At 43.3% G+C, this 144179-nt stretch overlaps 1 protein-coding gene across 1 annotated transcript; it reads left to right on the top strand.

Moving 5' to 3' along the window:
* Window positions 1-960: 960 nt before the first annotated feature.
* Window positions 961-69237, top strand: JAG2 (jagged canonical Notch ligand 2). Its single transcript, XM_021554481.3, has 26 exons — window positions 961-1305; window positions 1583-1906; window positions 26785-26839; window positions 33449-33703; window positions 34669-34729; window positions 45265-45395; window positions 45787-45906; window positions 47798-47911; window positions 48748-48861; window positions 49425-49538; window positions 50063-50109; window positions 50368-50541; window positions 52898-53048; window positions 53326-53490; window positions 54062-54175; window positions 55196-55309; window positions 55684-55797; window positions 56718-56834; window positions 57492-57519; window positions 58394-58479; window positions 60581-60694; window positions 60932-61047; window positions 62158-62403; window positions 62839-62970; window positions 63975-64131; window positions 66939-69237. Exons 1-26 carry the CDS (start codon window positions 961-963, stop codon window positions 67409-67411), a joined length of 3981 nt encoding a protein of 1326 aa, XP_021410156.2. The 3' UTR covers window positions 67412-69237.
* The last annotated feature ends 74942 nt before the right edge of the window (window positions 69238-144179 follow it).

Here is a 144179-nt window from a genome sequence, read left to right on the forward strand (position 1 = left end):
CAGCCACGCGTGGTTCTACACAGCTGCGGGTGCGTGCACCCCACACACTCCTCTGGGGCCACGGGTGTCCCCAGCCTCAGTGCTCCTCTGGAACCACGGTGTATCCACCCCACACACTCTCCACAGCTGTGGCTACGCACACCATGCATGTTCTTTCACTATCACGGGTGATCCTATACTCTGTTCTCCTCCATGGCTGCATCTGCACATACCATGCACCTACATGACTGGAGGCACAGCCAACCATTGCCGTCATCCCTGACTGAGTGTACATTGTTCCTCCGCAGCTGTAGGTGATCCCCTGAGCACTCCTCCACAGCTGTAGGTGATCCCCCCTGAGCACTCCTCCACACCTGTAGGTGATCTCCCCTGAGCACTCCTCCACACCTGTAGGTGATCTCCCCTGAGCACTCCTCCACACCTGTAGGTGATCTCCCCTGAGCACTCCTCCACACCTGTAGGTGATGCCACCCTGAGCACTCCCGCACAGCTATAGGCAATTCCCCCCTAAACTCTCCTGCACAGGAGTACCAATTCCTGCATTATTGAGGTACTCCCACCCTAAGCATTCCCTGGCTGCCTGTGCCCTTCCGTGCCTGTCTGCACACTCCCTGGGCAGTTCCACACGAGCCTGGGCGTACACATCTCCTGCTCCCTCACAAGCAGAGGTGCACCCACCCTACGCCCTCCTCCTCCTCCTCCTCCACGGCCGCACACACCCGTGGCTATTCCTCCAACACCGTGGGCCGGGTGTCCAGCCCACACCCACCAACACGCGGGTGCCCGCATCTCTCATCCCCCGCCACCACCTGGCGGACCCCGCCGCGGTCAGCGCAGGGCGGAGCGAGAGCCGCCCGCCGCCCTTTAAGAGCCGCGGCGGGAGCGGCGCTGGCCCCACCCGCCGGCCGCGGGGCCGGGCCGTCCCCCTCATTAATATGAAGGCGGCGGCCGCGGCGGCGAATGGGTAATGAAGCTGTCACTCCGGCACCTACTTGTTGGGTGTCCGCGGAGCCGAGGCGCACAGAGGGCGAGCGGAGCCCGCGGGAGGGGAGCGGCGGCGGAGCGCTCCGGGCGGCCCCGCCGGCAGCCCATGCCCTGCGCCCCCCGGCGCGCTGCGGGCGGCTCCCCCGCCGCCCATGCCGCGAGCGGCCGCCGGTCCGTGGCCGGTGGGCTCGGCGGGCTCCTCTGAGGCGGCGGCGCGGAGCAGCAGCGGGAGCAGGAGGCATGCGGGGCGCCGGCTGGCCGAGCCGGGTCCCCCGCGCCGCCGCGCTCGGCCTGGCGCTGCTCCTCGCCTCCTGCGTGCAGGTAGGGACGGGGCGCGGGGGGCTGCGCTCCGGCCGCGGGGCGCCGCGGCTGCCTTCTCCCTGCTCCCGCTGCACCTTCCTCATTTCTTACTTGTATTTATAGCGCTGCGTACGTATGTGTATATATGTGTACGCGTATGTGTATTGCCGCGGCGGGGTTAAACCTGCAGCCGGTGAAAGTTGGCGTGGGGAGCCGGGGACCCGCAGCACCGCGCCGCTGGCGCTGCCCCCGGCCGCGGTAGTAACGAGGCTGTCTCCCCTTCGGTTTTTATTTTTAGGTGTCCCGGTCCACGGGCTATTTCGAGCTGCAGCTTAACTCGGTGCGGAATGTAAACGGCGAGTTGTTCAATGGGGAATGCTGCGATGGCATGAAAAGCCCCGAGAACCTGGACTGCTCCCGGGACGAGTGCGACACTTACGTGAAAGTCTGCCTCAAGGAATATCAGGCCAAGATCACCCCGGTCGGACCCTGCAACTACGGATTCGGATCTACCCCCGTTCTCGGTGGAAATATTTTCTATTTGAACAGCAACAAATACTCCCACCAAGGCAGAACTCCCGAGACGGGCAGGATTGTTATTCCCTTCCAGTTCGCGTGGCCGGTAGGTTTTTAATCGCGCTCTCGTTATCACCCCTTTTTTTTTTGTGTGGCGTTCCCCCCGCGCCGGCTCCCGTCGGTGCCGCTCCCGCTCCCCCGTTATTGAGCGGGGCCAGCTGCCGGGCGCTGCCTTGGGCGCGGCCGCCGCTTTCCGGGGCTGCGGGGCACGGCCGGCGGCTCGGGGAGCGCGGGTGGCTGCGCGGCGCGGGCCACCGCAGGCGGTGGGTGCTGCGGGAGCTCTGGGCTGTCTCCGGGTGGTGCCGGGGCCGCGAGAGGCTGAAGGCAGGAGAGAAAAAAAAAAAAATAATCGCAATAACGGGGAGAACCTCCCCGCGCCCGCCCGCGCAGCGGAGCCCGACGGCGCGGCCGCGGTTCGGCGGGCTGTGCGCGGGGCCGCGCCCGGCAGGGGGCGCTGGCGGCGGGCGCAGCGCGCGGGCCGGGGCGCGTGCCGCGGCGGGGGCGGGGCGGGGCGCGCGCCGGGGGGTCCCGGCACCTGCGCGGGGCGGGGCGGCCGCGCCCGGGCCGGGCCCGCGGTGCGCCCGGGGCCGCCGAGCCCCGCGGGCCCCGCCGCTCCCAGCCCGGCCCCGCGGGCCCCGGCACCGCCCGCCTGCCGCGGGTCGCTGTGCCCGCCCTCGCGGGACCCCGCGGTCCGCCCCCGCCGTGCCCGGCCTTCCGCTCCGCCGCTCGGGCGGCCGGCGTTTCGCCCCCGCGGTGCGCGGCTGCCTCAGGCCCCGCCGCAGAGCGGTGCGGGCTGGAAGCGGCCTCGGGGCCCGGCTCGGTCAGCCCCGCTGCCCTGCGCCCGGGGTGCTCGGAGCCCCGTCCAGCCTGGCTTTGCACGCCCCCGGGGATGGGGCACCCGCGGGGGCCGCGGGCCAGCGCTCGTCCTTGCCCTTGGAGCCGGGATGCATCTCCTGCTTTTGGGGCTGCGGAGGGAGGAGGGAGGGAAGGCTGGGCTCCCTGCCCGGCTGCAGGCAGGTAGGATCCTGCAGGGAGTTTCACAGCTGTTGCCCTCAGCCCTTCCAAGTGGGCCACGGGGTGGAAGCTGGCAAGTTGCGAGGTGCTGAGGAATGGGGATGGTGCCGTGCCCCGGCTCGGTGGGGAGATGCGTATCGGAAGCCTCGGTACCTGCGGATTGCATTTGGCACCTGGTGACTAACAGATGAAATGGCCCTTGCTGACCTCTCAAACCGCAGCTCGTGGGTTCTCAGTTACTTGGAGAATGCCTGCTAGGAATGGTTAGGGACAAAAATGCTTCATTTGCATTTTTTCAAGCTAAAGGAAGCCAGTCTACATAAATCACTTCACTTTCTGTGCTACTAGAGACCCTCCACCCTCTGATGCTCATGTCCTGCAAATTTAGGACTGACTGAGTTTGCTGCAGTTAAATGTTTAATAATAAAAAAGGTGCCACTGATAAATTTTTCCATGCAGAGGCACTTAAGTTCTGGTTGCCAGGTTGGGGTGTTTTCATGGCCTTTGTTGGTCCTGTGCCCTCTTGAACTTGGAAATGTTCCTGTTAATGGGTATAGTCGATACCATAAACCTAGAGTATTTAGAACTGTGTTCTTAAGTTATAAGATCAAAGAGAAAATCCAGATTCTTTCTCCTCTTTATTGGCCATTTAATACAGACTTGATGAAATCGTAAACTCTTCAGTAGGAGATTTCAGTAACGTTAGCACCTCAAACTTTGTATGTTATCTGCATGAGGAAGTAAAGGCAATTTAACTCATGCTTTTATTTTGCCAGTTTCTAGTATTGCTACTTGAAACACAAGGAGAGTTTGATAATCCTTGCACTGCAGGTCCCTAAGCCCAGCCTTCTTTGAATTTTTCTCAGTTGGAATAAGCACATTCTTACCTTGCAGCTGCCGGATATTGTTCTGTGCTCACCCAGTCTTAAGTAAGGCCTGCTTGACCTGCCTCTTGCAGGTGAATGAATGCAGTGTCTCCAGCCTACATTGCCCTGTCTGCTGCTGTTTCTTGTACCTTTGGCTGCAGCATTTTGAGGGAATTGAAATACTCGTTGTATTTATTTTTTTCACCATTTTTTTCCCCTGCAGCTGTTGCAAAGCGGGCTGTAATTTATTTAAACAGTGCCACAATGCAGTCTAGTGGGTGGTTAGCTCATTTTTGGATGGTTTATTGAATACTCTTCCAGCCCACCCTGGGTGCTAAAAATAAGCTGTGGAGTATTTTTGCTTATAACAGGCTGTGGATACACCTATGGAAAGAAGTTCCTCCTGTATGTTGTAGTTAGATCTTGAACTCTGTGTGTTCAGTTTGTTGATGGGGAGCACAGCATCCTCGTCAGAGCTGTGTAGACTTTGCAAGAAGAGGCTTAATTGTAGTGCCAGTTTATCACAAGGGGTTTTTGAAGTAGATTGAATACCTGGGTTATGTTTCAACTCCCTGGGGTAATTTCAAAATTATTCTCAAATAATATTCTTTCTTGATTCAAGTTTCCAAATGAAAAAAACAACAGTATGGGCATAGTCTTTTCCTATGACATTTATTTTTGCTGTACAACAGTAATGAAGTTACAACAGTTAATGAAGTTTATATGATGGGAAGGAGCAAGAGTAAAGAGCATTGGAAATTGCGTCCTTCAGTTATGAAACAAATTTGCTTTAGTGTTGGTAGTGAGCAAAGGATTTATTTCAGTAGTTCTAGCTTGAATTTTTAAGCTCCATGCTAATCATGAGTGTATGCAGAGTTCTTGGTGAACCTCACCTGAATGGTAACTCACTTAGACCCTAATGCAGTAATGTATAAATTGCTCAGAGTAGGGGAGAGTTTCTTGAAATCTATGTGATACTACAGTGTGTCCCAAGCTATCAGTAGCTTTAAAGCAAGTAATTTCTTGAAAAGTGATTTGCTTTGTTTTACTGATTTTTCCTTTTTAATTTTATGAGGTACAATTTTTCAGTTTGGACAACTCTCTCTTCTGTAAAGCTGCAGTACCAGAGTTCAGAGACTTCCAGTGTTAGAAACAGTGTCAGTTATCCAGCTTATTCCTATTTCCTGTCCTTTTTTTTATATCATTAGTCTGATCTCTGATTTGCAAGAGGGAGCTTGGGATACTGCCAGAAAGTTTTTAAAATTGCTACCTTGGGATACATCATCCACAGAAATCTGGCAGTGGGAGAGGCTGAGGAACAGCTAGAACAATACAGCTGTCTTCTTCACCCACCTTCCTCACATTTTTTTCTTTGCCTCCTGCTGTAAAACTTGAAGCTTAATGCTTGTTTGAGATTGTTAACAAACAAATGATGCAATTAAAATTTATGTGCAACTTTAAAACAAAGAAGACAGAAGAATTCAAGTAGCTTTGAAGTTGATTCTGATCAGTTACAGTTTAGGCTTGTTAGTCTTGAGGTTTTTTTTTTTTTTTCCCCTAGCACAGGGCTGTTTGTTCAGACACTGAAGCTTCACAAATACCTGGCACATTCATATTTATCAGTAGCCATTGGCAAAATCTTAGATTTGGGGTTAATTGAAGGTTGCTTCTGAAGATGGTGTTGTAAAGTTAGTTGTTCCATGGGATGGGTTATGTGGAACCATTTCTTGTACTCCTTTGCAAGATGGCATGAAATGGAGTTGTGTGTGGTTTTTCCCTCCACCCTGTTCTTTCCCTCAGGGAGCTCAGAGTTTTTCCTGTACTGTAAATGTTGGTATGGCATCCATTACTTCAGTTAATTAGTCATATAGAGGAATTGTTCTGACTAGTTGTGGATGCTGAAATCATGTATTACAGTATGCATCATTGGCTCCTCTAGGCCCCTCTGTTTTTGAGATCCTGCTGTGACTGACAGCACACCCATGGGTACTGTATACTCTGAACTCCCCAGGTGAACTTCAGTGTTCAGGGTCTTGGAGATAAGCAGAAATAAGCATTTTCACCTCTACTTTTCCTTGGTGCTTAGCTAGGACTCTGTAACCAATTTGAAGAAGAGGTGGTAGAGGTTCAGGCAGCTCTTGCAAATTGCTTGGATAAAGGGTGCCTTCCCTTTCCCAATTGCAAATTAGGAAACTAATTGATTTTTTAAAAACTTTAATTTTAAGGCACTATCTTGATGTTTTTTCCTATTTAGAGTGTGATTGTAGCACCTTTCTGTAACCTTCTGAAGTAATGCTAACTCTCAGGTAGATAAAAAATGTCAATAATTTTAATGTCCGGGCTGTGTGTCAGTTTCGTATGTGTGCAGTCCACATGTGGATCTCATCCAAATACCTGGAGGGGTTCAGTGTTGATCTGAAACATCCACAGGAGTGTGAGCCATCAAATATGTAAAGCTTGGCTGCAGCAGTAAATGTTAAATTTCTTAGAAAGCAACCTGTCCCCTCCCCTGCCAAAACCTGATCAGGAATACTTGACCTTGCAGCTTTTATTGCTTAATGGGTACAGCACTTTCACATGTCTGGCTAACTATAGGACTCTGCATCAAGCTCTCCCAGTGCTTTTAATTTGAGAGATGAAGGTGGTTAGGGCCCTGCAAGACATCTAGCCTTCAAGCTCATTATCTGGGATACTTGGTGCCTCTGGGGAACTAGATAGCCTGGCTGTAGGAAATGCTATTGTCTATTTTTGTTTGGCTGGTAGACCCACAGTTGGTCTACCTCCTGTCTCAGCACAGCCATCACTGCTCTCTGATCAGGATCTCGAGGCTTTGTAATGAAAATATCCTGGATTAGATTACTCTCTGCTCCCTGATAGAGTAAACATGCATCCTGTCATCTTGGATGACAACCCATGGGGACAGATATGCTTAAATTAGGCGGGTTAAAGTTAGGCCATTTAGCACTGGGAAAAGAGCTTGTGCATGGCTCTACCAGAGGAACAGTAGGTATGTTTTTTCTTATGAAAAAGATTACAATCAGGGGAGAGAACACAGCAAGTTTTACCTGTAATTAGTTGTTCTTTGCTCCATTGAAACTCCTTCTTAAGGAAAGTGCTTGCAAAAGCACAGTTCCAAGCAAGACCCGAGGGCAGGGAATAAGAAGTGAGAGAAGACCTTATGCCAAAATGCAAAATTCACCTGGTCGTGACAGGCTGTGATGTACATGCATTGCGCCTTGTTAGCTCAGGAACTCAGCATGATAAAAATAATGTAGTTGATAGCTGTGTATTGATAAATGTTTAATGTCTTATTTACCAGGAGCCTTTTTTCCCCAGGTGGAAGGCTTTGCTGACTCTACTTGACTTTCCCTCCCCAAACTTAGTGCATGCATACTACCTCTGCCTGGTGGCCTTGTCAGCAGACTCTGGGACTCCCGTGGAGCTGCTATGCCAAAATGTTTCATTTTTTGCCAAAGCACCTGCAGTCTTTGTGCGCATAAGGTCTTCCCCTTGCTTGTTGCAAATCATGAACAAATGCACTGTGAATTGGAAGACGTGGATCCATGTTTCCTCACTTTTAGGGAGGTAGATAATGGAATGTATATGCTTTCACCTGCTCAGTACTGCATTTGCCTTGAAGCCTTTTTGATCAGAGACAAAAGGTTGAGGAAATGGATTATTATAAAAATGATATCCCTTTGCTTTCAAGTGACACAAATGCAAAAGGTAGCTTTCAGGCTTTGTTCTGCTCTTTCTTATAAGAAGATAATGGGATGATGTTTTAGAGAGTGACTTCAGCAATGCTGGGAAGTGACAACTCCAGTTGATTTCAATAGCAGCTGCAGGTGTCACCTCTAAAAAAGAACCAAGGCCTTAATGGTGACCACTTCAGAACCACTCTTTGAAAAAGGGATTTATTATTGGCATGCTGTGTGTGCCAGCAACTATTTGCAGCTTGCCCAGAATAGAAAGTCTAAAGACTTAAGTTTCATGTAACTATAGGAAATCTGTCTTCTAATTTTAAGCAGAAGTGCTCTTTGCGCTCTTAATCTTTCATGCATTCATGTCACTAAATCTAGAATTTCTTATGTCTTTGAAATAAATATGCCTCAAAGGACAGCATTCTGCTAACTCTTTAAAATTTATACCTTGAAGTTCTTGGGGTTTTTTGAATGTCACAGAGATGGTCAGATAGTAAAGAACATTTCTATTTATACTCTTTGAAAGTTTCCTTAAATAAACATGTGTGCTTATTTATTGGAAACACTGAGGCTGAAGTCAAAACTTGCAGACGAAGTCCCTCACCTCCCAGCCACTGACAGTGTGCTTGTACACCTCTTGTCAGCTTTCTAATCTTTGTTCCAGAAGGTGCTCCAGCCAGCCTATCTGTGAAATGCTACACTCCCAGCCACACAGCTGGTGTGGGCATTAAATCTTTGACTGAAAATGGAATAGGTATTAAAGTAGCCAGGATTACTCTTACACGAGAGGATGTGAGGTAGAAGCAGGGCATGTTTGATTCACTGCAGTGCAGTAGAGGCTTTGTAGCAGTGTCTCTGGGCTGTTTAAAGATGTTCCAAATGCTGTTTTGTCAATTAAAAAAAGGTTGCATAGGAAAGGTGTGCTGGAGACATGACCACTTGTAGCTTTAATCTTTTAAACAGTCAGGCTTGAATGTAGTTGGGGTGAAATTGTAATTGGCCTGTGTTGTATCAGACTTGTGATACCTGGCCTAATTAGACTGTGTTCCCGCTATATTTTAGGTGGCTTAAGTGCTCCTGTGAGGCTCAAGTGTGAGTGTAGATGTTGAGGAGATTGGCGTGGCAGAAGCTGCCTTCTGTGTTTGAGGCTACTGCTTGTATTTCTTGTGCAAATGCAGCTTTGGGAACTATTGCAGGTTTACTCTTTTTCAGTACAAAAGCTGCAAAAAATTAAGCGTTTGTCAAGCAATTAATAATGTGGAACTACTACATTTTTTGGATTTAGAAAATATTGGAAATAGTCTTGTGAATTTTTAGTATATTTGTTAATACGTATTTTTGTCACAAAGCTTTTACTGTATGAAAGGAGATTTGAGACAGACGTGTAAGGTAAATTGTGGTTTTATTTTTTAACTTTGAAAATTACTTTTGTCCCCTGTGGGCTAGTGGCTGCTCTGTTGAGCAATGCCATCGAGTCACTTCATGTAGGTGAGATGAATGGAATTCCTCCTTTTTTGTGTAGTCTGACTCTTTTGCTTGTTTTTTCTCTAGGTGTTGCTTTGTGTTGGCTGTGAAATACATGCTATGAGTGTACTTAAAAACCACCCTAAGTTCATAAAGCAGCTATGATCACATTGTATACTTAGTCATCTGCAGGAGCTCTAAGTTACTGTGTGCCAGCAAGCTTCCCTCCCTGCTCTTCTGAAAACAGGCCCAGTGTTTTGTCAACTCTGTGTGGGTCCTGCTTGTGTTGCCTGCTCTGTTTCAGAGCTGTTCAACCTGAAGAGGAGACATCATCAGAAAGTGACCCTACCTTTTCTGCCAGCACACACATTTGCTTTCCCTTGTTTTCCTCTCCAGTTCTAGCTGCAAGAATTCTCTGATCTGGAAAGAGCTTGAGAGCATCAGTTGGGAAGGAGAGTAGCTGCTTCAAGGAGTGAGGAGTGCGGGTATACTGGCAGTGCTTCTGACTCGTTGCTGCTTATCCATTTATTTACCTGAAGGAGAATTGCTGCTGTTCCTTGGCAGTAATTCCACCATTCCCTCCCCATCCTGCACCGTGATAAAACTCTGATGGGCTTTTTGCTAGAAATCTGCTCTGGCTGTGGTTAGTGGCTGTCTAAAAGGGGTCAGTCTCTGGTCAGAGGTGACTGCTGGCAGTCGTGTGCTGTAGCCATCCAGTGCTTTGGAGCTGTTCAGCTCTCACAGGAGCAGGAGGTGGAGGTGTAGCGTGCCCCTGCTCCCAGGGCTGGGCATGAACCAGTGTGGGTAGGTGAGAGCATCTCTGCCTGTTCATGTTGGGCTCCACTGACCTTCTGCCTCCCGTGGGGTGGGGGGGTGCCCTGAGAGCTGCTCCTTCCCCTCTGTGCACCTGGGGGAGACCTGTTGGGAGGAATAGAGCTGAGGAGAGCAGTGGGATGGCTCTGGAGTAGATCACCTCGAGTCAGGGAGGGGTGGCCATCCCTGATGTAAGCAGTCTTTTGGTGCCTTTGCTTACTGAACAGCAAAAAATACCCTGTATAAACGATTGAGTGCTGTCTTTAGCAGTCTGCCATGTGCCCATTGATGCTACAGACAAGCTAGACTAGGACTGAACAGATTAATTTATTTTTTGATTACTCCAGTGCTTTTGCTTTTTTTTAATTTTTTCTGATCTGATGGCCAGACTCTGCTCAAAGATAGTTAATTTTAGAAGTCCAGTGTGTGCAACATAGTAGGCACATTTCGGCATCACCAAAGATTGAAATACCATTCAGCTCTGAGAGAAATGCTTGCTAGCTACCTGAAATGTCTCTACCACTGCTTTTGCTAGAAACAATTTTTCTTGTATTTATATTTGGGGAATTATTTACAGTTATAAAATCTTGTTTAAGAGTTATATCTTATGTTGATTTGTTAAACCATTCCTCAGGGTTTTCTTCATAGTTGTAACCAGCCTTTAATTTGTATATAAAAGAAAAAAATAAAATATGTATTTTATTATTACTGTTTCAGCTGCTAAATAAAATGTAAAAAGCATATTTAACATGAGAATCTTATAACAAGAACACTGAACTGAATCATGTAGTAAGCCTAGATTTTATCTCTGGTTGCAATGACTGTTTGCTCCTCAATAGAAAGCTGCATTAGATGGAAGGGACAAGGCATTTCAAGGCTAAATGACAATCTTAGTCTTACTTGATTAGAGCTTGCAGAGGTTGCTAAGAAACAGCCTAATAGTCCTTGAGTAACCAATTACATGCCCCTGGGACAGATGCACAGGTGCTCATTCTCTGAAGTTTTTTTGGTTTTTTTTTTGGTTTTTTTTTGGTTGGGTTTATTTTTTAAATCTGAGATAAGGCTGGAGTATTAGTACACAAACTGCAATCTGTTTACATCCTGCTTTGGGCTTGAAAGTCCTTATATATCTCTTGCTCTTAGCAGGATGTGTTCTGGTGGGCTTTGTTTAGTATGCTACAATTTTATTATTATAATATTTAAATTATTGTTGCAGCGCCTCTTCTAGTTCCACATAGTCCACTGTGTCTCTAGTCTCTCCAATACTTTCTAGTACTGTGAACCTACCATCTTAAATAACTTTAAGCATATAAGATTCAAACTGGATAAATTTTATGTTTTCAGACTCTTAGGGAATCTTAATACTGATATAGTATCCTTTGGTAGGTAGAAAAATATCCTTACCCCTTCATGGAACTTGGAGAGAATTAGTTTGTGAGCTAAGAGTTAACTAAAGCATCAAATAGGGTTCTTTCCTTTTCTCTTGCTTTTTTTTTTCCCCCTGAATATATATGGTTCTGCTTATAGCATTGCAAAGTTCAACAATCTACTTTGTAAAGACAGAATCTACACTTTTAGTGTAATAGGTCCTGGATTCCAGCTGGAGAACATGAGATCTTATTAGGGAACTTGTTCATACTTGGAAGACTTGATTGACATATGCTTTAAGCAGTAAGTTGAGAAATATTTAAATAGCTTAATTATTGATCTTCAGTTAATCTACTGAAGTAGAAGTTTTTTAGGGTGTGCAATTTTTGGGTACTGTTTAGTGTTCTTCCAACTGACAGGGCAATTTTAACAGCACTTTAACAGCACTGTGCTACTGCTTAATAGTTTTAGTTGCTGTTCCTTTTTTATTTTTTTAATAGTGGTGATTTTGATAGTTCTGACTACAATGGCATGATTTTTCCTTGTATCACAACATGGAATTTCTACTGTAACTGGCTAGATGTAATCAGTAAAGTCTAAAAGTCAGACCATGCTTACTTAGACTTTTAAGGACAGATATATCCACATGCTGCCCCTCAGTAATGACTGTTTTTTGCACCCCACAATGATCCGATAGCACCCCTGTGTTGGTTGTAAGCTGTTGTTTAAACAATATGTTTATATATAGGCCCAGAATATTTTAGTGTTGTGTTTGGCTGCTACCTTTGTAGAAGAGAGTATTTTTCCATGATTCATCCACATGTACTGGTGCTTTCTCCTATCATAAAGTGAGGAAGGGAAGGAAGTAGGGAAAACGAAATGCTTGGACTTGCACAAACGTGTAAGGTGTTGGCTGTCAGATATTTGGTGCTCCTGCAGTGTCTTCTGATGTTTGCTGTTCAGCTGTGATAACTTCAGGGCTGTGTGGAGACTACCAAGCTATAAACCACACATCTCTTGTTCTGGAAGAGATGAAGGTAAAGTGGTTGCCCAAACCCAGCTGGTGGCAGTTCTTCAGAGGTTAATTTCCAGAATCCAGATTCCCTTTATCTAACACTGAGTGTCCTGGACTTGGACTGAGGGCTGTCAGAATGTTAATTGTCACAGGGCTCAGGCAGAAGTACAAACTGTTGTGTATCACCAGAGCTTCTCAAGCTGCTCATATCTACTCCCAGATCACTGCAAATGTAAGGTAAACAAAATAAGCTTTGACTGACAGGAAAGATAGTCTTGGCTTGTGGCAGCTTGCTGTCAGTGATAATTTGTTTGTCCCTAAGCCATTAGGATGGATTTTAAAGATTTGGTACTCTGTGAATCTTCAGCTTGCCAAGTTATCTGGAGAAAGTTGGAACAGTAAGAAGTCAGTGGCAAATGAAGTGCTGAAACTGTAAAGTAGTCACTGGGACATATTTTTGATTTATGGCTCCAGCTTTGGACTTAAAAAATTACTCTGGCTTTTTTTAATGTTGGCCTACTTTCCATGGCTTTGTTGTGTTCTTTATTGATACTCATGCTTATGAGGAAAGCTATAACATTGTAACCCACCAGAGGAGTAACTAGGGGTCAGTAATGAAATAAATTTGAAGACTTGCTGACATAATCTTCCTTTCATAGCTTATAGATCCATGGTAGTGGGATGAGAAGGGGGAAAAAAGAGAAGCATTCTGAATTTACATGCTTAGAGTAAACTTGCAGGGCATGTGCTTACTTTCACAGGCTGCTTCATGTACTTTGCTACTGTTGTTACAAAGCTTTCCTTCCAAAGGTGTGTCCATTTGTGGTTTTTGTCTGACTTGTAATAACATAAAGCTGTATCAGGTCCCCTCCAGTTTACATGAATCTGAAAGAGATGATTGGATGTTGAAGTTTTGATGCTGCTTTGTTGGGATTGATTGTGTCTTGGTTGTTGTATATTCAAATAGCTTGGGATAGTGGGCTATATGTGCTATTTTATCCTGTGTTTCTTTGCTGCTGTAAGCAATTAATTTTTAATAGCAAATAAAACCAGTGTAGTGGTTGATGGTGCAAATGTGATAAAGATTTACTGTAGCCACAAAGCACTGTTCAGAAGAGTTGGTCCTGCTGCTGGGATATGATCAAAGCATTTGTTTCAGGGATGTGTTTATAAATTTAGTTTTTTCACAGCTGAACTCTGGCTCTACCATGTCTGTTTAACTGTGTGCATAATCCCTGTTTAATCCTTTATTCAAGTTCCTTGTGTGTGTTGATCTACATGAAGGAACTTGCACCCACTCTTAGAGTGGTGACTCTTATTTTTCTGCTCAACTTACTCCTGTAAATTTGCAGAGAACTAAAGTAAGGTGTTTTATTTCTGTTTGCTTCCCTGCCAGCCTCTTTAGCATGTGCAGAAGTTTAAAACTGAGCTGCTGGGGGCTGAAATGAAGGACAGCTTAGGTGTGCATTGTCCCTTTCTTTTGGATTAATGACACTTCTGTTACTAGTCATGAGCAGTTCTACACTTTAAGTCTCCTGTGGAAATGTGAAGTTCAAATTAATTGAAACTGTTGTGTGATTCAATGTAGCAATAAAGCAGAGACAGAAACACAATATTTGTTTCTTATCCTGTGGTGATACCTGTGTTCAGAACCAAAGCCATGGGATGAAAAGAATGGATTTTGTTTAGAGTTGCATGAGTTTGAGCCATCAGCTGCTGCCATTGCTGTGGGCTAGTGGAGTCTTTGCTTCATGTCCCCTTTCAGCTGTGGCTGCTGCTGCCCAAGGAGCTGTAGAGGTGACTCAGTTGGGTAGGACTGATGAGGGAATTGAGGAGGACTTAGAAAAACAGTGCCACAATCTCTGCTCCCTTAGGAACAGGGGTTGAATGTGGGCCTCTCCTCTTCCAAAGGCAGTCTAGAGCTCATTAGCTGGAATTGTGGGCATTTGCTTTTGCAAAAACAAAGGGAAAGATTGCAGTGCTATCAACAGCTAACGTTATGCAAAAGGGTTAAAACACTAATCTGTATTACTGGGGTCTTTGCATACATAGAACTTGGGGGCATATCTGGTTTTTTATATATTTGCTTACCTTCTTAGTATGCATATTTCCAATACAAAAGAGAGTGCATGCAGGTGTTCTGTGTTTAGAACAATAATTAAAGTATGTTATTACATAGTTAGTTTAATTCCCTCTTGACTTCAAGTTGAAATTATAATGATGCATGGCTTCAAGTGCCCAGAGGACACTAATATCCATGCCACATGGAGTGCAGAGGGGAGGGGAAGAGCAGTATTAATTACTAGTTCATCTTTGAATTCTAAATATTAGCATAAAACAAGTCTTGCACTAACCGTTAATGGGTCTTCATGGTTGTTACATACACTTCAAAAGAGACAATCTAGCTACACTTTCATTAATGCAACAATAAAGTGTGTGTATAATGGGCTTAATTTATCTTGGACTTCTTCCAAAACTTTAGGAAAAGAGTAGGACGTGGATACTTGGTTAATATCAAGTTTGTCTGAAACAGTTCAAAGGTGGTAGCAAGGCTGAAAGTTTCTGCTTAAATCTAATAGAGTGATGTTCAGATGGTCCCGAAGTGTCTGCCTGGTACTGTACTTGTACATGTCTATTTATCTAAAAGTCTTTTTTTCCTCTGTTCCCTAATTTCATCAATACTTTCCTCTGTTCTTTGCTATTGGATTAACTGGGTGGATTTTTGGAAACTCCAGAAACTGCCAGCTCCAGACGTTGTGGAAAGGACTGGAGTTTATTAGCTCTGAAGTCATGAAAGTATCTTAAGATGTAGCTGGATTATTTTCTGTAACATAATGATTGGGGAAAATGTGTGTTGACATTTAATCCTATGATCCTCTATCTAAACCAGTGGATTCTGATTTTTTCTTTTGTCCACTATAACTGGATGCTAACAAAGAAACATCTACTGGAATTGCTACTCTGATATTGTATATAATTTCTGATTTAATTTCATTTCTAATATCAACAATCAACACCTTTTGTTCTCCCTGAATAGGATGGAAGGCTGTTATTTAAGGTTCAAGCATGTTTTCAGAATTTATGTACGTGGGGTTAATTTCATTGTCCTTTCGGCTGCTTTAGCTCTAGAACTCTCAAAGAGGAAAGTGTAGCTCGGAGATGTTAACTCGGCTCTCCTGTTTGAGAGAGAGGAAGAATACAAACCATGAAACTTTTTTGACAGTTATCAGGTAGGCTACTAGGATGTTGTCTCTTCCTTTTATATGGTTGTAATGTTCTATACCAAATCCTATTGCTCTGGTTGGTAGCTGTTATACTTAAAATAGTGTGTTGGCAATTGGCTGGTTTCTCTACATATTCTTCTACACGTTAGAAGAAATTATCTTGCTAATGCTATTTTATATTCCAGTATGCTTTCAAGAAACCTCACTGGGACAGGCACAGTAGCTCCCATATCAAAAGACACCCAAATATGTGTTAACCCAAATATTTCTTAACTTTTAATCAGACTACACAAAGGTTTAGTGTATATAGATAGATTATCTTGGGTAAATTAGCAGAGGGGAGCTGTGCCTGTAGGAAGGATGACTAATGGTTCTTCTGTAACTGTTCTGTGCTCATCACTAGCTCTTATCAACTACTTGAAACAAAGCAAAGTGATGAGCAGGCTGGTTTAAGACTCTTTTCAGGTGGATTTTACCTTGTGTACATGTCCTTTTTCTCTATGGTGTCGATTTTTCTTTCACAGTGGTCATGTATAAACAACATTGCTTGTTAAGCTGCTGGGACAAGCTCTCCTTTTTTAAGGCTGTTTTCCACATGCCTAAAGCTTTTTATGGGATGTTTGGCATCCCATAACATCCCAAGCTGAGGATCAGCTCCAAGGTGCTTTTGCCATGTTTTTTGTTGCAGGTTGGAATAGAATTGGTGAGCTGGGTTTCCTTTAGCTGGAAGAAAAGCAGTTTCACAGAGTTGTCAAAGGCTATTGAGTTTCTGCAAGTCTTTTCTCAGGACTTATTGGAAACCTGCAAGAGAAGGTCTTATGTGCTTACTGACAAAAACTTTAAATGCATTTTTTTCCTTACTGGAGAGTGTGAAAAAATTCAAATGAAAAACCAGCAGTTGGTTTACCTCTGTATAGGTATGGCTCCAGAAGGCCTGTGATGTCTTAATTCCTGCTTCTCTAGTCCTGCTTGTTTTGGTCTAAAATGTGTTTCCTGAGGTCACTAAGGATTCTGATCAATGCACAAATTCCCAATCTGTGTTGTTGAGGCCTAGGCTGAGCCTGTAGCAGCCATCAGGCACAATGATACTGAGGCACATCCAAATGGCTGAAAGGATGTATCTACTGTTTCCATTTATCAGGAGTACTCCAGGGGTCCATGCAGGGTATCTAGGAGCATCTTTTGGAAATCTAGCTATTAACCTGGTTTGCTCTGAAGAGACTGGTTCTTCCAGTAGCTTGTGTCTGGGATCTCGTGTAATAACAAGGATTCTAGATGTGATTTTAAGTTGTGTTTTATGGAGAGTAGTGTTGCATTTGTGGTGGTTCAGTCAAGTAGGGGAAGTCCTGTAGCAAGTCTGTGAGTGTTTTTTTGCTTTTTATTCCCTTTCATCTTTTAAGTCCTAACATTTTTTTAGCTGTTATTTCCAGACTGTCACAGATGCTCTTGCCTTCACAGCTTCTGTGCCAGTCATGCTAAACTAATCTTTGCCTTTCCTATTCTATTCTTCCCCTAATTCCCCCTGGAGAATAAAGATGATGTTTTGAAAGCTGTTTTGTTTCTTAGACTGGCTCCTGAGTGGCTGAGAGACCCAGATTTTAATGGGGGATGTATTTCTTGCTTACTCTTCAGCTGGTATGGAATGACATGAGTGGCTGGTATGACACTTGGCTTGGTGACACACGTAGATGGTGCAGAATCACTTTCCTTAGTGGAGGAAGGTTAATTAGGAATAGCACTAGCCTTCATCTGTGCCACATGGAAGCCAGTAGGGGTTGGTTTTGACTAGTGTAAATAGAATAGCTAAAGTTTGGAGATGAATTGTGAAATTATTTCAGGGTTTTTTTTTGTGTAAACCTTGGTATACTAATCTTCTCCAAAACAAGTAGTGTTTTTTCTTATAGTTAAACCAGGATTTTTGTCACAAATGTGCTGTTAAATTTTTGTGTGAAAAATTGCTATGAAATCATTAAGCTTTGTATTTCACTTGACACTTGTCAATCTTCTTCTAGTGAAATAAGTGCTTGCTGTATTTGAGCATCTCTGCTGTCTTGCCTTGAATGACAGTATGTTCTGTTTTGTGTCACCTGACTTAATCACTATTAAAAGGCTGTCTGGATTACCTTTTCCTCAGGGGAACTTGCAGAAACTTACAGTCCTCTCTCTAAACCTTTATTCTAAACAATAAAATTTCCCAGTTAGCAGATTTAGCTCAACATTACTTTTTTTGTCTGAATATCATTTGTTGCATTCACTGCAACAAGTACCTGACTGAATAGCATGCATGGGTTGGTGATTTCTGCATTTGTTCTTTTCATGTGACATTTCAGTGTTGCAGAAAGGAGAATCTTGATTAGATTTTTCAATTGTCTTCTTCTGTCATGGTTTTCAAAGAGGAGTTCCGAGATAAAATTACGAATCTGATTTAGCATTGTGCTTTGTTTCTCCTGGCTTCCTTTTGTTCCTCAAACACTGCTTGGTCACAGTTTTCATTTTCCTGGAATAGATGGTAATGGCTCATGCAGGTGTGCAAGATTCCACAGTGTAATTGTCTTATTAATTTCAGCACTGTCTTGTTTTAATAACAGCTATCAGAAAAAGTTAAATACTTGCTTCAGAACCACACCTGTACTGGAACTGGAGTTCAAGGAATGCAAACAAATGTTCATAGGAGGTCAAGGGCAAGAATATAGAAAACTGCTTGTCATTGTCCCTAGCTTTGCTTTCAATCTGAGCACCTCCAGAAAATAGTTGTGGTTTTGGACTTTCCAAAATATTTGTGCCAGTTTGCCCTTGGGACCACAAAACTCTTAAAACCACTTTTCCCTTGGGCCACCTGTGTAGCATTTTGCCCAGTTCTGCCTAAAATGCCATCTTCTCTGGCTTCATTTCTTCTGGCCATGACTCCTTTTAGCTCCCTTTCTTACCTTTTGAGTTCTTGCCAAGACTGTGGAAATAGTTACTCTATTCCTGACCCATCCCCAGGGCCTGTTGCAGCATTTAGGCTTCTGTCACATATTCCTGTTGTATCTTTTCCAGGCTGAGGAGTTTTGGCCAATTCTTTAATTTCTCTCATGGAAATAACTTGATTCTTTGTTCCTGCTTCTTGCATTTCTCCGGACCTTTGATTTCTACAGACCCCTCCTGGAAGATTTTTGTTTTTCTCTAACTTCTCTTCCTATCCAGGATGCTCTTTACAACAGACTTCTAAATATTAAGTAATCAAGACACGGATAAGAGTGGGAGGCAGATCTCTTACTGTGATCAAAGAACTTGTGTTGAGTTTGTGAAGGGAACTTGCTTATCTGGGAGAAGCTGGATGTCTTTAGTGGATTGAAGGAGTAGCTGGTTATGGTTATCAGAAGATCTATTTAGTGAAACCTTGCTTATCAGTACACATTTGCACAGAAGAAAAAGGTCACAGGTGTCATTAACCCAGGGTTGTGATGGGCTCTATGAAAATTAGTTTACATTCAACAAGGTTGGAAGTTAAAATGACATTTGCAATGCTGTACTCCTACTACACAGAATTCAACAAAGAATTCTGAAGGATACCATGGAAAGAGAAACTACTAAGACTAAGAAGTTGTTTAAAGACCACCTAGGATGTCATTGTTCTAGTAACTAGAATAAAGTTACTGGTCATTCATCTAAGATGAAATTGATTATTTTTTCGTAAGCATTAAGCTTGCTTATTCAGTTGGGAAAGAAATAATCTTTCCTCCTTGATTTATTGATTAGTTTTATAAGCCAATATTTTTGTGGAGACTTGTATCACAGAGGAGGTGCCTAGAAATCCCATAGGCAGGAGGCATTTGCAGTAAAATAGAAGTGTTTCAAGAAAACCAACAGCTTATAGCATGGATTAGTATTAAGCATTGATATTCTTGGTTCTTGCTGGAAAATCTCAAGAAAGGCAAGTTATCATGGGAGTAGCTGAATTTTTATTGATTTTTTTTTTTTTTTTTTTCTGAAAGTATATGGAAAACAGATGATTTCTAAGTCAATCCTATGGTGTTTGCTGAAATTTAAGTTGCCACAGTTGGCGGCTTGGGCTTCATAGTTGGAACTTAATCTCCCTGAACACAGCAGAGATGTGTACATGCTGGAATCAGGGGAAGGGGGATGGATAGGGTGGGGATGAATAGCAGACAGCTATAAAAAGCAGAGGCAAGCATTACTGCTGTTCCCTTGGACTAGCATTGCTGCTATGTGTGTAATGGTGAAAGGCACTGCTTGAAAATGGGGAGGGGCTCTTCTAGGAGCTGAGAGAAGTCAGCAAATAAACTCTTCTTCAGGTGAAATCCTCAGGTGGCTGTTTCCTAGTCACATCTCCTGCAAGTTTTTTAAATGAAAAGCTAATGACTTGCTCCTGGTGCTGCGAAAACTGTTCCTAGGGTGCCTGTTTCCTTTTTCCTCAGGGATGCTGCTGCCCTGGCTGCAGCAGCTGCCTGACAGGTGCTATCAGAGGTCAGGGCCAGTGCTGAACCAAATGTGCCATCTCTGACTTGCCATTTGTCACAAGGTTGACTTGGCTGAGATATGCTTTGAGTTTCTGTCTAGGGTGCTAAGTTACAAGAAAGTTGTGGAGTCTTTATTCCCATGGTTTAGCTTTTCACTTGTAGATGTATCTCCTGAGGGCTCTCACTTTGCTTTTATGTGGTCTGAGGTGACTGTATTAACATCCTGCCTTGAGGAGCTCTAGTCTGTCATGGCATTTTGGGTTTTTGTGAAAATGGGCCTCTGTTTCCTAAAGGCAATAGCTAAAGCTAGTATGTGACTTGAGATGATTTTGAGAACTCCACAGCTGAAATGTTTGCTGTCCCATGACATATAAAAACTACACTGGGAAACTCCTGCTGCATTCTGCCACTGCAGGAGGATCAGAGTATCTTCAGACTTCCACCTGAAGATCTTACTACAAATGTGTTCTCTGGCAAGGTATGTCAGGATTCTGGTGGTTTGATCCCCCTGGAGAGAAGCACACTGCTCGTTTTGTAAAACACTAGGCATTGCCAAATAGGTGTTGTTATATCCCTTTGAGTTCCTCCTTCAAGTTGTTTTATCTTTCAGATGCACGCAGTTGGTTGTTGATTGGATTCTCCACCTAGTTGCTGGGTAATTTTCTTTACCCAAAGTGAGTCTCTACCTGGGTGTTCAAATTTGATATATTAACACCAGGACTGACTCTCATTCACCTGTTGTTTTTATTTGTGCTCTTTTTGCAATGAAATTATCTTAATAGTCTAGATTTCCCTCTGCCACCCCCATATGCACACACACATATACACACTCCTCCAGCTTAGGTTTTGCTTAGTTTGGTGGAGGAGTGGAATGAGTGTTCAGACTCGTGTAGGTGGAGATATCAGCCTGTTGTCTGTTAATCATGGCAAAAAATAGCCCCTCTCACCCCTCCCTGGCTTTGCAGACTTCCTAAAGATTGTCAGGTGGGGCTAATTCACAAAGAGTTCCTCTTGCACAACAGTAGGGCTCCAGAGTTTGTAAACATAATCTTGCTTTTGTGACTGGGCCAAGAAGAGTATAACTTCAGTAATTGCTCTCAAATAGAAAACTTGAACTTGCTCAGCTGCTTTCTGCTATCTGCTGCTGATGTTTGCAGGACTCTAACCCAGCTTTCTACTCCTAACAAAATGGGGTTGTTTGCCCCTGGTTTCCAAAGGGAAGGCTTTTGTTTAGGAGTCACTATGCTCACTCCTTAAATGAAAAATGAAGATGTAGAGGATGGTCATCTTTATGATTTTGGATGGTGGATGGTCTCTGAATTAAACAGACAAGCTTCTTACATGCAAGTGGCTGAAATATTCTTAAAGTTTCAGAAGCCCTCTACCCTGTCCCTGTCCCCAGCCCCCATGGTCCCCTGAAATGGTGATGATTTACTCTTTCAATAATGGTCCCTATTACAACTTTATGATGTCTGTTTCTAAAAGATAAACCTGCAGACTGTCTTGTATTGAACTGTCTTAAACTTGTATTGACTGTGAGGCCTGGATCTTCTCAGAATCTTTCCTTCATTCTTTCCTTATTCACTTTCCCCCTCTGGGTTATTCATGAGGAAGTTGTATGAACTTGCTGCAGAGTTCCTGGGGAAGGAAATGGAATATGCTTGCCTTGAAGTCAGCTTTTTCCATGGCAAGCAGGCTGCCTGGGGGAGGGGGAGAGGTGCTGAAACAAAAAAAGGGGAGGCAAGCCCCAGACCTGTGCTTGTCTGACTTGGCTCAAAGTTTAATATGAAAGCAAGTGTGAGAACTGACTGTGCTGATCAAAACTTAGTGGACTTGGCTGTAAGAAATATTAGTGGTGGCTTGTTCCAGAAGTTACAAAAATTAACCTGCAGTGAGACTAGTGATGTGCTATCCACTGTTTGGACAGTTGAAATGTTTGAGTACAAATGTTTCCTGTGCTTGATTGAGGTTTGAAAAGAAACAGTAATTACTGGGGATGAGACACTGCATTTACTGTGTGACTGTAGAACAGGAAAATAAACTGGGTTTGGGATATGTTTAGGAGCAATACCCTTTTCTACTTCATAGCTGATTCTTAAAACATTTTTCTGTGTAGACAATCCAGTCAGTCCTTTTATTCATGCGAAATCAATAACTTTTTGTCTGTTAGCATAAAAGTCACAATAGAATGTTATCGATGCGGAAAACTTCAAGTATTGATTTCAGCTCAAGCTTCACCTTTGGCATTTTTCAAACTGTGGATTGGAGACTCTTTTAGTTCTCTAACTGCCTGAAAAAGCTGTCATCAGATTGATCATCTCTCTTGGGGTGAAAATTCTGACATGACTGGTTTTCCAGAAAAAAACCCTACCTTTTGAATGTTGATTTGCAGATATCAAGGTGATAGTAACAGTTCATGAAAAGACAGTGCCAAACCAATATTACAGGTCTTGTTTCCCCCCTCCCCAGAAAGGAGGTCTCTGGGATAGTTTGGGGAGCGTTTTGTTTGGTGTAAACAGCGGAATAATGCTTTGAAGTTGCTTGTGTCAACACCAATCCTGAGAAAAAAACACCACTGAGGCAGCATCACCAGGATCAAGAGACTTAATTTGTATCTTTCCAAGCTACTTGGCATATCTGTTTAGTTAACTCCTACGAAGTTGCTCTTGCATAAGCTGTGTTCTGCTGCAGAAGTGCACTGATGCTCTTCTGACTCATAGCCTTTAACATCTTCTGAGTTTTGATTTGATGAGCACAAATGATGATGTTGTGTGTTTAATTCTTTCAAAAAATAAGCCGAATCACCAGAGTCAGTAGAATTTCCAATGCTGTGTGTTCCATAGACCCATCCCCACCTCCTCAAATGTGTGCCATGGTCACTTTAACAATATTTTTTAAATATTTTGCTAGTACTGGTTGAAATGAACAACACATACTACTTCAGAAAGCTTTTTGTATAGATCAGAGCAGACTGGAATATGCATGTCCTGTTGTTCTGTTAGCCTACAGCAAGAGTTATGTACAAGTTAAAGAAGCACGTGTGGTGGTGTGTGTCTGTATTATGTGTCAGGCTCATGATTTTGGGGTATTCTTAGGATACTTGTGTAGTGTTTTTTATTAGATTTATGCATGAACTTGAGCATACTTACATCAACAGTCTCTGTGGAGAACATGTTCCTAAATAACTTTTAAGCAAGTCTGTTCATGTAAAATATACATTAAAAAGCCAAGATACTGCTGGATGATGTGAGGGAGTTAAATATTTGCTGTATAGATAGTCCTTAGGTTCTGGATAAGAGCTAAATTAATGCAAGTTCCATTGCTGTTTTCTGTAAGCACAGTTTAGGAAAGATGTGAGGTGTCAATATCTCTGCTATAGATGAGTTACCTGTAGCTGTTGTCAGTGGATGTGTTGGTTGTTCTGTGTTAAGACTTTCTGTAGAAGAGTGCAGATGTGACTAATGTCAGCTGGTGGTAGAGTTTTCATAAAATGAGTGTGGCCAGTGTGAAGCTGAAAATAGCCTTTAAAATTTATATCCATTAGTGTTATTAAACTTCAGTGTTTACTCTGGTTATTAGATAAGGTTACACTCAAAGTGAGTGAATGTTAAAAATTCCACTAATAAATAATTTTGGTAGTAAAATGTGTTTCTGATAATTGAGCCATAACTGGGAAGCTCTCAGAGCCGCATATTATGAACATACTTAGTAACACAGATGCTTTTTTTAAGTTTTCAGCTGTTGTTTTACAGTGAAGTGCAAAATTCAAAGACGTGTAAGCAGATCTAGTGCAGGACTTGGTACATGTGGTAGTGGGCAAGACTGGGTTTTTTGAGTGAGTGGGGTAAGGATCTTTTAAGAAAAGTTGTCTCTTTTGAGGTGTAGTAGTTGCAATGTGATGATCCATTGCACTACCACAGGGAGAATTCCTCTTTCAAGTTATTGGCCAGCTGGAGATGAAGAAGGGTGACAGGTTGGGTTGGTAAACTTAACTATCTTCTCTAGAGGTAAAATACCCATAAAAATCGGGTTTATGGTTGCATTCTTGGTGTGTCTGTTTGGAGTTGTTAAAGGGTGACTGTGTAACTCGGCAGAGAGCAGAAGTTGCCCAACTGAGAACTGTCCCAGCTGAAACCGACAGTCCAGTAAATACTCATTTGTCTATCAATACTGTGTAATGTCATTTGATTAACATCTCTAATCTCCTGCAAGTGTGACCCCAAGCCTTCCTGAAAGGTTACACTCCAAATGCTTGCTCATGTGTGAACAGCCGAGTGGCAGCCTGGTCACCCATAAAAGTAGACACAGGGAAGTGAAAGGATTTAAAAGCATTTGTCTTGTCTGTGTTGTGTAGGTTCTTTAAACTTACTACAGGTGGGCAGTGGTTCCTGATGGTGACCAGTGGGAGGATGGTTGAATCAAATGCTGGGGACCAGGCCTGTGGGACCTGGGGCTTGCAAAGCCACGAGGAGGCAGCACGAGCTGCATGGGCTCCTCCACATTTTGGAGGAGCAGCTCTGCACCAGTCATAGCTGCTCGTAATGTACTATTAAGTTTTTATAAGATCGTAAAGTAATACTTTCTGCTCCAGAGACTATGCCAACTTAGGCCACGAAGTTTTCTGCCAGAGCTGTGGGATTTCTTGCTTTAAGCATCTTAAAATGCTTATTTATCCTCATTCACACTGTCCAGCATGATCATGCTGGAACAGTGCATTGTATGGCACTCTTTACCTTATCATCCTGAGCACAGATATAAATCTGTTTTCAAATGGTATAATTGGAAGGCATAGATGACTGGTCTGTTTCCTAGGACACCAAGTCCATCTTATATTTTTTGCTGCCTTTTGTGGGCAGTCAGATGCAACAGCTGATTTGCAGTAGGAAAGACCAGCCATTACATAAGTAAATAGATATCTGGAAGCACTTGAGCACTGGTCTATACTTCTTATACAAATCAATGGAACACAGGAAAACTAAAGGATATGTTAGAAGCTGAGTAGTTAAAAGTGGAAGATGTGGATAACTTTGGACCTTGCACTAATTGGCAGAATTCTACCTGGATTAGTTCATAATTTGATACGGAATAAGGAGATAATGCCATTGTCAGATGATGATGTTAGGGCAGTATTATATAGAACTTATTTTTTCAACTATTCAATGTATGGGTGTTTCTTTCAGGTAGCAGGTAGGATTCTGCTGTACTCTGAAAACACTGCCTGCATCCCCTCTTCCTGTCTGCATCCCTAAGTGCTGAGACTGGGGAGTGCAGGGAGTTGGAGGGTGAAGCTACTAAAATGCTCTGGTAATGTTTGTCTTTAAAAATTGGGTGGAGTTGAGCTGTGCTGTTGTACCTCAGAGATAGAGCCCTTTCCTTTCTCAATTGATCTCTCTCATTGTCCATTTCCAAGGGCAGTACAAACCAAGTATGTCTGTCCAGTATGGTCACTGCTGAGCTCCCTTTTCCCTTCCTTTCTTTAGTCTAATCTGATTAGTCACCACTAAACCTGTTTCTGTTTCAGTAATGTAAAATCATCTTCCCCAGTTTATGTCTGAAGCTGAAAACAGAGTAGAAGGACTTATTTTCAAAGGCTGAGTTGTGGTTTGTATGTTAATGTAACTGAGCAGTAGGAAAATAGGCACTCAAGTGCATTTCTGAATAGAATGATCTCTGTTGTAGTCATGGGAGATCTCAAACAGTGAGCCCTTCTGCTTGGGGTGCTGCACTGATCCTATTGTTGCTGCTGTTCTAAAATGGGGAGATTTTACAGTGTTATGATCAACCCTCCATGGTGTGGAGTTGAGGGAGCTATCTCAAAATAAAAACACACGTCTCTTGAAGTAACAGTAAAATAGTCCTAATGACCTGTGAAAGGTGGCTGAATTCTTGTATAATTCTCTTCCAAAGAGGGTCCTTGCAATTTCTTGGCTGAATGTCCCCATACCCATGTGAATTTATAGGTCATTAAGCTGTGAACTGTGCACACATTAGGGCTCAGCTCTGCATGAAGATGTGTATATGAGGACTTCAGGATAGTGGTGCATTAACTCTTTTCTGTTCTTGATGGTTTTTTCCTTGATTTTAAATGTATGTGAGGATCTCAATGTTACTTGTAGCACTTGGAAACTATCAAAGCTGGATGGTTTGACAGCTATTCTAAATAATCTTAAAGCAGTTAAAATTTACCTGTATGCATAACTTTTTTCTAAATAAGTTTAGTATTTGAATATCAACATCTGTCCTACATTTTTTATCATAAACCAAGGAAAATGCCTGAAGCCTTGGTTAATGAAGTAAAGGCCTCATGTTTTTTCTAAATCATTAAGAAACTGTCTGAAATCATGGGTTCTTTCTTTCCTCAGGGAAACGTACAGTGCCAGGTGTTCTTACTGTAATAATTGTTTCTGCTGTGTCTTTTGTAGATCTGTTTTTTTATGCTACCCTTTTATGAGAAAGAAGTCTAAATTTTTGATAGCTACAGGGTGAATTGTGTATTTCTTCTTTAGATATATTTTTCTGTAAAACAGATCTGGTATAGACTTATCTCTCATGTGCTTTCTAATGGATAGCTTGCATTAGGGGAGGTGGTTCAATTTAAATTTTAAATATCCCAGCTGTTTCCCAAGGTTCAGAACCTCATTTCATTTAAACCTTTTTAGGGCTGCTTCTGAAAAGGATTTCTGTGGCTAAGCAAAGCTGAGAATTAGATGTAGTGGAAGGAGAGCAATAATAATTCAGTCTTCAATGCGTGTGTGTGTGTATGGAATGTTTTTGTTTTGCTGGTAGCATGGCTTGTCCCACAGTTTTTAATGCTGTTATATTCCATGCTTTTGAGAAGATGCCTTCAATGGCCTTCACACGACAACAGAGAAGTGAAATTTTCTACTTCTTTCAGTTGGCTTTCTTGTAGCAGTAATATCTGCTTATTTTAAATCAGTTTGTCTGGTTATAACAGTTTTTTTATTACTGTCTAATTGGTGTCTTGTTTTTTTTCAGAGGTCGTTCACGTTAATATTGGAAGCATGGGATTGGGACAATGATACAAAAGCTGGTGAGTATTTATGTAAAGCTTGGAGTTTGTACTTATTCTGTGCTGCATGTATGCAAATTGGGGAGGGGAGAAATTGTATCCTGCTGCAATCAGCCATCCCTCCAGATCAGCTCTAGGCAAAGCTGTTGTCTGAGTGAAGGGCATGTACAAATCCAAGCAGTGAGTGTTGGGTTAGGAGCTCTGAAAAATTATTGCTGTATAGGAAGAAGAATGGTCAGTTGTAAATAAAGGGTGTAATTAACACAACTCTTGATAATTAGCTCTAAAAAACATTTACAAATCATGCTAGACCCTTTATTTTCTTTAAAAAAGGAAGATAATCTGTAGAGCTGCACTTCAAATTCTCCTTAGTCTGCTTGTAGTCGTGCTATGCAATAATTTCCATAATCATTAAAGCAATTAAACAATTCTTGCTCCACACAAGGAAAGTGTACTTCATGTTTTTGTTGGTCTAAATCATGGAATGATCCCTTCTGTTTCTCCTCAAGTATTGGAGCTTACCTTGCATTTTCAGTCTGCAAATGCTAATACTCTGTGTCAAGGCAAGGTTGTTGATCTGAAGTAAAAGCAAGATTATTTTATAAATACTTCAAAATCATATCAAGGTGCTGATTGCCATAATGCTGCCAAACTTGGACTCCAGCTTGAACCTACTCTTTGTAAATGGTTTACAAATATCTCTTAAAATAACCAATGCTTCTGGCTACAAGAAAAAAATTAACCCCAGACTTGCATTGTGGTTATTAATGGACTATTTTATTTTGGTTGGGATCAATGTAGGGGAAGGTAAGTGTCTGGATATTGAGATAGTGAAGAGGTTACATACATCCAAAATCATCATCAGATTCTATATCAGTAATGCTGAGTTTTTAGTTTAACTGCTACCTGAACCCTTCTTCTGTTAGAATTAAGCTTTTCTTGTTTACAGCTGCTTTAGCCTTTTTTTATTGATTATGTTTTCTTTGCACCTCTGATTAGTGTTGCTGCAACCCTTCATTTGAGTTTGTCCACAGCCTTCTTGCATGGCACTTCCTAAAGCTGGGCATCGTACTCAAAATGAGATCTTGTGGGCTGAGCAGAGTAAACCCAAATCTTGAATAAGTTTACATACCCTACGTAGTAACAGATTGGAAGAATCCTCTTCAATGCTTTGTTTAAAATATACTATGTGATGTTAATTAATTTAAATGATTTCCAGCTTGGGAATAATTTATTGAGGGGCAGCTAGTACAGCAAATATTAGAATACTCATGTCATTGTTACAGAGGGCAAATCAACTCATGAGATGTTGTAGAAAGGAGAATATGAAGAGGCAGCCTATCCTGTAAATCATCTGTATGCATTCAAGTGCTGGATTTAATTTTTTAATTAGCTTCTTAACAAATAATAGTATTGTAACTTTCTGTTTATTTCTTAGAATTTGCATAATCCTCTTGCAAATCTGTAGCTTTAAGCCCCAGATATTTCTTTTGAATACACTTGATAAGGGAACAGTCATCTCAGACTTGTGTTGGGTCTTTGTTATGCTTTTTACTTTAACAAGCTCTAACAAATCTCTTTACTTGCATTCTTTTTTCCCTGAACTTCAGGCCAACAGGATGTGTAGAGTGTTTTCTGGAGGCCCAGTGTGCCATCTCCTTAAATTAACAGTTTCTATGAACTGTGGGAGAGTACGTAAGTGTCAGATTACAGTTTAGCTCTATGAAAAACTGCTGATGGAAAGTGAACTTCCCTTTAATTTAGGCTGCCAGAGAGAGGTACTGCAAAGTTGTGTTGCAGCTGAAAGCTTGAAGGCTTGTCAGGTGAATTTAGGAAGGCTTTCTTGGCCTGTAATTTGGCAGAAGACTAGCTAAGTGCTTGTCTTGGTTAAATGTTTCTGTAATCTGTTTCTGATGCTGTGATAGAGATGTGTTGCTTTGCTGTGTTTCAATTTAGATTTGCATATAAAATTCCTAGGAAAAATTCCTTAATGCTGAAGGTTTTTTTTTTTTTTTTTGAGGAATCTTGGCAGTGAGTCTTTCAGTAGGTTTTGCCTTATGAATCTGTTGAGACGAAAAGATGCTTCAATTCAAAGATATATTTGCAAGCACCACTGAACTGCCAAACAGGCACGGATCAGTAAAAATTCACATGTTAGAGAAGAGGAAAGGGAATACAGCAGCTTCTACAGAGAAGAGACAATATCTGGTCCTGGAGGGTGAAGTGAATGTCTGTGAAAAGCGTAACTCCCTGTCAATCCTGAGCGCTGTGCTGATCTGAGGATCAGATTACATGTAGCTTCTGTTGCTACTGTAAGATAGATTAATCAAAGTAATTGCCAGAGTCTGATTATAAACTGATTAATTAGTTCTAGAGTCGGGTTTTGCTTTCCTTTAATGGGGAAATATAATGGGGATGAATAAGGCTGAAAGTTAAATGTGTAGGGTCTGTGTTCCAGCTTGGACTCTGAAGTGGGTATTAAAAACAAAAACAATAGCAACAACAAAAATAAATAACAAAACCCAAACAAAACAACAAGCAAACAAAAAAACCTCCCCTAAAACCTAGAAAGAGAGGCTTTCAGTGAACAACTTGAAGGATCTAGAACATTTGTCATTGTTCCCTCCCTTTGTGTCCAAGCATCCTGCATTCTTCTTGTACTCAGTGAAGGCAGGGGCGACTCGGAGCTGCCCTGTGAAGTGCTATCTCAAAAGCAAGTCTGCCACAGCAAATGTTTCCCCTGTACAAATCCTTAGAGGGTCTTTCACCCCCAGTCGAGCTGCTGGTGTGTTTTTCTCCTCCTGTGTGCAGCAGAGTTGGCTCTGGGGTAAGCTTGTGGCAGTGTAGTGTTACCTCTTGTTTGCTTTGGGAGGGTGGAAGAGGGGGAGAGGAAACTGGCTTAGATACAGAATCACTGCAAAGGGCCTGCTTGCTGTCATCTGTCACAGCAGTTCGTTCCACTTTCCAGGTAAGTCACTTGACTTGGCAGACTTGAGCAGAGCTCTTGGCAATGCCCAGCCCTGCCTTGACAAAGCTAGCCTGGCATCTTCACGTGTTTATAGTAACTTTCCATTTGACTCTGTGTCTACTGCAGGCATGCAGTGGTTGCTTTCCTGCCTCCCATTAATCTGTAGGAGACTCATCTGTCCATAGTGCTCAAAAACATGCTGAAGAGAATGTGCTTCCTGAGATAGGCACCTCCTGCTCCTTTTGGTGTGAAGTTCTTGTGATGTCACTGTGTTCCCTTACAAACAATTGCCAGTGTCACCTTTTGTACAGCCCTGTCGGCTTGTTGGGAACGTCTGACCTCTGCAAAGGGTCAGGATGCTTATGGGCAGTGTTCTTATTTGTATATTGCACAGTTAAATGTGCTTCAGATAAGGCTTTCTCTTCCAAAAATCAGATATTCTGGGAATGTTAATTAAATAATAGCTTTTAGGCATCATCTCCTTTTATGCAAACATCTGTACCACTATCTGCTTTTCTAGAGAGGCTTGTAGAAAATCTGTTAATCAAGGAAATTGCTTGGGGGCTGTTTGTGTGTATGTAAGTTTGAGTCATGAATGATGCTTTTTTTGACCAATAACCAGAGAAATTCAGTTGTGCCTTTACTGAGAGCTAAAAGTAATAAGTGTGAACCCCTAAGGTGAACTTCTATGGCAAAGTCAGATGCAGGGAGCAAACTTGTCTCATCAAAACAGTTAGGTGAGAGAGGCTGAATATCTTCAGACATGTTTTGGTGTTGTGGGGGAGGAAGGAGAAACCTTGACAAACATGTTCCTCCCTGTGTTTACAGATCTCTCTGGAAGATGCACCTTCTACCTAGGATCAGTGTTATATTTGAAGTTAAACAGAACTCTCATGCTTTGCTACTTCAGAATTTAGTATTAGAGATGAAATGGCTTGGAGCTGCTTCTCTCATGCGTTTTGTGGCTCAGGGTAAATTATTTGGCTTGCTTATTTAGGCTGTTAAGCCCTACTTATACTGATACAAGCTTAAGGAAAAACCCTTCAAGACTCTGAATACATTCCTTTTCAGAGGAGCTTGTGAAGATAAAGTCTGAGTGTTCAAGAAGATAAAAAGAGCACTCTTGGGTTATTTCCCCTGTTCTTGACCCCTGATATCAAGAGGTCTGTTCTGCATAGGTATATTTGCAGTAGCTGTAATGCTTGTTCCAGTTAACTGGATCTGATTAATCTCCATTAGCCTGAAGATGCCTGATAAGAATTTTATTATATGAGCCACTCCTTTAATCTCGGGACCTATTCTTCAGTCCATCTGATGCACTTTGAGGAAATGCTTTCACAGCAGTGGCTGCTGCAGCTGTTTATAAGGAGCCTATATTGCTTTTATAGCAGGAAAGCAGCTCTGTAATGTATATTTGCTATTTGTTCAATTTTCCTTGACCATCCAGTGATTCAGCATGTTTGCCTTTATAGTTTTTCAATAGTCAGTGGAGGAAAATGAGATGACTAAAGGATGCTGAGATCTGCCCAGGAAAGTGGTGGTGTCTCCATCCCTGGAGATATTTGGAAGACGTAGATGTGCCACTTGGGGACATGGTTTAGTAGTGGCCTTGGCAGTGCTGGCTTAATTGTTGGACTTTGATAACCTTAAAGGTCTTTTCCAACCTAAATTCTGTGTGGTGACTGGTGTGATAAATATCCTGTGGGTCAAAAATAAAATGCATGCAGCCTTTTCTATCTTGCACATGCAGGATGACAGAGCAGTTTATGCACAGGAATGAGAGTTAAAGAAGATGTATAGGCTTCAATGTGTCTTGGCCAGCCATAAAATATTTTTATGCGATCTAGTCCAAGCAAGCATGACTTACAGCTTATACATGGCAATACCACTTTTAATAATAAAGCAGAGAGATACTGGTTAGTCTTAAAAATTGGAGTATCTTACTTAAAATGGATTATTTATAAGTTCAGTATTTTGTAATTTCAAGAGGAAACATTTTTATAAAAGCAGGCTTGGAAAAAGATGCCAAAAGAGCATGATACTTTGGAGAGCCTGATACTTCTGTAACTATTCTTTTCTTTAATATTGGAGTGGCTGAAAACACTTTGCTATGAGATGCACAGGATTCCTCTAAACTGTCAATAATGTTCTGGTTGAGAAACAGTCACTCCTTGGGTTTTGTTTTCTAAACATATGAGGTATGAGGTTAATGAGTTCTAGAAAGCAACTGGGTAGGTAAAATGCATTTGCTAAAGGTGGTAGCTTAGTATTGCTTGCTGCCAGCTTGGCATGTTCTATATTATTAATAATTTGAACTTCAGGCTTTATCTCACTATCATCTCAGCCTCTTGCTATGTGCAAGTCTTTGGTTATGCATTTCTTTTAACATGTACTTTAGAAAATCTTTATTTAAAGAAAATGGGTGCTGAAGTTCTGAGCTGGCAATGTTATAGCTATTTCATAAATGTGTATGAAATAATTATGTTCAGGTGAAGGTTCTGTACCTTTTTTCATCCTTAAATAGTGTTTGTAGTTACAGAGATGCAACTTGCAGTCACCTAGAAAGCCTGTACAGCAGGTTGGTACCAGATTAGAATGGTGAACCCATTAGAAAACTCTTGCCACTGGGCTTGCTAACTGTCTGCCCTTACCCTTCCCCTACTTTGCTTATTCTCAGTATTTGCTGGAGAAATTGTTTATTTTCATTGTACTGGCTATAATTGTTTCACCTCTTGGTATTGAAGCTTCTATACAAAGAATTACATGGATAAAGATAAAAAATGGGTACTTACGTAAATGAAAATACTTTGTGTTGGCAGTTTCAATAATTTTATAGCCCAGAATCCTTTTGTTCCCTGGGATTTGTAATTCTTTGTGCAGGTTTGGCCTCAGTGAGTGGAACCTGGCAGTAGCAGAGCTGCTGTTTTCCATGGGGACAAGGCAGGATGCTCACAGAGTGTGCTGCAACAGGGATCACAGTTATCAGGAGTTTCACTGGGGATGAGGATAAGGAGAATACAGAACTGAGAATGGCCCTTGACACTCCTGGGTTCACTTGTTTATTTCTACTCAAAATGTTAAGCACTAGCAGTACAGTGTTCTATGGAATGGTTGTTAAAAGTTGTTTCACCTTTATTTTTAGGGTGTATAATAAAATGGAAACAGGCTAGTTATGTATATAATGCAAGCCTCCAGGAGCATTCACTATTGCTCAGTAATTTTGCAGAAAATTGAGTATACTGTGTTTTGCTTTATTTTTAAAATTAAACTCGAAGCAGAGAACTTTATCTCAGCTGTGAAATGATGCAGATCTTGCAATTTTATAAGAACAAAAAGGAGGCAAGAAGAGCCTCAGATCAAGATAAAGCTGCTACTTGTCAGCATGTGGGTGTGGTATGTTTGGCTGCCTTGAAAAATAAGCTATTTCCTATGGATTATGTTCCAGGGTTTTTTAATATTTCCTTTGGGACACTTTTTTAAATTGGCCTTCCTGTAATGAACTTTGCAAGGCAAAGCAAAATTCAGTTATACAGTAGATCTTTATCATCTTAACATTTTCTTGGTTTTCCCTTAACCAGTTGGGTACTTCTGATTGGATTCCATATGTCCTTGTGTGGTATCAAACTTTAACCCCTGTTGAATTTACCTTCCTTTCCAAAAAGGTGAAAACTTGTTGATAGAGCGAGTGGCACATGCTGGCATGATCAACCCAGAAGATCGATGGAAGACCCTACAAATTAATGGTCCTGTTGCCCACTTTGAAGTGCAAATAAGGGTGAAATGTGATGAAAATTACTACAGTGCTCTGTGCAACAAGTTCTGTGGCCCTCGAGATGACTTTGTTGGTCACTACACATGTGATCAAAATGGAAACAAAGCCTGCATGGAAGGTTGGATGGGAGAAGAATGCAAACAAGGTAGTATGTTTTCTTTGTCTTGGATTAGCCCTGGTGTATGTAGAAGAGGTGTAAACTTCACTAGGTATTTCTGTGGTGTCAATGCAGTAGCATATTGATTTTAGGGCTTAGAGGATTTGTCCTTTTAATACAAATATTTAAATAAAACATACTCAGTGAAAAGTGGAGCACCAGATACAGTGTTGCTTCTGGTGTGTGCTGTGGACATACCCAAACAAATCCAGTGTTCATCTTTTACTAATTGACTTTATTCAATGATGGTGCTCCTTCAAAGCAAAATGATGCATTGCATCTGTAAATGTAAGATGTTATTGAAGTGATATCATCACTTACACAGTAGACTTCAATCCTGTAAAAATGCATCCATAACACTGTTTCTACAAATTAAACAGTTTTAAGTGTAATGTGTGCAAAGCTGAAAGCTTTTTGATAGCTCTTAATGGGAATAGAAGTGTAGTCATGTCTTTTCATGTACTACTCAATCAAATCTCTTTGCATTTTACCTTCAGTAATTAGTGGTAAAATTATTTTGCATACTCTTCTTTCTGCTGAGGGCTTTTTAGTTTTGTTTTCTGTTCCTTTTCAGTAAAAAGCTTGTTAATGATGGGGAGGACTGTTTTTTACAGCTTACACTAGGTTATGTGTCACTTAAAGTTTGGTCATTTAAAGTTCGGGATTTCCAGAATAATACCAGTCTTATACCAGATTTTAAAAACAACTGTATTTCATAAAAGTTTGAGTGCTGACACTCCTGCTGCAAAGCTTTTTGGCTGTAATGGTGCTGTGTTCTGTGAAATAAGTGTCTGGAAAGAACAACTGTGGGAACATGGCAGAAGGCAATGTACTTTGCACAGATAACAGACAGGCTAAATGGCAGGAGTCCTGCCTGAAGAGTTCCAGATTGCTGCTGTACCAGTGGATACCTGGCTGCCCAGACTGATGCCCAAATCTTTTTGTGTCTACAGCTGTGTGTAAACAAGGATGTAATTTGCTCCATGGGGGCTGCAGTGTACCTGGGGAATGCAAGTAAGTCTGCATGCTTGAGTATCTTATTTTTTTGGGGGGAAGCACAGATCTCTCAAGTGTCCTCCATGTATATTGCTACTTTTTAATACGTCTATTTTAAAATGGAAAAAATTCTGTACAAGAACATGGATGGAAATGGACTTGAAGTAGATGTCATATGTGTACGAACTGCATATATTCTGAACTGTTTTGTGATGCTATGGTATTTTTGCCTATATATGACTAAACAGCTTTGCTTAATGTAGTTCAAAACTGTGCCTTTATCAAATGAGAAAAATCAATATTTTTATTATGATTATTTTCAAAATATTTAGGAGTTTTAATCTCTATATATTTGTTTCTCTCAAATGGAAAGGGAAAGCTTGCTCTTTGGACTGTTAGATAACGAAATGCTCACACTCCTAGAGCACTCAGTATACATTTTGATCACCAAAATATAGTAAATGTTGCTGTTCCAAGAACAAAAAAGTTTTGGTAATAATAGAGATACAGTACCAACCCCAGCCTAAACATTCTCCCCCAGGTAAATTCTTTTGGTCTCTAAATATGAGAGAATTGAGTGAAATGTTCCCTTAACTTTTTGATGCAGCTTAAGTAGACTGTGATAGTGAGGGCAGTTGATTGTTTTCCTGTAAAGGTTCAGGCATTCAATGTAGTAGGTCAAGGGGAAGTGAGTGTTATTTTTACACTGTTGAAGAGGTGGGACAGGTCCACTTGCAAGTTTGGGATCCTGTGTAAATTGTTGAGTTTATCTGTGGTCAGAGTGGTATGTACCATTGTAAGGGTGGATTCACACGGTGCTTCCTTACTGAGCTGTGCTGAACCTGCTTGATTGGAATGATGTGAAACTGAGCTGTGGCTGCCAGAACCCCTGAGAGCTGACAAATACCACTTTGGGACAAGCTGTGACAGTTTAAGGCAATTTGGCTTCATCCTTCTGACTACTACAGCCTCCACAGAAGTGGCAGAAATGGGGTGCAGATAGTCCAGCTTAGCTGGGTTTAGGCTTAAACTGGGGTTGAGATGCCAGTTCATGAGCTGTGGTAGGTGACATGCAGACAAGTCCCATCTTGCTGCAGATCCTCATGTTTTTAACATTGAGGGATGGCAGATAACAAGGCAAACCTTAAATCATTGCAGCACAGAGTGGTTTTTTCCTGCCCTGAGACTTCCATCAGATGCTGCTGACTTCTTGGAAGGTTTGTTGTGTTGTAGCCCTCTGGTCTGACTGAGGAGTGTAAATTTCAAGTGCAGTGCTTCAGTTTGTATGAGGTTTCACTTCTCAAGCTATATAAAAGATTTTTTTTTTAAGGAGCATGTTAAATGATGGCTTCCTTTTTGTGTAAAAAAGTTGTGATTTTTCTATATCACTAAGTATCTTCCTTGTGATTTCAAGTATTGGGTACTCCTACTGCTGTAGGACATTTCTTGTTACAAATAGAGATGGTGGTTGAGAGCTGGGCCAGTATCATTTCTGCCTGAAGAAGAAACACTCCTTCCCTTGAGCCTTCCAAGAATGCATTTGTTCCCTTTGAGAGCCTGTTTTAATGAATTTTGATTCATCTAAGGGTTTCTAGTGTCCTGTAGGTGTCAAAGTAGCATCCTAGGAGCCTGTGAATATTTGCTTTTTGAATGTAAGAAGTCTTTGACTAAATATGTAAAAGAAACAGATTTAAACAAATACCAAGTAGTACCTTTGGTTGGGGTTTTTTTCTTAGATGGGGGTGGGTGCAAGGGGTTGGTGTGGTTTCTTTTTCAACTTCCATTTCTCTGTGATACCAGCTGTATCTGAGAAGGCAGAAGCTGGAGAGGAAGAGGTAGGTTTCAAGAAGGAAATATAAAATCTTCCAAGCTGAGAGGCTGGGTGCTGTTACCTTTTCAAGGTGGCTGTCAATAGGTGCTTCACATGGCAAAGCCTTTCTTTGCAGCCTGGAGCTGATGGGATCTGGGGTTATAAATCCAGGTGTTCTCTTGCAACCTGTCCAGCTAAACTGAACTCACAAAAATAACCCTGAGTCTGCTGAAGAACTCTGTCCAGGTATCTCACTATTGTGATGAGTGGATTCTCTCACCTGAAAGAAAGTACTGAGGGAAGGAATAGTGGATTGTGTGCAGCTTACCTTGTTTCTTGATGCCTTCCTGCTCAAGTCAGAACTGTGATCAGCAAACTGAAGGAGAACAGTGACTTTCTTTTGTGTGGCCACACTTTGTAATATTGCAGAAAGTTCTTAGCTATCTCTTTAATGGTGATTTGGTAGCTTGAGTATATTCACACACAAGCTTTAATTTGTGCCTTCAAACTGTACTGTCACAGTTATTAGAATATATTGGAAATGTTGCTTTTAGCCAAAATGGATAATAATTTCTGTAGAAAAATGATGCTGACCTAAAAATAGACAAAGCTTACAGACATCACCTTTGTCTTCAGCAGTACAAGGGAAGCTGTTATTTAAAAGAAACTGCTACGTTTGATGCTATTGAATTTTAATCTAGATTCCTTCATCCTGGTTTCTGGACAGCTGCCACTGTATTTTAACAGGTGAAAACAATGTCCTTTTTTAATTCAGACAGAAAATGGAAATGTGAGAAAAAACATGGGTGTGAGGTAGTTGGGAACCAGCTGGTGCTGAAAACTACTTAATTGCCAAAACTTGCAGTGCTGTTAGTAAATAGAAAAGCTGAAAAATGGCTTCCATCTTCAATTTGCTTGAACATGGAGGTAATTTAAACAGAAGCTCCAAGGCTTCAACCAAGGTCTCAAGAAAAGCTCTATCCTCCAGCTTTTATGTTCTAATATAGGTTAGAGCCATTCTCAGATTAAAAGTTTCACTAAAATCAGAAGTAGCTAAATGAGCTCAGATTGTTAATAAAGGCTGTGTCACTGGTTCTGGATGTGCATCATCTCTTGGTCAAGTTCATGCACCCATTTGCTTTGAGAAAGTTACAGTGTTGAGATGTTCCTCCATTTCTTCTGCTGAGTTTCCTTCAAAATGGAAATTAGGTAGGGATGTCTCAAAATGACCTCGTGTAGAAAATGAATTTGTGGTGTAGCTGGGTTCCTGTGATGTGTTTTTGTCATTGTGGAGGCAATTCAGCAAAAAAAAAAAAAAAATTCCTGAATAAAGATAAAAAATACATCCTTGAGGAAAGCAAAAGCAACTTAGCTGAGTCTCTCAGGGATGGAAGAATGCCACCATCCTGAAGAGAAAATAAACCAGTCTTTACCCATAAAGAAAGACAATAAACTTTGGTCTGTAGTGGCAGGCTAGTTGGTCTTTTTTGTAATTGATTTCATCAGGCCAAAGAAGTAGGAGGGATTATCAAAGACACAACATTGCAGAGCCTTGATGCTGGTACTTTTTGTGGTGGTGTTTTGCATCATTTCAAGTACTTTGTTAAATTCCATTAAGCTGTCTAGAGGAGAATGAAGTTTGCTCTAATGGCTCATATCTGGCTTGGGTTCAATGACCTCATGAAATTAGCAGAGTTGAGTGTAAAGAAACTACCAGTGACAGTCTCTTTCCTTGATTAAAACTGCTGACCTGGGTATGTTTGGTACCACTCATAAACTGTCACTAGGCTTAACAGCTCAATCTTTCACTTCCTTGTTATCCAGAGTGGTATGGCTTTGGTTGAGGTCCAGATACGCCTCATCTGGCTTACATTGTCATAGCCCTGACAGGATGATGGTATTTTCAGAAGTCTTTCTACTTTTCCCATTGCTTTTGGATGTTGGTTTCTCATCTAAAGTAAAACAAAAGGAGTTGAATCCCTAATGCTGCTCAGCTTGGGTGCTGGAGCCATGATAAGAGCTAGGTTTTGTCCTGGGAAATGCCAGTTTTACTTTCTGTAGCTGATAAGAAAATTTCTTTAGAGTGTGCAGACTAACTGAAATTAATTCTAAATGGGATCATTAGTAGTACTCTAATGTGAATTCTGTACAATGTGGACAAAGCAAGTGTACTGTTTTTAAAAACTTTTAAAATAAGGTTTGGATGCTTTGAACTGACTTGTTCAAGAGCTATATATGACAATTTTAGTTTTACAGTTTTGGTAATTTTATGTTTGCTTGGTTTTGTTTAAATGTGTACCTTATCTTTGCCCTGTTGAAAAAGTTTTCTCAAGCTTTCTGTCCAGTGCCATGCCTTTTGTAGTCCTCGTATTCCCCTTCAGCAGTCATGCAGTGCCTGCAAGGGCTGTGGGCATCTCCCAAGTGGTTTTGCTCCCTTCATCTGTCACATTATGGGCCACACCCTGCTCCTCAACTGTTATCCATTACTTCCTTTAGAGATGGAGAAAAGCTGGAGCTGCAAAATGAGCTGCAACTACCCAGGAGTATTGGTGGTGTAAAAAGTGTTCTAGAGAGTCTTTGTTAAATCTTAGACATCTCAGAGGCGATCCAGTATCACTGATGTCTCAGTTGAGGTTTTGTCATGGTTGGGTGGATAACATATTTAACATCAATACTGGGGAACTCTGTCTAAAGTTTTGATTTAAAAAAACTCAGCAGCTGGATTCTTGTAAATTCATTCTTGGTTATAAAGTGAGCTGATGAGGTTTTTCAAAACAGATTACTATCGAAAGACTTTAGAGGACTAGCAAAAGGTCATAGAGAACTGAAAGAAAGAAGGAAATAAAACTCCTGCTTCTGAAAACTGGGAGAAAGTAAGAGATGGGGATCTTCCACAGGTGTTTCAGAAAGGAATATTGAGAAATCTCATAGGCTGCTATGAGCAGTAAACTAGAAAAAAAACTTTGAGCAGTGTGCTTAACTGCTTTGACACCTGACCAGTTCAATTCCAGCAATGCTGGACTGCCCATGATCCCTAAGAAGTGTGAGGCTGCTGTTTGGCCCTGCACTTGGTATCAGGACTGGGGCATCTTCTGTCTCTTGTTTGCTGTAAGATGTGCTATCACAGCTTCAGGTCTCAAAGATCTTGTGTAATTCTTACCACTGCTGTCATTAATCATGTTGAGTTCTCTTGCCTGTTGTTACAACCAGTGTGCTTTTTTTTTGCCTTTTTTTTTTTTTTTAAAGTCCTACTGGTGAGTCCTTAGGGAATGTTGGCAAGTGTTTCACAAGTAGTAGACACCTTAAGTTAGACAAAGAATCTCATGTTTTGCTTCTTTATTGGTCAAGGAACTGAGGCATGCTCTGCATGAGTGGGATGGAGGGTATAGAATGTATCCTAAAGGTGGATCTGCATCCAGGAGATGTGAGTGGGTGTGCAGGAAGTAAAAACATGTAGTGCTTGAACTTGTGTCTACAGCAGTGTGGGGAGTGCAGCTGAACTAGAACAGTAGATCAAAGCAGCACAGAGAACTCGGTATCACACTCCAAACACTTCAGGACTTTAAATGTTAGACTCTCTAGTCTGTTCTTGTGGCCTGAATGCCTGTTTGCATCTGGAACACATTGGGTGTGCTCTTGGCATACATTGTCTGATGTTACCTTAGTTTAACCTAAGAGGAATCCAATTCCTTTGTTCCAAAACAGCTCTGTGATGTGAACTAACACACCATCAACAGGAATGATCAGGCAGTTCACGTAAAAAGCATGTTCCTGGTGTGAACTAATGCAAATACAGGCACGCCCTTAGAGCACTTATGTAAGTTAACTGAGCAATGTTTTGGCTAAAAACTTTTGAACCATCCCCTCTTTTAACTTGTTCTCAAAAACTCTGTGTAGCATTGGAATGAGACTGTTAGCTTTCAATAACTTCCTTTATTAGAGGAGAGAAAGGTTGGTATCTTTTGATGTGATAAGAATGCTGGGAGTGAGAGGAAAAGATAAGCTTTCAGGTAATTAAATAATTTGAGCTCATTAATGAGTATGTTTTCCTTTGCTATTCACAAAATTATCTTGCCTATTTTGAAGATAGGAAAGTGGGTAAAGTGTTTCTGTGACGAGTTTTAGTGAATGAGTACTGCTTATTAACATTGAAGCCAGATGCTCAGAATTGTAGGATCTAACAGCTGGACAATATTGCTGCCTGCTGTGCAACAAGTAATCTCCTAAAAGTTTAAACAGACTTTCTTATGGTTATTTTAAGTAAATAACTAATATAAAGCTATTGTTCTGGCCTATGCAACACCATCCTGTTCACGTCACTAGAAAATTTAGTGGTTTTCTATTTAAGTGGGCTATTTCTCCCCCACCCCTGAATGATGCATTTTGCTTCTGCTCTTAATGTTGCTGTTTTGCTTTGTTTTCCTGTATTGAGTGTTGTGGCCCCAGCTTCCACTTGAAACATGATTGGGAGAGATTTCTTCCAAAAAGTCTGCTTATAAAAAGGTGTATGAATACCTCACAGTGATGTTCTCTTCACTCTTTGTATGATGTGCAATACATCAATAAGGTGTAACCTGTGATATTTAAAGGTTCAAACCACACTGCCTACAACCTCCCTAAGATTTTTTAGAATTTATTTTTAGGCCCCATATTCTTGCATTGACTTGGTGGTTTAGGTGTATTTATGCATGAAGTGCTGACAAAGCTCTGTAAGTAGGTGTAGAACAGAATTAATTTAGGTATCCTCTCACTCAGAGCTTTTTTTTTAAGGTTAACCAGCACAGAGTAGTCATTAGATGAGATGTGCAATATGAATTCTCAGCTGAACTTACTGCAAGAAGGATCAGGACTGTCAAATAACCAGGAGAATAAACCATGTATGAAGATAATACAAAAGAGTTTAGTTTAAGCTGACCATCAGGGGCACCTGACTTTCTGCTGTTGGTGGCAGAGGCACCTTTTGGATAAGGAGAAGTTAATCATTTAAGGTGCTGAGGTGCCATGGTTCACAGACCATCAGGATCTGAGTACATCTCTTCACCTTTCCACATCACTTCTATAATTGCCACTGTAGGATTTGACATAGATGTATGGAGTCTGGACAACATTTCCAGCGTCATCTGGTCCCCTCTTTGCTCAAGGAAGTCTAATTAGACTCATCTAAATAGTTCCATCTGATTTGGAGGTGTTCAGTTTCAGTCCAGCTCTTATTAAATAATTATAACAAACTTCCTCAGAGGAAAGCAAAGGCAACTGTCATCTTTTTCTTTAATTATATCTCTTCCAGAATAACAGAATGAAAGCATATTTCTGCAGAAAATCTTTTATTAGACTTGATAAACTTTGTTTTTCTTTGTTTTTTAGGAAAAGTAAAACCCCCAAATGTTCTGTTTCATGGTTTTTCCCCCCCACTTTCCACTGCCTCTGAGTACACATGTAACTGTTACCTGAGTTCAAAGTTTGAATTGTGTGTAGTGATGAGTGCTTTTATACATTCCCCGATGTTAAATTTACTACTTTAAATGGACTTTAAAAGTCCTTTATCCTGAAATTTAGCTATTTGAAGCCCCACTGAGCTGAATTATTGTGGCTTTTTCTGCTTGTCGATGACAGCAATGTTTTTTTTCTGCACAGTTGCAGTTTTTCTAATCTGATGATTGAAGGCTTGGCTAGAATTTTTGCTAATGTTAACTCCAGTCTTTTGTTTGAATTCTCATTTTTCTATTGCCACCAAACTCTCATCTAAGAAAAATGGAAGCTGTAAAGTGTGCCTGAAGAATTACTAGATCTGTTTTCTAAGTTGTTGGTTTTAAGATACCAACCACTGTTCTTCTCTCCCTATTACACTCTGTGTTAGTTGTGATCCAAAGGGATGCTTTAGTTTGGGAGCAGATGCCTGTGCTTCAGGCTTCCATCAGGAAGTTACTAAACTGTAACAATCTATTTATGGTAGCTTTTTTGTACTGCTAATAACCCAGCAAGGGCTAAGATTAAGCCAGGTCTGATTTTGTTTTGCATGTGCTGGATTGTGAAGACAACTTTGAGCTGATGAAGTCAGCAGAGGGGAAGGACAGAGGAAGTAGAATCTTGATTCCAATAAGAATTTTCTTTGTCTGTTGAACAATGAGAATCCTTATAGATTCTCTATATTTGGCTTTCTTATTCTGTCACATGTGAAAAATTTATAATTGCAATTTAGTTGATTCTTGACTGGGATGGGAGGGCAGGGAAGAAGTAACTTCAGCCCACTATTAGCTGCACTGGCTGTTTCCTTTTGACTTTTACACAAGTGGTTGGTACTTGAAAAGTAATGCTGGTTGGAATTTTTTTGGTTTTTTTTTCCTAAATGATGTTAAGTTTGTGTTTGTACTATTTGAGCTTCTCATAGTGAATCATTAATCATTTTCCTCTTTGTCTTTTTTCGTGATATTTGTCATAAATGACATACCCATACCTACATAGAACATACTTATTTCTGGGTTGGTTTACCTTTATTAATCCCATCTTGCTCTCAGGGTGGGCTAAGATCCATATCAGCATTAACTTTTCAGAAGGAAGTGGAATTAATGCTGCTCTAACACCTGTTAATGTAGGATGCGACCAGACTTCCTGTTCAAGAGGAAATCCTAATTTACTCTTCCTTGTAAACTGAAGGGCTGATCAGCTTACCACATAGTAACCTTTTGACTTGTAAACATTGTGTTCTTTTGGACTGCTTTTAGCCTCTAGGAATTATTTCCCTCAGGCTTGGTGGTAACTTCAACAGTAAATTTTGACTGTGTTGAAGATCATGAAAAAGCAGCAACTTTTTTTCTGCTGAAGTAATTTTTAATGTCATCAAGCATACCTACAAACTCAAGTAGGTGCTTAAGATGCCTTCAAGTTCTAGAAGGTGGCTGTATTTTTTTTTGCACTCTTAAGTACTGCTGCAGTGTTAGACAAAGAAACTTGTTATCCATGGGCTATAGAGAATAACTTGAGTTACTTTGATTATTTGCTTTGTGATGCAGACTTTCAGCTCTTGAAAATGCTTGTTGTTATGTGGGTGGGGAGTTGGCTCTGGCTGGGATAGTCATGGTGAATCACTGGCAGTAGTGCCAGGTTTGGCATGGATGAAGATTTGGGTTGGGGCCAGTAAAGTGAGTTGCGATGCTTTTTTTATTATTACCATCCTCTGAAAAGATTTTTCTGTCCTTGAGGAGGAAGGAAGAGATCAAATTTAGCAAGAGCAGTATTTGTTTCCTCTTGCTGCTGCTGCTGCAGCCAAAGAAAGAGGCTTCTAAAATAAAAGTGTTCTCCAGGCTTCTGCCAGCCCTGCTCAGAGGAGCAGTCGAGGCCCCTGGGCTGGGTGCTCAGCTGAGGCTCCCCTTGGAGATCTTGGAGCTTTTCAGGGCAGGAGCTCAAAGTCGTTCTAGAACTTCGTATGAAAAGAATGGTCTTGCAGACATTCTGCATCTAGATTCCTTACTGCCAATGTAAACAGTAAGGATTTAAATTCTGTGCTGCCAGCACAGCTTGTTCTGTTCCTCTGGGGATTGATCCAGCTTACTGAAACAGTGGAAGGGGATTATTTCACAAGGAACCAAGACTCCTCATTTATGCTTCTCTTCCTTGTCTTCTCTCACTGTCCCCCCAAAGACTTAATTTATTTTCTGCTCTTTTATACTATTTAAATCATGTGGCTAATAGAATGGTAGTGTCAAATCTAAAAAATGTAGTTTCATTTCTAATGCTTTTTTTTCCTCTAGGCAATAGGGCTGCACTGTTGTGCATGTGCCCAACTCACTCGGTGTGATCTCTTTGTTGCTAGTATGTTTTCTGAATTCTGTATAAGAAATACACTCTTATCAGGCAGAAAATTTATTTTGTTGGCCCAAAAGAGCAAGCTTACTATTTCTTGGTACTTAAAATATGTGTGAAATATAAATATGTTTTAAAAAATCATTAGCCTATGCCCTTCCCCCCCTCTTTATTAGTTCAGATTTTAATATTTCCCTGTAGCATAAACAGTTGCTTCTTTTAGCAGAGTTCTGATACAGATTAACATAAAGATACTGGTCCCAGAAGAAATCTTGGGGGAAAAATTCAACTCCAAACCAAATGAATTATTAATGGCTTTTATTTCTGTTCTCACTCCTCCTTTCTCCAAAGAGTACTTTTTCCATAGTGCCAGTAGAGAACACTAAGGATATATCAGAATAAATGTTTGAAAAAAGGTTTTCTTGAGAAGCCAAGCCTTGAGAAAATTGTCAAGACTGCTGCATTTCTGGTTGCCCTGGTCTTTTAAGGGTGTAGCACTTCAGAGCAAATTAGTTATTATCTTGAAATCTCTCTTCACAGAAAAACACTGTGGTGATCAATGCAGTAAGCCAGCAGTCTCCTTCTGAAAATCAATTTTGGCTTTCTTGTATCAATCACAAGTTTTGTCCTAGTGTGAGATGATTATGTGAAGATGGGACTTCTTGTGAAAGAACAACTAATTTATGTCCAGTTCTCATAACGTGTAGAGCTTGGTGGTGTTTGTTGCCATTGTGTGTAAGACATTTAAGCAGGATGAGTTCCTGTGAGGATGCTCAACAGGACTAGTTGTGTCCCTTCTAAACAGGATAAAGTTTTGTTATCTGTTGCACATTGAACAGTTGACCTTGTACTTGAGAACGGTAAGTGTAGTGTTGTAAATACATGTAATGCTGATAATGAAGCATCATGTTGCTAACTTTTAACATGTGAACTTACATCTTAGGTGTCATTATGGTTGGCAAGGACAGTTCTGTGATGAGTGTGTCCGCTACCCAGGCTGTGCTCATGGGAGCTGTAATGAACCATGGCAGTGTAATTGTGAAACCAACTGGGGTGGCCTGCTCTGTAACAAAGGTACTTAACATTAATGTACAGGAAAAATAAGTTAAGTTGCATGATTAACTGATAACTCATTAACCCCTTTTTTTTTTTTTTTCTGCTAGTGTGCAACTACCCGAGTGTTTCTGTGCCTTAATTCTTATGTGGCAGATGGTGCCTAGGCATCAGAAGTATAGGAAGTTCAAGACAAAAGGCTTGGAATTGTCCTGACTCTTCTAACTCTTGCCATTGTCTCTTGTTCCTTCTTCCCTGTTCTGTGGATAGTTACCAGATCGCAGGCTAGCCACTGGATATGGGGATGATGTGGGTGAAGGATGTTCGAGCCTGAAAGGCATCTGTGTGTCTGACTAGGGACTGAAATGGTGGGGTCTGTGTTCCCTGCTGACTGAGCCTTCTCTCTGTGCAGATCTGAACTACTGTGGGAATCACCACCCGTGCCTGAACGGCGGCACCTGCATGAACACGGAGCCGGATGAGTATCGCTGTGCCTGCCCCGACGGCTACTCGGGCAAGAACTGCGAAATCGGTACTTTGGGATAGTGCATCTCTCCTGGGAGATCTGCAACGGCCCTAGGCACTCCTGCATTTCACTGGGGATATGCTCCAGCTCTCCTTTCTGGGGCCTGAGCCTGGCTGTTCCAAAAATCACCAAAGACAACAGAAATGCTGCACCAGTTTCCCTTTAGATAAGACTGAGGCTATTTCTTCCCTTTGACTTCTCTTCCTTAATCCAAATATGCAGTTGAGCTGTAGTCTCATGAAATAGGTTAGACATGTGGCTTTCCCTGTTGCCTTGCTCCCTGCTGCCCATTTTCTTGTCTTCTGGCTTGCTGGCAAGCATGCATCTTTTCCAAGCTGGGGACTTAGAAAGATGGAAGTGATGGACACTTCAGTTTCTGCTCCAGTGTGGGGCTTTGGCCTATTTTTAGTTGGCTGAATATGTTGACTATCTTTTTTTATCAACTGAAACTTAATAGTTTAATGTGGGTTTTCTAATATATTTGGATTCATAATGAAATGTTAACTACTACGGAAATGTGCTCAAACCATCTTAAAGTCACCCTGAGCAGTCTGAGCAACAAGTGTCTTCTTGTGCCTATTGGCAAAATGGAGAAGAACATTTAAACCACATTTGTGATGAAGTATGGCTTTGACTTGAGCCTAACAGATCTGTGTCTTGAAAAACTGCTTCCTATCTCAGCCACAGTACAAAGATAGCATGTTGCTTTTTTCTATCTGTATATGTTACACAAAGACTGAAATGTTCTGGGGACAGTTTTGATCTCTGGAGACTTTTTGATTATTCTCACTTTGGAGGTAAATGGACAGTGTGCAGTTTCTAGTTCTCTCATATTTAGTGGCTAGTTGGGTGTTCTGTTTCTTTGTCGTGATGCATTGTTAAATCCTTTTTTTGAAATGTGATATTCACGGCTTCTAGCTATGAATTTTGCTGTTCCTTGATAGCTAAAATTTTAGGTGGAAAGAGCCAATTTTTTCCTCACTTCACTGCTTGGCCTTAAGTTCACTAAACTATTAGCAGAAGGTTTTCAGAGTTAATCAGTTATGCAGATCTTTGAACTTCTTAAAGCTCTATGTGGTATTAAAGATACCATCAAAACTTGAATTCTGCTTCAGCTGTAATGCATGGTAATGATGTAAAGTTTAGGCTAAAATGGATGAAATCTTGCCATAGCTTGCCCTGAAAGCTGTGTGGGGGAGTAGCTTGTCTTTTTGGTGAGGAGGCAGTGAAAAAGAGTCATGTACTTACTGAGATCTACAGTGATTTTTAACAGTAGGTTGGTGTGTGAGCTGCTTTAGGTACTGGTACTAAAAAGCTTCCTTGGCTTCTGAGAGGGGAAGTTACCAAAAAAGAAGTTACAAAAAGTTTGTCCCTCCTCAACCTGATGGTTTTTTGCATCCTCTGCCACTGTTACAGCCCTACATGGAGTGACAAGCAGTATCACAGCCTGTAAGCACCTCTCTATTCCCTGCTGTTTGCAAGGAGCAGTGCTAGAATGAAGCTAAACAGACCTTAAACTATTACAACTGTTCAGACCTCTGCATACAGCAGATCTGTTTTTTCTCATTGAATTTAAAAAAAATGCTAGAGTGCTCTGGAGGTGGAAGTGCATGGCTGGAAGCAGAGTGTTAGTGGGGAACTTTGCTGGGGCATTGAAATTGAAGCTGTGCTTAGGTTTTCTAGTCATTAGGTGGGAAGGATGATACATCTTCAGTGAAATCCTGCTTCTTTTTTCTCCTGGAAATCTTAACTCTCTGCAGGTGGGAGAGGAAGGCTCCAAACTTCTGTACTGATATCTGTCCATTGTTATTTCTCTTGGTTACTTTAAACCACAAGTTCTCCTTAACTGGCACTGGAAGAGTATTTAGCAAGAATTTCTTTCCTTCTTTCTCCCCAGCTGAGCATGCTTGTGTATCTAATCCCTGTGCTAATGGTGGAATTTGTCACGAAATTTCGTCAGGCTTCAAGTGTCACTGCCCGTCGGGGTGGAGTGGACCAACATGTGCTATTGGTGGGTATGGGTTTGCTGGTGACTGACCTGCTGGGTTGGAAGGGTGGATGCTTGGTGATAACACACTCTGTGGGTTTGGAATTTGGTGGTAATCTTTTACTTTTCCTGTCTTTTAACAACTGAGCACTGGCTGAGTGAAAAGAGGAGGGTTCTGTGCAGCCCACAGTATTGGCTCAATGCAGTTGAGATCTGTTATCAAAAAGTTATTGGAAACATAGCTGGACCATATCCAAAGAAATGCCCTGTTGCCAAAGCTTGTTTGACAATTCCTGACTAAACCACTCTGAAGCAAAATGCAGAATGCTTTCATTTCGAGAAATATAAATCTGAAGGTCAAAGGTTCTCCCCTTTTTTAATAGTAGAAAAGTAGATATGCACACTTAAATGCTTAAGTGTCAGGTTCAGAGGATAGAGAAGTGGTTGAAATGTATTGTGGGACTGTAATAGGTTTGCATGTTGCCTGTGATTTGGAACACAGGTGGCTTACCTGTTTTCAAACAGTAGCTGTCCTCATAAATAACCCCAAAAACCAAACCAAAAAACCCTGAAAATTACCAACCACAAACCAAAACTGGCTAAATATGTGTCACAATCTAGGGACATGACTTGCAATGAACATGCAAATCATAGGTAGGTTATTAGGTTATCTGATTCTTGTTTGCTTATCTTCTCTGTCACAAAAATGTGAGAAATCCTAAGTAAAAATTAGGTTAGCAATGTTAGTCTGTGCCTAGGCTTGTTTGTACTTTCTCCCCCTTCATCTCAGACTAACTTAGAAGCAGACCCTGTTAACCAAGCTTTAGGCTGTATAATGGAGTCCCCCTTTGCCTTTGCAGATATTGATGAGTGTGCATCAAACCCCTGTGCTCAAGGAGGGACCTGCATTGATGGCATCAATGCATTTGAGTGTATTTGTCCACAACAGTGGATTGGAGCAACTTGCCAGCTTGGTAAGTAATTCTAAAGCTTTGGAGAGCACTGGAGATTATTCCAAAACAATTTATAACTCTGTGTGTTTCTGGCATGGTTTTCATTGTAGAAAATGTGGAATATGTGTGCTGTTACGCTGTTACTGGTATCTTAGCTCCTCTTTAGTAGCTCTCAAAGCCAGAAGTTTCAAGTGGATTTATAACTATTTAAGCCCCAACTTAAGCTTACTTCTTTTAAATGCCCCATAACTTTTCTGTTGCAAAATGCAGCATTGGTGATGGTAACTCCTTCTGATCCATGGTGGCAGAGCAGTGACTAAGCTTGTGGAGGCCAGAGAGGGATTTTCCCTGACTAACAAATTGCCTTTTTGAGTTTTGGCCAAGGGAAGAGTAAGATAACATGCATGTGCTGCTATAGGCAAGTGTGCATTAAAATCCTGTGGTATGTAAATGGTTTTAGTGCCCTACCAGTGTCTAATATGAGCTTCTGATGCTGGGATTGCATGGACACTTTGCTTGGTGGTGTGGTAATCTGTTTCTGGGTTTGTACTTTATTCTATTCTTTATTTTCTCTTCTTTCACAGATGCTAATGAGTGTGAGGGGAAACCCTGTGTTAATGCTTACTCTTGCAAAAATCTCATTGGTGGATATTACTGTGACTGCATTCCAGGATGGACAGGAGTAAATTGTCATATCAGTTAGTATTTCTTTAGTATGTATGTTGACAGTAGGATGCTTTGTTCTATAAAAAAAAATATGATAAGTGATAGTATACATACTTTAGCAATAAAAAAATACCTGTTGTCAGGATTCTTCTAGCAATGTAAATTGAAAATACTGTTCAAAAATTTATTTTGGAAGGTAATTGGTATTAAAGTGATCTTAGAGATACACTTTAATAAATCTCTTGATGCTTATGTGTTTCTGAATGATATATACTAGTTCAATTTAAAATACTTAAGCTAAAATGTTAGATATGAAATTAACTGATACTGATATCTCATTTTTAGTACACTGTAGTAGAAATATAGAATGTCATTTTCTATTGGCTATTTTTTTAAAAATAAGGATCTTTTAAGACATCAAAATCCTTCCTTTCCATTGAAACATCTAGAAAAAACCTTTTTGAAAATAACATGTTCTCTATTTCTATGCTCAACATATACTTTTCAGCTTAGTCTTGCAGTCTAAATTCTAATGCTTTGCATGTTTTATCCATAGATATAAATGACTGTCATGGACAGTGCCAGCATGGAGGGACTTGCAAGGTAACTCTTGTTCATTACATTCCATGTTGAAAGTTCATCTTTGATTATGAGTTTTATAGTTTGCAATTACAGTTTGGTTAAATGAATTCAAGTGTTAAAAATGTAACACTATGCAGACTTTTGCACCCATTTCACAAAAAAAAAGTTCTCTGGTGCTACTGCTGTCCGCAAATCTGAAATACAGAAGTAACTTGAATTTTTGTGTGCAAGTTCTGTCAATAAACAAATCCTCCTACTTCTTTTCTCTGCTCCGCAAAGGATGAAGTGAATGGTTACCACTGCTTGTGCCCTCGTGGTTTCACAGGAAAAAACTGTGAGATAGAAACCAACGAGTGTGAGAGCAATCCCTGCCAGAACGGGGGCCGCTGCAAAGACCTGGTGAATGGATTCACTTGCCTGTGTTCCCAGGGATTCTCGGGAGTCTTCTGCGAGGTGAGGGCAGTGCAGGCATTACTGCAATGCTTGTCATGGGCTGAATTCTTGAAAGAAATATATCTCTGGGTTTAAATGGGAGTAACCCAAGGCTGGAGCGTCACTGCCTGTCGTAGCTGTTACCTGATACTCTGAATAAGCAAATTTGTTGTGCAGTGCTGTCATAGTAGCTGGAACACTTGAATTTGCAGCCTGATAAACTGCAAGTTGTATATAGGTGTTGGCCTTCCTAAGGGTTTTAAAGGCTGCAAGTATTCCTTAAGCTTGAAATGTTTTCTCTTGCAATGTTCAGGACCTGTGTCCTTTTGTTGCACTGGAGTGCTTTAGGTTCTCATCCTAATAACTCTGAGGTACATAATTGAATTACCCTTCAAGTAATCCTACTGCTACTGTAGGAGTAGAATAATTATATATCAATTATTTGTATTATATTTAATGGTGATGATTAACATAATTACTCAAAGCAGGCAGACAGACAAGTATTGGCTCTCAGAACTTTGTCTGAGATAATTTTAGGAACATGGAGTTCTAGTGCTTAAGGACTCAGATCTGAAATATTGAAGTCTTAGTGGTAATTCCTAAAGTATTTCATGGTAAAGAAGATATTCCTCTTTTCTAAGGAGGACATTAGGCTTTTCAGTGTAAAATTATTTTGCATTAAGTATTCCCTTTCTGGCTTTTGCTGATAGTCAAATTCATCTGGATGTTATGCTTAGTATCAACTGGAGGCACTAGGCTAGAATTTTGTTGGATTTGCTCCAGATTTTTCTGTAGAGGATATTGTAATGATCTCTCTTAAACACTGAAGTAATTTTATTCTATGTTATTTGCATCATTAAAGAAGTAGTGCCCTCATTTTATTCAAAATTTAAAAGGACTGCAGTTACAAACCAGTTTAACCAAACTAGTGCAGCACCTAATAGCTCATGAACTGTTTCTGCATGAGGATCATAACTTCAGTGCTCTACTCTAGGCTGATTCATACAATACTGTGTAATTAAAGTTTTAGCAAATGTGCTTGAATAATAGGGGGAGTTGGCTGCTTGCCTTGTGTGCTGCAGGAAATATCTACCATTGATTCCAGATGCTGAAGTACCAGCTACTGAACTTGCATTGGGAAGGGGAAATTTACACTAATGGAAGGAAACAAATGGAGACATCTGATAGAGGAGATCTGAGAATCTTTCTCAGACCATAGCTATTTTTTTATAGCTTGCTTTGAATGTTCTGTGTGAGAGCACGAAATGGTTTGCTAAAAATTTTCTGTTGTGACTGGAATTGTATGTGCTTCTCTGAATTAAATACTTAACACCATTTGTGTTCCTTCTCCTTTGGCTATTTTGGCACTTTTCTCCTATTTGGCTACTGAGCTGCTAAAAATAGGGATCAAAACCCCTATTGGACTTAATTTCATGTCTGTAAAGTTGAAAGCTATCTTTCTCCCAAGAGAGACGTCAAGAACGAAAAACTTGACTAGAGGGGAGAAAAGCTATCCTTAAGAAAAATAAGTTGGAGGAAAGATACTGTGATGTAAAAATATCCCTTTTGAGGCTGCTTTGTGGATTTTTATAGGGCATCACTAATCAGTGATCTTGTGTGTCAGTCTAAAGCAGAAAGCAGCAGAATTGTTTTGCCACAGCAATGTCTATGTTAAACATATTATGAAGGCAAGGTTTAAATTTTGCTGTCTGGATCAGATGGTCAGAGTTGAAAGTTCATCTCCTGTAGCTGTGTAAATTGGTGTGGTGATGGTATTTTTTTAAAAAAAGCTCCTGAGAAGCTGGGTCTAACTAGACCTACTTTGAGCAGGAGGTGGGAAGTAGCTGACCTCTAGAGGTCCCTTCCAAGCTGTATGGTTTTATAATAAATTCTGTGTGTTAATTGAGATGGGAGGAGAATTTGCTCTAGGGGATGGGATTTTGTTCAGGTTCGGTGTATTTTAAGTCACTTTCAGAGACAAAGCTGACAAGTGCACTGGTATTTAACTTGCCTTGTGGCACTTGGTACGTGGGTGTGAAGGACAAAGAAGTGACTTATAATGATCCAGAGAAGTTGCAGTAAGGTGTCTCCTAATGGCTTAAGTAATTATTCACTGAGTTATTGCAAATGTACTTATTCAGCCTCCTCCAAAGGAGTATTTTTTTTTAGCAGTGTCAGAAATTTTTTGTATTAGGATAGACTAAAGTAAGCTGAAGTTTCTCTGTCTTGCAATGGGGAATGCAATATTTATGATTCATAAACCTTAAAACTTGAGGTTCCTTGTACATTAGCTTAGTCTGTGTCTCTGGCAAAGCAGATAATGCTGCTTACTCCTGGGAAATGAAGCAGCTGCTGCTAACTGTGATCTCTCTTACAGATGGATATTGATTTCTGTGAACCTAACCCTTGCCAGAATGGGGCTAAATGTTATGATCTGGGAGGAGATTATTACTGTGCCTGCCCTGATGACTATGATGGAAAAAATTGTTCTCATCTCAAGGACCACTGCAAGAACAATTCTTGTAAAGGTACCTCTGTTGTCCATAAATCTATCTTGATGGTGGTACATTAAAAAAAAAAGCATTTTGGGGAATAGTTTAATGCACAAATGTTTTTATTGTATTCACTTGGACTTCATAAAATAGTGAGGCAGTGAGAGGAACTGCTCCTCATTTATGAAGATCTAGACAGTAACTTATAGCTAACAAAATTGTGATTAGTTTTAATTTTTATAAAACTTCTTTTAAAACTAAGATCTGGTTGGTGATACAGATCATTAGTCTAAAGACCTCACTTCTTTTTCAGTAATAGACAGCTGTACAATAGAAGTCTTCACTAACACTACCCAAGAAGGAATCCGTTTCATTTCGTCCAATGTTTGTGGGCCTCATGGACGGTGTATTAGTCAGCCAGGAGGGAATTTCACTTGTGCCTGTGACCGAGGTTTTACTGGAACATACTGTCATGAAAGTAAGTAGGAGCTTGTAAAAGATTATTCCTTTTGCTCTAAATTTATTTGAAAGTTTATGTTATGAGGCTTTACAACGTAAAATAAAACATTTCGATTTCAGTAAAGTTCCATAAGGTGCTGTTTCAGGTGTGCTGCTTGAAATTGTTTATTCTAGTAACAGTCTCTTTAGTGGTTTATACTTCCTCTGTGATAGAAAACTGGGTTTAGTCCAACTTCAGTGTAAATGTGTCTATATCCACTACGTTTATGTACAATCTTACAAGACACAGATTTTTTTCCAACATGAGAATACAAAGAGGGGACTAGAACTTGTATTGCTGGTCTGGGTGTTTTTAAACCCTTGGATAGTCTTGCCAGGTAAGCATAATGCTCTGGTTTGGCTTGACTTGCTACGTGAGAGAATACAGCCAGAAGCCCTACTAGGCTTGAAAACAGATGTTTGAGCCTTTCTTTTGTATGTACAAATGCAGTAATAACTTTGTGTCTCTAGGAAAAGCAGCACAAGTGTAGACCACTCCTCTGAGTAGGTGAAAACAGCCCTGAGCAATAATTGTTGACTTATTGTTGTAGATATCAATGACTGTCTTGGGAAACCTTGCAAGAATGGTGGGACATGTATCGATGAAGTTGATTCATTTAGATGTTTCTGTTCAAGTGGCTGGGAAGGAGAGCTGTGTGACACAAGTGAGTACTGCTCATTGTTGCAGGGCCAAATGATGCAGCTTTGTTGTAACAGAGATGGTTGGTATATGCTTAATAATGAGGTAGTTTCTCTGTCCTATAATTGAGTCCTGTTTGCAGAAGTATTTTCAGAAATAACTTCAGGTAGCTGCTCTAAAAGCCTCAGCTCCTTTAATAGGAGCGGAATCTGATTCTTTGGTGTAGTTCAGCATTTATTTCAGGAGGAGAAAATTTTTTGTCCTGGGGATACGCAAGAGTGTTGGCCAGGAAGTGAACTAGGCCAGTTCATGGTTAAGACACCTCAGAGGAAACTGCAGTTGTTTCTTTTTCTGCTCTGAATGAAGCCTGTTCCAAAACATGATGGCAAGGACTTGCTGAGACTTATTACAGGACATGCATCAATTAAGATGTGAAATACATTTCTGAGCAGCTTTTGGCAGCTATTGCTGTCAGAAGAGCCTTTTGTGTGGTCTTGATGAAGTTTGTTCTGGAATACTTATCTTCCCCCTAATAAAATGTTTGTCTCAAGTGAAAGGAGCTTTCTCTAAAATCCATAATTGTGTAAATGTGTTTAATGTGTGCACATATGTATGTATGTGGTTAAGCCACCTCTAATAGCTGTAACTGTGTTTTAGAACAAAAAAAGGGAACCTTAACTGTCTCTCTCATCTCCCAGGATGTGCTGTACTGGGGCTCCTTTTCAGGACATTGTGGTCCCTACTAGAAAGTTCTTTCTAAAGTTCAGAATACAGCTGTTTGTAAAAACAAAGTTACTTTGGTGCTTTACTGAGAAACCATACTAAATGGTCCTTCAAAGCTGTCAGAAAGTCATAATTCATGTTGTCCTATATTAAATTAGTGTTTTCCTTGCTTGTATAAAGATAACCTCATAATAATTAGGATTGCTGTCTTCCTAGGTAGTACAAAATGTATTTTCTTTATAAAGAGATTTTTTTTTTCTGTTTTCTCATGACCTTGCCTGGGCTAGATCATCTAATTTGAGTAAGTGGTTTTTTTTTTTAGATTTCAATGACTGTTCTCCTAATCCCTGTCACAACGGTGGCCGATGCATTGATTTGGTAAATGACTTCTATTGTGAATGCAAGAATGACTGGAAAGGCAAAACTTGTCACTCACGTAAGTGTTCCTTGCTTTGATCTTTAGATTACCCAAAGATTTATTTTCTTCTCGTGGGACTGGAGTTCCTGAAATTTAAAATAAAACAATCACGGTGAAAAAATAAGTGCACTTTCATTACCCCTTCCAGTTTCCCAGTCACAAAATGGAACATTTAAAAAATATATTCATTCATGTAGTGAAAGAGTTTCATGAGAGGTGTCCTTAGATTCCATTCTTTGGGTTGTTTATTGTAATACAGCAAGTGGAACAATGTGTTTCTGATACTGGTGCACTTAAATACAGTGTCTCTTTAATTTTGTGATTTAAAAGTACCTGTTTCTAGCATTCAGCAAGATCAATGGAAATTAAAACTGTTTTGTTGGTGTGTGTAGGTGAATACCAATGTGATGCAAACACTTGCAGTAATGGTGGGACATGCTATGATGATGGAGACACATTCCGCTGCTCATGTCCTCCAGAGTGGATAGGAAGTACTTGCAACACTGGTAAGCTTTTAAAATTGTCTACAGATAAAGCCAGAAGAAGCAGAGAAGTGTTTAAATAATTAACTGTTTAGTAAACAGACACACTGTTCTGGCTGGCTAGTTCAAAGTTGTTCAGTTGGGTGGTGACTGAAATTTAAGTGATTTCTTCCACTCACCTGACATGATACTGATTTTTAGGAAGCTATTCTCTGACTTCTTATATTTTCCATAGTTTCTCTAATAAGTAGTTTTAGAAAACTTGGACTTTTCTATTGGTCTTTAGAGGCCCTGTGTAAAGTTTTTCCTGGGAACTTAGTCCCCTGCTTGGCTTGAGGAGTCCCAAGGTTTGTGATCGTGAGATGTATGAACAGGCATACCCAGGACTAAACAAATTAAGAGGTTCTTCCTGGGAGATTTTCAGAGTTAATGCCTTCTGTAGGGAACTACTTGATTTTTTTTTTTTCCACCCTTTGGAGACTGAATGTGTGCATCTTTCTGAAAATGAAACTTCCATTATGATAAGGAAGTTGAATGAAGACAAATTAGTACAGTTTTTCTACTTTTTAGATACATTTGCAGCTTTTAATCAAAACCTGAGCTTTAAATACTAGTATTTTATTGCAAAGAACACCTTATGGCCTGGGTAACTCACTGCCAAAGTATTAATTTAGCAGTACTTGAAAAATGCTTACACAAATGGGACAGAAAAGAGGTAATTCTTTTTTAATAAAATGTCATGGTTCAGCTAAACAATTGAATTGGGATGATGGTGAACATGGGTGAGAGACTGTCATGTGACTGAGTATTTCTGGAGATTTTTGATCTTTTTGTAAGTTTTTTACTGTTAACTTAAATGCTGTTTAGGATTGTGACACTGACATATCCAGATGATAGGTACTCTTTGTTATCTGGGCTAATAGACACTTTTTCTGTTTTCAAAGCTAAAAACAGCAGCTGTATTCTAAACCCTTGCATGAATGGTGGAACGTGTGTTGGCAGTGGGGATTCCTTCTCGTGCATCTGCAAAGAGGGATGGGAAGGACGCACATGCACACAGAGTAAGGCTTTTCTCCTTCCTTCCCTGCATCCCCCTGGGATATTGGGAGTGTCTGGCAGAGAGCTGTTAACTGAAACAAAGCAAGTTTATGGGGTTCATGTACCAAAATATCTGAATCATTCCGAGTGGGAGGTAGGTAAAGAAGACGACACTCGAGTAATGAATGAAGAGTTTGTCGTGCTGCTTTTTGCATCCAGTCCCTGCCAAAATAAGATTCTCAGCCCTCTATAAAAATACAATTTTTGAAATGTGTGCAGAGTAGGAAAAATACTCACTGAAATAATTTTAATAATGAAGAGTATCTGGAAAGGCAGGCAGTAGTGTATAAGCGATTTTCTCTGAGGATAGCAGTTAACTACTTTGGCATACCAAGACAATGAATTGGTTAGGTGGAGTAAAGCCTGCAACTTTGATTTTTATTTTTTCCCCCAAGGTGTGAAATTGGAGTGGGAGGAAAATTCTAAATTTGATTTCTGTTTTTATGCTGCCTACTGTTGATATATATGATAATTGAACTTTTTTGAAAGTGTGGAAGAAAGCATTCAGTTCTCTATATTTCTCTTTACTTATCAAATATAGTGACTTCTGAGCTGTAGTGTTTATATTTTAGAAAATAAACTGTGCCACTATTTACACTAGCCAATATTCTTTTTTCTAGACACCAATGATTGCAACCCTCATCCATGGTAAGTACATGAACTCCAGTTCTATACCTATTGTGAAAATACAAATGAGCACAGTAATACAAATTTATATTACAGATTGGTACTAATTTAACTCTAAAATAATTGAAGCCAGCCTCTGTAAAATATCTTATAACCATTTTTTTGGCTGTGCTATATTCCTTGACATTTCTTGGCACCACCAAAGACCACAAAACAATCTTGAGTTGATTCACATATGAACAAATAAAAGTATTTCAGCGTAGTCTCCATGGTGGAACTGACCAGTAAATTACAGTGATATGAAGTGAATCACATACAATAACATTTGAAGCATTTGTAATTGGATAGAGTAAAAAAAAAAAAGAAATCAAAATCTGTAAGTGTACAGTAAATTATTTTAAATAATATAAAAATGTCCTGTTGGACCAATTACTATGTATAAACATGTTAAAAAAACAAAACTGAATTTTTTGGGGGATAAAATGAAAATATTTTAAATACAGAGGCTGATATTTATCATTGAAGAGGGGAAAAATTTTATATGGATGAAACAACCTACCTTATCTCTCTCAGTTATCCACTCTGATGCTATCATCTGTGCTTCATGTATTCAAAAAAACAACCAAATTTAGAAAACCTTGGCCTTTCTTTGTATTCCTTTGAAAGTGCTGTTCTCCCTTCTTGAATTCTGTGGATGTGCTTCCTCATGCATCTGTAGGATGTTGCTGTTTAACTATTGACTTGCTGAGCAATATTGTTTATCTAGCATTATGCTTTTGATCTTGATAGAAATAAATTGTCCCCCTAAAGAGCAGCAGAAGCTTTAATTAACCAAGCTTTAATTGACCAGTGAAACAATGTAGATGGCTTTTTAACCACACTTTTTTATTTGCAGCTACAACGGAGGGATCTGTGTTGATGGGGTGAACTGGTTCCGATGTGAATGCGCCCCCGGCTTTGCTGGTCCTGACTGCAGAATCAGTAAGTACCTGCATGGGTAAAGACATGGATGGTTGTACCACTCTGCACAAATTGCAAAGAGCACCTGGTGACCCTTTGTACATTAGCTCAACTGAATTCCAAATAATGAAGCAGAAGCCACCTGTTAGCCATGTCCTGATACCTTGTAAATAATAGCAGGTTATGGTCTGTTACTCCATTCATTAAATAGCACTGAAATTAGTTGGCTTAAAGACTTGATTGCTGGATTTTCTTGGATAATTCTGATGTTTCTGGGGTGCTGGCTTCATAGAAGCTTAAATTTTAAATATTTCTCTGTTGATAAACATCTTGTTGGTAAAGATGACATATATCTGAATGTGTTCCACTTAATGTAAGAAACCAAAAATGCACCGAGACATTCCAAATAGAAACAAAAGCATTGAGTGTAGTGCTGGCACATGAGTAACAGTATGATAAAAGTCTTTCAGAGCTAGAAAATAAACCTGTTACACTGCAGTTATTCTGAAGGGTAGAGGCCAAAAAGAAGGAGAAAAACAGACCATAAGAGTATTTTGAAGTGTCTGGGGACAAGCTGGCTGGGGGTGGGGTTTGTTGTTTGGTTGGTTTTTTGGGTTGTTTTGGTTTTGTATTTTTAATGGAATGTTACCATTTTGACTTGCATGAATATATACTTTATTTTTACCTTCTGCTTTGGAAGATCAGACTTTGAATCTTCTGTAGGCTCAAGGCTTCTGGGCTTGGTCCTTCCACTCCATCAGTATGGTGATGTGCTTTCAAGTTGAAACTTCATCCTTATTCTAGCCCAGAGCAAACAAGCCAGCACGTCTGGTTGGAGGGCAGCACTTGTGGAAGCATCAGCTTAGGTGTCTCAGTACAGAGCCAGGCATGGCAGAGCACTGTGTGTTTAGATCCAGATACCCAGAAAAAGATATTGAATTCTCGTTGCTGCTCTTCTTCCCCTTAAGGCTAGGATGTCACAAATACTGTGCTTTTGTAATGGAGCTGCAGACATTTTTTTACTTGTTTGGACTGGTATAGATGGAAGGAGCAGCTCTGAAAAAAATGCCTTTTATGGCTGATACAGAAATAGAGCTAAATCACCTTTTTTCAGCATACAGAGACTGAAGAATCTTAAACCTATATAGTTGTGAAGACAGGAGGGAAGAGTAATTAAACTCTGAAGTTTAGATCTTAGTGCACTTTTGAAGGAAGTTAAAATAGAACCAAAAGCCCTTACGTATCCATTGGATTGTTTTGCATTGCCTACAAGTGTAGCAGTCTCACTACTGCCATTTATCATGTTCATTTTCAAAGTCCTGTACTTTAAAATAAGCTGATATGATGTATTGGACCAGAACTGGTGTTTAAACAGTTTTCTCTGGGGTTGGAAAGGGCATTCATACTCAATGGAAGGAAACATTTCAAAAGATGATTTGAAGAGAGGTTCTCATTGAAAATTAAGCAGGTGGTGCCTGTTGCTCACAATTTGATGAGCTTGTTTCTGTTTCATAAATCAGTATTGGTCACTTCCCTGGGATAACAAGTGACACGTTGCTGTCCATCTGAATGAACCATGCTTTCCTGCCTTTTTCCTTTGGTTTCTGTGGATAAACCTCTGAATCTTTGAAGGCTTTGCTAAAGAGGCTTTTATGCTAAATATTTATGTATTAAATAAATTACTCACAATTTCAAGGTTATTAACATTCATTAAATGTGTGTACAAACTGTCACTCTTCTGCCTTTTGGTCACCTGTATTGCAGCAAGTCACTTCTTTCAGCATGGTTGAGCAAGATCATTGTTCAGCTTTTGCACTCTGATATTCATGAAAACATATGCTTTTATATGAAGCCTAAATGTCCGAGATTAGTGTCAGAACAGGATGTAGGACTTGTTCTGTAGCTGGATGTGGACAGGCATTAACACCTTCAGCTGTCCAACACCTCTGCTCTGTGAGATGAGTCAGCATCTGACTGCTCTTTTGATTACCAGAACTTCAATTAGGGTGCACACTGTCTTTTGCTTTTAAAGAAAGGAGGTACTGTTAGATTACACCTCAGTAAATTATTAATTACAATGTCCTGTGTCCTTGCCACTGAGTATTACCTGTTTTCTATCCAGATATTGATGAGTGCCAGTCTTCTCCTTGTGGGTATGGTGCCACCTGTATAGATGAAATAAATGGATACCGATGCACTTGTCCCCCTGGAAGAATTGGTCCTAGATGCCAAGAAGGTATTCTTATATCTGCTATCAACCTTTACCCAAAACACAGTAGGGCACAATGTCAAACCATGACAAGTGGCTACATTGTCTTTCCGTGTCAAACCATGACACCACTACAAAGTTTATCTACAGTTGCCCAATATGTATGGAGCAGTAGCTAATTATTTAATTTTGTATAGTATTTATTACAGAACTTGAAGAAATGAAGTGTCTGAATGTGCTTTTTGGGTTTTTTTTTGCCTTTAGTGATTGGAATTGGAAAGCCTTGCTGGCTTAAAGGAATGACCTTTCCCCATGGCAGCAGGTGGGAACAGGAGTGCAACAGCTGCCACTGTTTAGATGGACGTATTGACTGCACCAAGGTAGGCATTTTGGCCTATTTTCTTAAATTCCTGTGGCTGAAACAAACTCATGGTTCTTCATGCACCAGTTAGTCTTTGTCTCCTCTAAACTTCCTTTGTTTTGCTTTATTTTTTTTTAAAGTGGCTTCCTGTAAAAGTAGTTATGGATTTTCTTTAATATCATAAGTTACTGTCCTGCTGTCAACCTGCTAGAACAGGCTCTCTAGACCATTTGTTGCAGAAAATATAACATGAGCTGGAATAAAGGATAAATAAATCAGACTGCTGGAGCATTGCAAACACAGTTTTAGAACTCCTAATTTTGTGAAATGTGAGTTCCAAGGGGGAGTATATGTAGGAAGAAAATTTTCACTGGGTATTAACTGCCTTTTTGTATTGTTCTTCACTAGCTTTATGGATTGACAGATTTCAACCTTTGTATATTTTTTGTGGACTAGGTCCTGGTGATTTTGTGACTGAGGAAAAGTAAGACCTAAAAGCAGATTGAACATGTGCCTTAAATTCAACTTATCCATGTTGGTATTAGGTTTCTTCCATGTGCAATGGGACACTTGCACTTTCTTGCTGACAATTGTGCTTTAAGAAATCCCTAATTTCCTAATAGCTGTACAGTACAATGTAGGATCTTAAAGGCTTAAAGGTGGAATTGTGGAGTGTCCTGATTTGGAAGGGATCCCCAGGGATCATCCAAGTCCAGTTCCTGGAATGGAGCTGTGTTTGGAAATTTGCTGCACCCCAGTAATTTGTGGGTACCAGCAAACTGTTACCTTTTGGGAGCATGGTTGGAGTGGTTATATTCTTTCTATATTATAGAAGCCTAGAGGACTAGATTAAAATTAACACTTAAATTTCTGTATAACTCAGTTAAGTGGGACAAATCCATAAACTTCCAAGGAGATATGCCCAGTCAGTGGTTTCTCAGATTATTTTTGCACAGATTTTTACTCTTGTGTCTGTACTAAATGTCCTCATTTCCTGGGAGAGCAGATCCATCTGTTAATAGAACTACAGCAATATCAAAAGACAGATATTTTTCTGTGAATTGCTTATTTGTATTTGATGCATGAGAGCAACTACCTGTAACAGTGCTTTGTTCTTTTTATTTCCTAGGTGTGGTGTGGAAAAAAGCCTTGTCTGTTACACAAATACTGGGATAATTCCAATAACCAGTGTCCCATGGGCCAAGAATGCCAGGAGAAGTATATGAAATGCTTTCAGCCACCGTGCACAGACTGGGGAGAATGTAGTGCCTCTGAACCTCTGCCTATCAATATCAAGTGTCTGCCTAATTCTGGGTACTTGGACAATGACTGTGCTAGAATTACTTTAATTTTTAATGGAGACAAAGTCCCCCAGGTGAGAATGGAATTCTTAATGAAGTGTGGCAATATATGTAGGGATCTATTCTATGTCACAGCATGCAAGAGTAAGGTTTCTAGTATGTCTCCTTGCTATTATAAGCTTGGGAATTTTATTACTAGACTCCTGTTGCTTTTAATTGTCCTTCGTCTAAAGGGTGAAGCAAAATTCAGGTTTGTACTGAATATCCTATCTTCTTGAGTCTTGAAGAACTATTTCCATTTCAAGATGGGCTCAGACTGTACTGACATAATCATGCAATCTCAGTTTTTCGCCCTTCATTCCAAAACCCTGTACTTTACTTTTCTGCCCCTTCTTGCTCCCCTCTTTTCTGCCTTCATCAGTTCTTAGCAACTGAAAGAACTCTGAAGATCCTTAGTTTTGCATGCGGTTTTTTACTTGAACTAAAATAACACAACTTGCTTCTAACAGGGCACTACAACAGAAAATATCTGTTCTGAAATCCGGTATTTACCAGCTACTAGGACTGTTTCTAGGGACAGAACTCTGATAATATTGTGTGATCCATCTTACTCCACAGAGAACGCAGTGGAAGTTGCTATTGTAAGTATGAGACGTGTGTGTATATATATACAAATATGTTTTCTTATTAGTTTTTGCTGGGGAAGAAGTTGTTCAAGCTTGTTTCACTTGAATGCAGGTGGAGCAATCTGTGGCCTAGTCTTGTCTGCAGAGCAATTTTGTGATCTCACAATTTCCTACACTGCCAGAGAGCTGAAACTGCAGGTTTTGTTAATGACAGATAGCTACTACAAGCTCATGATAAATTACTCTAAAGACCAGTTCAGCCCAAATTAGTGAACAGGTGCCTACTTGTTCTGTCAGAAATCTTGGGCTCTTGACCTTCTCAGTAAGGAGATATGGTTACAGGTGGCTGGATTGTTCTTGTGAAGAGGTTTCTGCTGTGCATTTAGTGCATGGCTGCTTCAGGGATGTTCTTTAAACATAAGTACTATGTGAGAAGTGGAAGAAAGGTACAAGTCAAGTAGATGAAAGTAACTGCTGCCCTAATGAACGACTTATTTTAGATCATTTACAGTTCAATCACTCCATGCCTGTGAATAACTTGGTTTTCAACAAAGAGTTAATCTTCATGGTAAATGTTTATCCAGGCAGAAGCTGGACTGTCTGTCTCTGCTAGTACTGTAAAGAGCATGCTGAGCCACAATGCAGGGAGCAAAGTGTTTGGTATAAATAGAGCAGACTGTTATTAGTCCAAGCTTCTATCTAGATAATCCACATGTCTTGAACTGCTCCAAACTAAGTTTAGCTCATCAGTTTAAGTAACATGGAAGTCCCTGTCTATCCTTTGAGGTATATTAAATTAAGAAGTATGTGTGCTACCCACCAAGTCTGACATTGCATCTGCAGTTTGGGTAGAGCCAGCCATGCTGTTGCTGTGGTAAGCTTTTGCAGAACTGTTTGTAGCTACTGTCAGGCAAATTCAGCTGAGTGAACTTAATTAAGATGTTGCTGGATTTAAAAAGTACATTTCCATGGTTAGATGACTGCAATAACTTCTTGCTTTCCCCCTTCACTCCCTTTAGTCCTTTGTCCCACACCGAGATGAACAAGATAACAGCCTCATTCAGAATGCTGCTAATACAATAGTAAATGCCATCACCAAGCGACAGAACAGCACGGTCATGTTGGCAGTAACTGAAGTCAAAGTCGAGACCATCGTTGTTGGGAATTCATCATCAGGTAAGGTTCCAATGCATACCTCCTCTGTGGTGTGTTTTTTGTTCCCCTGCTATCAGACTTCTCTTATCTTTCTTTACATGTTGGAGAAAATGATCCATTGGGTTGTGTTTTTAGTTGCTGTTACTAAGTGAAGAGAAAGCGACTTTGAGATCAAGATTCTGTGCTTGTGTGCTAGTTTAAACTTAACCTCATCCCTAATGTGATATGCCCAGATACTCTTGCCATGGTTTTGGCTCTGACGTTCAGCCCAGCTCTCCAGCCCAAGCACACCTTTCATAAGATCAGTTGTTGTGTGCAGTTCCAATCCTCTCCAATTCTCCTACATTAACCTAAAGCCAGCCTCAGCCCTTGATGCTGCTGCACTGAGGCTGTGAGGAAATGAATATACAGAGAGAGGGAAGGTGTGGTGTGATACCAATCTCTTCTGAAGTGCTCGTGTGCTATTTATTTACCTTAACAAGAGCTAAAGATGTCTAGTTTCTTCCAATGCTTGGCCATGATGTAAAACTTCGCTCCCTTTTTCAACATGTGTTTCTCACTACTGCACAGCTGGCTTGAAATGTAGCATTCGTTCCTCTTTCAGAGCATATGGTGTGATTGGAGACATTTATCTCTGAATGCTGGCTCTCCAAGAGCTGTGCCAAACTGAGCCATTGGAGGTTTTGCATGCCTGTGTTCCTGCCTGGGGGAGGCAGGAGACGGGCTTGTGGAAGACCGCTGGTAGGCTCAAGTTCAACTGAGCCCCAAAGTGAAAATCTTACAATGGTAGGAGGCTCTCCCAACCTTTTTCCTAGGCCTCCTCAACATAATCTTCTGGAAGATCTTCCATCCATAGTCTAAACAATTAGGAGATTGCCTGGTTCCACTTCCCTTGCATTTTCCTTCTAGGAAATGCCTTTCATCTGTTAAAGTCTTGGCAAATGTGCTGCTTCCTCAGCTCTCCTGAAGGAGTGTGCTTACCTTAAACAGCAGTTGTGTAGAAGATAAGGCTTTGAGCTGGGATTTTGGCATGCCTCAGCCTCTGGCTTTTCTGATTGCATATTAAATTCTAGGGCTAAAGGGCTGCAGATTACTTTGCCTCCCAGTCTATAAGATTTAAAGATTCTCCCAAAATAGCAGATTAATTTGGGTTCTCTTGCAAAATGGTTTCCAGACTCCTCATTTTAATGAGTGTTCAATATTGACCACTTGGCCCTTAGTTCTTTAAGTGGAGTTGTTATGAAGCAAACTGTAACCTGGTTTTGGATTTTATTTTATTGCTGCCCCTTAATTGGTTGAGGTGGGTGAAAACCTATCAGAAAGTGTGTTGTAAAACCCTATGTGTTGAGAATCTCAATTCTGTGGGATGCTCAAATGTCTAGGTGGAGCTGATAATTTAGATGCTTCATTGACTTCCTCTAGTTTTAAGAAAAAGTAGTCTGAATTTGGAATCTGTATGCCAAAAATTCTGCATAAAGAACCTGTTACTAAGTGAACTTGGATCCATGGTCATATGATGAAATAATAGATGTGATAGCAGTGAGAATGCAAGCTTCGTATTCTAATCTTGGAGAAGCTGTTATGAAGAGCTCCTTTCTCTTTGAAGTATTTCTCCCATTCATTATTTAATGTCAGGTTGCTTATGAAAAATCAGGAGAGAATAGCAGTTACTCATGTGAATACAATCCTTCCCATAACTGTTAAAATAAAATTTTGATATCCCTTGAGGCCAACCATGTTGGCAGTGTACTCACCTTCCTTTACCAAAAGGAAATGTTTGAGAATGTGTCACAGTCCACATAAGAATGTGCTCAGGAGGCACTTGAATGTTGGAGCAAAGGACTGTGGTGTTGAAATATGGGTTGTTTTTGTATAGTCATTTCCAGGTTATTCTGTAAGCAGATGTCATAAAACTGCTGAGGGAATTTATGTTTGGATCAGGCATTAGAGTGGTGGGTTGACAGCATTTGTCTGCAGAGCTGTTGAACAATCCCCTTGCTCTCTACAAAAACAAAGCACCTCATCTACTGTTGCCCCTTACCATGTGTGAGTTTTTGCTTATCAAGAACAGAAAAAAGCTGTTATTCTCTCCTAGCTGTATAGCTCTTGAGGAAGGGGGGTAGAAGAAATCCAAATATTTGTTTGTTCATTGAGCAGTGAAGACTCTTCTGCCTAGGGCAAATATTCTGGTATTTCATCCTGAGGTAGAACAGGAACTTGCTGAAGAATGCGTTACCAATTTGCTTACGTAGTCCTAACCTGGATGTTTTTGGAGATCATTGTTACATAAATGTCTCTAGAACTAATGGAAAAGGACTGTTCTTTCTGATGATAAATGCAGAAAAAAGTAATATTTTGTACTTGCACTTGTACCACTAAATAATATTTGTGGTGTGCAAGTGCCAGTACTTCTAGAGCAACTTAGGGGCACAGTACTCCATTGTCTACCTCCTGCTAAGGTAAGGTTTTTCTTAGGAGAAAAACCTTGTCCTAGCAGGATTACTCAGGTTTTCTCAGCCAACTTTGTGTAGATGCTACAGAAAGGTGCTATTTACTAAAACCAGTTTGTCTGTTGAAGGGGACAAAAGACCTCAAATAGAGCTTTCCTCCCTCATCATTATTCATGTAAAACTAGTAAAGAGCACTTTCAGATGGACTTGGTGCATTCAGGCAGTTGTACTGTGCTGTGAAGACATCTTATTTCCTTTCTTCTAAAAATGGTTCAGGGGATCACCTGTAGTCAAGCATGGATCCTTCTCTTGCAAATGTCCAGTGCTATATATCTTGTTCTGTTAACACAAGACTTTTTCTTTCCGTTTGCCCTCCAGATTATTTGGTTCCAATTCTTTGTGCGGTATTTAGCATTGTGTGGCTGATCTGTATAATCATCTGCGTGTGGTGGACTCGGAAGAGAAGAAAAGAGAGAGAGAGAAGCCGTCCTCCCAGAGAAGAGGGTGCCAATAACCAGTGGGCACCTTTAAATCCTATAAGAAATCCTATAGACAGATCTTACAGTAACAAAGACATTCGTTATGAATGCAAGAACTTCATATCTCCTCAAAAGAGAACTTGTGATGCAGTGGAGGAGTATGTAGAGTATGAGGAAGAGGAGGATGAAGAGGAGGAAAGAGATGAGGAAATGGACAAATTCCTCTCTCACAAACTCGCAAAGCCTTTGCCGACAAAGGTGTCTGACACATCAGAGAGCAGTCCAGTAAAGAAATCCCATCAAATAGGCAAATTGGACAACAGATCTGTAAAAAATGTGAATGCATCAAACTTTGAAGGCAGTAGAGACTAACCTGTATTTGGGATGTAGGCAGACTGCGCCTGCGCTTGCTGGGGAGGGGAAAAATTGACATCTCCACTTTGCATCAAGGACTAAAAATATCTGGAGTCAAATGTTCATAGTTTCTTTATTTTGCGTAAAAAAAATAAAAATAATAAATAAAATTTATTTTGTTTCTTTAGCCTTGTATAAATTATTCAATGACTGTCAGATGAAAAAAAAATGAGTAATCTTTGATAGTTGCTATTTTTGTAAAGTTTACTTATAATACACTCGCTGTGTGGCAGAGGAGAGGTTGTATTTTCAATATGTGTAAAGTTTATTACAAAAGACTGTACACTGTTTACAGAATGTATTTCTTTTTATTACTTGCTCTAATTTAATGGTGGCTTTAAAACCTCCTGGTTGAGGAAATTGTGTGAACTTTAAACTGCTTTCTTGACTTTGAATCTCTATTAATGGCAGCTCACTGCACTTGTTACGTTAGTAGCTTCTGTAAGATTTTTTCCAAATTTGCCTTACACACTTTGTAATAGGAACAAAGAAAAATTATAGAGATCTTTCAACTGTGGTTTAAAAGTGGCCTTTTTATTTCTGTTGAATTATTTTAGAATTGCAGTATTGAAGCATGTGACAAGTGCCTTGAGATTAAACTTTTTCTATAGCAACTGTCAAAGACTGCCATATCAATATAGTAAAATTGTGAGAACTCTAGGTTCCCCAACTGACACAGTTTATTTTCTAATAGTGAAAGTGCTTTTTTTGTATATATGTACATATTAAATGAATCACTCTGTATATTTGATTTAATAAGTTAAAATATTTTGGTCTTTTTTTTTTTTTTTTACATGTCATTCCTTTTAATTTATGTTGCAGAAAAGGAGGTTCTATGGCAGTTTATAAGACTTTTTTTGGTATTATGTCCAGATTAGAAAATGATGTTAATACAATCAATGTTAGGAATCTGTTGGTCATTTGTATTTACATAGGAGCATAACCACTTTCGTGTAAATAGATCCAGAAATGTTTGTTTATCCCCATGTTCGGCCCATCTCAAGAACACTAACGGGTGCATCTACTGTACAGTACCAACATAGAGAGGCATTGTTTTTTCTTTTGTGAATATGTTAATTACATGTGGTATTACTTTTTTTTGCGTTTAAATACAGGCCTAATGAAGGGAACAATATTTTCCTCAGTCTTGTTTCTGTTGTGCTTTATTCATCTTTCGCTCTAAGGGAAAAAGGCTGGCAAGCTCAGAGGATGGGAGTACCTCAGTAGAAATGGTTAAATGTCATGGAAGGCTTATGCTTTTTTTTTTTTTTTTCCAAGGCTTTTATTATTGCTGTTAACTGGGCAGACTATAAGTTTATTTTAATTACTGAAGAAGCATAACACTACATACACCTAGTTACCCTACCACTGAGAGGAACGGATGTCTCAGAGTGTAAACTCTGGCCCACGAACAATGTAAACATGAATGTTTTGAAACCAGTTATTTTATACAGGAATGCAGGATTTGCTTTGCAGGATCATCTGTTTTAGTACATTTTTTTGACATGTTCTTAAAAAAAAAACCTTTCAGAAAAGAAACTATTTATTAAAGCATTTTATAATGATGTTTGTTGTAACTTTTTTACTTGTGCTAAATATTCAAAACTTATTTTGATAACCTGGTTGAGTTAGTTTAGAAAAGGGTACTATCCTTCTCATGTTCCCCAGTATAATCCTGAGTATTTAAACCAAAAACACTTTTTTTCTGCTACTCTTGTAACTTTTTGTACTGTAATGCTGCTGTCTTCCATAATCTAATAAAATGATTCCCTCATTGTGTGTAAGATACTTCAGATTGTTGTTTGCTTTCGAAGCGCTCGCAGCTCGGATGTGAGCAGGCTAAGGAGAGGAGGAGTGAAATCCAGCTTTGATTCCCAGTACTTGCCGTAACCCGAGCGCCGACGCTTCCTGAGCTGTCCCCATGTGCTTTAGGGACACCTGCAGCTCTCCCTGCAGAGCACCAGGGCTGTGTGTAGCTCCCAGCACTTGCACTGGATGGTCCCTGTGGGTCCCATCCAGCTTGGGCTGTTCCGTGTGCTCCACATCTCTGTTCTGCAGTGCTTCTCCTGCTGGCTGCTCGGTGGAGCCTTCTCTGAGCAGAGCTTGGCTTCTGGGGTGAGAAGAAGGCTGGCTGAGCACGCTGGGGCCTGAGGAGGTGTCCTTCCCCAACCGAGTTGGATTTTGAAGCAATACCTTTCTTTACTATGCAGCCATCCAGAGCTTTTACATGCCATGCTCCAATCTCAGTTGAGGTCTATTCCTGTTTTTGTAACAGTTCCTTTGTATACAATATTTTGTGTAGAAAATTATTAATTCCTGTAAGATAATGTGAAATATAAAAGTTGAATTTTTCCTAGTAGCTGTCAGCATCTGAGGCAGAATTGTAGATTTTAGCAGAGGTTTTACTCCAGTTACCATGCAGCTACTTTTTATTGCTTTTTCTTGGAGTATTTGCTTGTCTTCATCGTGACAGAAACAACTCTCAGCTGAGTCAGTCCTCAAAATCTAATTCTTTTATCTTTCTCAAAAGGAGATATAAGAGGTTTATGTATGTTTGGAATAGGTCACTGCTGTTCTATCATGTAGTCATGAGCTGGCTCACTGCTCCCAAAGATGCTAATTTTGCTTTTTCCCAGTACTGAAGTAGCAAGGGGGCACACCAGTGATCATCACCCACTGCTTAAACAAAGGGGCTGATCCTGTGTCCAGTTGTTGTTCCCCTGTGGATTCACAAAACCACCACAGGCAAATGTTCAATTTTGGAGTGTTCTTTCCCTGCCAAAACCAAGAATTATTTGATTCTTCCTTCATGTGATGAGTGGGTTGTGGACACTGAGCTAAGTGAAACAAGATTAATAAGGTTAGGAGGATAAACAAAAAGTAAACTTTCTGATTTGCAGAAATAAACCTTGATGGATTTTTTGCAGATCTTATTCTATGTTGCTCTTAAAATGCTTGTATGTCTCCACATGCCTCATCTCACCTTATTCAGTAGTTTTGTTTCCTCTTGATTTATTTTTACAGGAGATGTTGAACTCTTGCATCTCAGCTCCTTGCTGATGCACATGTGCTAAGCATTATGGTGCTGCCAGAATCCTCTCTGTTACAAGAACTACATAATGAGGCAAACTAATAAATGGACTCTTGTGATTTTTCCAAGCAATGAGTAGTTCTGGGTTAATTTTTCTTCCCTGATGCTCTTTCCGAGACCTGATGTTAACCTGAAACACCTGCTGAGCTCAGGGGTTTTTTTGGCCATTTACTGTTGTCTGGTTTGTTCTCCAGCAGGCCATGTAATTATTCCTCTTCAGATCAGACTGCCTGGACAGCAAGTTAAGGTATCCAGCAAAATAACTCACTCTACCCATACCTTTTCTAGAACAAGCTAAAGGTTGAAAGGCATTTCAGTCATTGCCTTGGAAGCTGCAGAGGACATCAGCTGCAGTTCTAGATGTGAGGAAACTTAGACAAAAGGGATGGGGTTAGCGTGTAACAACAAAATTTCAGAGAAATTTGTGTTAGAGATATGCTATGTGTGACTGAATTGAACTCTCTCATTGTTAGTGAGTGCTGGTGGGTTGTCCCAGTGCTTTGGATGGGGAATAGAGGTTGTCTTTGCTCTTCCTCCATTCTCAAGACTAAGGCTGGTGCTTGTATCAAGCTTAGAATATTGCTCTTGCTGAGCAAAAATTATGTGACTCTATGACTTGCTCTGTAAAGTGCTGCAAAGCAGTCCCTGACTAGCCCTGTGTTCTTATTTCATCACAGGTGGTGAGGTAAAGAATGGGCTTATAAAACAGTAAAGGAGCAGGAGCAAAAGGTCCCCTTGAGAGTGACAGATTACTAAATCCTTCCAAAGTCCATCCTTGTTTCTGTATGACTATGTGGAACTCTTTGCTTTTGCTCTGTATAAATGATGCTCTGTATATTTTTTCAGTGTGACAGGGATTTAGTCTAAGTGCAAAAATTCTTCTTCAACCACTTGATTGCAAACATGTGCTTGCAATCAAAAGTTTACAAATGAATGTCATAGATAATATTCCAAAGTCAGAAGTTTTGGGTTTTTTATGAGAATTATTAAGTTCCATAGTTCATTGGGTCACCTTTTCCCTTGAAAAAGCTAGATTGCATCCATCTAGGAAAATCTGGATGCTTTATACTAATCTCCTTTATATATTATATTTACTATTTCTAGAGCAAGAAGAAACAGACAATGTACAAGTGTGCATTACAAATGAGCTGAACAGAGACCCACCTGTCCTTCTTCAAAGTCAATAATCTGGGATTTTCTGCAGACATCCAGCATGATTTTGTAGAAATCCTTCTCAAAGGATACTTTGCACTGCCTTTATGAAAGGAGTACGTAAATCAACTGCCTTGAGGGACCAATGAGCCAGTCTTTAGAAGCTCAGAAAAAAAGCTCTATTTATTCCTTGGCAACAAAGCTTCTTCAGTTTTTTCTAGATGGGAAAAAAAAACATGGAAAACTTTTGTAATATTGAGGAGTTGTCATGTTTTCAGTCATATTAACATACTTAAGCTATACTACTCTTTATAACCACTGAGACACAAGGAATGAATGTGCTTTGCTGAAGTCAGTATAAGATTTCTTGGTTTCCAGTGGTGGATAAGGCAGAAGGCTCACTTTGCAGGTGTAAATGTGACAATCTGTAAAGATGCAAGACCATTATTAGGGAGACAGGATGTTTTCTGACCTTTGGGTTCCCAATAGAGGCTGTTGCTTTCACATATTCTGGCAAAAAAAAAAAAAAAAAAGAACCAGACATCCAACCAAATGCAAATCCTTCAGCCAGGTTGGGTAGGGAGAGACTTGTTAGCTTGTGGGTCTTTCTCAGCTGCTATCCCATCTTTTCTCCCACCCATCTGAAGGAGGCTGGGGTTGGAGGGGACTTCTCCCTGTGGCAGATTTGCTGTGCTGATGGGCTGTGAAGGGAGGCTGGGCAGGGAGCTGTGGAGCAGGTTTGGAAACTGCTGTGGCAGCGGCCTCCAGAAGGCCCTTTGAAGGCTTGGCCACCTGCCTGCAGGCATAACTCTGGCATAACCCCACCTGTTCATAAATGAAGCCCCACCTGTGGGTGGAAGTTGCTCAGCCAAGAGCTGTACTGGTGCAGATCAAAGGTCCATCTACTGCAGCATCCTCTGTCCTGCAGTGGCCGGTGGAAGATGCTTACAGAAAGTGCAAGACAGCAGCAAATTGCAGCATGAGCCCTTCTCAGATCCATCCAGCTCTTTCAGTCAGCAGTTTAGGGTCATATGTGGTAGGCACCACTTCTCTGTAGCATCATATCATCCTTTTTATGCTGTAGGCCTCCACAACATCGTGTGGCAATGAGTTCCACAACTGTACCATGAACTGTGAGGAAAAGCACTTCATTTTGTTTGTTGTGAACCTGCTCCTCAAAGGTGATGTAAAAACAGCAAGCGGTTGTTCCCTCTCCATCTCCACAACATTTGGGATTTACAGTGCAGACACCACTTTCTCCCTAAGTCCTGGAGTTCAAAGTCACAGCCTTTTTCCACTCGCAGGCCTGCTCCAGGTCTCCAGCTGGTCTTCCTGTATGACTTCTGCGCCCTTCCAAATTCTTCTATGTCCCTTTGGAGTCAGGCTGACCAAACCAAAGAGCATCTAATGTGTGGGCACCCCACAAAGGCCAGCACTGTTTTATACTCTGTTCGGATCCTTTCTTGACCATCCCTGCTGCACTGGTTGCTTTTTGACCCATGTTGGCTTCAAGACTGATGAGGAAGAAGAAGTGGTTGTTCCATGCCTTGGCTCTTGTTAGAGCAAAGCTGTCTGAATCCCAGTGTTCTGAGTGCTGGGATCCCTCGAGAAGCTCACTCTACCATGGCTGTCTGCAAGGAGCAGCACTGGGGTGTGGGGGTCCACAGTGGGCCTGAGCATTGTAATCCTGTTTATTTGGGGAGAGCTTGGAGGGGTTGCATATGCCAATGACAAAAATTCGTGCACACCAGGCAGTTCAGGAACAAGCCCTGCAGCCTTCCCAGCAGCGAGGAGGCTGAAAAGGATGTGGGCAGCAGCGAGTGTGGAAGAAGACTGTTTTGGGGAATGCTGCATCAGTAAGATCTAGAGGTGAGGGTTACATAGGTACCACATTGCACTGGTTCATCCCTGTTGGATTTCTCTGCTGCTGAAGAGCTGTGAAGGTCACAGCTGGCACAGCCTGTCTCCAGAGTGGTGAACCCTGCACTCTTCCAGGTGAAGCCGAAAGGGCCACGGTAATGCTGCACCACCACACGTGAGGTTTGCTGCTGGAGAGGCAGAAGGGAGAAGGAGGAAGGGGTGGGTGGCTGGTGGCCACTGCCCTGTGCCCAGCCCTGGGCAGACACAGCTCAAGCTGTGAGGAGAGCAGCCCAGGAGGCTTCTCCCCACCACTGTCTGTCAGCATCAGCTCTGGTTCATCACTGGGCTGCCTCTTACAAACAGCTTACCCATATCTGACAACTGCTTCAGACAGCTCATTGTTCTAGGAGCAGAAGAAATCTTCTGGCAGGGCTTTTCTAGGTCCTGATACCTGCAAGTGCTGCAAAAGCAGTGCAAAATTACTTTTGTGTATCTAGGAGAGTTTCAAATAAACATGTAGGTGTAGCATCATTTCAAAATAGGGTATGATAGCTGTTGGGGAGGAGGGGGCTGTCTTTCCTTTTGTACCTTTTTTAGCTGTGGGCCCAGGGCCTGACCTCTCCATGGGTTAGAAATTATGGGACAGTTTCTATCTGTTTCTCCTTTTGCCATGTGGCTTATCTGAGTGCTTCCCTCTTTGGTGGTCCCCTCACTGACGTGTGCAGGACTGGGCTCCACTCCAAAATCCTCCATGTGTAACTTAGGAGGAGGTACAAAGGGCTGAGAGAAAGGGCTGTTCAGTGGGGAACCCCCACTCAGCCTGTGCAGGGAATGTGCCAAGCAGCCCTTTTGCTGCCTGAGGTGATATCCCTGACCTGCTCTGCTTTCTGTGGGGCTAAAACTCCCCCAGGCAGGGCTGGGCCCTCCACAGGGCACTGCAGGTTTAACTGTTGCAACATTTTCTCATCCCCACTTCCCAAAAGAAAACAGAAATGGTGAGTGCACCATCTTCTCAATGGCAGATAAAACTGCTGGAGTTGACACTTGGACAAGTTAAAAGGTGAGTGTGGATCAGCAGGCTCTCCTCTCTATTTCTCTTCATTTTTTTTTTTTTTAATTAAATGATAACCAGAAAAAGAAGAGAAAAAATTCAGCGGTGAAGAGCTCTGCTCTCTCAGAAGTGCAGGGGTGCTGCCTGGGTTCCCTGGGCCACTGGGATGTGCCCAGCTGCCACCCTCAGCCTGGTGAGGCTCCCTGGCTTGGTGGCACAGACAGCTCTCACGCCTGGTCCCAAGGCCCCACGGACAGGGCAGGTCCCCAGGGAGGGGGACAGTCTGCTGACATCACTTTCAGAGCAGATCAACCAGTGAGGTTATCTCAAGTGCAGCAATATCCTCTGAAAAAGGGAGGAGGAGAACCCTCTTTGCACCGTGTCACCCTGGATAAAAACCTGTCCATGGGCAGTGGTGGTAGAGCAGAGACCCAGCACCTGTGTGGGACCCCCTGCCCAGGGCAGTGCAGGGAGCACACGGCCGGCATTCTCCAGCCTGGCTGTTTGAATTTTGCTCTATATTTAGTGCCCTAAACGAGTGTTTGATTCGCAGTGTTCCCAAGCACCTGCTGCTTCCATTGACTCTGGTGGTCTATATGGGTCCCAGCAACCCTCGGGGTTAAGCTGCTCTATCTACATGCCTAAATTTGGGTACTGAAGGTTGGGAGCTGCGGGTGCTATATTCTGCTGGGGTTTGTGTTTCTCCTGCTGTGGGGCACGGTGCTAATCTGGGGTTTGTGGGCAATGTGTTTTCAAAACAAGGGTGGCTTTGATTTGCCAGTTTCTGGTCCAGCTCATCTGAGCAATTAATCATTTTTCGGTGCAGAGAGAGATTAAAACTTATAGAAATAAAATCGGAATATGGCTAGCTGCTTCTTCCCAGCAGCAGATGCCTGGCACACACAGTGTGTCTGGTGCAGGACATCCCTCTTGCAGTGGGAGTGTTTCCCAGCTGGGGTGTGTTCCCTGCACACCCAGTGGAGGGGCTGAGCTCTAATGCTGAATGTGACCACCCTGCTGTCAAAACCTGCAGCTGACTGTGACAGCTCAGTGGGGCACTGCCACAAGTGGAGCCAGGGCTGGCCTTTTAAGGAGCCCTGGTCTGGGACTGGGCATAAACACTTTCCTCTTTCATGCTCATTTCCAGGGCAGGTAATTTATGTATCTTGGTAAGAACGGCAACCGTGTCCATGCTTCTGTCCCTTTGTAATATCCTGTTGTTGCTTTCCAGAGAAAAATACCAGCAGACATTCAAGGTTACTTCCTTGGCATGCTCTGTGTGTTTTCAGCCTGATTGTATCTGGATGTTTCCTGCATCTCCCCCGCTCTTGCATCACCAGCTGAGTGCTAACTGTGCATGCTTTGCTGCAGCAGAGCTTTGCTTTCTGACACAGCCCCAGCTGTCTCTCACAAGTTTGCTCCCAGCCACGTCCCCTCCTTCCTCCAGCCCCCACATTGCTCCTCAGACTCTTCTGGGTGCTTGATAGACCTCAAAGCAGTTCTTCTCCAGAGCAGGAGATGATGAGTGACTGTGGCATGGATCAGATGCCCACACAGCTGCTGGAAAGGGCCCTCATTTCTCTTATTGCAAGACAAATGAGGTGTCTCAAAAGTGGCTTTGGAAAGTGATCCTCATGGCATGGCAGGCTCCCAGATGTTGTTCTGGGTCCCTGCAGCAGCTGGACGAGGAGCAGCACCAGGATCCTGGTGCATGCCTTGTTCACTGACCCGGCCCTGCTTGAGAAGAGTGAGTCCAGGTTTGTTGTTCCTCATTGCTCCAGGATGCCTTGACATTCCTTAAGGAGATCAGAGCTCATTCCCATCCCCACTGCCAGGCCTGGGCCGTGGCAGCACGGTCCAGCCCCAGCACGGGTCCTGCATGGCGCGTGATGCTGCAGATGAAAGCTGTTGTTTGTTTACAAGCTCTCCTCAATTAGAACTCATTTGCTGCTCACACACTATATTTAAAAGCTCATGTTTAAATCCGTGCTGCTGATTTAGGAGTGTCTGTTTTATTTTCTTTCCTAGATACATATGATAATTCCTCCACCTGTTAAAAATCTGTTGCTAATATTTGCCTTCAGGTTTCTTTTTTTTTTTTTTTTTTTAGTGCCCTGCCAGGATAGCCAGAGGCCTGCAAGTGTTTATTTAACTCTAGATGTTTACTTCTCATAAACTTCTCTGCCTAAAAATCCACTTGGGATCAGGCAGGAAAAAGCTTTGCTATCATGCTGGATTAGATTAAAATAGACAGAAAGTTTCAGTTTGGGCATTTTGGCAGCTCTGGATCTCTTCAGAGCTACTCTCAGTGAGGCTTTCCAACACACAGCCCCAATGGTATGGAGGGAATAAGTTCATGTCCTGGTGCCACTTTGTGCCCCAGTGTCCTGGCCAGTGCAATGTCCCAGGAGGTGGGGCAGGGCAGGAGCTCTATCCATGGGATGCTTCCCTGAGCACCCTTCATCCTCAGGGAACTGCTCCAAGCAGAGCCACTGCACCATCCCACTGGGGTGTATGTGACCTTTTAGCCTTAATTCCTGCATGAAAAATATGATTTTAAATTTTTTTCCTCAAGGTTATTGCTTTTAAAACTTTCCTGTATTTTTTTTATTCTGTTCATTCTTCATTAATTTTGTTAATTCATTGCAAACTTATCATATAACTGGTGTCTACGTATACCTTTTTTTCAGAATATCAAATCAATCCAATCAGATTCACCCATGGGAGGATGACTTTAGTCTTTTAAGGAAAGTTTTGTCCAGATTGCAAAACCCTTGCTCTAAAAATTATATGGGGTGTGTGCACTTGTTTAAGTGCACCTTTACATGAATGAAGCTCCAGTGTGAGAGCTCCTGAGCCAAATTAGGTTTAAAGTTAGGAAATTCAGGGTATGCCCAGGATGAGAAGACAAACTTCCTCACCATGCAGATGAGCTGGTCCAGCAAGCTTCCAATGAACAGGAGCATTCCCAAGGTTTGGAACCCATGGCTTTGGGTTTCATCAGTCATTTCTTTCAACAAAACCCTGTCCTGTCATGGTATTATTTGTAGAATTATCCCTTTCTATAGCTTTTTGTCCACCTACTGAATTTTTATGATGAATTTTCCAAAGGACTATGGAATGGCATGCTGGGATGCTGAAACAAATGTTCCCATGTTTGTATCTGATTGGGACACACATTTGTTTCCTCCCGGCCACTGAGCCTTCCCTATATTTCATGCTTTAGCCAAAAGCCAAATGCCAACCCCAATTTCCCACTTTTACACTTTGGAAATCAGCAGAATCATTCTGGATTCTCTGCAATGTGCATGAAAAAATTGCTTTTGCTCCTTTCATAATTTTTAGAACAACTCAAATGTCTTCAGGGATTCAGTCAGGAAACATAACCTTGAATAAGATAGAAACAAGAAAGTCAAGTCCTTGTATCTTCCATGCTATTTCCATCTCCAATGTATTTCCTCTCTCAAATTGCTTCTCTCCAGAGTCACACTCTGCCAGAGATAACTAGGTGGCAGTGAGTGAAGAAAGAAACAGCATTGTCTACAGCTTTGAACCATGAATAGCCCTTGGAAAAACAGCAGCAGGGAGAGATACAAGTTCAGGTTGATAAAGCAGGTTGCCAAGTGACTGCAGACTTGCTCCTGTTTCACTGAAGCTGGCGGTGAACTGCCATGGATGTCAATTTATCACTGCTCCCAGCCCATCCTGGTTGCCATCCACCAGCAGCCTGGCAGAGCGTGGCTCTGAGGAGCTCCTTGGGCTGGGTTTGCTGGTGGAGCCTCCTCCTGCTGCAGCTGCTGGGGCCAGGCTGTCAAGGACCCACATGAAGCAGTGTGGGCCAGCTGAGGGTCAGCATTCTGCTGATTCTGCACGCTGCCCTTTGGCTTTGTGCTGCTGGCAGAGTGAGCGCTGATGCACACACGTGTTCACATCGTATTTATGCATATCAGGGCCTCAAATTTGTATGGAAAAGTCCCAGAAATAGCTGCCATATAGCAGTCCACAGTGATGAAGATTGAGGCCCTGCGCTCTTCGCTGATATTGCAACTCATCCTCAGCTCTGGCTCCATCAGGCAAAGCCACCTGGCTGTATTGATCCAAACCGTGGTACAACCCCAGACAGCACCACAGGCTGATCCCATCCAGAGGGGTCACCTCCTCAGCCCCCTACCAGACCCACAACTGTGTCTTCAGCAGGTGAAGGAAGAGAATGAAGCAATTTAAGTACATTATGACAGCTGCCTGCTTCCCTACCACCCTCTTCTGCCTCTTCTTCAAGACATGAAACACTGGGCAGCAAAGCAGCACAGCCACTCACTGCTGTCACTGAGTTCTCAAAACCCTGCACCACGGCAGCCAGTAAAGAGAAACCACTTTATTCCAGTGCCTCCGAGAGGGCTGGATGAATAGCTGAACTGCAGCAGCCTAATGGATTTTGGAGGGGGGTGGGAAGCAGGATGGGACATGCAACAATTTGCAGGGAGGCGTGTGGGGAAATGTTGTTGCAGCGATGAGGAGCGGGAGATGGAGTAACAATGGCTCCAGTTTACATTGACCTGTGCCAGTGCTGTGATCTGCTGCCAAGATCAACCCTGGAGAGAGGAACTTGAAAATAACACGAATAGTGTGGCAAGAGAGATACCCTACAGCATATCCTGCTCCCTCATATTTTGCCTTTGAGTCAGGAGTGAAATATTGGAGCTATTGTGGTGAAGTGAGACTTAAAAATAGAAGGAAAAAATGCCACTTTTTCTTTTTTTTTTTCCTCCAAAGGGACATTGTTTTTGAGTTGTGGTACTTCTAGTTTGAGTTAAGGAGGAAAACACTTCAAGGCATTGAAAGGTCGAGAAATCATGTCACTCATCAGCTGTGCTGTGAGAGCTGCCCCTTATCTCCATCTCCATAGTGATGCTGCTGCTCTGGTTACTCTCCCCAATGGGTTTCACACTGTTTCTGCATTACCCTCCATGCTCGAGATCCCTTCAGAGGAGGCCTGGTTAATACCATGAGTCTCACAAAAAACTAGAGCTCAGGTGGGTTAGCAGCATTTCTGTCTGCACGTTTGTATTATCTGCAGGGAACAGAGAGAGGGCTGGTGCCCGGGACTCCTGCACAGGAGGTGAACCTGAATTCCTGACAAAACCTGGAAAGTCTCTTCTGTCTTGCAAGAGCAGCAGTCTGGAATCAAAGTGGGTTTAGGGAGTTACAAAGTTTGTATTTCTTGCAGGGTTTTACCTCATTAGGATTTTTTTGTTATTTCAGGGATCAGTGGGCTGGTAAAGCTTAGGTCTCTCTGGGTTTTCTAAGAACTGCATTTATATGAATGTGAGATGAAGCAGAGCAACATCAGATCTGGTCACAGCCATGTGAATGCTGTTTATCTACTGCCTTCAGAAACAGCACCCTGTGTAAGGCTCCTGACTGGGTGCTCCAGGATGCTGCCAACACTGGACCTCTTGCAAGTGCCTTTCTGGGAGCACAGAACCCTCCCTCTCAACCTCTGAGCTTCCTTGGGAATGGAGAGGCCAGTCTGGGATGCCAGCAGCACCACTACAACCAGACAGCTGTGGACAGCTTCCAGCCACACTCCCAGGGGTTGTCCCCCCATCCCAGACTTGCTGCTGGCCTTTGATGAGTGACTGCTGCCACATGGGGACAGGGCTGCTCCCCTACAAGGAGAGAGCTGCACTGGTTTGTATAAATATAGCACGTGACATGTATGTCTGAGTTTACCAAATTCGGCCTTTCCCACTGGTAAACTGTGAGAACCAGCAGGGTCATAGTGTTTATGGCCAGAAGGAATTGCTAAATCTGGATTTGCACACATCACTGAGCTCAGTCACTCCAAGCCAGTAGCCTGTTTCACTGAAGCTCATGTTGCTCTGAAGGCAGTGGGAGATGGGGCACCTCCTTCTCTTTGTCCCACAAACTGGTCATCATCCTTGCTCACTCATGTGCTTTCCTTCTGGTTAAAAATCCTTGTCCTTCTCTGCCTTGGCACTGTTGCAGATCCCAGAACAGATGAATATATTCACCTCTTCCAAGCACATGTATCAGGCTGTCTCACAATCCTCTTTGCTGAAATTAAGGAGCTCTGAGCCTCTAAGGTCTGCCTTTCTCCCCTGCCTCTTACATCCATGATGACAGCATATACCCCTGCCAAGCAGCATCAGAAACCTGGTTTTCAAATGATTTCCAAAACTCAGGATGTTTCATCCTTTCCTCAGGCTCTGGAAACAGCCTGTGACCAAATTTTGGGATAAGAGCCTCCTATGGCTGAGATCTTGTGGGCAGCAGGTGCTGGGCAAGCATCTCCAGGGGAGGTGGCCACCCTGGACAAGGAGCTGATGGTTTCTGTGGGATGATGCCCAAGTGCTGGGTTCCTCCAGGAGCTCAGAGGATCCACCTTGCAACGGCTCATTTCTGCAGCAGATTAAATCAGCAAAAGGAAATGAATAAAGAGCAAACAACGGGTTTTAAAAGATTGAAAGAAAAGATAGTTTTTTTATCTATGTGGAACCTAACAAAATACCCATGTGCTGTTCGGCGATGGCATGACGTGATAAATGTGGTGGAAATACAACATGGGGGCAGAGAAACAGCTCAGGGCCCTGTACTGCTCTGGATATGGGTGTTGGCATCTCAGGTGTTATCCCTGACCAGCCAGGACAGGTTTGATGGCAGTGCTGTTTTGAGTCCATGCTGAAAAAAGGGGCATTGACTCAACACTGAAGGTGGAGCAGGCTCTAAGCATTAGTGTAGGGGCTTTTCTAATGCCATTAAAAAGGAAAAGGATAAAAACACCAACAGCACCTGAATACTGGAGGAACAATGTCTCACCATCTAGAATCTGACTATTGTGAACAGTTGTTTCAGTGCTTTTAGGGTCTAAACCTCTGAGAGAAGACTGGGGTGAGAAAGTTCAAGATGTAGGAGTTGACAGCCAGTGCTGCTCGCTGGAGAAAGAGGTCTCCTTTCCATGTATTTCTTAGCTCAACACCAAAAGGAAGCCCCCATGCAGCCTTCATTCTGTGTTCAATTTGGTGTGCAGAATGGGCAGACACCTTCCAGCTCCCCTCCATCCCAAGCAAAACCCAAGTGCTACATCCACCTCACTGTGCCTTTGGCTTTGCCCAGGGTAGAGAAGGCCAGGAACACTGGTGGTTTGCAGGGACAGGGAGAAAAGCCTCCTTGCTCCCTGGCCAGCTAGTGCTTGGCCTGTTATATACTAGGACAGAACAATTAGCAGCTCAGTTCATCTCCCATTTCTGTTCCCTGGACACAATTATTGATCCTCACTGAATTGTCCTTCCTGCTACAGAAAGTCCTGTGTCAATGCAGGTCCTTTGTGAAGTTTTATTCGGTTCACACTTAGGCCATGTCCTGCATTTCTCATCAGAATGCACCTGAAATTCTGAAAATAAACAAACAAAATTTTTAAAAAATGCCCCAACAAATCTTTCCACCCACAATTTGCCAAGAAAAACCCAACCCCAAGGCCATAGTCAATAACTCCAAGGAATTCTGAGGGACCTTGCTCACATTCACCAAACAAATTCCTTCCTGGGAATTATTAGCTTGGTTGGAAGTGTTTTGTTTCCCTCTGTGCGGTGTTGGGTCTCAGGTGACAATTCAAGATTCCTCTGCCTGCAGTGGCTGAACAGTGAAGAACATTTCACCATTTCATCCACCAACCCACAAAATAGTGTCACTGAAAGGGGGCATTGTGTGGGGTCTGTTGGGTTATCAAATCATTCCCCCTTTAAAATAGAAAGTCTTTGCACAGGAATACTCACATTTACCTCGCTGTGAGTCCTTTGGTCTTCAGAAGAAGAAATATTTAATATTTGTTGCTTTCAATCTGGACAGGAGACCAAGAAGCCTTCTTCTGCAAAACTGTTTGGATGCCATAGAGCAGCCCATAGCTTGCAAACATGACAAAATTGTCTTCCTTATGAGTAATAAAAAATAAAAAAAATACATATCTTGGGTAAAGTAGAGAGGTGATTCAGCAAACACCTCAGCAATGGCCTGGGTGGCATTAGTCAGTTCTCATGTCAGAGATGTTGTGTGTAGTCATCTCACAAACCAAGCTCGTGGCAGCAGCTCTGCACCTCTGAATCAGACACAATTTTGAAAGCTCCTGGTGCCAAGTTTCCCAAGTGACCTCAGGGTGGTTTCCCAAATGGGGAGTCAAGTGCAGAGGATTTGGAGCCCACACATCTGGAGTAGGACTGGGACACTGTCCAGCTGTCAAGTCAGGGCTCAAGGGCTCTCTGTGCAGGACAGAAAGGCACAGCAGAAGAGCATGTGTTAAAACCTTACTGCATAAGGCCAGCTTTCAGTGCAGCTTCTTTCTTCTGCCTTCCCCATTCTATCCAGAAGCTGAGTTCTTGATGGAGAGTTAATGAGAACTTCTGAGAGCAGCTTGGCATCTGCCCATACACAGAAACATTCCCAGGCTCGCTCCCTGGGCCTGGGCTCATGTTTGGGTCTGGAGAGAGCTGTGAGGGAGGGATGGCCAGCCTGCCTTTGACCTCAAACATGCCCAGCACCCCAGCTCTGTGCTGCTGATGTGGGCATGGGCATCGCTTTCCACAAACATTGTGGTGTGCAGATGCCATATTCATGGAAAGCCCTCAAATTTTGGAGGTGAAAATGAGAGAACCTGTCTGGCAAGTGTTCCATGGCCCAGCAATTTGGATCCCCTCTAATCTGATCTCCCCTGTGTGCTTGCTCTGGTCCTTCAGCTGTTATCCTCTCTGCAGAGTCTCCTCCCTTCCAATGTGACAGCCTGCAGTGAGGCTTCCCAGTGCCAGTCTGACATTTCTGGGAGTGGGGCTGAAGAAAAGCACCTCTGAATATTCTGCTTTTCAGGAGTTCTTTTCTCCCTGTTGTGTTGTGCCACAAAAATTGATATCCCCTGGGTCACTCTCCAGCAATCTCCTGCTCCCCTTTCTGCCTGCACCTCCCCAGGGATTGCAGCCAGGCTGTCTCCTGACAGAGGTCACCAAGCAGCAGGGTTAATACAGCCACAGACCTGCAGCACAGCCCTCCTGAGCCAGAGCCCAGGCCACAAACAGCCTGTTTGGGGCAGTTTTTGGAGAAATTGGAGAAGGTGTTGACTGCAGCACCCCCCTCACCCAGGGATGCTCACAGGGTCTCTGCACCCTGCTGCCTTCCACTCTTCTCACACATGTCCCCCAAGGAATTCCCTCTGAGATCATATTGGCAGCAACCCACGTGGATATTGACACATTTGCAGCAGGAACAAGAGCCCTGTGTCCTCAGGGTGGATTCCTGTGGCTTTTTAGTTTAAGAATGTCCATGAAGGGGGTGGGTGATGCTTGTTTTTTTCTCTCAGGCTTTCCCATTCCTCCTGGCCCAGAAGTGGCTTCTGCCAGCTCTGCCATTCCTTGTCCTTCTACCTGGCAGCAGAGCTGGTGATGACACATTTCCCAGGTCTGTGAGAGAAATTAGTAAAATTACACAGGATGAGAATTTCCTTTGCTGATGGTGTAGAGGGACACGGATTTATGTGGTTTTGAAACCTATCTGAGTTGGAAATATTGTTTCCAAACCAAAGTATAATTTTCAAAAAAATGTTTGAAATCTCCTTGGAAAGGTACAAGTGGGACTTCAGATGTCAGGAGAACATTTTCCGTCAATACAATCAATGCTCCTTACTCTAGGCTTAGTGTTTTCTGAAGTACACTGCTGTTTATAATAGAATATGCATTAAAATTTAATGAAAAGTTGTTTCAAAAAAAAAAAAAAAAACAGAAAAAAGAAAATAAGAAGGCTCTTAGAAAAGGCTGAGATAATATCTTGACCTTGGCAAGAAAGTGCCAGTGTAACTTCCTGCAAAGTCACTTTTGGTTGAAAGCTACATGTTCCCACAGAAAGTTTGAATTTATTTAAGGAATGGCATTTTCTTTTCCTTTATTTTTTTCTTTTTTTTTTATGTTACTGACAGAATAGGACTCAACCTGATTATTTGCAGGCAGCTGTCTAAATAAGCTATGACAAAAATGTCTTCTTGTGACACTGAAGAATGAACAAAAGTATTTTTAGTCACTGAAGTGGACGTACTTAATATCACACATTTTCCCTCTACACTTTTTCCAGTGTATTTCCCAAAGCTGCTGGGCAGCACATGTCTCTGCACAGGAATTTCATCACAGGGTTTTTTCTCTGTCCTGGGCCCACCTGAGCATCCTGCTGCCATATTGTTCTATTCTCATTCTCTCTTTTCTGCCCCAATGTGAGTTGATTGCTTCTTCCCCCTCTTTTGTCAGCCTGATAACCTTTTCAGGATCTCAGCCATTTTTTCACAAAGTATGTATTGGTGCCCACAGGCAAATTTTAAGTCCCTAAATCCCCTCTTAGATGCCTCAGTGGTGCATTGAATCTGGTTCAATAGCCTCTTAAGAAACAGACCCTCCATAAAGAGCCAGGGGACAGTCACATCCCTTTCTTTCCACTGTGGTTTGCCCTCCAGGATGAATAGGAGCATCCCAGCTTGCAGCTGATTATTTTTTTAACACTTGGAGACATCTGCCTGGGAAAGTAACTGCCTCCCTGTGCATCAGATGTAAGTCAGTGGAGGGCAGTTCTCCAGAAAAGATCCTGGGCATGTGTGTGAGAGAAAGAAATTGCAGGGAGGCGCTGATGAAGCCAGGAGAGAGGCCCATGAATGACCTTTTCCAGAGGAGGAGGAGGGGGAGGGCAGTGAAGAAGAGGAGTGGAAGCCAGTTCAGCCACAGCACCCTTTCTCCTCCTGCAGAAAGGAAAGGCAAATGAAGAAGTGAGTGGGGGGAAGCCCTGCATTCATTCCCAAAGATAGGGCAGACTCAAGCCCTGCAATTTTCTCCCCTTCTTTGTGCAAACAGCTTGTCCCTTGCTCACCACGTCCCCCTGTGGCTCAGCCACCATGGCAGGGCTCTGCAGTGGCTTTCCCTGCCCACATGGCTTGTGCTCACACACAATGCCACAAAGGAATTTTATAAAAGCTGGAGCAAGGACGGTGTTTGGCCCTCCAACCCCTGACCCTCCAACAACTTAGTTAATAATTGTGGTTATCAGATTCACTGGCTCAGCAGTGCATCCATCACTGGGCTGACAGGGATTCAATCCCACAAGGGGAGGGACTGTGCAAACAATTCGATCCCGGCCTGGCCAGCCCCCAGCGTGCCTCTGCCCCTAAATCCAAGAACAAACAGAGAGTTTCCAGGGGAAGAGCTGCTGTGATTTATTGTAAAATAAGAGACAAGATGGACCTGTGGATGCTGGCAATGCCTCAGATGCAGGACCAGCCCATGAGAAGCAGCTTAGCTGTTGATGCTCCTTGCAGCACATGGGGAGGAAGGAAAACAAGCAGTGATGCTCCCCTTTCTGTGACAGCCTTTGCCTGCTCCTCTGCAATATGTTACTTGCTTTACAGGTTCAATCCTGCAGCCCAAACCAGCAGCTTGCTCTGCTGAACCTAAGGCTTATTCCTTGCATCTGTACTGTTCCTATGTCCCAGCTCTGTACTAAAGCCTCCTGCCCCATTTGTTTTCAACCCCTGCCCAGGACACTGTGACTCCCTCTCCCCATCCTGACAGTCCTTCCACCCATTTTCAATAGATTATTCTGCAATAAATCACAGCAGTTCTCACATGATGGAAAACTGTTTGTTCTTGGATTTGGGGGAGGTCCATAAAGATGCTGTCAGCCACAGCAGCCACAGGGGTACCAAAGGGAAGAAGATACAATTGGTGCTGTGACTGCAGCAGTCCCAGGTCAGTTTACCCATACTTGGACCCAGCACAAAGATTGCAACTGCTGGCTTGTCCTTGTATTTTTGAATTTCATGGTGAGAAAGGTCTGAGGCAAAGCACTGAAATGCATTTGCTGAGCTCAACAGCTTTTTTTCTAAGAGGCTTGGAAAGATCTGGAAACATTTCCTCTGAAGAGGCAGTGAAGAAACAAGCCTGAACCCAGAGTTTCTAAAGATCAACCTCTCCTTCTGCTCAAATGCCATCAGAAATTCCCACTCCTGTTTCATTTTCTTGCCTCATCCTGTCACACGTGCACGGAGCTGACAGCAGGGAAGCTCTGGGCATATCTCAGAGTGGGAGTTTCCACCTTTACACCCCCTCCAGATGGAAAAGGAAAGGTCCAGATGAAGCACCACCAAACACTGGCTGCCCAGGAGCACCAGGAGACAACTGACCACAAAGTTGGGCATGCATTAACCATCTTGGGTGGCTCTGTTTCGAATAGCAATTATTTCAAATATGGCCAGGGTTAATTAGCTGCTTCTGGTTGCCAGTGCTTGGAACAGGCCACCCTCTGTGACAAGGGCTGAGGACAGAGCAGATCTGGCACTTGCCTTCACTCCTGATCAGAAACTGGGCAGGCAGCACTGGGCAGGATTTGGAGGAGTAGAAAACACTGTGGTGAAGTTTGTGTCTTATCTTGGATTCCTCAAGCAGTCCAAAACTTTGGCTCAGCTTTCTCCAAGATCACTCCCAAGCAGATGATGTGAGCACAGGAGGGCTGGCTGTAGGATAAGGCAACACAGGCAGATCCTGGCTGATGGGTGCTCTCTAAAGTGCACCATACCAAGGCATTTTGATGCTCCCTGGGCAGCTTCATGGGTAGCCAAAACCCCTTTCCCTGGGGTTTGCAACATGACCAGGTCCAGTTTTTCAATGCTGTGCTGCTTGGAGGGAGCAGCTGGCCTCAGATTCGGAGCTGCAATGAAAGCCCAGATTTTCCCCTGCACTTCTCCCTTCTCTCCATGCTCTTATGGGATCCTCAGGGAAGTAGAGCAGGACTGTCAGCACAGGGAGGAGAGCCTGATCCATTTTGGGTAGCGATGCTGCTCTGGAGTCCCTGGTGCCACGCTGGCAGGGTCCCCGAGGACCCGCTGCCTTGGGGAAGCTGCGCGGCAGCGCTGCGTGATAAGAGCAGATAAGAGAGTTCCTGCTCTGATTACTGCATGACCGAACAAGTTTCCTGATCCCATACCTACGCCAGCTGCTCCTTGAGACAATACTGTTATCCCAGGAGGGAATGTGCAGGCAAGCAGGAGCAAAGCAGAGCTGCAAGCCCTGATGCCCCGTGGCAAACAAACATCGCGGTGCCCAGGCAGGGTGCAGGCTCAGGGATTGGGCAGGGAGATTTCCAGTGGAAATATCCTGGCAGGGCATCAGGCTTGGAAGAGACGGGGAGAGGAGAGCTACAGTGACAAGAGAACAGGATGTGAACCGGTGTGGAAAGTATGACAAAAAGCAACTAAGATTACACAGCAGCACTTTCTCTTTGCCTAGCGGCACTCTGCAGCCGGGTGCCACAGGGGAGATGAGGCTCACAGCAATGCAAACGCTCTTCACTCCATCAGCTCACCCCAGCTCCTGTGGGGATGCCATGACTGCACCTCTGGGGAGGTCCAGCACACCCTAAGCAGCTCCAAACCATTATGGCCTGACCACCTAGTCCAGGAAATCTCTCTGCAGCTTTGCGTGTGTGCTGTGGGCTTTGGCTGCCAGGAGAAAAGCCTGTCTGGCAAACCAGATCAAGCTCTGTCACTGCAGTCCCTGCTGCCTCAGGACAAGCAAGGCTGGGGAGTTCTCAGAGATGGACTGTCCGTTTGCATGAGCACTGAGCTGGGAAATGCTCTTACTCAACATTAGACACATCATTATCAGGCTGATATTGCTGTTTTAGGGTAGACCATATGCTGACCTGTGGGGAAAGACTTTGATGAATTAGGACCTCACTCAGAGGGTTTCACCTGCCTGATTTCCCTGGAGCCATTGAGGGAAAACATCACTCTCCTTTTAAGTGATCACAGGGGCTTCTGGTACATCACAGCACGCTTAGCTGCTGTCCCAGCAGCAGGCTGAAGCAGAGAGCCCCAGACCTGCTCAGGACTGTGCCTCTCTGTTTTTTTCTTACAGTTATTTGAAGGAAACAGATCTGATTTTAAGAGCAGACCTCTTGTGTGACTGTTGTATATTCAAGTAATCACACAGACACTTACCTTGGGATCCTTATTATCTTTATATGGCAGTGAAGCCATCAGGGCTAAGCCAGTCGGGAACTCAGAGCACAAGTCTGATGAGGAGCAGCTGCAGAATCTGGGGTTGCTCATCCTGAAGAAAAAAAGGCTAAATGGGAGGATTACTGCTCCCTACAACAACCTGAAAGGTTGTAGATGGAGGAGAGTCTCCTCTCCCATTTAACAAGTGATAGGGTGAGAGGACATGGCCTCAAAATTGCACAGGGGTGGCTTAGATTGGATACCAGGGAAAATTTCTTCACTTAAAGAGAGCTCAAGTATTGGAATAGGCTGCCCAGGGAAGTGGTGGGGTCACCATCCTAGAAGGAATTTAGAATACATATAGAGCTGGCAGCTGGGGACATCTTAGTGGTGGTCTTAGCAGTGCTGGATTAATGGTTGGACTTGATGGTCTTTAAGGTTTTTCCCAACATTAATGATTTTGTGACTTTATGAAATGAAGGCAAACGCAGCCCCATGCTTGTGTGACTCAGTGTTCAGCTGGTGTTTTATGAATCTCTTGTTTTTGCAGGCCCAGTGAGTCTGTGCTGATTTAATTTGGGTGCCCAAGCTGCAGCCTGGACAAACAGCCAGGGTGTGCATCCAGCACGTGCAGCCAGGACAAAGGAGCACACAAGACCCTGGTATTTAGCAAAGCCCACAAGAAAGAGCTTCCAGCTATCTCAGAGGGCTCATTTGCATCAGAGAGCTGTTTCCTCCTCTGAACTCTCCCTGGCCTGCCTGAACAGTGCCATCCCAACAGCACTCCAGGAATGTTTTAATAGGGACCACTGGGTAACACTTTGCAAGTCAGAAAGGTGACCAGAAAAAAGATTGAAGTTATTTTTTTCCCTCATTAAGAGCTAATTTGCATACAGAGGGATCAAGAGGGGTTTTCTGCTGTTCTTCAAGCTGACTTCTGCAAGGGACTCATGAAACAGAGACAATCTCTTCCCCTGAGAAATACTGAAAGTTCCCTGGTAAATACCTCTGCAGCTGTCCTGAGGTGAAATGGTTGAACACAGGATTTTTCATGAATCCCCATGGGTTGCTCAGTCACCTGCTGGGTGAGGTACCTCCTTTCATCCTGAGAGCTGGGTCAGCAATTGTGGTAGACCTTCTCCTGGTGTTTTGTCTCTTGGGAATTGCACCTTGGCAAGGGGCTGGGAGGTCAGAAGAGAAGAAAATCGTGTGTGTCATTTGGCCAGCTCGGACCCAGGAGATGAGGAGGTGTGTGGAAGTAAATCACATTAAGGAAAGGCTCAGATGGTGGCAGTGATTTCTACTTTACTGAGGAACCACCTACCGAGTTTCCTGCTCCCTACCACTGCTCAGCAGATAGCAGCTCTAGCATCAGAAGCGTAGCAATGGTAATTTATCATGTTTGAAGGTGCAGTAGGTCTCCCTAGATGTAATTAAGTGCTCCCTCAAAGGAAGGGACTATTGCTAAGCCTTGCAGGCATGTTTACTTGACCGCAGAAGGCCCTCATCAGAACATCCAGTACTAATATATTATCACTAATGATGACAACCAACAATTTCTTCTCCACGTGAATTACAATTACATATTCTTACTTGGCTGGAGAGTCCAATTATCCACAAGGAAAGTGTTTCTCTCATACAGGACAAGAAATATTAGCAATACCTACAGGTTGTTCTTTCCTATCTTTTTTTTTTTTAATTTGACTCTTTGTTTTCCTTCTCTAATTTGTTTCAAATTACTTCCTGCATTATTAGATTGGTATGAATGATCATCTACCACTTTTCTCTTTTGCCAGCCCCATGTGCCTTTAGATTCTCCACATTTTTACAGTTAGCCTGAAGGCGATACTTGATCTCTCAAACCAGCCACCACAACAAGAGTTTACCAATCTTTATTTCATCACCAAACACTTCTTCAGCACGGCATCTGACATCTGAGATATGTGTTCCTCTCACCTCAGGTTCACCTTGGCAAAGTGTTCCTTCTCCAACAAGCACATTTTAAGGACCGCTGCCCTGGTGTCCCATGCTACGTCCTACACTTGACATAACAAATTGCTCCATAAAGATCATAGGAGTCTGGAGGAAGGCTGCTTATCTCAAAGCAGTCCAGTGAGCTGCAGGAGGCTGTTCCCCACGTGTGGCAGTGACACTGTGACAGAGCCTCCAAAAGCAGTGCCTTAGGAGGCCTGTGACACCAAAGGAGAAGCAGCACCTCTTACCTCTGTTGGAGGTGAAATGTGTTAAGAGGCACTAGCAGGAAGAAGTTTTGACTAGACCACAAAACGAGTGAGCTGACATAAGAAGGAAGCAGGAGGAAGGCCTGAAACTGCAGGAGAAAGTCATGGCAGCCTCTGACAGGCAGCACTGATTCCCTGAGCTGATGTGGGAAGTGGGGAAGTGTTGTGTTACCTGGGCTTTAACCACTTCCCCAGCTCCTCTGTGAATCATTTTCTGAAGGGCACAGCCCAGAGCTCAGCAGTGCCTGCTGCCACATCCCTCTGGCTGGGTGGATGGACTGCTCCTGAGGGAGCACGCAGGGCTGGTACCACCCAGGGAAAGCACATCAACACCTAGCATGGCAGCCAGCACCTGGTCCAACCTCACTGGCCCTGATAATGAAATTCCTTCTGAACAAGATTTGCCTCCCTGTATTTGCAAGACAATCTCCAGGCAAGTCAGGCTTGCTCTGGTACACTTCTGCATCACTCATCTGCTTCCATCTGAGGGATGGGAACAAAAGTGTGTCTCCCTGTGACCACGCTGTCTTCTGCTGTGATGCAGAGCCCACATCTCAAGTGTGCTCTGAGATGTAAACCCACACTTAGGTTGTGTGGATGCTCATTCTAGGCCTCTCCTAGTAAAACTCCTCTTTTATTTCTATCTTCCCCACCCCCCCCAAATTGTTACATGACCAAAAAAGTGCTTAATCAAGGAAACTGGAGCAGCACCACACCCATTGCTAGTTTTACCCCACATACTGTTTTGTTGTATTGAAGAGAGCTCATTTTTGAGGGCAGACTGAGGTTTATGAGCCCCCAGCATCCCCCTGCCACAGCCAACATTCCAGCCAGTGTTACACTCTCTGCTCTGATGGCTTTGCTGCATCCTGTTAATCAAGCTGCCTATCTAACACTTCCTTGATTAACAAAACTCCCCAGCCACTCCCTGCCATCATTCCCACTTTAGTGCACTGAAACCTGCTGGCAACTCGGCACCAATTGCAGCCAGGCAGCTGGCTCTGACCCCCAGAAATTGGGGCATTGCAATCAGAAGGGGTTGTTGCCTACTAAACAGACCTGAAAGTCGCCCACATTGCTCTTGGAGTCTTCCCTTGGCGACAGCAGTGCCCTCCTTCCCGCCGGGACGGGACTGGCAGCGCTGGAATCTCATTCATGCATCTGCTGTTGCACCACTGCTGCCAATCCAGCCCGGGCTTTAGGGGAGAAGAACATGATCACTTCACAGGACGCTGCTGGAGTCACTGCACAAGCGGAGGAGACCATCTAATCCTTGCATTCCTGCAGGAAAGAAAGCCCCCAGTGAGCTAAACATAAATGGCCAACGGTGTATGTGTTATTTTTAAGTCCAAAAGCCTGGAGGCAAGGTTTAAAGGAGAGTCTCATGGCATATTTTTCATGAGCTGTCTTAAGTCCCCTTGTCTCTTGCCTGGATTGCGTCAGCCAGCAGTGACATATTTTGGTGCAGGACCTGTCTCTGTCCCTGTTCTCAAGGCACTTTAAGCCTGGCTGGAGCAGGCAAACTGAGACACGGAGCAAATGCTGGCTTCCATCTACACATCTTGTCATCCAGGATTGACAGAGACCACAAAGTGGCCTCACAAAGGGATAAAGTCAAACGATATGGCTGCCTGATGTTCCATGTTACACCCTGCCTCTCCTCCCAGGAGCTGAGGGGAGGGTCACTGTGCCCGTGGTGATGTCCCTGCCAGCAGCCTGCTGTCCCTCTCCATCCAGAGCCACTGGAACAGCCCTGCTGTGCCACACCACATCCTCCCTGCCACCCCGAGCACTGACTGGGACCTGAAGATGCAAAAGTTCAGCACATATCTTCCTCCTCCTCCTCCTCCCAGCTTTGCTGGCCATGGAGCACCAGGGCTCCACAGCATCACTGCTCCTGCCCCTGCATGCTCTGCTCCCAGAGCTGCCAGAGCACCGTGCGTGTCCTGGCCAAGACAAAAATGAATGAATTCACACCATGGATGTGTCTAAGTTCCATGCTCAGCACCTTTGCTGCTGTGTGGGGCAGAATTAGGTGGTAAAATGTGAGCTGCAGCTGCAGAAGGCTGAGGGGATGCACCCAGCCTAGGCAGCAACCTGCAGTCCTTGTGCTCACTCAGCCATGCCTGGGACCCCAGGCAGGCACTGGCACTGCAGGGCATTGAGTAATGGGTTCCTGTTCCACTCTTTCTCCACTGAAGGCAGCTGCAGAAGTAATGGAATGGTCCCCAAAACTCCACTCTCTCTTGCACTGGCGTTTCCATATCCCAGCAATCATTTCTGACAGCAGCATAATTTTGCTGAGACTGCTTCAGCCAGCTGATATAACCATAAAGTATAACCAGCTTTGGCTTTTACAATGTTTCCTGCTCTAAAATGGAGATTAGTATTTTTGTTACTGTCCAGATGAATCTTGCTGAAACAGGAAGCTATTCAATCTGGGATGAAATCTGGAAGGTAGCTGGGATTTTGGTTTTTTGGAAGGAAAGATGACTTCTAGGGGTAAAGAAGCCCAGGTCTTTCCACATATAGAAAGGACTGAGGCTGAAGTCAGAAACTATCATGCCCCAATGTCAATGAAAGTGAGAGGAGATGGGAGGCAGCCTCAGGGCTGAAGGATGAGTGTGGTTTCAACCCATGTTTCAGGATGGCCTCACCTGTGCATACTCAAGAATGTGCTGACACTTTATCCTTAAATCCCAATATCCCTGCTCTCTGCATGCTGCTGCTCCCACCATACTTTTCAGTGCAAAGAAACAAAGACATATGACACAGAAATTACCATTGAGTGCTTTGTTTTTGTATGACAAACCTGCTTAAATGAGCTCTTTTTTGATCTTTTTTAGCTTTGGCTGTGACATCCTCCCAGTTGCTCCTCTTTGCAGTGACCTCATGTTCATTTTTGATTTTCCTAATCCACCTTTTTCTGTCCTATCTTTGGTCATCTGAAGACCCCAGCTCTCACAGTCAACACAGATTATAGGTTGGGAAATAAAATACACGTTGCTCTACCATCAGACCAGCCTCTGAAATTCCCTTTCCTCCTCTACTGCATCAGGCTGGCACGTGTGGGGCAACTGGCACAAAGAGGACTGATGTGAAAGCAGCATCCCCTGCACAGACAGGGCAAGAGCCTGATCATTTGAACCAGTCCCTGCATCTCTAGGAGTGGATATCTAAAAGCAGCAGTGACTCAGGGGTGGCAGCACAATGTTCTGCAGAAGCTTGTAATACCAGAGCTTGTAATAATGGCCTCAGCCCTGCTGGGTGAGGCATTGGACATCATCTTCACACTCCCTTGGAACAGAGGACTGCTTCTGGTGTGATGAAGGAAAAACAAAGGAAAGCATCATTTTGGGGATGGAGGTGAGGGGGCCTTGTGTCTGAGTTTTTTAATTAGTTGAGTCATGCGAGTGAAAGAAAATCAGTTTAAGGAAGCCAAACCGATTTAATTAGCAATATGATTATGAGTGCACTGCCTTCCCAGGCATACGAAAGGTTCTCATCTTCAGCAGTTTCATTAAAATAATGACTCACACCCCCTCTTCCTCTCCACCACCCTCGCCACGGGTCCTCCCTCTCCCATGCCTGTGACTGTGCTGGGATATGCCCTCGATAATCTTCTGCTATCCCGGGGGCCTGGGAGGCAGGAGGGCCATGGAAAGAATCCCAGCGTTTCCATCTGTCGAATTCCCGGGCGGCAGAAACCTGACCCCGCACGGAGCGCGGCCGCGCTGCGTTGCTGCTGCTGCGGCAGGGCGAGCCCTCGCCATGCATTATTAAATGAGCTCAGAGAGGGAGAGACACCCGACCAGAGGGTGAGTGAACCTGAAAAGTGGAAAAGTCAAACCTATCCCCTCAATAAAAAAAAAAAAAAAACAAATGTAAAAATAAATCCGGCCCTGAGCAGCCTCAGCAGCCGATGCGGCAGCTGCTCCCATGGGCAGAGCAGAGCAGGCAGGAGACATGACAGCCATGCTGATGGGTTGCTGCAGTAGCGTGGGGTTTTTCCATGGTTTTAGCCAATTTGTGGATGGAAAAACGAGGCAGTAAATGTTAAAGTCTGCAATGCACTTGTTTCTGTCCTAATTTGCTCAGTGCTGAGGGAGTGGGAATACTTTGCCAGTGGATGAGCTGCCCCAGAGCCAAACCCCACAGGCATGGGGTGACACTGCTGTCACCCAGGGCTGCTGGACACCATGGCTGGTCAGCACATCCCCTTGGTCCCAAAGCACATGTGGGAATGGTGGCAGGGCCCCTGTCCCTGGCAGAGCCCTGCTATGGCTGCAGCATTCCTAAACCATCTGCTGAAGCTGCCTGGGACACACATTTAGCTGTGCAGCCCTGTGGAACTGCACATTGTGAAGCACAGAGGAAGGGTGTGGATGCAGGGTTTGCCATCTGGGTCTCCATCACCCCTAGAGGTGGATGGGATCTGATGTGGGGTGAAAGGGAGACCCCACAAGTCCCCTGTTTCTGCAGCTCTGATCAGTGTCACAGCACTGGGGCTTCTGGAGGGCCTCAAGCAGCAACCACCACTCAACCCACTTGGAGGGAAAGGCCTGGACCAGGCATGTACATTTGGGCAGGTATGCAATCTCATCCCAGTCTCCCTGAGCCTGTTTAGTGATGTTTTTATGGATGCTTTTGCCAATTTTCCAGCCCACTGGCAACTATTCCTTATAAGGAAAACAAAAGCATAGAGAAACTTAATGTATTTCTAGCTGCTTTCAATGAAATTTAATAACTTCATCAAGGAAGCAGAATCAGCCCAACCAATTTTTTGTGAACCTAGAACCTGTAACTGGAAGGCCTGTCTGAAGCAGAGCAAAAATTATTTGCAGAAGAGGCAAAACTGCAGAGGGCCAAGTATTGCAAAACCCCAGGTTCTGCAGAAGGTGATTTATAGTTACCTGCAAAGATGTGACTAAGGAGCTCAGGAATCCCAAGCTGAACAACAGCCCATTGATAAGCCCCAAGACACTGCAGGCTAAACTCTTGGCTCCCCCCCAGCTGACCCCTGGCAGTGTCCTGCACTTGCCTGAAAGGCAAATGTGTGCAGGGGACAGACAGTGGGGAGCACAGGGCACTGCTGCAGGCCAGGGCTCCACACACCAGGGACTCCACATGACAGGGCTGGTTTGTTTTTGGCAGCAGAGGATGGACCAAACCCATCGCTGGAGGCAAGGGGCTGCATCTCTGTCAAGGGGCTGAGGGTCAGACCTCTGCTAATAGTGTTGTGAGTTTTTTCAGGGATGTTTTCTTTCCACTTGTGCTCCTGGAAATGCAGAGGCACATAAATAGAAAAGGACAAATCAATAAGCTTTTATGAGCCATGAAAAAGCTTTCTTGTCGCTCAGGTAAAATCTTAGTTGTGCTCTTTATGTGGCTGGGATGATTCATTGAGCTTCCCTCTCCCCCACAGGCAAGCAGAAATAAACAGGAATGCTTTCCAAATTCAGGAAGGGCATCCTCCCTCCTTCCCTTCCTCCTTCCCTCCCTCCCTCATTTCCCCAGTATAAGTAGATTTTTCTGCAGACAACTCAAATGGTTATCTCTGAAAACTTCAAAATTCCTGCTTGCTTCACTGCAGCACAGCCTGGAATACAGGTGGATGGTCATCCTGGCCATGGATAGGTCCTTCACCACACTTTTCTCTGCGTGCCAAAACACTCTTCCAGTACAACCAGTCCAGTGCCCTGAGCTCCACTTTTGCTGTCGCTGTGGTCAGAGGCAAAGCTTCCCCAGGCTGCAGCGAGGGCAGGAGCGTGTTTCACCCAGCCAATCCCCCATGTCTCCATATGCTGCTTTCTCTGCTCTGTTTTCCTTCAGCCCTATCTGCTCCATCAGAGGCGGGCGCTGGTGGCCGTGCTGTTTGCACAAAGGCAGTAATTCAAGCCCTGGCAGGAGCTGTTTTGGCAGCGTAGCCAAGGCACTGCTCCCTGCTCTGGCTGACCTCTCCTCTGTGGCCCTGCCCGCCCTCCTGCCTGGGTGCAGGTGGCTCTCACCCCAGCTTTCCCCCTGCTGTGCTTCCTAAAGCCATGTTCCTGTGACTCACTTGGGGATGGAGCAGCTCCTGCCCTGCTTAGCAGGACACCTGAAGGTGCAACCATGGCACAGCTCACACCCTGAATTATTTTTAAGACCCTGCGGGGCCAAGTCTGGGCAAAGGCAGCAAACTGAGCAGCCATAAACATAAGACACTTCTAACAGCACTAAGAGCAGGTGCTGACAGGGATTTGACTGGTGTAGGTCGTGGCTTGGGCAGGAAATGCTGCTCTCCACACATTGTGACCTGCTATCAATGCCTCTACCACCTCATGCTGCCAACAGGTATTGCAATGCAAAGGAAAGCATGGCTTTTGTCACGAGACTGTCCCACTTGTTGGTGAATCCTCACATAGATGGTATCCAAGCCCTTTTGGTCATCCTTTGCCATGGCCTGGAGCAGTGCTCTGTGGTCCTTCCTTTCCAGAGACTTCATTTCAAACCTCGTGCCACCCTCCAAGGTCTCTGTAGTGAGTTTGCTGCTCCCAACAGGCTTGGAGAAAGTGCAGGGTGAAATTCCCTGTAGCTGCACATCTCAGTTCAGTTTATCCCTGCTGCAGGAATTTCCAGGATGGAGAACAGTCAGATCAAAGAGAGACAATCCCAGCTGAAACATGCATGATTTGCATATTCCATTTAAAAAAAAAAATCAAAGGGGAGGGTGTGTAAAATATTTGCGCCCTGGAGCATATACATTGTATGCCCCAACAAGATGCTCCATGTAGGGTTTATACTTATTTACTCTGATGCCTAATAACAAAAAAAAAAAAAAAAAAAAAAAAGCTCTGGTTAATTTGAGCATCCCAAAAAATTCTGGCTCATCTGATACACAGACCATCTCCTTGAAAGCACAGATACCCCTAAAAAAATCAGGCAGACTTTTAACAAAATGTTTACCTTTTTGAAGGTCAAACTAGATACATTCCTTGATTCCTTGTGCAGTGGGAGGTCCCCATTGATATAAATCTTTATTGCTCTGGTTTTTGCTGTTTTATTTAGCATTTTATAGGCTTCAAACACAGGGGAGGTGACTGGAGGATACATGGACCTTTCTGTGCCAAATTTTAGAATGGCACTGTGAAAAGTCAAATTGGCAAAGCTGAGTTGGTTTTAGGCTAAGGAAAGCATGGGGTAAGAATTTAATTCTGCTTCTAGCTCTGTGGCTGCCAGCTGGATGGCAGTGACAAGGTCACTGCTCTGTGCCACCATTTCTCCATCTATTAAAAAAAAAATATTGATCCCTTTATGTGGTATTTTGAGACCAACTGCTGGAAGATCTGTGTGAACCAGACACCATTAGTGTTAGCATTAATATTCTTGCTTCCTTTTATTTCCCCAGTGGTGGCTTCTAAGGCTGTGAGCCCATGTTGCCCTACTCAGGAGTCTGAGCACAAGGTGGGTGATACTCCTGAGTCTAATGACTCTGTCCTTCTTTCTACCTACCAATTCCAGCTTCTCAGTCTGCACAGAGTGGCACTGCCTTCCAGCAGGAGACAGCAAATAAAAGAGCAGGTTAATTGGAGAGATGGATCGCAGGGCTGCTCTGCTGACCCCCATCTCCAAAGCCTTTCTTCCAGCAGTGGTTTGCACATCAGCAGGCCCTGGGGGATGCAGGAAGGCTGCAGGGGAGGATGATGAGTGCACGCCCAGGTAGAAGACACCGCTGTATACAGAGCATTTCCTCCCCCTGTGACTGCCCCAGCCCATCCCCAGGCAGGAGCACAGCCTTGCACAGAGCTCCCCCAGAGCTCTGGGCTGAAGGAGACACATTTCCCCTTTTCCCTTGGGGGTTTTCTCTGGGTAAAGCCCTCCTGTGCCAACGCCCCACACTCACTGAAACGCCCCCCTGCCCTGCAGCTCATCCTGCAGTCCCATGGCCCTCCTCCTTCCCCTTGAAGGGACCAGGCACTGCAGCCATGCATGGACATGCCCTAAGGAGGATGCTGGCTCCCTCCCACGGGCTGTTCCTGCCTGTTGGCACTCCACAGCAGCGCTGTATTGATTTGCTTGAAGGCGATGGTTGAGTCCCTGATAATTTATTGAGAACCAGCCGGGTGCTTTTTGCTGACTCCCACACCTTATGTGGCTCTCACATTAATCCTGTGCCAGCAACAAGTCATATTTGAGAATACAATTCCTCTCACGGAGCATCTTCCAAGAAAAAATAATACTCAGGAAGAATGTACCTTGGGACATCAAGCGTTTTAGCACTGGTTTGTTTGCCTTTTCCCAACAGCTTGCCTTTAAGGTACATCATTTCTGGCATCAGGTTTCCTCACGTAGAGACCATTTAAGTACTTAAGGCGCTCTCTATGTACTCAGCCAAATGTTTTGCCAAGAAACCTAGAATTTCTTTGCTTTAGAGGCATAAAGTCTTCCATCTGAGTCTTAATTACAGGGTTGAATACACAATGAAACTGCAGCTAAGCCCCTACATGTATGGAATGTAACACCACTTCACTGCGCCTCACCTGAAAGACAACTTGTATAAAAGCCACAGATGAGTAATAAAATGGAAGAACACTAATACAAAAAGAGAAAGGATTTAAACAAAAAAATCTCCCTCCAGTAAATAATTAGCTTTTTTCCTGATTTCCCTCCTCCTGATAAAAGACAAAGAGCCCTGTCAGGAAGTGACTCCATCTGAGGATCTGCTTCCAGAAAATGTGGTTTTAGTGGTCTAGACCCATTTTTCATGGCCAGGGGAAGGGTGAGTCCAAGCCCATCTGCGTCTGAAGCACTCCAATGTGCTGGGTGACAAAGCTCTCTTGAATCATGCCCCTGGACTGAGTGTCCCAGGGGAGGCAGAAGGAGCAAGGGAGTCCTAGACCTGCCTGAGGAGTAGGAAGCCCAAAAGCCACTGCTGCTGGGATATGTCCTTGGTGCTATTAATGATCTGTGGTGCTGGAAGTCAACAGGAAATTTTCCTGGGTTGCTGTGGGCAGGAGGTCAAACCAATCTGCAAAACTCATTCTGCATTTCAGCAGGGGCTGAGGTATCCTTGAGGATGTGGTGAACACAGATGCTCCCAGATGTCCTGGGGCTCTCCAGGGCACAGCAAAGCTGTGGCAGTGATCTCATGGCCAAGTTTGGGCCAGCCCTGACCGTGGTGGCACTGTGCCCAGCTGTCTTTACCTCCCCACCACACCGTTTCTGTCACAGGAGCTGTGCCACAGGGTTTTGGGGTGATAAAACACTGGGGCAAAAGGGATTGCCCAGCTCCAGGGAAGGGGAATAGGGAGTGTCCTTCCCCTGGGAAGGCAAGGGGACAGGCTGAGCTGAGGCAGTGCATGGGGTGGGAAGATCTGGAGAGGCAGGCGAGCTCCTCTTGCCACGGCAGCCAGATTTGCCTTTCCCCTCCTTGTGGGTGCTGTGCCACATGCCACAAAGAGCCTAGTGCCAGGGTAAAGCCCCCTGGATAAACACCTGGCATGGCTGGGCCATCTGCTCAGAGTCAGAGGCAGGAAGACAACAAACAGCAAGATAAAGTTATTGCTTCGCAAGAACGTGTGCTGTGTTCCTTAGCTGGAGAAGCCTCATCAAAGCATACCTTCAAGCAGGGAGCATGCTTCACCCAGAGCACACAGTCTTCATATTTAACATGTAATTTAGTTGGGATTTTTTTTTTTTTCCATAGAAAGATCAAATTAGCTGCTTTAGCTCCATCCCTAATTAAATGTCTTTCCTTTTTCCTTTTTCCAAATGGCAAATTCCTGCGAATTCAAACAAGTTATATCACCTGGCAGAATTAATTTTTAGTCAGGACATGCCTGTCATTCCAAACAAATTAGATATCTGAAGGGGAGGGTTTAACTGCATTTCTGTGCACTAACCAAACCAAGCAGTTATGATCCACATGGGGCCAAAAACTATATTCTTCAGGTGACAGTAACCCCCATGCATACCAGCACCTTGCTCAGTCAGAGAGTAAACACCCATTGTACCCGGGCATATGCTGCTGTGGGTCTCTGAACCCATGTTTAATGACCTTGTCAGGGAATGTGTGTGCTGTACTCTCACATTTTTAAGAAAGCATAATGGCGCTTTTGTCTTCTGTTCTTTCCTGTGTGGCAAGTTGCAGCTAGTCTTCGAACTTAGCTTTAAAACTTCACTTATTACTTCTGGACAGTTCTCTAGCCACTTCTGTGCTTGCTTTTTTTAAAATTATTTTTCCTTTCTTTTTGTATTTTCTTCTTTTTTTTCCCTTTTTCTTTTTTTTATTTTTTTTTTCCTCTTCAGCTGGGTGTCTTAGCAGATATCAAATTTTCCTTTTTAGTGCTGTAATTGATAGTTTGGGGTCCAGTTGTGTGTCTGTGCACATGTGCAGCTGCAGACTCACAGCCCCCAGTCCATTGGACAGCCATACAGCAAGAGAATAACCTGAAGACCTAAAGTGAACACTAATGCTCCTTTCAAAGGGCCCTGGTGTTTAGTGTCTCATTCAGGAGGGAGGCTCACTAGGTGGCTGTCTTTTAACATGTGCCAAAGCCCCACCAAGTTAAAGACTCTACAAGGTTTTATAGACATGGAGAAGACCAAAAATGAAGGATTCATGACTGAAGTGAAGTTTTCTCTCCTCCCCACCTGGAGGCTTTCAGGAGAAAATAGGATATCGAGTAGTAGGAAAAGGGGGAAGAGGGAGAATGGTCTTAAGCTGACAAAGGGCAGGTTTACATTAGATATTAGAAAGAAATTCTTCCCTGTGAGGGTGATGAAGCACTGGCACAGGTTGTCCAGAGCAGCTGTGGCTGCTCCATCCATGGAAGTGCTCAGGGCCAGGCTGGATGGGGTTTTGAGCAATCTGGTCTGGTGGAAGGTGTCCCTGCCCATGGCAGGGGTGTTGGAGCTAGATGAACTTTAAGGTTCCTTTCAACCCAAAGCATTCTGTGATGCCCTTTTTGCCTGTGTTTGTCCTGGCATGGACATGGGTGTGCAAAGCACAGGTACAGCTCATCAGCCTGCCCTGAACTCACAGCTACAGACCTCAAAACTGCTGTTTCAGGCATCTAAACCTGCAGTTCTGCTAGAGAAAGGGACACTAACAATCTCTGTGCACGCCTCCAGAAAGTGGATACAGAAACTCCATCAATTTCTTGGGGTTGCCAGTGGAACTGGGAGGTTCAAGAGGATGTTTGGAATTAGGAGGAAATAGGAACTCTTCAATCAGAGCAATGAGAAAAAAGACAAGTCTTTTGATAACTTTTCTCAGAGCAGCTGGGGATTTTCTATAATTCCTTATGTTCTTTTCGGGCAGTTTTAATTACCAGAGAACAGCACTTGTGACATGAGAGTAAGATCCAGGTCACAGCAGTTTAGATGTTCACACCACTGCTGTCTTCTCAGAGCTCCCTCCACAGCCGTGTAACACAGACTAAAGGATGGCTGTAATTATTCTGGGCACCTATTTCAGCACGAGACAGATCCTTCTTGAAGCCATTGATTCTAAAAAGACAAGAGCAGGTTAGATGGTAACCAGATAGATGGAGGCACCTGGAGCTAGGGAGATGAATTTCACCCTAGGTACAATTAAATTGTTGAACAAGTCTACCAGACAAATGCTTTAGCTGCAAAATTTGTAGGAAAATTAGTCAGGAGCTGGAGGAATCTGGCCCTAGGCAAGGAACATTTCCATCTCCTGGCAGGAAAAGAAGGCACTTGGAAGTGAACAATTAGGAAAGTGGATGAATATGAAAATCCTAATGGCTCCTGAGGTGTCTTTAACTTTGCTAAAACCTGAATGCAAGGGAAGACACAGAATGGGTGTTCATAAAGAGGATGAGTATGAAGATAAAGGGAGTTTTTTTGTCAGCTGATTTTGCTTCATGCCCTCTAATGCCTCTCAGGAGCCAGCATCCCACTGGAGGGGAGCTGCAGCAGAGGGACCAGAGCTGTGAGTCTCAGTCATGGAGGGTTGCTCACCAAAGCCACCTGAGAGCATCCTCAAGCATGCTGGAGTGAAGGAGGGGGAGTCCTGGAAATCTTCTTTTAGGGTATAAGATTTGCAGTGATGAAGTCTCAAGGAGCCCAGATCAGCTGATTTGCCAGGAGACTTTTGCTCCCATTGCCTGCAGGGCAGCTGTGCAGGAGGCAGGGAGGAAGCAGAAAGGTGGGCTGAGGAACTCATTTCTGTGCTCACTGCTCCACCACAGTCTCCTGAGTGCAAAGGGACCTGCAAGAATCGAGTCCAACTCCACCACGTGCCATAAACAGGGGTGTGAAACACAAATAGCTCAGCAGGACACAGACTGGCAGGAGGTGAGGTGGAGATGGCAGGACAAACGTGAGTGTGGGAGCAAGGCCCTGAGAGGGTGATTTACCCTATGGAATGCTGGCAAGAGGACAGAATTTCATCACTCACACTTCAGCTGAGCTCTTCACTCCCAAAAGCTCTATTGTCCCCTCTGGATCAGGAGCTGCTGCCCCCATACCCCACAGCCCCGTGCTGCCCCATACCCTGAGACCCTGCCCAGGGGCACCGTGCCAAGCCCCAGGGATGGAGACATAGCTGAGCCCTGGGACAGGCAGGAGATGGTACTCTGGACAGGATGTGTCCCTTCCCCCAGCTGGGATGCAGGTGGCTCAGCAGCCCCCACATCCAGCCCCGTGCCTGCTGGTCACACCCCAAGGCTTCCCATCTTCCAGGGGTCACAAAATACCACACCAGGCACTCTGCACCTGTTTGTGAGCACAGGACTTTCTACACACCTACAGACAGAGATTTTCAGATTTATCAATCCAGAAAGCTCCTAAATCTTCCCATAGTGCTATAGGAGACCATTCCATATAAGGTCAGTGCTTTAAGACCCTGCACAAGTGCCCCACATGAAGATAACCCTTCCCACCCCGAAGCACTTACAATCGAAACATAAGAGCAGAGGCAACAGGTGGGCACAGACAGCCAGGCTGGAGGGAAGCACATGGCAAAAGAGGAAATCCCAAAGTTCAGGAGGTGCTTAGGAAGTTGCACATCCCTTTATTGAGATTGCTTGTGCCCATTTCATTGCATCAAAAAATTCACACGCTGCATTCTGGATTGTACAGATAATGCTGGAGACAAAAATGGATCAGCCATAACCATATGCTCAAATATGGTCATACACTGGCAACTCATAAGGATCCTGTACAGGAGATCCCAAATTAGCTATTTTTGTTTAAATGACACTTCTGCCCTTACAGCTTTTCTCACCAGCTGTCTTTGGAGGACTGTGTTCTATATCCGTTTGTTTACCTACTCTGCTGTAGGAACCGTTCCCATGACAGCTCCTGTTAGAGAGAACACCTGCAAGTCTCAAACCCTGTGTCCCTTGGGCTGGAAATTAATTGTTCATCTCTATGGGCTGAAGCCTCAATCATTTAAAAAAGGGGGCAAGTGAGAATTTCCAAAGAGTGGTCAGAACTGCACATGGGGAGCTGCATCTAAAAGGTGGCAGATTCAGATAATGATACCCAAAATTACCCTCTGTCAGTATATTAGGTGATAGATTTGAGATGTACTCCTGCACTTGCCTTCCTTTGTTAACTGTTTGATGATAAGTTTTCAGGATCCCTAAGGTTGCTCTAGCAGGCACTTGCAAACATTTAGAAAGGACATAACCCAGGGTTTACATTTTCATTCTATTCTGCTCTTTTTCTTTTTCTTTTTCTTTTTCTTTTTTCTTTTTCTTTTTCTCTTTTTCTTTTTCTTTTTCTTTTTCTTTTTCTTTTTCTTTTTCTTTTTCTTTTTCTTTTTCTTTTTCTTTTTCTTTTTCTTTTTCTTTTTCTTTTTCTTTTTTTCTTTTTCCTTTTCTTTTTCTTTTTCTTTTTCTTTTTCTTTTTCTTTTTCTTTTTCTTTTTCTTTTTCTTTTTCTTTTTCTTTTTCTTTTTCTTTTTCTTTTTCTTTTTTTCTTTTTCTTTTTCCTTTTCTTTTTCCATTTCTTTTTCTTTTTCTTTTTCTTTTTCTTTTTCTTTTTCTTTTTCTTTTTCTTTTTCTTTTTCTTTTTCTTTTTCTTTTTCTTTTTCTTTTTCTTTTTCTTTTTCTTTTTCTTTTTCTTTTTCTTTTTCTTTTTCTTTTTCTTTTTCTTTTTCTTTTTCTTCTTCTTCTTCTTTTTCTTCTTCTTCTTCTTTTTCTTCTTCTTCTTATTTTTCTTTTAAATTCTGCTCATTAATAAGAGCTTTGAAAAGGTGATTTGCAGCCTCACACAGCTCAGATTCTGTGATTCTGTGGCAAGGCCAAATCCAAAAAAACCCAAATCTTCCACTGAGATGTTCCTTCTGCATTGCAGAAATTAAATTGAGGCCAAAAGACATTTCCATGATTTCCTAGAGTACAAAACCAGGAAAATACCTTTAGATTCTTTTTCCTTGTTTGTGGCATTTTCTGCATGTTAGAACACTGCCAGCACATCTCTAGAAGGATGTCATGACATGAGATTTATCAAGTGCAGGTAACAGGAGAACAGCCCTGCTGGGGAGCTGAGTAAGCCAGGTGAGAGCAGGCTCAGGATGCTTTCAGGGCCCCATTGCTCCTGTGAGGCAGATGAAGGCAGATGGGACATCTGGCAGTGACCACCTTGCTCTGCAGCCTCAGCCAGTCTTTCACCCCTTGGCTAGAAACTCCTCCTCACTGGGGCCTGCTGTGCTCCCACACTGACTCTCCTTCACCACCTTCCCTGTCACTCCTGAGTCCCATGGAGGGAGGAAGCAGCAAAGAAAAATACCATTCGTTTAAAATGCTGATTTCTGCTCTCAGCTGGTAGGGCTCATGACACAGCTCCTTAGGGCTGTGTCTGCAGCTGAGCAGCCCAGGGCTGGCACTCCTTGCTGGGGGATGACAGCAGGCTGGAGAGCAAATGAAGCTTCTGCAAACAAACTCTTCTGTCATAGAAGAACAAACCTAGGCATATTATTTAACATTTTGGCTGTTAAAGTGATACTCCTAAGATGAAACACCTTGACCAGGGCTTGTCCCAGAGCCCAGATTTTATGAATAACCCAAGAGGTCCCCTCAACCTACAAAAGCCAGCTTGGGAAAATGAGACCCAGGTATCAGAGTCAGAATCACGTGTTTGGATGCATCTGGTGGCCCAGCAAGCTGCTAAAGCAAACACTGGCAGCATTACCCCTTGGCTTATCCTGTAACACAATACAGAGCAGCTCCCAGCACTGATGCTTGGCAGCCACCTGAGGAACCACTGGACTCTGCTGCTAAAGCAATCCTTGTGGTGAGGCCAGGGGGCAAAGGGGAGAGGGGCTCACTGAGGAGGATAACCCCCACCTCCTTTAAAAATTAAACACTGTGTTCCACCACTCCAGCACTGGGCAGCACTTTGCTCTGTGACAACACTCACAAGAGCCAGGGAAGTTCAGGTGTGCAAGCTGCCCAGCTCTCAGCTGGGTGCTACATGTACAGCCTTGCCTGGGTGCTGTGCAGGCACCATGGAGCACCCCATGGTCCCAAGTGCCCCACAGGAGGAAAAACCCTTCCCTCCCAGAGAGACCAAAACATGGAGAGGCACCCTGAATTATCTCTCCCACCCATGGACAGTGCTTTGCTGAGATAGCCCTGTCTTTCTAATTTCCAATATCTTATTGGCACCTACAGCTTGAGTGACACTTCCTCATCAGCTCTGTGCCTGTTCCACGAGCAGTGCTGGAGGTCCTGTGGTGCAGGGATGGCAGCCAAGGCTCAGATGGGACCAGAGCTGTACCATGTCCCGGGTAGCTGCCCCTCTCCAGCCTTTCACAGGCTGCCACATCACCCAGGATATATTTAGTGAGGCATCTGCAGTGACAGTCATTTTTCCAGTATTTAGGAAATGCTAGGGCTCTCTTCTGGTTGGCTGCCAGGTGCTGGGAAACATGTGTTGGGATTATTTTCAGTGCTCTCACCACCACAGTGCCCATCAATCAGCCCTGTGGGGCTGCTTCAAGTCTGTCTGAACCACGGCAGCCTCACAAAGTCCCCCTGCCTCCCCAGGGCGGGGGGAGCACAAGCATGAGAAGGCTCAAGGGGAGCATGCAGATCATTTTTTAAGGAATTCCTGTCATGCCAGGCTTGGCTGAGCCTACCCAAGCCTGCTGCAAAGCCCGAGGTGACGTTTAAAAAGAGTGGGCCAGAGTTGGGGGCACGCTCTGGCTTCATGGTGAAGGCTTCCTCCAAAACGTTTCCCAGGAGGAAAAGCTGAGTAAAATGCTCTTTTTCCTTGATGTGCTGGCTTACAGCAGGCGTTTCAACAACTGCGATGCTGCTTACTTCACAGAAGCTTCTCCCAAGAAGCAGCTCTGAGTTTGCTTTCTGCAGGGAACTTCTTGCTCTTTAGAAAGGAAAATGCACCAAGTAATTGCTCATGACTAAGTAAGGATTCTGAGACCAGCAGATGGTTTTATAAGTATTGTCATTATATAATTGATACGCTCTGTTAAGCCCTTTATTTTCTTTTAAACAGGGTTTTTCTTTTCATTGTACTTTGGCCACAGCAGCATCAAAGAAGTAAGGCTTGAACAAACCCTTCTGCCAGGTCTTGATTGCTCTTTCTGCTGGATTGCAAAAGCCTTCCCCCAGCATTTGGAGGATTCAGTCCTGCCCCAATACCCACTGCTTACCCCTGGAGCTGTTGATGATCATGGATATTCCATCCCAGCCTCTCCCCTTCCTCACAGCTATGCTTCCCTTCCCTGCCTGCTCTCCCACACACATTTCCTTGCTAAGGGCCAGCTTCGTGCTGAGGTCAGCCCAGGAATGAACTTCAGAGAGGGTTTTGCTCCATTCAGCCCTTGGCAAAGTCTGGTTTTCCTGTGGGTTCAGCACTGCTGGCAAATCCCTGCAGGCTGGGATGGGGGCAAGTGCTCCACCCCAGAGCAGGGCACCCCATCACCTGGGCAAGGGGGCAGCAACAGCAGCTGCCCCCCAGCACTGCTCCATGGGCTCTACCTTCTGTGCAAAACCTGGGAAAACACATTGCAGTCACAATGCTTAAGGGAAACCTGCACCCAGAGAAAAGGAGAGGGTTTCCCAGCTGGCAGAAAACAGCAGAAATCACAGTCATGGCCCCAAGTCTTTGCTCCAAAATGTCAACTGAGATTTCTCTCTTTCTCCCACCAAAACTTTCTGCCATTCCTGCTCTGCCTCAATAGCCTTAAAACAACATTTTAATCTTTGTGCTTTGCTTGGCTGCTCAACTATTTTCTTCACTGGAATATATACATATATCAAGCTGCTGGTAACTGTAAAAATATCTTGTGAATAGTGTGATTAACAGTCACAAAGCGATGGCTGTGAATTAAAAATAATTTACAAAGGAAATCTGGACACTGTTTAGAACAACTGATAAGATACAGAGTTTTGCAATAGGTGAGACAGAAAAAGACATAAAATTTCCCAAACACATTGCTACTGATGGATGGATGGATTTCATCTCTGTGTTGTCTCTCTTGTTTCAGATTCTGCTTTATGTGTGCACAGAGAAGCACCTCTTTTATGAAATTGCTTATAAAAGTGTTCAGGTTTCCCTGGTGGGAATGCTGATCTGCATTACATCTTATGGCAAAAGCTGATAGGGGATGGATTATTTGGTTGCTGGGGGTGGGGAGGTCCTGTTTGTGCCAAGAAAGACATTAGATGCAAATCCCCTGCAGCTGATGTTTTTATGATTCAAGTGGGTATGCAGAGGTCCCTTTAGCTATGTGTGCTGTGTGCCAGTGTCACAAACCAAACACACTGTGCTACTCCCAGCAGACATCACTGAAACACACGCTTTGCTCTATTTAAAGCACCCATGCAAGCATTGAAGCAGTGTCCACATCACCTTTCCACACCTAACACTGACTCCCACATCTCCCTTCTGCTTTGTTCTTGACAGCACATCCCACCAGTTACCAGGTCTCCATGAAAAGCTCCTTCTCTGGCAGAGAGGCATGTTGCACAACCAGGGACAGAAAGATCAATAAAAGGGTGAAATTTGTTCTGTTTCCCACATCAGAGCAGCACAAATGACCATCCTTCAGCTTGTGGGTCAAAGCAGTTGTTCAAAGCACAAGATACCACCCAAAGCAGGGTGGGAAGACCTTTGGGACCAGCCAGTCCAGCCCCACCAATCCTGTGAGCATCACTCAGCTCTCCAGAGTTGTCACTGCATGTCACCACCATGCAGTGCAGGATCAGGGCTGTGCCAACACCTAAAATTTCCAGTGAAAAGCCAGAAACCCCAGTGTGCCAGAGGAAGACAGCAAAAGGAAACAAGTTGTCACCTCTGTCCTGGGTCCACACAGTAGGAGAGGTTTATAGGTTGAAAGTCAAGCCAGTGGATTTTGTGTTTGACCCAAAACTCATTGCCAAACCACAGACAGAACAACCCCCTCCCTGGTTATCATTCCCCCCGGGTTTTTTGCTGAGCTGTCAAGAAAACAGTTTCTTATCAGCCTCTTGATGCCCCTCCCCAAAATGCAGAATTTTGGCAATAGCCAAGTTCCTTCACAGCTTGCAGGAGCACATGGGAAGGTCTCTGCAGTTCACATGAGCACTCTCACAGGAGCCTGCAGAGTGCTGATAGCACCCCCAAATCCCACAGGCTGGCCTTGGTCACCTTCAAGTGTACATGCAGCACATGGTGAATGCATTGAATGCACCCTGGATGCCTCAGACCTGCTGTGCACAAGTGGTGGAGGAGGTTTGTGTGTGACCAGGAAGCTCCACGTGCTCTGAACCCATCAGATTTCCTGTACAGTGCCTTTTTCAGGGGCATCCAGCCCTGCTGCTGTACCTCCCTGCCCTGTGCAATTGCTCAGTCCATACCCACTGCACCTTGCCCAGACAACTGCACCTTCTCAGCTTCACAACCCCACTGCCCTGCCTGAGCTGGAGATCACCAGCTGCAGGCACTGTGAAGCCAGACTTTAAAAACCCAATAAATTTATCCTGTTCTTGCAATAGGAGCATTTACTAACCCAGCCTCGATGCTGCTGCATCTATGCCTGCACCAGTTGCAGCAGGTATCCAGAGAAAATCAGCTTCAGGCAAAATAAGCTGCATCTTGAGGGTTTTTAAAGGCTGACAGCCTATTCTCCTGGAGCAGGAGCTCCCAAGGTTGCCTAGCTCACCTAGAGAGGGCTGTGAGCAGTCAGGGTATTTCCACCAGCAAATTCAATTCCTGGAAACACTAGTGGTGGCTTGAATCTAAGAATGGTGCTGTTCCTGCCCAGAATGGGAAGTATTTTATTTTATTTTATTTTATTTTATTTTATTTTATTTATTTTATTTTATTTTACTTCAAGGTTTCAGATACTTCTTAGAGAAACATTTGAAACTGATAGATCACATAGAAAATGAGCACGAATGACTTTTTATTTTTCTACAGTAATAAAAACTGAAACATGCACATTCAACAAAATATTTTGTCTAGAGGAGCTGCAAAGCAGCATTTAAAGCAAAGTGTTCAGTGTGTCTTCAGAAGTCCTTTCTCAGGACTCGTGCTGTCCTGGGGGAAGAAGGAGAGACAGAGGGACATGGCAACCTCTAAACCCCCTTTGCCATGGGGAAAGCATCACTTTTTTTGTCATCCTTGTGCAATATGTACATGGGGCTTGTTTGATCTCATCTTGCAGCTGAGAAACTGCACCACAAGATTTCCCCTGAGTGGGTTTTCACATGTCATTAGCAAATCCCAAAACATAAAATCAATAATAGAAAATATTCAGCAAAAAATATGGAGCACTGGGGAGGAAATTCTCTGCTTCCCTGTGTGTGATATCTCTTGAATCACGGCTACCCAGTGCAGGCAAAAACCTGTGGAGTTGCACAAGTTTCCCTGCTCAGGGAAATCTCCCCACAGACTTCAGAGGGATTTTTGCATGGGTAAAAGTGGAGAATACATCCATCATGGTGAAAGAAGGGATCCTTCTGTTTACTTGTCCAGGTTTCACATGAAAAAGGGGAAACCAAAACCTGCTTTTTTCACATTAAATGGTTATTATGTGACATCTAATGAGCTAATTTCAGGGCAAACTCTGTGTGTGCGTGTGTTGTGTGTAACCCTGGTGAGTGACTGCCCTGGAGCCTTTACATGCGAAGACTTCAATCAAGATTAGTGAAAATGTAATAAATCTAAGTAGGCAGAGTGGTCTGCCCCGACTATTAATAGCAGGAGTGGGGAACTCAACAACTGCTGGTTGCTCAAAGGGCTTAAATGGATAAAATGAAACAGAAGGTATATGTTTTATTATAGGGTGTCACAGTGTTATCAGATGCGTGGAAATCATCCTTGCAATGCTACTGCACCACTAAATCTTGCATGCAGGCTGAATGAAGAGGATTATTTCCAATATCCTTTTGCTCATGCTGCTGTCACAGCTTTTCCATATTTGACTTTGGGAAAAGAAGAAAAGAGTTTGCAAAAGGAAGAGTCATGGCAACGCTGCGTGTTAGCACCAAATCAAATTGGTCATGGCTGATCTCAGCGGGACATGAGGAGTCACAAAGCCAGCAGAAATGGCCAAAGAGCCTTTGCAGGGATCCCTGGTATTTGGGTTTATATCCATTTCAAAGGGAAGAAGATATGGGTAAAGCACTTTATGGCTCACTGACGTAAAGCATTTGTGAATGTAAGGGAGTAGGCAGCTTGGCCCAGTGTGCCAGAGCAAAAGTGCATTTAGAACTGGATTTTCTTTTCAACTCGAAGGAGTCTGACTCCACTTTGGGCACTGCTTCTTAATCTTTGCCCACCTTTACACTCTCCTGGGCACTGGGTCTGCCAGTGGTGTGGCACAAGCACATTTCTCAGCATATGCTTTTTCAAGGACTACCCCAGAGTGCCCAATCTCAGCATCCGTAGGAGGTATCATAATGCTAATATAACCTGTGGGTTGGCTTGAAATATTCTAAGATGTGCTTCTAATATGAGTCTCCCTGTGGGTGTGTAGCTGGAATTAGCAGGTTTTCTGCAGATATTACTAGAACTGCTAGAAATGAATAATGGAAAATGAAACCTAATTTCCATTATATTCTCTCGCCTCTTCCAGAAAAATGACAAAATATATTAGAATGCTGGAAGTGGGACACATTTATTTGACTACAGCTATACCACTTCCCGTAATAGCTACTAGAGACTTCCAAAGTTTCCCATTTTTCTTTCAGCTTCCAAATTCATAGTACTATCAAGGATGGCAAGTCATAATGCTGATAGGGATTGGATTTTTTTTGTTGCAGCCTGAAATCATGTACATCCTACTCACATTTCCCTTACAGGTCTAAGGGTCTGCTTTGCACTTAGTCTTCCAGATCTAAATATACATCTAAAAATTGAACCTTCCATCCAGTGACCCTTTCAAATGATGCAACTTCTTGAAAATCTACTGCAGCCTTAGGAAAACCTCGAATGGGAACCAGTGAAGCAGTGTTTACAATGACAGCAGCCTTACAGTGCCTAAAAGGGGCTACAAGAAGGCTGGAGAGGGACTTTTTACAGGGTGTGCTGTGATGGGACAAGGGATAATGGCTTGAAACTGAGAGAGGGCAGGTTCAGATTAGACATGGGAAGAAATCCTTGGCTGTGAGAGTGATGAGACACAGGCACCAAATGACAAAAATTGACTGTATCCGTGCTCCACAGTATTTGGGAGCAGGTCTTCATTGGGCCCTATGAGATGACCTTCCAGCATGAATGTTTTAATATTTTTAATATCATTGCAGCTGAAAACAACACTGTCACCAGTCAGAATGGTTGAAATGGAGGGTTTGCACTGTGTGCCCTGGAAGATGGAAGCACACAGGGCCACACTCCATGCTGCAGGAATAAGCAGCTGGACAGGCTTGTCCATATAATCACTTATATAAGGGCCAGTCTATCAGCTACACCACGTCCTGCATAGCCAGGAAACATGCAACAGGATAATCCCAGAAAGGGAAAAATGGATTGTCTTTTCTCCAGGCTGCTGGGGCTGCTCCATCGTGCCTGCACTGGGATATCTGTCTGTCTTCTCTCTGGCCATCTGGAACCAGGGAAAGCAGCACAAAGCGTGTGTGAAGGCAGATGACAACAGCTGAAGCTGGAAAGAAGAAGCAGAGAAAGACAGAGGAAGCTGTTAGTAATGCCAGAATCTATTTTGGTAGATGCAGGGGTTTCATTTATTTTGCAATGTATATCAGAAGTTGGGAAAAACTAGAAACAAACCCTATAATGATGAAGGTAGACTTGTGAGAAATCATGAATTTTTTACCAAAAAAACATCAATAATTTAAGCTATTGATATTGATCTATCAAAGCACATGAAATTGCAATTCTCTCCCTTATCTTTCCCCTTTTATTCTTCATTCCAATTCCCTTTGTTCCTCACTTGTCACTCAGCGTCACATAGATTTGGTGATAATCTGCATTTTCTTTCAGCTTTCTTGCAATCATCTGCTTGCCCGTGTCTCGTTTCTCTCCAGTCACTCTGGGTGCAAATCATCTGACACAATTTCAGCCATTTGGGAGTCAGGTACTCAGCCAGGCTCATCTTCTGGGCTCGATTTACAGCGGGCAGAGGGAGACCCAGCTGGCAGTTTATCCCACGCTCTCTAGGAAGGGGCAAAAGGCTGAGCTTAGCTTTCACTGGACATCTAAATCTGAGACAGAGAAAGAGGGTGACAAGCCCTGTCATCTGTGACTTTCCAATAACTGCATATCACTGGGCTTACAAGGACAAAAAGAGGAATAAAACAAATATATGCCAGAATTTGAAAGGAAAAAAAAGTAGAAAAATCAAAATTCTCCACTTGTCAGAAAAGGAGTTTTTTTTTTAAAGAAATGTTACATTTAGGAAAATCCAAAACTTTTCACATATATTCCAAATTTAGGGCAAAAAGGGCATTTTAAGCAAAAAAGCATAAACCAGATTTAGTAAAATTATAGCCATTATTTTTCTAAACATCCCCAGCATGTATTTGAATACTTTATGAATGGTGAGAGAATGTTTTAAGCAAGAACAATCTTCTAGCAGCTACGAGCAGATGTGTCATTGACCAGGGAGCAGATGTGTTCTGTGATCTGACAGATGTTGCAATGACAACAGGGGAACCCAACACATGAATCAGAAATGTATTTTATCTGGAGCTTTGGTGCATTGTCTACAAAAAATCATAAAGTCAAACCAGGTATTAAATTTATCAGAAAATTACTTAAAATTTGAAGAAAGATCCAGTATTTTCTTCTTTTTCAAAGTAAAACAAATCTGTAGAACTTCATGTGATATTTAAGTGCTTCTATCTCCACTTCCCTGTCAGCCCCATATCATCCTTTGACATCTCTTCATTTCTCCCTATTTGTCTCAATTAAAAGATCAAATGTAATTTTCCAGCTGATTTTCCTCCCTGAAATTTTTAATTCCATTTCTCCAACATCCTATTAAATGTCAATCTCTCTGCACACGCATAAATTACTTCATAAACTTGGGAGGTGGGGGGAAGGGAAGAACATGGGCATAGATAAAACCCCAAATAATTCACAAATTACGGCTAAGGAATTAATGCCATGTGGATTTTGATGCCGTGGGGGTGCTCTGCTGCCTAAAGCCTGCCCAGTCACCCTGCCCCTTCCAAGGAGCTCTGTGCACAGCTCTTTTCATGTGCCATTGCAGGGAGGTGTGGACTGGAGGTTTGATAAAGGTGCCCAGTCTGGGGTTTCAGGCACCTTTCTGCTTTGTCCTGAGAAGAGCTGACCTACAATAATGCTCAAAATCTGGAGAACTCCCCTGTAGAACTGGAAATCTGCTCTGTTTAACAGCATCTCACAGATTCTGGCTGGCCAGCTGAGCCCCAGCATTCCTGTGTGATTGCAATGAGTGGGAGAAACCTTCTTTCTTCTCACTTTAGTATTAATTCATTAAACTGGAAATTACCCCAGCTGGAAAATCGATATGGCCCTGGCTGATAGGGGCATATGAATGCACAGCCCCTTCTGCAAACAGAGGTTTAATTTACCTCCCAATTGCCATGAGCTGAGGTGATACCAAATACAGCAGTGTCACATGTAATGGTGGCTGAGGTCAGGCTTTAATGTTTGCAGCCTCCTGTCCAACAAACAGCTCTTTTGGCATTTGTTGAGAGGGCTGTCAGAAAAAAAGCACTTTCTTCTTCTAAAAGCACTGTCCCTGTGACATAGATGGGTCACCATTATTGCAGGCTTGTTCCCCTTATGAGAATTCCCTGAGATGCTTGGAGAGATCTGTGAAAAGAGGGATTCTGCACATGGGGAGACAGAGGCACGAGGTGGCAGCATGGCCAGGGGGGATTTTCCCCTTCTCTGTGTTGTCCTGACATCGATGTTTGGCAGAACTGGCAGTCAAGCAGTAATTACAACTCCCAGGCCTTTTAATTACAACTTCCACGGTCCTTTCTTCCCTAAGGAATTTCCCCTGTGCTGATGTCCGAGTTCAGGGTGATGTGCTGGTGACCAGCAGATCCAGGTGGCAGTTTTGTGAAGCATGTTGGATTCTCCTTGGCATTCTCAGCTGCCTCCAGCCACTTTCTGCTTCCCTCTTATTTACCCCCAGGTCTTTTTCGTCACCTTTAAGCTGGTGAAACGCTGTCTGTGTCCAAGTGCCTCTGTGCTAAATTCATTTGTGTTCATAAACATGTGAAGGCAACTATAAAAGTGAAAAAAAATGAATATATGTTAATGTATTCTGTGATCATAAAACCAGAAAAGGGAGAAAAGAAAGCAGTGATTTTATCTCTGTAGAAAGAATGATTTAAGAAACATTACCAAACATAGCTATAGAACATGGCTAATGACTCCATTTCAGGTCTTAACCTCCACAGTGACCTGCTCATAAATGAGATATTTTTTCAACCTCATGTACTTCCCAAGCTGCAAATAATCTGTAGTATCAGTGATTCCAGTCTCATTTATTTGCACCAGTGTGACTTTCTTTTTCAAATAAAAAGCACAGTGCCACACATTCTGCCTACAGCTGGAATAACATCAGAGCTGTTAGCTGTTAGAATTCACCCAAGGGGAGCAGTTTAAGGTAAAGCAGTATTAGCCTGGAGCACATGTCATAGCACAAGAGAACCCCTTCAAAATGAAAATAAAAATGCAAATCTGCCCTCTGTGTTGCCTGTTACACCATCTCTCTAGGTTTTAAACATTAAGAGAACAGCCTTGTTTGATTTTTTTTACTCCCAGGTTGGTTCTTTAGCTCAGTGCACAGATATTATTCTGCCAAATAACTCCTGTGTAATTTGAGCTGTGCCACAAGATTAATCCCTTGGTTTTTTTAGAGGACAACCTGATGGAAAGAGCTGCAGTTAGCAGGTGGGCTTGTGACAAAGAAAAGAGAGCAAGGATCAGTTATAGCCTTGAACGTGGCTGCTCAACTATGTATCAGATAACCACCAATTCCCTGAAAATCTGTCACTATCCAGCAGTTGCTACGCAAGGGTGAGTGTGGGGCTGCTGAGTTCATGTTCATAATCAGGCCAGGTGGGTGATGCCTTTTAAGGAGATGTGGCAGGAGGAATGCACTGGGACCCAGGATGAACAGCCCTGTCATTTTTGCCTGAATGAAATGCACTTGGTGGCCTGGGACCTCTAGCTTTGTCTGCAAAGGGGTTTTTGTGGAGTGACAACATAGAAGCAGAGCCCTGCCAGTCACCAAAGCAGTGATGCTGCTTTGGTGGCATGGATATGTGGAGGATAAGGAATGGGTCTGACCTAGGAAACATTTGTTTTCTCCTGGACACAGCTTCCTTCTGAATATCCCCCACTGCTTCTGGGGGAAACACATGTTTCTGTGCATTTCCAATTTCTAATTTGTCCTCCTGCTGGCACCATTGCACAGATGTTCTCATTTTGATACAGGACAATCTGAGGTCAGTTTAATTGGTCAGACAAGATTATCACATGAATACGCTTCAGATTGCTCTGATCTGTGGGGATGCATGCAATGATCTCTGATGAGAGAAAGAACAATCTGGTTCCACATCTCACCTCTTCAAACAGTCCTCAGAACCTGGTGAAACATCTGGCTGATCCAGATGCCACACTCACCAGATCTTCCTGTCCACCCAGACAAACCCACCTTATCCCACCTCAGGCTACCAGCCCACCTGGCAGCAGTTTTACTTGCACTGCTGAAACAGCCACTGGAAGAGACCTGCAAACATGAGTTTGAGACACACCAATATGATCAGGTATGGAAATGGCTCGTGGGTAAAAATCACTCACTTCTCTGAGGTGCATTTGCCAGGATTACCCAATATTTTTCACCAAGTATCACAAAGGCTGAATGAAGTTGAACAACAGGTGAAGAAAGGAAGGGGCAGTAGGACACATCACTCTCAAGGTGACCACAGATGAAAAAAAATACACAGATATTTTAGTGCCAAAACACCAGTAAGATTTTAAGTGTCAAGAAATGAAGCTGTTTTCAGAAGGGACTAAAAAGAGTGAGGTAATGGGAGCTCAGGGACTCATGGTTGCCACTACACAGGGGGACTAGCTGAAGTCAGGGACTGGTCCCAGCTGTCCTCTTCAGGTTCCCCATCCAGAGAGGCAGGACATCTGCCTGCCTCAGCCATTGCATTTTTAACTTCATGTGAGTCAAACCCTTATCTTCCTCCTTTTGAAGACAGGGTGTAAGTCCTTCTGTCTCTTAGTTGTGTATAAAAATACTCACCAAGAACCAGACATGGAGTTACAGGGCAGTGACTCACAACTGCCTATTATTTACTAAATAATTTTATGGTACACTAAGCACTTATTATGTTATTTTTTGCCCTCCCAGGGGAATTGTTGCAAACAAATTTTGGGAGGTGGTGTCTGTCCCAAAGCACCTGTAGTCTGGACAGAAAAGACACACAAAGTGTACAAGCATAAACAGTGAGGCAGATAAGAGATTTGCCTGGGGTCTCAGCATTAAAACTGGGATGTGTTTTTCCTCATGCCCCATTCCCTGTCAGGTATTCTGTCCATTCAATTCTGACACTGCTATCCCTGGTGATGGAAAAAGTTAACTGAAAAATATGGCAGAACAGAATATTACCAATGAATGATAGGGGATTTTTACCTGGTTCCTATTCACAGGAGCAGTTATTATAGAGGAACTAATCCTCAGGATTCCATGGTCCATGAAAAAAGGTTGGTTTTCTTTGACACCATTTTTATTTTCTCTCTTCTTCCACTGAGAAATGGTAGTTTAGGATAGGAGAAGATGGGATGGGACATTCATTGCAAGAGTGATTGATACAGATCCCACTGCTGTCCTGTGGGTACAAGTGATGTATCCATGCTATTCCCACTCCTCTGTGGCAGAGGGGAGGTGGGTGATGCAGGGATGTACCCAACATCTCCAGCTGGGCGCTGTCTCCAGCACCCCCAACTCCCTTGGCCGTTCCCCTCAGCCATCAGCTTTGCAACCCTACCCTTATCATCTGGTGGTGGGTTTTGGAGTGGCCACTCATGCTCTCCCGTGAACTCAGGGTGCTCCACAAACCTTCATGTCTCCATCCCTGCTCTGCTCTTGCAGAGGTGCCATTCAGATGTTTCCTGTTTTACCAGGAGACGACAGTGATGTGAACTCAAAGAACAGCAAGAGCTGTGGACAAAAAGGGAAGCAGAGAGGAGTGCATTTGCAGCCTAGAAACCTCAAAAGAGGCACTGGAGAAGCTGGAGCAGCAAGCTGAATGTTAACACCTGCCTCTGAGAGCTCCCTGCTTTGTCTATAATTGGAATATTTGTCCTTGAAGCAGCTCAGCTACGTCCCTGAGGAGGAAGAGCAGGGACAATGTCTCAGGGCACTGTAACAGCCACTGAGCTCCAGGAAATATTAATGTGTGTATCTTAGGGTTTTGTGGTTTCTGTGACATCTTGCTGGATGTTGGAAAGATGAAAAAATTCTAAGAACAGCAAAGGAACCCGATACAAAATGAGTAAAAATTCAGGCCCTTTGAAAACCACTCACATTTTAATAGCATTTATTCCTACAGGCAGCAAAGAGAGAAGTTGTTCAGGGATCACAGGGATATTCCAACTATATGAATATACTTCCTATGACATTTACTCCTGATTACCTAAACCCACAAATAGGTGTGGATGGCGAGAGGAGGAGGGAACTCTTGTGGGAAAGTTGGATGAGGAGCACTGGTGGTGAGGTACAACCAGATCTGTGAAAGGTTTCTTATCTTTGAGACTACTTTGAGGAAATTTTGTGTGGACACAAGTGTTTGCACATGCAGCAACCTATCAGTTTAAATTGGGATGCAGGAAATTCATCAAATTTCATAGGAACTGGCTCTGGCTGTGGAAGCCAGGGAAGGGGAAGAGTCTCTCCTGGTGGACCAGAGACACAGTGTCTAAGGGTAGGACCTCTGCATGAGTCGATATTGGGTTAGGGTGAAGGGAAGAGGTGAATCTTGAATCATTCCTAGACCAAAGGAGGATGAGCTGAATCCCTCCAGTCAGTGTAGTGTTGGAAAAAGTCAAATCCCTCAAATTGTTTGTCCTTCACAAAAACAGCCTGAACCTTCAACATCAAAAGCTGAAGAGAAAGGCAAGATGAAGAGAAAAATGGCAATGGTGTCCCTCGGTGCAGACCACAGTGGGTCTTCCAAACGGGTGTGTCTGAGTGTGTGTACAGAAACAGAGCTCAACCCACCACAGCTGCTCAGCCAAGCTCAGGGCAGGCGTGGGACCTGAGCACCAGCTGAATCCCCCTCGGGGCTGGCAGATAACCCTTCCCAAGCCAGCAGGAGCAGCGAGGAGTGGGCACGAGCAGCCCTTGCCCGGCTCCAACGCCGCGGTGGCAAGAACCCAGCAGAGCTGATGGCCCCGCCGCTGCCGCCAGCCCCGTGCCAGCGAGCCTGCCCGGCCTTGCAACCCTTTATCACTTTAATTGAGCTCTGCACACCATGAGCTGTCAGGGCAGGATTCATGCCTGTGGTATTCGCTCCTGGCTCCGGCAGGAACGCTCTCCACGGCTCCTGGGCGATGGGAGAGGCCCGGCCCAGCACGGTGCCCGGCAGCTCGGCCCCGCCGCCGTGCCCGGCTCCTGCAGGGTTGCTCAGCTGGCTGGAGAAGCAGTGGGCTCCCTCAGGGCACAGATTTGGCTGCCCTGGGTGAAATCCAAGCAATGCTCACCCACATGGTGCTCAGGGGTGCCATGATGGCCAAGGGTCCCGCAGCAAGGCAGGGAAGTGGCTTCCTCTCTTCACTGTAATTGCTGCCCTGCCCCAAATGAGCTGGGCAAAAAGGCTTTGGTAGGTGGGCACAGCACCAAGTGAAGCTGTTGGATGTTCCCCTCCAAGGAGAGGTGGGGGGTGAATGTGGGGCTGCTTTGGTCCATCCTGATGTGATGTTGTAGCACTTGCCATGGATTTTCCCATGGAGCCCCATGGCGCCCATGAGCCCCAGCCCAGGAGTGTGCCCAGGCCTGGCGTGCTGGGTACCTCATTCACAGTGGCCATGCCTTCCCTCCTGTGCCAGCCCACGCTGCCCACGCTGTCTCGAGTGCTTCCTGCAAGCACTAACAACGGAGCCAAGCAGAAGAAACCATCCCCTGGGAGCTCTGGAAAGCTCCATGGTATGTCCCTGAGCAGGCTCAGAGGTGTGCAGCCAAGGGCAGCCTTCCCAATGGACATCTTGGCAGGTTGCAGCTCCAAAAAGCCTCTCCTTCATCCCAGGATGACATGGAGCCACCCCAGAGTGGCAACTTCAGCATTGCTCCTGGGTTGGAATGGGAAGGGAAGCTGGGAACTGCTCTGCTTTACACCCTCCTCTAGCTCCTCAGGAGCATATTTCTTGGAGCAGATGAAAGAATAAGGATTTTGCTTTGTTTCTGTTTTCAAAAGCAAAATATCTCACTGAGAACATTTCAGATCTAATAGCTTGACTAAGCTTTGAATTCCTGTGGTCACAGAAAGTGATGTCTTATGAACATGCATGAAAACTCCAGGCATTAATCACAAGTACAATTTCCCCTGGCTCCTGCAGCAGCAGCAGGCAGTGTGCTGCAGGAGCTGCTCCTGCAGGGAGGGGAAGGCAGACCAAACTCCCACCATCCACAAGCATGACACAGTCTGGAGAAGCATTTCGAGATGAAGTTAGTCACACTTTGGCTTCAAACTTTTCCAAACAAATAGTAGCACCACTGTGTCCTTTGCCACTGGGAGAGGACCAGGCAAATGTTCCATCTTCCCTCCAGTGCCACCTTCAGCCCACAGCTAAGGGTCTTTCCAGCCTTGCAGGGTTTTCATGACATTTTGGTAGATTTTTTTCATCACTGATGAAGGCTTTGAATTGTACTTAAAGCAGTGATTTAGCTCTTAATTATTTTCTCTTCTAGGAAATTAAGTTTTTATTGTTGTTGTTTCTAAAGTTAAAATAGTTTATTTTTCATCGTGTTTCCTCCCTCCCTCAAAAGAAATGTCATTTATATGACATATATCTGCACCTAAAATTTAATTGCTTGTGGGAACTTGCCTGTCTGTGAGTGCATCAGCTGTTTTATACCAGAATCAAAAGTGTATTTAGTGAAAAAAAAAAAAAAGATAAAAGAAAATGGAGTGCAATAAAAAGTATAGCTGAAGGGGTTTGAGAGGCATCTCCATATCAAGAAAAGTTACATCACCTGTGAAAACATCAGATATACTCTTCCAGTTCTGCAGTCATTATCCTTATTAGCAGTGTTGTTATTACCACTGGAACAAGTGTGAGCTCAGGGCCATGGAAGCAGGAGGGCTCTGGGCCACATCCTGCACATCCTGCAGCAGCACACGCCATGGGAGGCCTGGCCTAGACATGCAACAGCAAAAAAACCAAAACAAACAACAACAAAAAAAAACCAAACCAAAAAAAAAAAAAAAAAAAAAAAAAAAAAAAAAACTTGTGCAGAAAAGATAATGAAGGAGAATTTTTGTAGCTGCATTTCTGGGACAAGTGTTTTTTCTTGAGAAGGAGCATTTTAGAAATTCCTTTTATTGTTTCTCTCTCACTGCAAACACAGTGGGGCAACTGACATAAGAAACTGGGCACGTTCCTAGAAAAGAGGGATTATTTATAAAGCTCTTGCCTAGACAGGAGCTGCCTGCAGCCCAGTGGAGATCTGCCTGCTAACCCATGTGAGAGGCACGCACTGGGAGCTCCTTTACCTTCAGCAACCAGCAACTCTCAAAACCATCACACCATCTTCCTGCCCTCCCAGGGATCATGAAAAACCTTAGTGCTTCATTTGGAGGAGCTGTTTTAGTCCCATCTGTGGCAGAGGAGCGAGGAGGACACCACCAGGAGGTTTTCCCACCCTAGGAGGATTATTGAGAGTGTGTCTTCTCACTGGTTTATAGCTTCTCCTATCAGTCACAAAGGCCTGTCTGAACCAACACACTCTCTTTAAAATGGGCAACTTCAGGCAGGTTGGCAGAATTAAATCTGGCCAAAGGTGGATATTTTTGTAAACAAATTGTATTAAATAAGGAAAAAAAGAAAGCCAACCCATTTCCCTAGGAAGCCACCCACTTTTTGCATGCCAGATGCTCTGCTGCCTGGAAACTTTCCAGACAAAGTGCCAAAAAGTTTCTGGATGGGCTGTGAATTAATTCAGCAGCAGTTCATTTGTTTCCTTTAGCTGCATGTACCAATTGCAAATAAGGTTAACAGATGATATTTGCTACTTAGAATAGTTTATAAAACAGCACAGGAATTATTTATAGCTGGACTTCTCTGCATACATTCAGTCTAAGGTTCAAGAAATTGAGCTCTCTAGCACCAGTTAAACCCCCTCTTGTTAAAGTTCCATAAATTACCATCAATGGAGAACAGTGTGCAGACTCACACCATGCCAGCTGGAATCCTGGAAGACGGGTTTGCCACTTCATCAGCAAGAGGAATCACACCAGTTTTCACAAGGAAACAGGAGGAACTGATGCTCCTGCTGTTCTGCATGGGCTGGGACCTCTGCTGATCTGTGCTGCTGCAGCTCCAGCAGCAGCAGCACCACATCTTTTCCCCACCCTGGCATCCAGACTACAAAAAATTAGAAGTGCATTGTATTTAAATGTCAGCATTTTGCAAATACGTCCACAGATAAGATCCTGGAATTTCTTACTGTGCGCTATATCTCATTTTTAGATAATACTAACATCTCATTTACAGGCCAATTAGGAGATTAATATACATATATACATTAAATGTGTGTGTGGATGTGGGTGCAATTTTACAGCTAGCATGTTAACAGGATTGTCACAGGCCCAGACTGCACTGCTGGCTCCACCAACTCATCATCTGAAATATCTCTTTTCTAGATTATTCTCTTAAAGCTCATTTAACTCCGCACACTTCATGGTAGTGGGATAGTGTTGGATTGTTTCCCTCCAACATATCAGCTGGTTATTTGTTTAGCTGGAAAAGTCCTTCAGCATGTACAGTTACCTCTTTTGCATTTCAAAATGAGATGGACCACTTATCTGTAAAACTGGTCTCAAAGTTTACCTGCAGCACCATAAGAGATTTTAAAAATCAGCCTTTCTTCAGCCTCAGAAAGCAGGCTGCTGATGCCTCCAGACCTGCTGAACAAACTCTGTGCTCTGCATGCCTTTGGAAAGAAAACAAAGCAGATTCCTGTGCTAGCAAGAGTGATTTTTGTTTTCCCAGGGGTCTACCAACACTTGTGATCCTGCTGCCAATTAGCTCTGCTCCTGTGAGGAGAACTTGCAAAGGCCTGGAGAAAATGCAGGTAAACCTGGTTTGCCTTTCTCCTCCAGCATGCCAAGAAAAGCTTTCAGGTGATACGTGAGGTGACCACAAGACCTTTAGACAACAGGCTGGAGATGGCTGCAGCCGTTTCCAATGGCATCAGCATCATCTAGCAAGGAGCTCTGTGCACTGAACAGAGTACAAGGCATCCAGTACGTGTAAGTGCCAGGAAGTGCCTGACATTTGGATAATTTATGCTCTTATTGTTCACATGAACATCAAGTCCCAGGGAGCCTGGATACCCAGAAACAAGTCAGGCAGCGTGGGTGCCTGCAGACCAGCTTGTTGTCAGAGTCAAATACCACTTAATTTAAACTGAGGGTGTCTTCAAATTGCACACAGAGCCATAGCCTCTCTTTTCCTTGAGTCCTCTCTAGATTTGAACCAGGTTGCATAATGGGAAGGATCAAGTGGGAGTCAAGTCCATGGCTCTTGACGTCTTTCAAAGGCAAAATAGTGCTTACTTCCTTGCATTCCTTCAGGGAGCTCCTGTCCAACAGGAGAGATCTAATGACCTAATCCACGTGAAGCCCTGGAGATACTGTTTTTGCTTCAAAGGCTAAATGCAAATTTCTTTCTTGTACCTTGTGTGGTTGAAGGGCTTGGCGTGAGTACAGAGGTGGGAGGTGCAGAGGGCACTGCTGCCTGCCTGTCTGAGGGAAAAGCAGCAAGTAATGGCAGCACCTAGCCACAAAAAGGCTAGAAGATAAAAGTCCTGCTAGCTGCTATTCAGGTTTTCTTGTAATGATGCAGGGACTACTTCCAACACTGCAGGTTCCTCAGTGTGTGCCAGAAGTGAGACCCCAACTGATTTTGAAAAAGTAATTTTTTCCCACCTCAGTCTCAAAGATCTTCAACTCCTCCCAAGGCATCTTCTCTCACTCCAAACCCTCTTCCTCTGCCAGTATTTTGCCACTCAACCACCACCTTCTTGGCTGTCACCCTCACTCCTGGAGTGCATGAGGATGAGACTCAGAGCCCTGTCCAGCTGTGCTCCATGGCCATCCAGGCATGGGCCTCTGTGGTTGCACCACTGAACACTGGTGGGGAGGCATGAGACCAAAAAAATTCCTTGGGCTGCATCTTTTCCTCTAAAGTATCATCTCCCCCCTTCCCCCTCTCTGCCCAAGGCCACTTACCTCCAAGGTTTGTCAAAATCTTGGACTCTGAGCATCCAGTTTGCCTCAGCTTCCCCTCCTCAAGGCTGTTTTGCTTCTGCTGCTTCTCCACCTTTGTTGAAGTGCAGACACCTTCTCTCTTGGATGTTCATGGGTGGTCTTGAAGCCACCACAGCTCTTGCAGGCTGTAAAGTTTGTCCCAGTTCACAACATTCAACCCTGAAACAAGAATCAAATCAAATGAGGGCTCTGATCACGTGTGGCAACAACTGGTGATAAACAGAAGCACATTTCTGAGAGAAACCTTGCTTGGTGGAAATTGGTGTTAACAGGTCCCCTTGAACAGCTTCCACCCGGTCAGAGCTTGCTGAAGGCTGGTGCCATTTCCAGACAAAGCCTGCACAACACCCAAATATTGCAGACTGTTGATGGCTTCTAAAAGGGGTTGAAAACATCATCAGCACAACACAATTATTCGTAAAACGGGCCAATTTCACTGCTCAGCACAATAGTTTTAAACAATAGTTGATGAAAATCAATTTCCAAGTCAGTTGAGAGGCTGATAACATCCCTGGTTGCACTGCTCATTCCCAAGTAATCATATTAGAGGCAGATGTGACACAAGAATGTGACTCCACTAATCATTAAGAGACACTGAGCTCCTTTGTCTTCTGAAGCAAGTTTCCATGGGATTATACCAGAATAATCCCATGGGTAGAATAATTTAAGATTGAAAAACAATAACAATCCTGAAATAATTTAATGGGATATTCCTTTAATCTTCCTTGTATGGGAGAATCCAAACTAATCAAGGGTAAGGGGTAAATGGCCATGAAATGCTCACTCACATCCAATTTCTGTGGGACCAGGCCATTTAGTGGTTGTCAATATCTTTGCAAATCTCTCTCCTAGGTGAAATTGCACTCTGCTGGTCTGCCAAAAAGCAGTAGTTACTTTTGGTTTTCAGGGGGGCTTTCTTTTCCTAGATGAGAATATACAGATATTCTCATAACTTTAGAGAAGCTTTCAAAACCCAGGTGCAGAGGTTTGGCATCAGCAACCTCCCCAGAGCACTTTATAGCACATAAATCTTGCTCCCAGTTAATCAAACAGCGCTGGAGTGAGCCAAGGAACCATGAGAATGTAAAATGCTCTCCTCCTCTCTTCCCACTTATCAGAGATTTCTGCTGCTGCTTCTTCAGAGGCAGAATGAGGACTTTTATTGCTCTAAATGTGACTTTAACACTGATAAGGATTCTGCCTTGGTTGGACATGGGCATTTTCTGTGTACAGGAGTTTTTGGGTTTGAGGTTTTTAACCCAGAGCTGCCCTTGATGGGCCAGCTGCTCCCCTGCCTTAACCCTTCTCTGGAACTGTTTTTTCAGCCCTCACCTTTACTTTAACCCCTGTCTGGGTTCTCAGCAAGGCTGGAATTGTCATGAAGTTGTGTTAGGAACAACAACACTGTTTCTTCTTGCCAAAGAATGTGGCTGCCTTCCTACTGGTCCTCTGTGCTCCCTGGGTTGTGTGCTGCAGGACAGCTCAGGGTGCTTTGCCTTTTGTTGATGAAGAGCTTTGTGAGAGTGACAGAGGAGATAACTCCACTGACACCATAATTTTCCCACCACAACTGGGGCAGAACCCCCTTTTTTCTTGAAGTTATTGCTGCAGATGACAGACTTGTTTTCAAACAGGGATGCTCAGACTCAAGCTGAGCCAAATAGAGCCAGAGGAAAAGATTGTACCTCCAAACTGTCATGAAATCAGGATTAGCACATGAAGCAAGTGCTGTGTTTAAAGACTTGTTTAACCTCCTGCTTAACAGAAGTCTTTACTTTAATCTATAATGCCATCTTGTTTTGTCTTAATGAAATTATGCAAAAAGATCTTCACTGAAAAGACCAACCCAGCATTTTCTTTCTTCCCTTCAAGCTGAGATGAAAAGGACTGCCTACAGCCTGAAAGTTTGTTTCCTTAAGGAAATGGAAAGCAAAGAATTTACTTATATTAATGCTTTGTATCAAGTACCTTTGAATTTCAAGGGGTAAAAATCAGCCTTGACCTGGATGCTGAGTCCAGATTTTCATAATGTTTTTTCACTCTGCTGGCGCCAGGGTCAGCCAGTTGCACTTCTGCTTCAGTCTGTTTTAATTCTGGTCTCTTAGCACTGATTTCTCTGTGCAAGACATGGAAGCCACACCCCAGTGTGTGCTACTCCCAACCATTAACAATCCTGGGCTAAATAAACACACAAGGATACTTCTGCATCTGGTTTTACTGGCAGGAGAAAGAGACATTATATGTCTCTGGAAATCTGATAAAACAGTGACATATAAATTCTGGATTGCTAACATGGCCAGTTTAACTCCGCTGGACAGAATTTGCTGCAGTGCTTAAGGCTGAGAATAAAACCTCTCTTTTCCTAAGCATTGTAAACCAGAAAAAGAAATTAAATTAGCATTTGGCAATATCTACAACTTTCTACCAGGAGATAATAACCCCACAAATTCAGTTTCTGCAATCTGCCCCTCTACAGGGTAACGACTTGTCGTTTGTTCTATTTGTGGAGCATTGCACAAGCCTGTCTTTCTTCCATGAATATTTTAAAAAGCTGGATAGTTACTTGGCAAAGGCCTGGGCTGGTGCCTGAGAATTGTGCACTCTATGCCATGCTCTGCCACAAGCTTCCCGTGTGACCTTGATAAGTGCCTGTGCTTCTTCCATTTCTCACTTTCCCATCACTGCCATGTGCATTTTCCTCCTTCTGTACTTTGTAAATTCCTTAAACTGGTACATATCTCTCTGTATTCTCATCTTCATACAGGGCTTACTGCAGGTGTTGTTCAACTTTTCAGATGCTGGAAGCACTGTGATTAAATGAAGAAAAAAAAATTCTACTGTTGGTTTTGTTGCTGCAATACTTAAGATTATTTGTGCATGATATAAATATATGTATGTTTGTTTAGCCGTTGTTTGCAAGAGCCATTCAGCTAGGATCAGGTAAGAAGAAAATAGTCAATGCTATGAACTGGTGAACATGGAGCAGGGATGGGCTTGAAGGATTAGTTTACAGAAAAGTGACTGGCAGCAATGGGATCTTACAGTAAAAGTTAAGGAAACACAATCAGGAGAGCACTAAGAACAGGGTAGATGGATACTTTACTAAGTGTGGTGGAGGAAGATGGAAAAACAATGGACTGGGAGTGAAAACAGGGAGTTTAGCTTTGGCCATTGCTGATAGCAATTCCTCACAGAGAAAAACATGAGCAAACAGGACATCAGAATTTCCCTCAGACCACAGGACATTCCTGGCCTGGAGAACCCAGAGGATCTGGCTGTTTTTAACAGGGAAGCAAAGTCTGCATCTGTTTAAAATTTAGTCTCCATCTCTGACCTTTCTAAGAATTACAAGTGTGAGACTTCTGGCAAGAAACTTATTTCCCTGCTACCAAAAGAGAGCCACCACCTTTCTCAGCAGACAGGGCAGTCTGGTGCTGCAGTGATGGAAAAGCCATTGCTGAAATCCTGCATTCAGCATGTTTAAAGAGGCTTCATCAAACAAAACCAAAAAGAAGAAGCCTGACAGGGGTAATATTTTTATTAAATGGCAAAATTTACATTATTAATGGTGGAGCCATTTACAGTGTGTATATATGGGCTGCATTTAAGGAACACATTATCAATACATTAAAAAGTCACTCCAAGTGTTATGGAAAAAGAGTATCTACAGATAACACTGACACAAGCAAAGCTGTGAGCACTTAAACCCTTATCTTTGCTTAAGTGTCCTCTTAGAAACACACACCTTCATATCCATCTTAATTTACAGAGCTTAGGTATGAATGAAATTTGCACCCCATTTGATTATTCCAGATCCTGAACTAGACTCTTTTCTTAGCTCCTTGGTTGAAGTAGATATTTCTGACTGTTAAATGTAGACCCCTTCTGAAGAGATGTTGCTAGTGCTCTGGCCCATGTTTTGCCATAGTTATGTAGTTTCTATGTTTTGCCGTGATGAAAGTGTAGGATTTGTCCTTTGGGGTTGATGCCACATTTATGGTTTCCAAATGGGTCTTTGTAGTTAAATCCTAAAGAAGTAATTCATGGCAGAGGAATTTTATACAGTTAAGTTTTGTCTGGGAGGAAAATATGCACTATATGTGTGCATAACAAGAATTTGAGGGCAAAATTCTTCTGTCTGAGCCACATAATGGAGTAAGAAAGTGTTCTGGAGATGTACTGTGGCCAGCAGCTTGAGTGCAATTATGTGATATGGTCGCTTTGATGGTAAAGTTATCTTCAGATGTTCCAGTGAAATAGAAACATCCCAAATACAGTGATGAATAATTTTATTTTCACTAAAATACGTATGTCCTTCAAAGACACCTTCTTGTTGAAACAGCTTAATTAGGAACCAATATTATGACAAGGTGTAATGTGGATTTTCTGTGTACTCTGCGGCTCAGTGGAGACTTTTGCCAAGCTGGATCAGGAAAGGGGCAAGGCATGTCCACAAGAGAAAGATGAAAATAGCTGCAGTGTCTAATTGTCATCCCGGAGTTTGGTGGGTTTGACACTTTACACCAGCAGCACTTGGGAATCAGAGAGGGTTCCTGGAGCTGAGTGTTAAGTACATGAACCTGAGCAGTGTAAATGTCACAGGAATAGGGATTGGTTTGGGAGCCAATGTTTGTTCTTAATCGAGTCTCCAGGCTTTGTCTGACAGGGCTGCAGTCCACGTCCCGGTACACTCAGGCACTGTCTTTCCGCCCTCTCTCTTTCCCTTTTCTCCAGATAAGAGTGCAGCACACGTTATTCTAAGGAAATGACAGCGATATTAATCACCGATTCATCAGGACCTCTAACAAAGGCCCTGCTATTTTGAATATTCATATTGCCATGGCATTAGGAATGTCAGAACTGCCATTGTTCTGCCGAGAATGACACATCCCCGCTCTTCCCGCTCGGCATCGCCGGGATGCAGCCCGAGGAGCGCGAACCACGCGCTTCCTTCTCAGGTTCCTTCTCCTGCTCCCCAGACGGGAGGCAGAGGCACAGAGACATGAAATGACTTGGCCAGATCACATGGGATCCCAAGGAGAGGCAGGAAAGGAACGCAGACCTTCTTAATCCTGGCACAGGGAGGGAACTTTGTTTCTTATAAACAAAATAATTCACATACCTGACATGAAAGGATGTATCGAGGTGATGAATGTATGCGTGAGTACATGTGCGCGTAGGTAATATGCATATAGCAGTTGCGAGATATAGAATATTAGATGTGTAACTCATTCAGACTCATTCAGACTTGGCCAGAAAGAGCTATTGTAGTGCTGGCTGAACAAATTTATGCAAATCAGTCGCTGATTAAATTAATAACCTTTTCAATATTCTTTAGGCAAATCAAATGCTTGTGGAACTGTTGGTCCCAGAGCGCCAACCTAGAAAATAGGTTATGATGGGAAAAGGGATCTTAACAGGAAGATGTATGAAGAGGGAACTATCTGTTGTCCATCTCCCTGCCACCACCCCAAGGTCATTCTTGGCTTTGACCACCAGGATTAGCCTTTCTTGCACAGCTGGTACTCAACTTGGGGAGTTTGTTGCTTTGGAAGGCTCTGAAGACAAGGAGTGCCAGCAGAGCCAGGGATTACACAAATTCATAAACAAAAGGTGCAAGCAGGGATGTGCCCTCTAATGTCACAAGTTGGAACACGGAAAATTCCAGTTAGATATAAGGCCAAAATAATTTTTACCATGACAGTGGTCAAATATAGCACAAGTCACCCAGAGTGGCTGTGGGATTTCCCATCCCCTGAGCTGTTGAAGGCTGGACTGAACAAGTCCCTTAGCGATTTGATTTCAATCCAACTCAAAGTTGGACTGAGTTGTCCCAGAAGTGCCTCTCAGCCTAAATTATTCCTTGGCTCTCTAAGAAAATTACCAGATCTTCTTTTTACTCCTCTCTTTCTTCCCTCTCCTCCCCACTGTCTTGTCTTGCTTTCTGGTCTTGCAGGGGGATGGGTCTCCCCTCTTGCCCAGAAACCCTCAGGCTGTAGACTTTAGGATTCCCATAATACTCTCAGGTCTCAGGTCTTTTAATGCTAACTTTTTTGCTCTTCTCTCTGGAGACCTTCCCATCCCAGCCCCTTGAAGCAGAAATTGGTTTCCTCAGGCAGCAGGTCCATGCTGGGAATCTCTGGCCAGGGAAAGGGCTGGCCCAACCCTGTCACCAAATGGTGGTTTCCATGGTCATGGCACATCAATCTCCTAACATTCATCATGCTGCTGCATTTTACTTGGCCCACATTCCTACATTGAAATTTTGTATCAAGTAATCATTTGCATCAAGTAATCATTCACCATTAAAAAAAAAAAGAAAAAAAAAAAAGAATCAGAATATTTTGGCCCAGCTGGCCAACAGCCCAACACTTTAAAAAGTGGGAATGTACTCAGCTTAAGCTGGTTTTGGTCTCTGCACAGCAAATGCCTGGCTTAGCTGGCCTTTCAGTGCTCCCTAATGTGGAAATGAAGAGGCAATGACAGCATGAGATGTATTAATGGGAAAGAAGACACTGGATTTCAAGTGCCCCCACTAGAACTGGGAGGCTGTTTTAATGTTTTGTGCGTCTTCCTGCCCTGAAGTATTTCAAACACTCACGTCGTGTTTGCTGAACACTCTGAACAATACACGTGTAATTACAGATTGATATCATAAATCACCTAAAGAACAAGACGGTCTTTCAGAACAGAAAGGACAATTTTGAGGAAGTTTATTTTTTAAATGGCAATATTTATCCTCTTAGTACTTTAGAAAGAAAAAAAGAGTCTCAGCTGTTGGGCTCTAAAACCACCTGGAAAACATTTTAAAAAGCCTGTATTCTGTATTTACCATTATATGTTTTTGTATATGTGTGAATGTACACACATATATATATGCATGTATATGTGTATATAAAAAAAAAATCAAACAAAATAAAAGTGGGTAGGACCAAACTTCACAAGCCAAGTGAAATCCAAAGCTCCAACTTTATTTTAGATAAATGCACATTTTAAAGCCAGTATGGAGCTATGAAGCTAAACAGGAACAGACAGGATAAGCAGTGATGGAAGCTGAGTTTCTCCTTCAGAGGCTGTGCTGGAATGGCTACACTGGCAGAGACCCCAGATGTGGCTGTGTACACACTGATGGCAGGATCTCTATCTGATACAGCTATGCTGTGTCCCCTGGTAATGCAAGCCAGGTCAGCAACATAAATCTTGGAAGGTCCTACTGAATGTTGATGGCCTGGCTCAGGAAGATTTCCAGAGTTTGTTCAGAGAAGCACTGAAAACTTGAAGCTTCAAAATTGCTGTAAGGGAAACCTTTGGGGAAAAGAACACAAACAAACATGAGGTTGTTTGATTTAAAGTCAATCTTTTGATCTGATTAATTTTTATTTTTCAATGTTTTCATTTTGTACTATATTTTATAACTACTTTCTTACATCATTATCCATTATACAGTAGGATATAAAAATGAGAAGTTGTTCTATGGTGGAAATTGAAAAAACTTTATTCTCAAAAGGTGGGATAGGATGTTTCAACAACTTTTCTGCTTGATTTTACAAATTTTCCAGATTTTAATAGAAAAAATTTGTCTTATTTCCATTTTTTTTCCAATTGCCTAGCCCAACTTTAAAATATTAAATAATTAGAGAGCAAAATACATACCTGATGGCCAGCAGCTCCCTGTAAACAAATCCAGCTTCTAAGTTAACTACAGTTTTTCTCTTGATCAGAGAAGGCAAATTCTCACTGTAGGGCATTGCCAGTGGGTGCCACAGACTCCCTGAAATTTAAATTTGGTAAATCATGATCAGATAATTTTTGGAAGACTTGCTTTAAATCAGCTAAAAATTATGAGGACAGATTCAGGAACAGTGAAGTGAAATTGCATGTTCTGTGGAAATGATCAGAAAGATCTTTCTGGCCCTTTATCAGGCATTGATTTTGATTCAGTTCTGAGTTCAGTAAAAGGGGATGTGTGCAGGGATGTGCTGTTTACCTGTTCCCCATCTGACTAGCAGCTCTGCTGCAGAAGCCTCCCTCCCAGACTCAGCACAGGCTGCCTGCAAGCTGTGTTTTCCATTTACTCAGCTGTGTTACTTTTACACATTCTATGGATCAACTTAATTACCCAAAAATTGCAAGTGGGGCTACTAAACACAGCAAGGGTTCAGCAGCTGGAACTGGAGTGGCAACCAGAATATGAACTTAAAGAGGTGTTGTGACAGCTCACACTGGTGCCACAGGCAGTCCAGGGAAAGGTGATGTCCTCCCACTTCACACTGGCCTCTGTTTCTATGCAAGTGATAAACTGGTGATGAACATTTGCTCTCTGCCATGAAGAGAACAGAGGAAATTATTATCATCACTGCCCCCTCACAAATAATAACGAAAGCATCCTCTTTATTTTCATGGACTCCTCAGTATTTGATCACCTGCCCCTCTTGAGCAAAGTGTCCTCTTCCCAGAGACCCATCCCCTGGTTTGCTAGACCTTCCAAAGGTTTGGCTTGGCTCCAGCTCTCCTGTGCACATGGACAAGTGTCTTCTGGGTACAGAAAGGTTCTGATGTATAAAGTCTCTGCTCTGAAAGTTTTGTTGCAAAGCAGTTGCTCAGCAGTGAACCAGAGACAGAGGAGAAATGATGATGCTCAGCCTCACTCATCCTCCACTGTGGATGACCAAATTCAGATAAGGACCAAACAAAACAAAACAAAACAAAACAAAAACAAAATAAAAAACCTCCCCAACCCAAACAAAAAAATTAATTAAGGCAGCTGTATTTCCTAAAAAATGAAATAAGAGAGAGAAATCAAATGTCTCTGTCACATCCATCTTTACCATTTCCCAGACATTGTTATCAGTCACTGAAATCCTGAGCTTTTAAACTGGGTCCTGCTTCAGGCAGCTGCAGGTTAGTACACAAAAACACAATGGTTTGGGCAGGAGTTCTCTGCTGATGCTTTATAAGATGGTCAGCTGCTGATCTTGGTGTTTTCCTCAGCCCTTTCCATACACTCCTTGTGATGGCTGCTCACAGCAGGGTCACAGCTGCTAGGTGGGAGTGGAGTGCAGCTCCCTGCTCTCTCCCAAAGCCCTGTTCTGCTCCTGGAGTGTCCCCAGGCTTTCCGAGGAAGAAGAGGCTCCTGCTGCAATCTGGGCATGGGGAAAAAATGAAAGGAGACAAGAATAACTGGGAAGAAGGAGGAATGAGAAGAGTGCTCTGAGTCACTGAGCAAACAGACCAGTGGCATCCGGGCAGGCTGCACTTGCATAGTTTCAATCCTGTGCCCAAAGAGCCTTGGCTATCCCAGACCTTGGCTGTGGTGAGGGTGGGGGAGAGAGGGAGGGGACAGAGGTAATAGTTTCTCAAGGACATAATGATCTTGAGCAATTTCTGTGCAGGTATAAACATGATTTCCTGCAGCGCTGCTTGTCACAAATGTCTCCTCACTCAAACAGGACTGAATGCATTTGTTTACAGTGTTTGATGCAACAAAAACTTCTGACATATGTTTTATTTATGAGGTGTCCTAACGTAGTGATACTTTTTGTGTGCATGAGGTAGGGAGGGAATTGGTTGCCTTTCCATGGCCCCTAATTTCAATGGCTGAGGATTGTGTTTATAGAAATGTGTGGAGGAATGTCCTAAAAGCTATACAAACCTGGGCTGTACAAGATGGTCAGTAAAAGTAAAGTGTCTACCAGTGATGATATTCACAGACCCTACAGCTTTCTTCAGAGCTCATCTGCTTCTTAGAGATGCGTAAAAGACAGCAAAGGTGGTTCTGGAATCAGGAGGAGAGATTCCAGGAGGTCTCAGTCCCTCTGAGCAGATGCTGTAGGAATTTGTGGTAGATGGAGAGCCCAATGGAAGGGGAAATGCCAGTGACCTCCTAATCTAGGAGGGCACAAGGACAGGAACAGCAGTATGGACAGAACAGTCCCTGTGCTCTCACTGGTGCTTGGGACAGCAGAATGAGCCCACTAAGGAGAGGTCTTGGCAAGCTGACCTCCTCCAGAATGAGAGCAGCCTCAACATTTTCCCGTGGTTGAACTTGCTTAATCTGTTCCTTCTCTTTTCAGCTGGACATGGTGGACAACTGATGTGAGTGCAGGGGGTTGAGAGTTCACTCTGGAATGGGACATGTGGAGGACAAATTCATCAAGACATGAGTAATGTCCTACTTACCAGACACATCTTACTCTGAAATCTCATTCTTGGCTTTGACCTACTGGTTGTGGTGCTTGTAAAAAGATAAAAGTATGGCAGATGCACATGTTTCTGGAATATTGCTTTCCTCTGGGATTATACAGCACTCCTACCTCCCAGGCCAGCATTTGCACCCACGTAGCCCTCAATAATTTCATGTGTTGTAATATGGCAGTGACTTTGTGAAGACGTCTGAACTCTCCAACACCCTGCTGCAGGGACTCCCGAGAGCTGTGTGAGGAGAGGATTGATGGGGCAGAGAGGCAGGGAGCCCCTGGAAGATGGGACAGGACAAAGATGTCCTTCTGAGGAGATGGTGAGGGCTTTGTTCAGGCAGATGGAACAGGCAGTAAAGTGGCAGAAAGAGATGAAGAAGTAAAACAGGTCAGAGGGAGAGCTCTGGTACAAGGCAGAAGCTCATGAGACTGACACTGACCATAAGGCAAGAAAAACAAGAGTCTTGGTGAAGGCTCCAAAAAGAATGAAACTGGGCTTCATTGCCTACTAGGTCAGGAAATAGTGGGAAACATGAGGAGGACATAAACACCCAGACGAGGAGCTGGGAGAGGAGCAGCTGAGATTGTTTGGGGCAGAGTGCAGGCAAGAACTGCAGACAGTGGCATAATCCTTCAACAAGAGCGTGCACTGAGCAATGTGCTGCTCAGAACTGAGTCATTTAAAGGCAGTTTGGGTGCATCTGCCCTGCAGTTATTTCTGTGAATGCAAGGAATTACTAGATTTGCTGGCATGGAGCTCTGCACAAGGTAGGTTACTATAGCACTGTTTACTTTTATGGCAAACAAACTTTTCCAGTGCAAGTTACCTTAGGGACAAGCCTCCCCACTGAACAATGGTGATATTACAGCTCAGCTCATGTTTGAGCCTTTCCTTAGCTTCTACTCCTGGGAGGATTTATGGGAAAAAAATTTAATAATCTCTTTAGGAAAGAAAAATTTACCTATAGCTTCCTGCTGACTAAAGTGTTAGAGATGGATGGCATTTCTGTCTCTATTCAGACAAACAGGTGGAATTTAGCAAGAGTTTTGGCCCACAGAATGCAAACACATTCTGTGTAGGGATGTGGTGTAGAGGTTGAAGCTGATGATGAAAAGGCCAAACAGGATTTTGAACTTGTTTCATTTGGAAACACCCTCTTTTCACTCCATTCTCAGCCTCTTTTCATAGTCCACTCCTCCCAATTTTTTCTTAAGGGCTTAGGCAACTTGCAAAGAAATTAAATACTTTCTTTGCAAAATATCTAAGTGGTCCAAATTAATTCTTCTTCCATATAATCAAAAAAACCCAAAAACATACACAAAAACCCCAAAACAACTAGTAACAAATAGTAACATTCTATGTAATGTAAGTGGTGGAAATGAATCCTGGTGTGTGGTAGGCAGCCTGGAGCTGAGCACTTGGGAAGTGATGCATGGAGCTAGAAATTACCACAATCTTAAGGAAGAAGAAGTAAGATATGTGGATGCCACTACTGGGTCAGGGTGGGGAAAGAAGCATCTGAGCACCTGGTCCCTCCCTCCCTCACACACAGGTCCACTGTGCTACAACTCTTGTATGTTTGAGTGTAAAATCCACCCTGACCTGGCCAGGTGTGTAAAGCACAAGGCACTGGCTGGTCTAGGTATACTTTCCTGCAGAAAACTGCTTTCCCTGAAGTGTTCCTTCACCAAATCAACTCAAGCAATGTCTGCAGTGACGTGGTGAGGAGAAGTCTGTGGCTGCCACCACAGCTGAGTGTCAGCTCCCTAAAGGCAAGGGCTAAGTGCATTGGCTTCCTTGTAGAAAAGACCTCCCTTTGCCCAGCAAGCACTGATCTCATTTGCCCCTGAAATATCCCAGTCTCTGAGTCATCCTATCCACAGAATTCAGGGTAAAATTCAGCCTGTCATATACTGCTTTTTACTTGAAGAAAACAATTAGAGACAGGTCTGCCAGTACGGTCCAAGGCATGGAGATTGCTGTGAGACCCCAGTGGAATTCATGGAGATGTGGGTGACATGTGTTAAGGAATTCAGATGGCTTCTTTGGTCCACTAATCTGGATGTATCAGAGGACACAGAGAGGCATTTGAATTGCCAGATAGGCTTCTTCCTTGTAACACATCTGCTGCTGGTGGTGGGTGTTTGCAAGGCCACTGCAGTCAGCTCAGGGTGTGATGATCCCTCTGGACTTCAGCAGGATGCACTGCAGCTTGCTTTTGGTAAACTAATGCACTTTGGCTTCCAAGTCACTTCTAACTGCTGGCTTGAATTTATTTGGAAGATGCTCTGCTTTGCTCTACAGTTTTTAGGTAGCTCATTGACTGATACAAAAACCTCTATCCCTAATTTTTTTCTAGGCTGGCACTATTAGGAAAAATGTGTCAGGTGATAGGAAAAGGATTCCCATACAAAATACTTCTCTCCCTGAATTCACTTGAAGATTTGGAGACATTTTAGCACCCAGGTACAAATGTGACATGATCCTGTTGGACACAGCAGTTTTCGTTGACTTTATCCAGCCACGGGGACAAAAGACAAATTTACCTTCCATCAGTATCACAGTGTTCCACAAATTCTATCAACACCTTATGCTATTCAAAAACTGCAAATATTTCTTCTTTATAATGAGCCACAAAAAAATGTGTTTTGGAGTTGTAACCTAAAGGAATTCTCCTTTGACAGGCTGACTGCTCATGTCACATGCAGAAAGCCCAGAGTAAGACTGGTTTTCTGTGGGTTTGGTTTGGTTTCAGTTTTTTTTCCAAAGCCCAGTCTGTCTCCCTAGAGGGTACATGAGCCATAGCTGAAATCTCTCTGAGTTGTGCAGCGTAGCCCATGGCTCCAGTGGCTGCTCAGGGATTTTGCAGCTGTTCTCCAGCAGAGATGTGTAATAACTGTGCAGTAACACACACGTATTTTCTTTCATAGTGGATGTTAATTTATGAGCTTGCTTAGAGCTTTAACACTCAGCTGGTTTACTCTGCACCTTTTTGTGTTATACATAGCATTTTGTGAACCAGGGCAGCAACTGGATACGGCATTGCCTCAAATCCTTGGCAAGGTCTGCCACTCAGAAATTCCACCCTAAACCCAGTCAGGTCTTTTGTCACAGAGTATTATTAGTTCCCTCTAAAAGGACCTGAGAGTCACAAAGTACTTTTAAAAAAAAACCTAACTCCTCTCAAATGTGAGGTAGAAAAAGTGATGGGAGGCTCATGTGTGGTGAGAAGGTGCAGACTGAGTACAGGAGACACCTTTTTCTGTGCTCTCATACTGTACAACACATCTGCAGGTTTGAAAAGTCCTTCTTGTATTTTATCTGGCTCAGCATTACTAATATTAAGAAACCATTTATTTGCTGCAGGGTGGAGGTCACATCACATGGATAGCTGACAACTTCCCTGCAAGCTACAGCTTTCTGAGAGGAACCATGAAAAACAGGCTTCAGGCAACCAGAGGGATAGAAGGAAGAACCAAGGTTTATGTGCTTCCCTCAGTACAGCAAAAGGGGATTCCCATGCAGTAGGTGGGCATCCTACTCACTGGGCTGTGGCATACAGGTAGCATCCAGTCCCTGCTTCCTTATCCTACCCACACGTCCAAAACCATCTTAAACACTAGTCCCTTTCCCTCTGAATTATCATTGTATTTTCCAGTAAAAGAAGTCTTCAAGTAGTCCTAGTTGAAACAGATAACTAGGACTGAAAAAAATGTTTTACTTGGTCTGCTGTTTTAAAGTATTATTCGTTTCCTGAAACACATGGCAAAACAAAAAACCTCAGGTTTTTTCAAGCATAGTTTAAGAATGTGGTTAATTTCCCCTGGTCTCTTAAGGTACTTTCTACAGTACTTGGACATAAACTCATGCCCAAGTGCTTCATTGAACGAATTCCCCCTGTTCTCTGAACACAGAGAGAAAACCATGGCAGTACCAAGGAGAAGGGCTGAGGGATTTCTTCCTTGGCTTCAGCTAGGGCAGCCATTGAGAGCTCTATTTCCAAACCCAGACAAATCTCCTGAAGTTGTTCAGACACGCATTGCAAGAGTAAATAAATAATCACATGGCACTTTATTCCACCACCAGAACTCTCTTAGCACGGGATACCAGTGGATCTGGATGAAGCCAATTCTAATTACAGATAAAAGGTTTGATGCATGAAAAGAAGCTGGTATTTACACCCAATTATCTGAGGGAGGAGAGATAGGGATGCACTTCCTTTTATCATTTTCATTAAATTTCTTTTGAAATTAAAAGGCTCCTTGAGTTTCTGAAGATGCAACAGTCTTTTCAACTCGCCGTCAGTGAGATACAAGTTGTTTTCCACGACGTGTTGTGCAAGTTCAGACAGTGGGATCTCTCCATCCTCCCTTGACTCCAGTAGAGCATTGCATGATGCTTGCTCATCCAGTTGCTTTTTTAATGTCCCTTTGCTGAAGTTTAAACTCCTGGAGCTGCATTTCATGTATTTCAGGTCTGAGGCACCGTGTGTTTGTAAACAGCCTCTGCCTTCCCATCACCTGAAGAAAATCACTTTGAGTGAAGGAAACCTCCAAGATTTTGGGGTTTGTTAGGGAGGGGTAACACCAGCCCACTGAATACTAACAGAAGGCAGCTGGACCTACTGATGCCATTTTACCACAAAGAACCCTCAGAGGGAACAGGGAGAGGGGATGGGAAGCAGCCAGGTAGTTGTGCTATCCCAAAGAAAGCAGCTCTCAGGAACTGGGCAGAGCAGGACTTTGACAGCTCCATTGCTGCTTGGAGTCCAGAAGACCTGGTCTTTGTGACTCTTCCCTCTCTCCCTCCCTTCTGGGCACTCAGAGCCCAGCATCTTTTCTTGGTCTTAGAATAGATCATTTATTTCTCCTCTTCATTTCTCCGTCTGCAAATTGGGTATGATGTGCGTAAAGCTCCCTGAAATCCTCTGCAGGGAGGTGCCACAGAGTGGAAAGTATTAGCTATCAGTATCCTTGTTAATATTCTGCTCAACTCTAAGTGAAGTCACATAATCCTGTGTTTGGGTCATCACTATTTGTTGCTATGGAAATGTGTGTTATCAGATACTGCAAATTCAGTGTCTGAGGACATCTGAGGAGGAGGAAAATCTTTTTTTTTTTTTTTTTTAAGAAACACTTGTGTCAGTGGCAGGAGACTTTGTGAGGAAGAAGGGAATTTACCTATTTCTTTTGTTCTCCACAATTTGCTGGAATGAGTCAACACGAGCCCCCCACGCTCAGCTCCTGGAAGCCGGTGTCTCTTACCCAATGCACAATTCCAAAAGGACTGCACGTGCTGGGTGAATTTGTGAATGCATCTGGTAGGATCATTAACACCAGAGCAGAAGACAAATGCAAAGTATGTGCTTGGCCATATGGGTGAACGTGAGCTGCTTAAGACTGTGTGCCATAATAGAGATGGAAAGTCTTACGAGAGAAGATCAGTATCCCCCCACCTCTCTGGCAAGGGATTAAGGCAGTTGGTCTTGCAGGAATATTCATAGAGCACACAGCCAAAGGGGACACTTAGGTCACCTAGGCCAGCCTCCTGAATGCTGCAGGTCATGGTGTTTCTTCCAGTGAACCCTGAGCTGAGCCCTGTAACTTTACATTGAGGCTGCAGCAAAGCTTCCAGCCAGAGCAAAGAGGCAGATGCCAGCAGCTCCCTGCCCAGTTTGCTCAGGGAATGAACACTCCCACTGGTCAGCGTGGCTGCAGCTCAAACCAGGCATGCTGCAATGGGCTCACACACAGGGATTGCATGTGCTGGACCTGTGCAGCTTCCTGAGCCCAGCTGGTGGGGTTACATCACCCTGTGCCTCAGCCCCTCCTGGCTCCAAACCTCTGCAGGAATATGCCATTTCCCTGGAAATGTGCCTGCTTACCAATTGGCCACATAGTCTTCTTTGGGTGAAACCAAACAAGCTTTTTGGGCAAATTCCTGCTCATTTCTATGGTTTGCTATTGCACCTGTGCAAAATCTGACAACATTTTTTATGTCTACAGCTGTCCAACATGTGTATGTGTTCACTGTCCATTGTGTGAATGGAGTCTATAGATATAAAAAAGCCTTTTTGGATATACTCAGCAGCACTCTCATTTCTAGACCTTTCTGTCAGTTTCCCTGAGCAAAGGCTGTTGTAAGAGAAAATTAGGTTCATGTTTTGATAATGTCTTATCTCATGCCCAAAGAGAAAACACAAGCCCTGCCTTTATTTCTCTTTGGGTCTCTATATTGAGTGCATTCCTCATCCTTTACCAGTTTCTCACTGGGTTTTCCTCCCTGCCTGATAGAAAGCTGATTTCAGGTTGAAAACAGGAAGAAAGGTGCCTAAGATCAAGCAGAACAGGTTGACTTTTCATAATTAAAATCTTTATTTTCAACTATTCAAGCAGGTTGTAAAAGCTCGGCAATAGCTGGAAGGATGAAGTCATGGGCAGGCAGGTCTGATAAGAACCATTACCTAAACATCATATATATATTTAGGAGGTAAATACCTGAATCCAGCACTAGCAGAAGGTTCTTGCAGTGAGAAATGGCCAACCTATGAAAAAATGTATGTGTGCTTTTAGGTATGTATGTATATATGTGGGCATATACATATATATATATATATATATATATATATATATATATACAAGCACACACACAGATATGTATACATATACATATATGTGTATATAGTTGCTAATGGTTTTCTATAGCAAATATTAAATACATTTACAGTAAATTTTCCATATTTAGTGGCAAGTTCTAGTGACAGACTTACTAAAGAAAGAAATATATGTTGTAGGGTAATTGTATATTATGCTCTATAAATTCCCTGTCTGCTAAGAAAGATGATACAGCTTTTATTTTGTACAAGTTTCAGATTTACAACTCTGACAGTAAGGATCAGGCTGTGAATCTGAACAGCAGCTTACTATTTCTGCATCTCTACTACCATGGTGATTTTTTCCATCAGAACTGAAACCACCAATTACAGGGCTGAATCATGAAACAAGACAGGATATACTTTGCTTTTCCATCCAAATCAGCTGAACCTGCAAAGCTCTTGGTGCTTGTAATTAACATTAACACACTCCAAGTCACATTTAAAAATCAAGAAGACATCCAGAACTGAGAAAGATGTTGCTCACCAGGGGCAGAAATGGTGAACTTAGATTGTGTTTGCAGGAAGCCATTTTTGGACACTTTCCATTGCTATTAGAAATTACTTCAGTGTCTGTGACATTGTTACCTCCTTCCACAGGCTGAGAGTATTCAATACAGACACTGCAGCCCAGGAAAGGTGCTGGTGGGGAACACCAGAGTCTGTTTTCCCATGTGTGATGGGAGAATGCAGGTGCTACATGTTTTCCAGCCTGGCAAGTTGTTCTTCACAAACCTCAGCTCTTCTCTTTGCTTAAGCACAGACCACAATTCTGACCTTGCAGGATGGTTTAGTAAGAATTATACAGACTTAATTGTTAGGGCTGTTGCAGGTAAAAACCCCAAATAGACCTATAATAACACACAACAGAGTGCCATATAATTTTAGAAATATTTAATACGTCCAAATTCCATATGTGCTAGCCACAATACATGCCACTCCTCACTAAAACTCTACTTAACTAAAAAGAAGCTACAGTTTTATAGCTTTTCTTCATGCAGTATCTTTAGTCAGGATTTGCAAACATGTCTGTATCATTCTTTTTCCCTCCAGGTCAACTTTTGATCATTTTGGCTTCTTGCAACAAACATTTGGCAGAAGGGGATGGCACTCAGATATGTTGCACTCCAATTATTTCTGTGAATTCTTGTCTCTGCTTTAAGGAGAGAGAAACCTCATTAGCTTGCAGGGAAAAGCAGCAAAAGGACCTCAACCACAGCAAGCATAAAGGGTGCCCACAGATGTTGTAACAGCCCTGCCACAGCTGCATCTTGTGTTTTATTGGACTCTGGAGTCTCCAGTCACAAGACAGGCAACCCCAGGCAGCTCAGCTCTCCTCTTTGTTTGTTCTTGGATTTACTTGTTTTTAAGCCTCACTAGGTACACATCAGATGCCAACATGAGAAACTCAGCCCACAGCCCAGGAGTTACCAACCACATCAGCAAGAGCCACTTCTTTCACTCGCACATCTCTTCTGAACTCCAGCCAGCCTGAGCCTAAGCCTTTCTGCACACCAGTCCTGGCACTGCTGAGCTGTGCCATCAGCCATCTCCCACCTGGATTTCTGCAAACCCTTTGATGGCAGCAAGTGCCAGGGACAAGCAGCATAAACCAGGGAGCTGCCATGGACTGGGGAGTGCTGCTGGGTGCTGCCAGCTGCACTCTAGGCTGTTGCTAAATCCTGCACTGCCCTTGGATAAGGAGTTTACTCAATCAGTAGTTGATTAGGACATCTCCAGGGCACATTCAAAGGTGTTAGGACACAACAACAAGCACAGTTTTTAATCCTGGGCTGGGCTGGGCTGGGCTGGGCTGGGCAGGAAGCACTTACAATCATAGGATTATTAAGGTTGCAAAAGACCTCTAAGATGGTCACCCAACACTGCCAAGTCCACCAGTAAAGCATGTCACTGAGTGCTACATCTACACATCTTTTAAATGCCTCCAGGGATGATAACATAACCATTTCCCTGGACAGCCTCTTCCTGTGCCTGGCCAACCTTTCAGTAAAGAAATTTTTCCTGACATCTAATCCGTGCACAACTCAAGGCTGTTTCCTCTTGTCCATCATTTTTTCCACTGGAGAAGAGGTGAGTCCCACCTTGCTACAATCTCTTCTCAGGGAGTTGTAGAGAGGGATAAGGTGCCTCCTGAGCCTCCTTTTCTCCAGGCCAAAAACCTGCAGCTTCCACAGCTGTTCCTCACAGGCCTTGTGCCCCCCCTGATCTTTGTCACCCTGCTCTGGACATGCATACTTGTATCTGGTTTAGCAGAACTGGCTGGTAAAACTCATCCCCAGAGAGCACCATTACCTGACTCCTTTATGGGGGCTGTTTTGTGGCTGTGACATAGCAGATCTCTTCTCCTGCCCCAGCCCCCTAGAAGTCCTGCCCTGGCACTGCCCCATGGCCAGTTGCCATTGCCCTTGGGGCTGTGTACACCAATATTTGCTGGCTTGGCTTCTCCATGCAGTGGAAGGGATGCCTGCAGCACATGTTGGTGATGTGCCTCATGTACTGCTGGATGGT

This window comes from Lonchura striata, chromosome 6 (assembly GCF_046129695.1).
Source record: "Lonchura striata isolate bLonStr1 chromosome 6, bLonStr1.mat, whole genome shotgun sequence".
Taxonomy (NCBI): Eukaryota; Metazoa; Chordata; class Aves; order Passeriformes; family Estrildidae; genus Lonchura; species Lonchura striata.

Coding starts and splice junctions, on each gene's coding strand:
- JAG2 (XM_021554481.3), top strand. CDS start 961: ATGGGTAATGAAGCTGTCACTCCGGCACCTACTTGTTGGGTGTCCGCG. Junction 26,840..33,448: donor GGACAATGATACAAAAGCTG/GTGAGTATTTAT, acceptor CTTTCCAAAAAG/GTGAAAACTTGTTGATAGAG. Junction 34,730..45,264: donor AGTGTACCTGGGGAATGCAA/GTAAGTCTGCAT, acceptor CTTACATCTTAG/GTGTCATTATGGTTGGCAAG.